The sequence below is a fragment of the Eptatretus burgeri genome, chromosome 8 (genome assembly GCF_056783735.1).
Source record: "Eptatretus burgeri isolate ZD-2024b chromosome 8, Ebu_testis_v1, whole genome shotgun sequence".
Classification (NCBI taxonomy): Eukaryota; Metazoa; Chordata; class Myxini; order Myxiniformes; family Myxinidae; genus Eptatretus; species Eptatretus burgeri.
This window is the reverse complement of record NC_140968.1, coordinates 88,928,604-89,072,782: the sequence shown is the minus strand read 5'-3', so window position 1 is coordinate 89,072,782 and position 144,179 is coordinate 88,928,604. Positions and strand designations below refer to the sequence as shown.

Below are 144,179 nucleotides of genomic sequence, written 5' to 3'. Positions count from 1 at the left end.
CATCCATCACAAAGTGTGCCTCTCAAGGACAGGAAGAGCTCAAAATGGGAGGTTAAATATATTTCTTAACAGCAAAGAGAAAAATAATAATTCAGGAGCGAGGCAGCAGGATGTTGCTGCCCAGCTTATAATTTTCCCACAGGTTTTGATTAATTTGAAGGATCTTTTACTTGGGTGTTTTTTTTTCTCTCTGAGGAGTGTTTCAGGGTGGGAGAGACAGACAGACAGACACCATTAGCCTCATATGCAGGGTGGGGCAGAGAAACGGGAGATTATAAAAACCGATCTCCGCTATGCCAACATGATCGCAACTTTTTTGACTAATCGACTTGCAACTAGGTTCCCTCAAGTTAATGAGGCCAGTTGGTTTCAACAAGATGGCATGACGTCTCATACCGCCACATTGTCAATGGCTGTCGTACGCCTACTTTTTCATAACCACATCATCACCAGGAATAGTGACATTACTTTAGGCCATGGGCCAATCACCCAAAATGGACTTCTCATTACCATTTGGGTGGCAAAGGTTGACTTACTTTTTGGAAAGATCTTTGTCTGGGCCAACTTTTTGGGTATGATTTCCACTCCAAATCGGTAGCTTTATTGTAGTTTTTGGGGAAAATAGGCATTTTTGGGTAAAATCGTGTTTTTTGAATTTTCAACTGGAGAAAAAATATCTGCAACAAAACAACATATTTGAGACTTGGAATAAATAGCTATGTAAAGTACAACCATTTTGGTGTGCTTTGTGTTGGGTTTCAATCGCCGGTTACCATGGCAACAGTCATTTTAAGTTAAAAAAAAAAAAAACATGGTTTTTGATCGTGAAACTTAAAAAAATTCATATCTCAGAAATGAAAAATGATTTTTTTAACCATTAAAACGATAAACACATACTGATGCATCTGGGCAGTTTTTAAATTCCATAGTATGAGGGGAGGTTTAAGATAAATATATCGTTTTAGGGTAAAAACATCACATTTTGAATTGCATTTCTCGGTAAATGGAGAGAAAACCCAGTTTTTTGAGCATTTTAAATATTTCTAAATTTTATAAAGTATCAAAAGTCCATTTATCTCTGTAGATGTATTTGCATACGAGGTTGGATGAGATACCTAGTTCAAATAGATTGACGTTGCCATGGAAATGACCAATTTTGGGATAAAACACATTTTTTGACAGTGAAAGTTTAAAAATCCATAACTTGGTAGAAATGTAATATTTTCGAGCAATTTGAACGCCAGCTACCACCCTGACACCATAAGGCTGTTTGTTTGTTCAATAGGTAGAATAACCTGCAGGCAGCTGTCATGTAAGTGTCTTGGATTTACATTCCTTGATCGCTATCATCATCATCATCACGTTCATCATCTGCATATACGGTTACGTCTGTGTCTGCTTCGTCATCCTCCTATTGGTTGTCACACAACTGGTTTTTACACATCTTAGTGCATTTCAGTCCTTTTCGGATGCACGTACAGTCCTTTGCATCACAGTGGCGTACACAGCTACAGCTCATGAGCTCCAAAACAGCTGATGGAGCTGGTGGACCAGTCATCCAGAGAATCTCAAGGTCACCGCTGTCATCTCTAGACCATCCACAATCTGTTGGTGGGATTACATCAGGAGTGCATTCAAGGGATCTACGCCATATGGCTGCTTGGTAATTTGCCCGCTTGGCATGCTGGAACAGGCAATCTCTGCATGGTGGCAATTGTGCTGAAATCACGTTGCCCTCTTTGATGTGAAGAGCTGATAACGACACTGGTTGACTTCAACTATAGCTCTGTTAGAAACATAGAGATGGCAGGTGAATGCTTCAAGCTTTGCAAACAGTTTATTGGATATTTGCCATGACCGTCCAAGCTCACTGAAGCACTGCTGATAGTCCACGGTCTTCTTGGTAAGTTTTAGTGCATTCAGTTTTCCCTTTCTGGAAAATGCACTGACCGTATCGCACCCCGTAAAGGCGTGCAAGCCAATTAAGGCCTTGCAGACATCTTCACCAAGGGCGTTGGCAATCTTGGTTATGTCAATGTACTTTTGCCGAGTTTTTGTTCCAACCTTTTGATACATGGGTGAACGGATGATTTTGCTGAAACCAATGCAAAGTACCAGAATGTCCGTGTCTTCAGCAGTTATCACAATAGTGTTGCACCCATTTTCTGCTGCTCTGCCGGCATGCAGAAAGATACGAGTGTCTGCCTCTTCCTGAATAGACTTCATTTCAATGACTTCTTCCCATTGGTCCTTGACAAGCTTGAAGCATCGTTCCTCGCATGTAACGTACAGAACTTTTATTCCCAGTTTGAGTCGGTTCTCTGGCCTTTTCCATTCATCGATGATGAATCGGATGAAACAGGATTTGTTTGACGATCTGCGCAAGAATTTCCGCCATTGCCTAATTTTGTGCCCTCAACTGATATTCTTGAACTCTAGACCCTCCGTTGCTCCACGATTCGATCTTTCTGCATTCTTTATAGATTGTTTGCGGTACACGTCAAAAACTACGTCGATTTGTTGGCTATTTTCACCTTCATGAAGTGCATGAGCCAGGCAACAACTGTCTGCAACTTCTGTGAAAGTCTGATTGTCCCCTTTCAAGCGCTGAACTAAACTCATTCCATCGATAATGGTTGCAGACGGTCGAGGGATATTCTCGGCTACCATGCCATCATTGGTCAGCGCTTTGGCGAGAGCAGCTTTGTTTGTTTTCCTCAAGGACCCCTCAGACATTGCTAAGGTTGGACAGACTAATAAGCTTTGAGGGTTGCGGCGGCCATTCAGCCATTAGTTCCTGCCTTTTTATGTCACCTCGCAATAGCAGGGCGGCCCTTGATAGCTCTGCCATCGAATTACTTTGTGTAGCCAGCAATGTTTCAACTTTCATTCTAAGTTCGATGATGCTGCAGGCAAGTTCGTCTCTTGTCAAGGTGTCAGGGTAAACCAAGACTCTGCGACCGTGGCTTCGGACGAAATGGAGTGACTCACCAAACTCACTCTCCAATTTTCGACGCATATGTGTCTTCGTTGAGTCGCTGATCTCGTTGAAACCGTACAAGTTCATCAGTGAAATTAAAGGGGATGTCAAATCAGTGAGGTGCAGAACCTTTGGATTTGGAAATATTTCTTTCCTGATGAAGTCAAATAACTCTTTGTAAGCGGTAGTTTCAGCTGATTCATGGAGAGTTTCTGCTGATGCCTTACTGGTTGCAGCAATTCCACTGTCCGAGGTAGTCGATGCCTTTGTATACTGCTGGTAGCAGGACCTATGGTAATGTGCTTCAGCTGCAACAATCTCTTGACTGACTATGCTAAGAATCTTATTGTCCATTTTTCGCACAGCAGCTTGTCTGATGGCTGTGTCCGCTCGCAGCTGTTTACACTGCACAAGGGTTTCCTTAGAACGCTGTCCTTTCAAATATTTTGCAACTTTATCACAAAATATGCACTTTGCCTTGTACATGCGGGATGAGACAGCCCCTTGCCTAGGTGTCCCATGTCGGCTGGGTTGCTCGTGTATGTCTGTTTTCTCACATTTAGTCCATTGAGATCCTTTTTGTTGGTAAACACAGAACGGCACCTGCGATGATATTTCACTGGCACAATCTCTCCTTCGGATAAACCTTTTGCAGCAGATAATGTTTTCCATGACCTCGAATTTCTGCAGCCTTTAACAGAGTTGTCCATGAACCGAAATCTATTGGTGACACAAGATCAGTGTCGTCATCAGTGCAGTGGATAACACAGTTGGTACGTGGCCACTTTGGGGGAGGCAATGACTCTTCCATGATCAGTCAGTCACCTGAAAAGAAAAAAAGATGTAAAAACACTGTAATATTTAAAAACACTTCACAATGGTTTCTCCACAAAATTACCGTTGCCATGGAAACGTCATTCTAGTTCAAGTTATTGGTTGCCATAAGAGAGAATTCATACAAATTGTTAGCCAAAATGGACTTTTGATATATGGTACGATTGAAAAATCTTTAAAACCAAAGACTTCTCAAAATCTCTGCTTTGACAATTCTATCGAGGAATGCTATTGAATAGTTGATGGTTTCACCCTAAAACGAGATAGTTTGTTGACAACCTGCCCTATACATTGAAATAAACAACTTTCTGTGTGCATCGGGGTGGTTTTAGCCTTCAGATCTCTGAAAAATATTATTTCACTTGCAAGCTACAGTATGAATATTTCAACTTTTACCGTCAAAAATCGTGTTTACCCACAAAATTGATCGTTTCCATGGCAACGCCAATCTATTTGAACGAGGTAACTCATACAACCTATACTTGTACATGTAAAGTGATACATAAATACATGTAGACTTTGGATACTCTGTGAAGTTGATAAAATAAATCTTATCTCAAAAAACGGGATTTTCTTTCAGATTAGCAAGAAATGCAATTCAAAATGTGATGTTTTTACCCTAAAACGATATATTTATCTTAAACCTACCCTCATACTATGGAATTTAAAAACTGCCTTGATGCATCGGGATGTGTTTATCGTTTAAATGGTTCAAAAATCATTTCTCATTTCAGAGATATGAATTTTTTAAGTTTCACTATCAAAAACCATGTTTTTTTTTACCCTAAAATGGTTGTTGCCATGGTAACCGGCGATTAAAACCCAACACAAAGCACACCAAAATGGTTGTATTTTACATAGCTATGGTAAACATATACATAGCATTCGGATAACTCTGCTCTTTGTGTGTTCACTCCCCCCCCCCCCATTGTAAACAAATCCCCTCTTGTTGAATGTCCCAGCTCGTCCTTGTCCTTTCTGTCATTGGTTTGCCGCGCTGCGAACGGGAATTAGGAGGCCTCATTGTTGCCGTAATTGTGAAATTGGCCCGACAGGATTCTGGTACTCTCCGCTCGGGGTACGACTTGGATCCGGCTCGGTAATGGCCCGGATCGCGCAGATCCTGCCGAGGGTGAATTTCCCCGGTAGGTTGGATGACGTGGGTATTTAGGTATATTGAAATTGTCAGTTGACCCTATCCGACATGGTCAACCTATTGGTGATCTTTGGTCCGATAAGGGACCCGTGATCTTTCGGATTTATCGGAAAGGTACAACCTAAATTCTGGGTGTTCGGTGGACCTGACTCTACTGCTCCCTCGAGCGATCGTGCTCGCCACCGAGACCCGGTCCCCAAACAATATCACGTCATGTGTCGGAGTTCAGTGAATCTGTGTTGTTGGAAGCATAAAAGTCTTGCCAGATGGATGTGAGACTTGGACTCTGACCAGGAATCTGAGGCGAAGACTTAATTCCTTTGGTAGCAGGACTCTTCGGGGAATGCTTGGATATCGCTGGTCGGACTTTGTGTCCAACAAGCGGTTGCTGAGAGACTCAAATGAGATTTGTTACCTGCATAGTCTGTGAGCGTCAGCTGTGGCTGTATGGACATGTGGCTCGTTTTCCTGATACTGATCCTGCTCACCAGATTCTGTCAGCAAGGGAGCCTTGTGAGCGGAGGAGGCCAATGGGCCGACCCCATGTCTCATGCTTTCAGCAGGTTGATCAGCATCTTCAGGAGATAGGGATGGGCCAGAGGCATCTACCTGGTGGATGGCCAGACGGAGGCAATTGGAGTTCCGGCGGAAAGTGGACGCAGCGACGCGCTACTCCAGCGCATGCTCCCATACCTGACTTGACCTGACCTGACCTGACCTGACCTGACCTGGCATCCGATGACAGTGCCACATTGAAAGTCACTGAGCTCTTCAGTACAGTCCATTCCACTGCCAATGTTTGTCTATGGAGATTGCATGGCTGTGTGCTTGATTTTATACATCTGTCAGCAATGGGTGTGGCTAAAATAGCCGAATCCACTCATTGGAAGGGGTGTCCGCACACTTTTAGCCATGTAGTGTATATATTGGATATGCATCTTTGAGCCCCTTTTTCAGTTTAAGCGTTCACTTCTTGGGAGAGAAGGACATGTTGAATTTCCAAGCATTCTTTCTGGATTTTGTGGCCTTTTTAGATCAACTTGGAGTTTTAAGTGTTCGTGATAGTCCTTGTTATTAATATTTTGTACAGTTGGTTATTTTCCATCTATAATGCAAAGATGATTCAAAATAAACAATTATTTGATATTTAAGGCTGGATGGAAGCTCAATTCCACACATAATGTGGTAAATCAAGGTCGTGTTTTGTGATGAATATGGATCATTTGATAAACCTCCAGAAAAGTTCAAAACAAGGTCCTTATCACACTTCCCTCCTTATTCAATCATCCCTCCTTGATGTCTGAAACATCGAGACTTGAGCTTCTTCAATAACTTGTCCAAGCTCTCAGAAAGTCCTTTCCACTTCACGGGAATCTTCTACTGGAATTGAGGGTGAGAAATTGAGACTGCGGTGAGAAAAATTCACACAAATTGTCTTTACGTCACTATTGCTGTTCCTATCAGGAAACAATGCACTCAAACACACCTGGCACAGTGTAATCCATTACGGAAATGCAAAATTAAAAACCTGAAACAAGCGTGACGTGTCAACAAAAAGAGAAGCAAATGTTCGGCTGTGACTGATAAAATCAGTTTTAAAACAGAGAACTTCAAGAAAGAATAATTTGAAACTCGCCTGCCTGTTACAGTGTTGCTTGGGAAGAAAAGAAAAAAAAGTTTAAAGATTTCTACAGTAAAAACAACAATTTCTTTTTTTGCCATAGAAATCCATTCATTCATTGAAGGAAGGAGTGAGGGGAGAGGGGAGTGGGGGAGAGGTAAGCGAGAGGGGTCAGAGGGAGGGAAGTGAGGGGTGAGAGGGAGGGGATGTGAGGGGGATAGGCAGGGGAAGAGGGAGAGGGCAAGAGAGAGGGGAGGAGGAGGGGGGAGGAGGAGGAGGTACTGCAAAGTTAGACCGCTTCTCGAAGGGGTTTATTTTTTAATAAATATATCAGGTAATTGTTCTATTTTTATATTTAAACGTATGAGTACTTGCATATAACTCATGAACCAAAACAAAGGGTAACATCATCAGTAAAAAGCAAAATACAACACGTGAAGGTTTACCAGAGCACCGACATGGTGGGTGTATGATTTTCCAAATTACGATTGCCGGTGGAGTCATACCAACTGTCCAGCCAATGGGGTTTCACAGGAACGCTACAGACCCATGCACACAGACAGCTTCATCAACATTTCTAATATATCGGATTTCTTGTGCAGCTTCTCGCCAACACAACAGGAGGTTTTGAAGCTGTTTTTACCATGTGAAGAAGATAGAAAATGAGGAGAGTCTCACAGCTGGTCCGCATGTCAAACAATTTCAAAAGCTGTCTAAAAACAGAAACTCGACTGGGTTTTGGAATTCAGGAAAGAAAACTTGTCAACAACAATTAATATTAAAAACACGGAACGAACCATTTCGATGTCATGTTAAAAGTGTCGGAAGAGTCGAGGCTGCTATTCATCTGGCTCGCCTGTGTGGAGACAATAATAAGTGTGATGACACATTGTGGAAAATCATGGTTTTATTTTGTGATTAACAAGAACCTTTGAATACTCCTCCAGAGAAACTCGAGTACAAATAAGGTACTCATCAAATTCCCCTGATTATTCAATCCTCCCACCTTGACATCTTAAACATCGAGGCTTGAGTCTCTTAAAGAACCTGCGCGGGCATTGCCAAGTTCCTCTGCGCGTCACCTGAATCTCCTGTGAGGGTTTGGGTGTCTCCTCGAGTGGAAACAAAAATCACATGAATTATCTTAAAAACGAACACTGTACTCAGCAAGAACGATACAATCACACAGCTCCGGCATTCACGTATTACCCTCACGAGAGGGTATTGTATTTGGGTCCATTTGTTACTTTGTCTGTCTGTCGACACAAAATGTGCTCTTTTAGGCCACAAACACCACCTGGTGCTCGCCATTGTTACATACATGTTATCATTTTTCTCTATAAAGTGTGGTGCCTCGAAAAAGTATGACAATTAGAATGTGAGCACGTCTTTAAAGTACGTTCGATGAGAATGAAAGTCTGTCTATAAAGGATGTACTATTAACATTGTGTGTAACGTCTACAAAATATACATGATCGGAACGTGAATCCATACAATGAATCAGGAAAGGTCTGTTTGGCCGCTGTATTAACATAATCATACGTCGGTCGTGAATACACCATCTCTGAACCACACAAACACAAACACACCAACACACAAAACAAGTCTTGGTGAGAGTCTGCAATTTCTGATTGCTCTTTCGAGTTCCATTTTAAAAATGCATAACAACAAAAAACATCAAAACTATCACGAAGAAGAGATGAAAATGTTCTGTTGTTTTTGATCAATTTACTTTGAAATCTTCAGCAGAAAAATCTAAAATGCTTCACAGCTTCACATCACAACACAACAATCATTAATTCACCACCATGAAGTACAAGGTGCTTACCTCTTCCTGGACAGGTAATGATACCGATTCTGATTCTGGATTGCCATGCACACCATCACTTCTGAAAATATGTATTGATTCAATGTTCTCATAATTCATTTCCATTCCAGCAACTCCTTCATGGACTCTTTTCTTTTCAGCAACAACCTTTGGAGGGCAGGATTCTGAGAAGAGGTCGAATGAGAACAAAAACAAAATTACAGGAGTGAGAATTCCTTTACATGTGATATTTTCTCAATCTAAAAATGGCAAAACTCTGTGAAAAATTGATGAAACGCTGTGAAACTCGAACTTCTTCTGCAACTTATCATAATAAAGCCATGCACAAAGTTTCAGGTGAATATGTTAAAGGGTATGAGGAGAAAAGGCTGAAAAATCACAGGTGGGACGGACAGACAGAGAGAAAACGTGTTGTCCCCTCCGGTGAACGAGCATGGAGTTTTTATTTATCATAAATTCTCATCAAGATGATTGCACACACTCAGGTGATGTGATCACATCATTATCATTGCTGAATTTCAAAATAAGATTTCACTTCAAACACTCAATGTCTCCATGAAGTGGACATTTACAGCGACACCTCCATGTCACAGAGGAAGAAACAGCATCATGACAAAATCTCTGATGTGAGGACAAGGTTCACCAAAGAACTTGAACCTCACGAATCTATCAACGAGCCACCCGGTCATCATCACTCCTGCATCTTATGACCTGATCAGATGTATTTTAAGATATCGATACCATCCCGGCTTTTAACACATATCTCTACAAGTTGATCAATTCTTATATTGAGAGCCCTGTTAAGTGTAGCCATTGCAGGTACACTCAACAAAAGCAAGTCAGTCATTGAAGTTCTTTCAATAAAAAAAGGGTTTTTCTTTAATTTTTGCTGAAGACGTGAAATATGGAAGACGAAAAAAACTCATCAGGGGAAAAATTGGGATCCTCAATGGCAAATTAAACAAATGATGAGTGATGATGCATGGCTTGCATTTTGATGGGGCCGATCGGCCTCGCCCCCGTGATTGACCCGGTGGTCGATTTTCAGGGGGTCTTTTTATCGGCCTCGTAAAATTAAGCTGTGAAAAAAAAGAAAAATAAAACCTAAGATTACCTGTATGGCAAAACAAAATACCTTTGTTCAACACCATTGGTCTCCTTTTGGACGCGAGAAGCGGACAATGACATGGTTGAAGCCATCTCCACAGATGATGAGAATATTGTTGTGTTGGACTTATCTTCAGGTAGCTCAGGGGATGAATCTCTTTCACAATTATCTGATGAGTCTGATGACAGTGACTTTTGGAGGTTTCTGCCTGAAGATTTACATCAATACTAAACATACTAAAGTTCATTAGTATTTGGTAGAATGTACTGAACACATGTATCTGTTATGTTTCTGGACTGGAGAGAGAGATACTTGTAGATAAATTAGTTTTGTTGAGACAAAAATGCATCAATAAACTCATTAAATTTGCGACTGTTCAGATTTTCTTTTTGGGTCATATAGTTTTGCAGCGAATAAAGTTTTAAATTTGTTATGAGAATAAATCTTTTGACATTGTTACTATGTTACTAGTGGATCCAAGTGTGGACATTCAAGTACAACCTACATGACAAGGTAATGGCAGTGAAAAGTCAAGATTTATCCCCATGTACATGTTGAACATAGTGGGCTAGTCCAGGGGGAGAAATGGGTTGGACTTGTGTACGTAATACTTGAATGGTCCCAGTTCAATGGCATACATGTAATGTATTGTACCGGCACATCATTCATGCAAATTATTCAGAACATTTGTCATTACAGGTAATAATCCACAACAACAAAGACAACTTAGTTCTTATACTTTTTAATGAAAAGGATTGTGGGAAAGTACTGTGCTTGAGCAGAAAGTTCTGTTTCTCAGAACTTTGTGTTTGGCCCCAAGAAGGGCCGTTTAAGGTACATTTTGAAATTACATAGCTAGGATTAGGCTCAGTTTATTCAGATTCTTTGGCAGTTCAGTTTGTACGGACATTGGTCAATTTGGACCACATGTTAAAACTATTTACAAAAATAGCACCGCAAAGCGGGCGTAACCGCTCAGCCCCTTGACGCAAACCAATTTCAAGATGGTGGCCATATTGAAAATCGCAGCACGGCGCACGCACGCACGCACACACAACACCAGATCAAGTGCGAGTAGAAAAAAAAGAAGAAAAAAAAGAAAAGCAGAGCACCCCATCTGTGATGTCATTTGACATTTATTTTTGCTTTGCAAAATAAAATAAAAAATAAAATCAATCTGTCAAGCCATTCTCAAGTTGTTGTCCGGAAACCAAATTCAAGATGGCTGCCCTAGCCGCCATATTGGATATCGGATTGTGCTGTATATCGAAAGGAACCTTCCTCAAACCACCCCCATTATACCCCCATGAAAATAAAATCAATCTGTCAAACGGTTCTCAAGTTATTGTCCGGAAACCAAATTCAAGATGGCTGCCCTAGCCGCCATATTGGATATCGGATTGTGCTGTATATCGAAAGGAGCCTTCCTCTAACCACCCCCATTATACCGCCATGAAAATAAAATCAATCTGTCAAACCGTTCTCAAGTTATTGTCCAGAAACCAAATTCAAGATGGCTGCCCTAGCCGCCATATTGGATATCGCTTCGCACTGAATATCGAAAGGAAACTTCCTCTACCCAGCCCCAACACAAACTGCAAAAATGGATTTAATCGGACAAGGCGTTCTCCTCGAAATTGATGGAAACCAAAAGTTGACAGACGCCCGGACGGACGCCCGGACAACGCCTATGACGACAATACCCCTAAGCCAATTCTGGCTGAGTGGTAAAAACGAATTCACAAGATTTCGAAGCAATTTTAAAATCAGCCCCGTGGGCAAAAATCAACCCACTCACCCCACATGACGAGGCCGATTTATCAGTCCTGTCCGATTTTGAAAATGCAAGAACTGATGTTCATTCCTTCATGAAGAGAAGGCAAGCTATCGCCGGCACCATGGCCAAGTTCCAACTTCCTTCCAAAACTACTGCAAGGAAGGCGACGGAAAACGACCAAGTATAACCCTTGCTCAGGAAGCTGTTTCGATGGCACCGACGCTCTGTGATGAGCGTGGACCATCAGTAAAAGAGGGAGATAGAGAGAGACGGAGAGATCAGACAATGAAGTCCACAATTGGCATCCCATAACATTCAAGGCAACAGAGAGGGTGTGTGGTGAGAAAAGAAATCAGGCAATTGCTGACAGAAAACAAAAATCAGGCAGGAAGTGTGAAGGAGGTAGCATGGGGAAGATGTCAAATGTCAACAATGTGTCAGTGATAGGGTTTAGCAGTGAAGTGTAAAGGATGAGTCATTGAGAGTGAACACTGAAAAAATAGGGGGTCTGGGGTTCCAGATCATGACCTCTCCTCTGCCGTTGGGTTGTGTTATTGGGCTGAATGCTCATTACAAACTGGTGGGAATGGCTCTTTCCTTGGTCTTTTTCCTTGTCGGCCTTACACCTGCAGCTTTCAAACGACTCTCATCTCCGAGCAACACTTTGATCCTGTTTTTTTTTTTTTAATCTCCTTGACTATCTAGCTTGAGCAGTTATGAAAGTCTGTGAGGGTCAGACCAATGAAAGATCTTGGTTGGTCAGAATCCCAGGTGCCTTTTAGGTCTTGCGACGACTGGGACATTGTCGTCCATCCTGTTTATCAACACCTTTGAGGACATGAAGGACATGAGGACAACACCTTTGGGTTCTATGAAGCAGTTTCTGATTGGGTAAAATAGGGGCAATGGATGTGGTATATCTCGATTTTCAGAAGGTATTTGATAAGGCACCACAAAGAAAGTGGTCAGACATAGTAAGGTGAGGGCTTGCGGAGTGGTTCGTCAGGTGACTGACTGAATTGAAAGCCGCCATGGTGATAGGAAGCATCAAGTAGTTATGACTGACAGGATATAAGTCGTGGGGTATCCCAGGGTTCGGTATTTGGACCATTATTATTCAAAATTTACTTCGATTTGTCCCGTGGTGTTCGGTGTTGGGTTATTAATTTGCAGATGGCATAAAGCTTTGACGTCAGGTAGAGAGCGGAGAGGGAGGTGATCAGATTTTAAAAAGTCAAGATGTTTTCAAACATTGAGCAACAGATTGGGAGATTCAGTTTAACCCTTTGAAGCCTGAGCTCCTTGGACTTTTGGCTTCCCCACCCTGGGCTCCCTGGAGAAAAATCTGGCCGTTCCGGTATGTGGAGGTTTGAATAGCGGCTGGAAAAACGGCCGCTCAGGTTCAAAGTTTTAACATAAACAAATGTGAGGTGCTGGGGATGGGTAAGAATCATAAAAGTGTGGATTACATGCTATAAGGAGCAATCTTGGAACGTGTTGCACACGAGAGGGATCTGGGGGTGGTAATAGATATGGGGGTGGGGGTAAGCAGACTGGGCAGTGCCAGGTGGGTCGAGCAAATAGGGTTTTTGTTTGTATTTACAGGGGGTTAAATTATTAATCAAAAAAGGTGGTTTTAACATTTTATCGGAGTTTAGTGAGGTCTCATCTGAAGAAGGACTTGACTGCCTCAGAGAGGGGTCAGTGTACAATGACAATATTGATTCTGTGACTCAATAGACTAAGCTATGAACAGCGAATGAAGGAGACAGGACTTGAGACATTAGAAAGGAGATTACAAAGGGATCTCACAGAGATTTTTCTTTTTTTCTGCACAGGAGTGGGCTCAGACAAGAGCAAGGTTTGTCTAATAGTGGGCCAAAAATCAAGGCAAAAAACAAATAGAATAAGAGGAAAGGGAGGATGGGAGGACACACTGAAATGAGCAAGAAAAGATGGTTGGTGATCAGATAGGTTATTCATGCAGGAACAAAACTGGGCCCAAAACACTGCCTTGGGGAACTCCAGCCTCCATTGGAAGAGGGAAGGAGAGGGTTCCATTGATGTCAACCCACTGACTGTGTGAAAGTCAAGAGTCCAGGAAAGAAGGCGGCCTCCTATCACAAAGCCAGAGAGCTGTGAAAACAATACAGGATGACAGACTGCATCAAATGCCCGAGATATATCCAGAGAGACGGTCCGAATTAGAGATTTGGTACCTCCAAGTACTACTCAGATTGGAGAAGAAGCATATCCGGAGTTGAGGGACCAGGACGGAATCCAAACTGATGGTTGGAGATCAAGTTGTTTGAAAGCAGGATGGACTGGAACACAGCAATAATGATGGATTCCATGACTTTGCTTGCAATTGTAAACAAGCTCACTGGCCTATCATTGGTAGGGTCTGTTTTTATCCCTTTCTTGGAGATGGTAGTGATGTTTGCTGACGTTGAAACAGAGGGGTGGGTGCCAAAGGAGAAGGACAGACTGAACAGTGCAGATGGAAGGGAAGCAACACCAGATTTTAGGATTTGAGAACATGGACACCGATGCCATGAGGGCCCAAAACCGAAGCAGGGTCAAGGCCGGAGTGCACTTTCTCTGCCTTCTCGGGTGAGTAGCGTACAAAGGAAAAGTGAGGGTTGGTATGTCGGTGTGCCACAGGGACAGGACAGGATGGGTTAGAAACCCAAGATTTGGAGGCAAAGACAGAGTTTGGACATTCTGCCCTTCCTTTTGCAGTTACACCAGTTGAGGTGATTGGGGGCAGTGGAGGGGGGGGTGATAAAAGGGGAGCAAACACCAGAGAAGACTTGACAAAGCACCACCATGACTTGGAGGAAGGAGATGAGCTTGAGAGTTCAGCCTTGAGATTTGTAACTTCATTATTTCGAGCTTTGCCCAGGATGAAAACATATTTGTTGCAAGCCTTAAGGAATAAGTGAAAGCTTCCCTTCATCAGATGAACTTTCCAAACTGAGAAAAGACGCTGTGAAGAGAGGGCATATTGAAGTCCCATCGTTTGGCTCGTGTGAACAACCATATCCTGCATTGGTTGAGGTTGTTCCCTTATAATAGCCAGATAATTAAGACCTTTCAAAGAAAGTGACGTGAAGTTTGCTTGAATTAAACTGTTTGCTTGAATCAATTGATCTGGAGATGTTGTGCAGGCTTAATGGACCATATTGCCTCCTTCTTCATCAAAGTTCCTTGTGTTTCTTTTGTGTGTGTATCCCAGTGAACAAGATTCATTGCAAAGAGATTCCTCTTCCAGCAAGTCAATTCTCCCAAATATTTAGAAAATGTGATAAAACTATATGTTTTTGACAATTGTAATGGAAAAGGAACAGCCATGACTTTGTCTGCAGAAAATCCACCTTTGTGATTTCATGCTTTAGGAGAGTCACAGAAAGGATCAAATGATGATCAAATCATGCGTGCACCAACTTCTGAAAATTACTTCTCGATTGTGACTGAGTTGACCGATTCCTGCTATCACGGAGAAAACATGGCTGTCACTGAAATTCACTCCAAAATGGACAGTGGGGAAAATAGCGCCACCTCTGGTGGAAGCCGGTGTTACACATCTTGTTCATTTATCTTATGATTCGTTTTCATCAATAAAAATTTCTTACAAAAATGACAAAGTGCTTTTTCCAAGACTGACGCAGTACATTACCCACCCAAGGTGGGCTGAGAAAGACACTCCGGCTCGGAGGGCAGGAGTGCTCGCTTGTATTTCCAATTATGCATCCATCGAAAAACCTGAGAGCACAACTTACCATTGACGCCGTTACATTTACCGTTGTTTCTTCAAGGTGTTCCTGGAAAATTCTAAAACCGTGGGTGGTCCACTATTTCCTGAAGACAAAACGTTGTACAATAAAGTTTTGGAATCACAGAAAAACACCGCATAACCTTTCAACCCCCCCCCCAAAATACCACAGCAAGAACACAACACAAGATCGGCGGCCCAGACCGGACTACAGAACTCGTTTGTGGATTCAAAATAAAATCTCCAAAATTTCCTCTCATTGTGGTCACCAACCTGCATGGAGATCCTCTGCTGCATTTTCACAAATCATGGACAACAAGAGGGAGGGACATGATTTTCTCAGCATTGCTGGAGGATGATATGGAGTAAACTCTTCGAAGGGTGACTCGATTTTCTGTAATGAGATGGTACAGGTACCAAATGATTCATCAACGTCTATAGGTAACGTTCACACTCACCTTGAGCAACAAAAAAAAACACGATGCAAGAAGCCACACTCCAATTATATCCAAGATGATTTTCAAAGGAAAAAATGAAATGTTCTCTTTCTTTAAAATCTTGGCTCAAGAAAAACTTTACTCAGGTGGGAACAAATTTGGGTAAATAAAAAAAAATTAAATTGAGGAAATTAATCAAAAGGAAGGTGTGGGATGTGAGGTTCATCCCACAGATCGGCAAGCAGCAGCCTCTTCACCCTCTGCAGATGTGGATAAAATCACAAGCTGGTCCAACACATGGAACAGGTCTTTCAATCCTGGCAAATCTCACACTCTCACTGTGTCTCTCTGAAAGGACCATCTGAAAGGACCATCTGGAACCCCCCCACCCCCACCCCCATCCACTTTCTCAACAATCCTCTTGAAAAAGTCCTTCCATTCAAGCTTCTGGGTCTCACGATCTGCCATGATCTTTCCTGGGAAAGCAACATTTCCAATCTGGCCTTCAAAGCCAGTCGACGACTGGGCATCCTCCATCGTGCAACATCCTTCCTTGGCACACCTGAGCTCCTGACCATATTCAAAGCTTTTTGTCCACATCCTAATGGAGGACTGCTCTCCCCTCTGGGCTGGTGCTCCTGCGTCTCACCTTTCTCGGATTCACGCTGTGGAAACCAAGGCATTTAGGAGCATTGGTATCTCCCACAATGAAGCTAAGTCAGTGGGTCACTAACTCTCTCACCACAAGCAGGTCAGTGGTCTTTCTGTCTTCTACCATCTCCTCTCCAGCCTCGCCCCCCCCCCCTGCTCTTTCAGAGACATGCCCCCCCCCCCTCTTATTTCCACAGGATGCTCAAGGTCAGCCCTCACCCCCCTTCTTGTAAAACTACCAAAATTAAGAATCACTACTCACATTCACTCTTTCATTCCTCTTTTTTCCTGCCTTTGGAACAAATTCCTCCAGTCTCTTCAATCCCACTCTTCCCTCCAGGTCTACAAAACAGCTGTTCAGCACCATCTCATATCATCTTCCCCCATCCAAAACCACGATCTTTTCAACCCCTGCTCATCCATCGCAAACCCACCTCCTTCAAATTCCTGCTTTCCTTCCTGAAAGTCCCAATCATGTGGGGACCTGTAAGTTCCTGTTGTGTCCATCTTGTTTGCTCTGTGTGCCCTGTTTTGTCATTACCTCTCTCCCACCCTTGTTGTCTCCTGCTCCCCTTGCTGTACGTTCTGTGTGTTCACTCTCACTGTAGCCTCGACAGGGTATATTGAAAAAAAAGGTAGGTTATGGAATTACGAATGGAATGAGAAGATCATTTCAGAAAAGTTTTGATGGGAAAAGGGAGGGGGATTGGATGGGGTGTGTTCAGAGCATTTTGGGAAGGAAAGGGAATGAGGTGAAAATTTTGCCTCATTTTTGGAAATAATTAATAGAGTGTACGAGGTGCGGTGGGACGCAAGAAGCACGTGGGCCACCATCTACTCCGCTTTATTGCGCGACCAGAAGCACAGTCTTCCCACCCCTAGCGGGCGAGGCATGATATACGAAAACCCAATCACGTGACACAGCACACTCCTCCCCTCGTAAAAAAAAGACCCGTCACACGATGAAAAGACAATCACAACATGACCATCTGAAACCCATCAACACTCATAATCCTCCAAGTACCGCGGCCGCACCCTGACCCGCCTCGGATGGGCAGCGCCACCAGACAGCCTAGGCTCAGACGCCTCCCGGCTCGGCCGAGGTGACACCCTCGCCGGACTCGCACTTTCCGCAACACCAGCCACCCCCGACCGCCCAGCCTGCTCGACGTCCCCGGGTAGGACGGCATCAGGCGAAGACCCCCTTGGCGTCGGCCCAACCAGCCCCGGCGACACGTCAGGTGCCGGCGATACTACCGGTGGGGGTGCCGCATCGTTCGGCCTGGGGAGGGTGACGGGTGGGGGGGGGGTGATGCTGAACAGCGATCATGCATTTGGTCCACGTGCCGCTTCCACACATCCCCACCATCAGTCCGCACCATGCAATTCGCCGGCCCCAGCACCACAGAGACCACCGCCGGCACCCATTTGGACCCGTGGAAATAATCGCGTACCATTAGCCGCTGCCCCACCTCGAAGCTGCGCAGCCGCGCCGGACGCGACATCGCCCCACTCCCCGACCCTCCAGGTCGCAGCAAATCCAGCCTGGACCGCAAAGCCCATCCATAAAGACGAATGGCAGGCGAATCACCCGTGACAGGATGAACTGCGTTCCTGTAATGGAGCAAAAAGACATCGACCACCGTCTGCACAGGTGCAACACCCCCCCTGCGCAAAGCCCGCTTCAACATCTTGACAAACGACTCAGCTTGGCCATTCGTCTCAGGATGATACGGTGCGGACCTTAGGTGTCGAATACCATTCTGGCGCATAAACTCATCAAATACACCCGCGATGAACTGCGGACCATTATCAGAGACTAAGATCTCCGGCAACCCTTTATTAGCAAAGATCGTCCGCAGTTTCTCTACTGTAATGTTTGCTGATGTATGCTGCATTACTACAACCTCCGGCCATTTAGAGAATGCATCGATCACAATCAAAAACATTTTGCCATTAACCGGCCCCGCAAAATCTACATGGACCCTCTGCCAAGCTCGGTCCGGCACAGGCCAGAGACCCGAAGCTCGACGCGGGTTATCAGCATCTGTCTGGCACGTGGCGCAACGCTTAACCAACTGCTCAATGTCTTTGTCCAACCCTTGCCACCACAACAGGCTACGAGCAAGACTCTTGGTCTTCACAATGCCAAGGTGACTGACATGCAGTTCATCCAAACACCGCTGCCTGAACTTCGGTGGAATCACGGTCCTCATTCCCCACATTACGCACCGCTGGACCAACGACAGCTCCGCTGCGCGTGACGTGAAAGGTTGAAATGCCGGTGTCGAAGGCAGATCGCTCCAATTCCCCGTAGAAATCGCCTGGACGACACGGGGAAGCACCGGATCACGAGCCGATTCCACCGCGACCTGCCTGGCCGTGACCGGCCCGCTTTGGACCTGGCCCAGCGCGAACACATCGACCCGGTCGCTCAACTCAGACGCAGCTGGACCCTCCGCACACGGCAAGCGCGAGAGCCCGTCACAGTTAGCATGCTTCTCGGTGCTTCGGAACTGAATATCATAATCGTAAGCACCCAGAAACAGACACCACCGCTGTATTCGCGCGGCTGCTACCACCGGCACCCCGCGTTCGGGTCTCAGGATGAATTGAAGTGGTTTGTGATCCGTCTGCAACGTGAAATGCCGCCCCAGCAGATATTGATGAAACCTCCGCACACCCCAGACGAGGCTGAGAGCCTCACGCTCAATCTGGGCATATCCGCGCTCTGCTGTGGACAGGGTCCGGGATGCAAAACAAACAGGCCGCTCGGAACCATCGTCCATCCTGTGGGAGAGTACTGCCCCGATGCCATATGCCGAGCTGTCGCATGCCAATAGGAGCGGACGCGCAGGCTCGTAGTGCACGAGGACCGTATCCTCTGTGAGCAGCCGCTTGACGCGGTCGAACGACGCCTGGTGTGCAGGCCCCCAAGTCCAGCGCTCGTCCTTCTTGAGCAACCGCGTTAACGGCGCAAGTTGTGAGCTGAGCCCGCGCATGAACCTTTGGTAATACTGGGCCATACCAATGAACGAGCGCAGCTGCGTCTTGTCGCGAGGCGGTGGCATGTGTTGAATCGCTTCCACCTTCCGAGGACCTTTCAACAGCCCCTCCGGCGTGATGATGTGCCCGAGGTATTCCAAGCGCTGCTTGAAGAACGCGCACTTGTCCCTGTTCAAGCGCAGGCCGCACGCTTCTAGCTTTGTCAGCACTTGGGCAATGTTCGCAAGATGCTCGTCCGCCGTTTTCCCCGCAATGAGCACATCGTCCAGGTAAGTCTGAGCGGGCAGGCCAATGCACACCTGATCCATAGCTTTCTGCCACAAGGCTGGGGCCGAAGCAATCCCAAAACAGAGTCGGGTATATCGATAGAGCCCTTGACACGTGTTGATTGTCAAAAGCTCGCTACTCCCGGGATCCATCGGCAGGTGAAAATATGCATCACGCAGGTCTAGCTTCGTGAAGTATTGACTCCCCGCCAATCGCGCATATATTTCATCGATTGACGGCAATGGATATTGCTCCACGCTGAGCCCCGGGTTAACCGTGGATTTGAAGTCCCCGCACAATCGGACGTCTCCATTTTGTTTCAGCACCGTGACAACCGGGGTGGCCCAATCCGAGCACGACACCCATTCGATCACTCCACAGGCCTCCAGCCTATCCAGTTCACCCTTGACCTTGTCCCGCAGGGCATACGGCACCGGACGCGGCTTACAAAACCAAGGAACCACCCCCTCCTTCAGGAAGAGCTTCGCCTCCATGCCCTTGAGTTTTCCAAGGTCGTCGCTAAACAACCCTTGATGTCTTTGAAGAATCTCCTCCAACCGATCCTCCCACCGGCTCGGCACGGGTTGCACAAGGTGAACTGCGGCCCAGTCTAGCCTGATGCGGGCCATCCAATCTCGGCCGAGGAGAGACGGCCCGCTCCCCCGCACGACGTACACCCGAAGCGTGGCGACCTGGCCTTGGTACCGCACAGACACGTCTGCCATCCCGACTGGCGTTATCTTCTCGCGGGTGTACGTGAACAGCGCGAAGTTTGACCTGATAAGCTTCAAGCCGTTGAGTCTACGCGCGGTCTGTTCACCGATGAGCGACACCGCTGCTCCCGTATCGACCTGGAACGTGATCGGCGTTTCGTTCACTTCGACTTCCACCGTCATCGGGCGAGCCGTCGCCGGGCCAATTGAAAACAGGCTCAACAACGGCCGCTGGTTCCGCCCCGAGTCGCCTCGCACATCGCCATCCATGACCTTAACGGTGGCCGGCGCCCCACGGCACACACGCGCCAAATGACCCACCTTGTGACAATTCAAACATACGTTGCCTTTACACGGGCATGCAAGGCGCAGGTGTCGACCTCCACATCCCAAGCATGTCCGCGGGGTCGCCCCGCCGCACGCGCGGCCGCGCGGCGACGTCCGACCCGAATCGAAGGTCATGCGCGCGTCCCGGGGTGCTCGCGACCCCGCGTGGCCGGTGATGGCTCGAACATCCCCGCGAGTCTGCTCGACCGCTGTAGCCGTGCTGATCGCCGAGTCGAATGTAATGGCTTCATCCTTCAGCCGTAACACCGCTGAAACCATCTTCGCATCTCGTAAACCAGCAATAAAACGATCTCGGAGCCGAGCTGGCCGCTCCCCCGCCGTGAACTTGCAGGCCACGGAAGAATGCTTAATCCGCGCCACGAACTCAGCGATGCGTTCCCCTGTACCTTTCGAGAGGCGATCGAACTGGAATCGAGCGAGCTGCAATGACTTCTCCGGCGCCATGTGTGCTTTCATTTTCTCCACAATGTCCCGAAAAGCCAGCCCGTCATCCCGGGGCCTGTTCGGTGCCACTAAATCACCCAGCAGCTGATAATGCTCCGGCGAAAGCGAAGCGAGCAAGATCGACTTCTGTTTGCTCTCGTCGACCACATCGTTCGCGTGGAAATAGCATTCCAATTGCTCCGAAAACAATTCGAAGTCGTCCCCGTCGAAAACGGGCATAAGTCCATATTCAACCATCCTCGTCAGCCAACTAGAGTGTACGAGGTGCGGTGGGACGCAAGAAGCACGCGGGCCACCATCTACTCCGCTTTATTGCGCGACCAGAAGCACAGTCTTCCCACCCCTAGCGGGCGAGGCATGATATACGAAAACCCAATCACGTGACAGCACAATTAATGCATTGGACAAGGATGTCTTGCAACATAATTAAATTCAGAATATTTATACTTAAAAAATCCAAAGCAGCAACAATACTGCTGTTTGCGAATGAAGATGTTTTTCATGATAACTATTGTTAAGGTTGTAAGCATGGGGGGAGGATAGTTGGGAACCCCCCCCCCCCCCCGGGGAAGGGCAAGCACATGCACGTTGGGTTGAAGCAAGTTATGCCGGAGTATCCTGTTTCACAATTAAGTTATATCGTATGTTTTTTGTGTTAATTTGGGGGATACAGGTTTATTTCTTTAAAAGTTTGATATGCCTTTCGGAAAACAAATCAAAGATTTGTATGCATTCCTTCAAAAAAAATTACTAAAAAAAACATCCAGAGAGTAAAGACATAACCAACGACAAAGAGACATAACCCAGAGATTCTCTATCACAAGGTGCTGCTGAAGCTGAACAAAACCACGTCAGAAAATTTGAATTTAGCCAACACTTTATGAAAGGTTGTGTGGCATCTTTCACATACAGTATAAGTAAATACAGTGGAAAATCGATATAACGCTCACTGGTGGGGTCCAAACCGACTCGGGAGTTATAAATGATACAGCGCTATACTGATGCAGTGAAAAATATTTTATATTACATACAAACCAGAGCCAAAACACGTGGACATGTACTTCCGCCATCTTGGATTGTTGGGGTTGATGACGAAGCGGTCAAGTGAGTTACAGGAGATACGGATGCTATGATGATTTGAATTGAATTGATTTTGTTCATCTCAGCTTCGCCATTTATCTGGGAAAGGTGCGAGAAGATAACAGCTCGTGAGTATTTTCACACCACACGTCAACTCAACACAGGGCGATGACAGTTTGAATTTTTTTCGCCACTTAGCGCTATTTTGGACTAACTTTGTCTCTATTTTCTCACTTTTTTGCCTTTAAACATGAAATAGTAGTATTTTTGGGGGTCCAAGGTCTATGAGCGTTATATCAGTACAAGCGCTATAACGCTTAGCGTTATATCGATTTTCCACTGTACTGTCAGAACACTACAATCGCGGTCCCGTTATTCACAGAGCCCATGTATTCACTGATCATACAGTGTGTCCTGCTTCCACATTCGTGCATTCACGTTTTATATTTTTGTTTTGAATTTTTTTGCACTTTCGGACTTGTCTCCTCCATCCATCACCACGAATATGATTTTAGCGTGGGAATTCTTCCATAGAAAACGTCTCTCTCTCCTTCTCTCTTCTCTCTCTCTCTCTCTCTCTCTCTCTCTCTCTCTCTCTCTCTCTCTCTCTCTCTCTCTCTCTCTCTCTCTCTCTCTCTCTCTCTCTCTCTCTCTCTCTCTCTCTCGCACAGATTAATCCCATCTTGTCTTAAATTATCTTGCCATACTCCCGCTCGTGCTTCTCTGAATCCTCAGGTGAGACTGTTGCTTTATATAAAACAACTTGCATTCTCCTTCTGGAAGGCAAATCCGACTGAATGCAACCTCAGATCAATCCACAAAGCCGACAACAAGTGTGTGTATACCCTCAGGAGAGAGAGAAAACAACTTGCGTCCAATCTCAAAAATGAACTTTCAAACTTGTTTCCCTCCTCTAAAAGCTGGGGGCACCTTGCCAAGTCTGTCTCTGGTGTATGTTCCCGTTCCATCCCTTTCCTCCCTTCAAATGGCACCACAACCGATTCCACTCGTGAGAAGGCTGAATACCTCAAATTTTTTTGTCCCAAACCTCTTCCTCTCTGAACCCAATGAAGTTATATCGTGTTAATGGGGATAGGTGTGCTTTGTGAATGCGAGTCAGACCAAGTCCATGCTCTTTCCTTCGTTGACACCCTCATCTCAAACCATTTCCCATAAAAGGCACACAAAGACACATCACAATGTCCCCACATCCTTCCTTTCGCAGAGAAATTGTGGAGAATCCCGCACAATCGGCTCGAGTAAGGAAGGGAATATTAAGGCTACGTGCCAGCTCCCCACAAAAGGAAGCTATCCATCCATTCTGACAGGTGAGCACTCATCTCCGAGGCCCTCCCATTTCTGGAAAAAAAATTATCTGGAAAGTTTGTTCCACCAATCAGGCACTATTGGTTGGTCGAAAGAGAGGAATCCATCAATGACCATCTCGGAGGGTCTTGACCACCCCCGCAAGTCTTGCACCAATGAAGAGTTGCGAAGCCGAGGAGTAAGGGAGGGGGTGGGAAAAGGAATAAAAAAGGAAGGAATGCACAAAGCACAGAGAGAGAATTTTGGATACAGCGTTGAACAGCTTTTCTCTCACCGACCCTCTTCCACACTCGAAAGAAAACTTTTCCCGACACTTCTTCATGTTTCGACTTAGCCAACTTTCATTTCCTCACATTCTTCCGACCTTTTTGACCTTCCATTCCCATCTTCCATACTTTCCATGGCTTTCACCCAGCCAGTGACACACACTTCAAACCCGGCGCAGAATCACATCGTCCTGTTGTCGCCACAAGACCACCACATGAGCTCGAAACACCGCACGAGATTCCTGCCAACCATGCCATCCATCGTGTTCGACCGAGGGAACATCTAACCACCCCCGCATGACCGGGACCCTGATAGATTGGAGGAAATAGTCCAGGAGGGAGTGTGCGGAAGGCGAGCCTGAACCCCTGAGCAGAGGTTGACCACAGCTTCAAACAGGATTGCAGGTGTGTAGAGGTGCGTAAAAGACCCCACACTACTTCTTTCTCACCACCATTTCTCACCCGTTTCCTCACATTATTTCCTTTCCTTGGGTGTATGGATCCATTTCACCTAAAGGTGCAAAGTAATTGTGTAAGGCATCTTACGGTGGGTATATCGCACAGTGGATAAGAGGTCGTGTACATGTTCCTGTAAATTTCTGAATTTTGCTTGCCTTGCGTTTCCTGAAGTGTCCCACCATTTCCCATTTGAATTCCCAAAACACCATTTCTCCCACCAATTTTCTGCTTCTGTAACAAATTAATGAAAGACGTGATATCGTGTCCTGACCTTTTGACTGCTGGGGTTTGATCTGAAATAGCGCTCCTGGGATTGGACCAAGTGAATAATTGGTGTGATACCCGAGAGCATGTGGAGCGTAACACCCATTCGCTCGGTCAATTAGTAGTCATTACACAGTTGCAGTTGCGGTTCCCCATCTGCTTCATTCATCTCACAAGTACGGTAAACCAACCCTGGGCATAAAGATTCAGCCGGAGGTGAGTGTTGGAGATGGTGTCCGTGGTCTTTTGATAGACACGCTGGGCTTTCAAAGTTTTCCTACCCATGTCCATAACAATATAAAGGAGGAAGAAAATGGGTCGGTGACATTTGTGAGGTGGGGAGGTGCGGTGTGCAGCCAGCATGAGTAGGGTGAGTATACTGATTCTGGCTCACTTTTCCCCATGTAAGTGAATGGGGGATTTTCAGCGATTCATATTTTTTCCCCTAAAAATAAACGCCCTTTTTAGTCCAAGGTATATTTATTTGTCTCCCCTTTTAACCTAGGGGCACTCTATTCAAATAACCAATGCAATAAAATAAAGATTTGTTCAAGTAGTAAAGTAGTAATGTGATTTGTTAAAGGTGATTCTAAAGAAATATCTGAAACATGTAAGCCTCGGGACACTCTATTCAAATAACCAATGCAATAAGATAAAGATTTGTTCAAGTAGTAAAGTAGTAATGTGATTTGTTAAAGGTGATTCTAAAGAAATATCTGAAACATGTAAGCCTAGGGACACTCTTTTTCAAATAACAAATGCATATTGTTAAGCTCACTCATTGAACCTATAATGATTTGTTCATTCTCAAATTCCTTCAATAGTTTAATTTTCCTTGCACAATAATCCCCATCTAAAATATTTAAAAATAAAACATTTGAATCTTTATATTTTTCAAGATACCCCTTTTGTGTCATTATGAAATGATATACTTCTCTCATTGATCTCATCTGACTACCTCCTGAGTTGAATATCATTTTTTTTGCATAAACCACGCCATAAACAAGTTTTGTTTTAAATGTTTTCAGTTCATGCCGTGAAAATGAGGAAGTGTTTTTCGACACGGTCGTGCTGTGAAAATGAGGAAGTGTTTTTGGACAGTCATGCTGTGATAAAAATAGGAACTATTCTGTGGGACAAGGCCTCGTGTTTATATTTTAAATCAGAACACTAACAGGCTTTTAAACATAAGTTTAATCAAACTCATTTAAGGGAATTTTAATTATGTTTTGAAAATGATTCATATAATTTGAGAATGTATCGTCCAATTATTTTCCAAGCTGTCTCACCCGAAGCGTCATTTCCTGTGGCCACACCCGATGATTAGGCAATCGCCTCATCGTTGCGTTATAAGTGATTCGCCAGACAAAGTTTCTGCCAGACGGGATTTTCATTTTTACAACTGAGACATGAACGATCTTTCTTCCGACGAACAAAACTGCTCACCCCAAAGTTGGTAAACTTGTTTATAGGTTCCTCTTTGAACGATGAAGCAATTGATTATAAATTAAATCGTGATAATCCTTACATATATTTTTTTTCCTGGCAGGTCCTTGGAAGAAGAGGAGTTTACATATCATGACGAGGTGCATGAAATTAATGCTCTTATTGAAGAGGTCAATGATCTTAGAAGAGAATTGAAAAACATTTTTAATGACTGGTACGAAGTCTCATCACGGCCTCTGATCTCGAAGGAATTAAACCAACGGTGAGACACGTGCGTGTGTGTGTGTGTGTGTGTGTGTGTGTGTGTGTGTGTGTGTGTGTGTGTGTGTGTGTGTGTGTGTGTGTGTGTGTGTGTGTGTGTATGTGTGCGTGCGTGCGTGCGTGCGTGCGTGCGTGCGTGTCTCTGTCCCTGTCTGTGTGTCTCTCTCTATCTCTCCCTGTCTGTCTCTTTGTATCTCTCTCTCTGTTTGTCTCTCTGTCTGTCTTTCTACCTACCTCTCTCTGTCTGTCTCTCCATCAATACCCTTGACTCATTATTTTATTTTTTTTCAGCTCGATCACACAACGTAAGCTGTTGAAGCAATCTGGTACAACACATGATTTTCTGGAGGTAAATGTTTCTGAATTATTATTTAGTTATTTGTTTATTTATTCTTTTATTAATATCACTCTCTCTTTGGAATGTCGCCTTATGTTGGTTGTATCATTAGTTTGGACGCGGTTATGCCTGTACACTGGAATTCATTTTATTGGCCTCGGAAGGATGACAGGCTGAGTCGGCCTCCTGGTGTGTTAATTCAGTGGTCAAAGAGGCTTGAACTTAGAACCAACACCAGGCTTATTAATATTACCATGTAATTATCTTTATAAAACCTAATTATTATCCACTTTTTGTTTCAAAACAGAATATGGTGTCTGAGTTTCGAAATCACAAGACATCTGAAGAAGATTGCTGGGAGAGATTATACATTCTCGCAAATGAATATTTAATATTTTCAATTTTGATTAATTATATATATGTATATATATATATATATATATATATATATATATATATATATATATATATATATATATATTTTTTTTGTATACATTGTTGAGGCTCGTATGAGAGCAAACACACAACTCACAGCAAGGGGGCATGAGACAAGAGGGGCGGGAGTGGAAGGGACAAAACAGTGGGGAACAGACACATTAGGTGAACTGTGGAAGAGAGAGGGATGGGGATGGGACGGGGAACATGGCGAAGAGAAGATGGACATTACAGGGACTTTCAGGAAGGAAAGCAGGGGAATTGAAGGAAGTGGGCTTGGGTGGATTATCGTGGGTAGAAAAGATTGAGGATTTGGATGGGGGAAGATAAGAGGTGGTGGTGAACAGCTGTTTTGAAAGCCTGGAGGGAAGAATGGGAAAGAATAGAGTGAGGAAGTTTATTCCAAAGGCTGGAAAAAAGAGGAATGAAAGAGTGAAGATGAGCACTGATTCGTGATTTTGGTAGTTTTACCAGAAGGGGGTTGTTGGCGGACCTTGAGCGCCCTGTGGAAATGTGGTGGAGACAAATCGCAGAGAGAGCAGGGGGGGGCAAGGCTGGAGAGGAGTCGGTAGAAGACAGAAAGACCACCGACCAACCTGCGGTGATTGAGTGAGAGGCCCAAAGACTCAGCTTCATTGCGGGAGATGCCGATGATCTTAAATGCCCTGGTTTCGACAGCGTGAAGCCGAGAAAGGTGGGAGGCAGGAGCACCAGCCCAGAGGGGAGAGCAGTACTCCATCAGGCTACGGACAAAAGCTTTGTAAGTGGTCAGGAGCTCAAGAGGGCCGAGGAAGGACTTTGCACGGCGGAGGATTCCCAGTCGGCGACTGGCTTTTGAGGCGAGGTTGGAAATGTGACTTTCCCAGGAAAGGTCATGGCAGATAGTGAGACCCAGAAGCTTGAAAGAAGACTTCTTCCAGAGGATTGTTGAGAAAGTGGATGGAGGTGTTTTCTAAATGGTCCTTTCGAAGAGACATAGTGAGAGTGTGAGATTTGTCTGGATTGTAAGACATGTTCCACGTGTTGGACCAGTTTGTGATTTTATCCAGATCTGCAGTGAGCGAAGAAGCTGCTGCTTGCCGGTCTGAGGGATGACAGATGGTACGGCAGAGGGTGGAGTCGTCGGCAAAGAGATAAAGAGGATTTTCCAGAGAGTCGGAGAGATCATTGATGAAAACCAGAAAAAGAACAGGGCCCAGAATTTTGTTGACAATTACTTGATTTTGAATTTCAAAAAAAGAGTCAAGACATGAAGGAGAGGGAGGGGGGAGGGGGTAGGTGCGCTCCCCCAACGACCCATCACCCCCTCATCCCACCCCTCCCCTCCCCGTGTGTGGGTGGGGCTTGTGTGGGCAGGGTTTATGTGGGAGGGGTTTATGTGGATGAGGCTTATGATGATGAGGTTTGTGTGGATAAATGGATGGGTGGAGAGATGGGTGGATGGGTGGATGGGTGGATGGGTGGAGCTTGTGTGGATGGGTGGATATTTTTTTAATTAAATAAACATGTTGTGTGTGGGGAACTAATTAACTAATTATGTGAATATGATGAATGTGGGTTGAGCTTGTGTGGGGTTTGTGTGTATGGAGCTTGTGTGGGGTTTGTGTGTGTGGAGCTTGTGTGGGGTGGAATTTGTGTGTGGAGCTTGCGTGGGGTTTGTGTGGGGTGGGGTTTGTGTGGAGCTTGTGTGGGGTTGGGTTGATGTGAGTGGGGTTTGTGTGGGCAGGGTTTATGTGGGTGGAGCTTGTGTGGGGTTTGTGTGGGGTGGGGTTTATGTGGAGCTTGTGTGGGTTGGGGTTTATGTGGAGCTTGTGTGGGATGGGGTTTATGTGGGTGGGGTTTGTGTGGGCAGGGTTTATGTGGATGGAGTTTGTGTGGGCAGGGTTTATGTGGGTGGAGTTTGTGTCTGGAGCTTGTGTGGGGTGGGGTTTGTGTGGAGCTTGTGTGGGGTAGTGTTTATGTGGGTGGGGTTTGTGTGGGCGGAGTCAAAAAGGGGCAGAGTCAAAAAAATTCCAATTTATCTTTGTCTTTTGTAATTCCTGTGAATAAAATGAACCTAAAATCTCTTCCATTTTTAAATCATATATCTTATAAGTCCAAGGAACCATATCTATTACATAAACAATTTTAAAAAGTTCGTTCGTCCATCATTTAACATAACCTTCTTCAAAATGAGATTTCCAACAAAAAATTCTTACGATATCACCAACTTTGAACTTAGGTTTTCTGACATTAATCTCTTTTTCATATTTTAATTTTGTAAATGTTTCTGATGGTTTCATATTTGTTGACGTGTGAATTGTGTCATTATACTTATCCACAATATCCTGAATGAAAGATGACCATTGTTGTGAACCGAGTTGTGTGATTTTTTTATATAGTCTCTCTTTTAAGGTACGATTAAAACGTTCAACAACAACGGCCTTCCCTTCATTAAAGGTACTGTATAATGTAATACTCTTATTTTTTAGAAAATTCATAAATGTCTTGTTATAAAACTCTCTACCCTCATCAGTCCACAATTTTTTAGGTTTTCTCTTACTTTTATTAAATATCTGTTGAAAGGCTAACATAAGAGTATTACCTGTTTTGTTTTTTAATGGGACAACCCATGCGTATCTACTCCTCAAATCAATAACGGTTAAAGTATACTTGTACCCATTATCATTAATGGGTTCAATCAAATCAGCGGACCAGATATAATCAACTTCCTTGGAATAAACTTTCCTTCTCTGAAACTTTGTGAATATTGGTTTATTTAATTCATCAGCTAATTGCTCTTCAGTCTAAATGACATCATTGGAGCCTATCAGTTTTTTGAATTTCCAAATCCAAGTTTCAATTTAGCACTGATCATCTTCTTCACGATGAACCTATCAACTTTTTCTCTCAAGGTTGGATTTTGTATCAGAGATAAATTATACAACATTTCTCTATCGGCTTCATGTTTTTCTTCCAAAGTTGTGGTATTCCCATAATCAATATCGTGTCTCATGCACACTTCATCAACTCTCTTGATGGGCTCACTCCAGGATTTAGGATTGTCTGCCTCATCTAATCTTTTATCCAAGTTTGTGCCTGGACCACAGAAAGAATACCCTGGTAGATGTAATTCCCCTGGTATTCCAGTAGTTGTAAATTTACTTCCTGATAAAAACTTTTGTATATCTCCTCCGAGTTTGTGTTTGGAGATAAATTGATTTTTTTTTGAACCACATACCGAACATATACCTTTTTGTATAACCCTGTTATTTTTACTTTTAAAATATGAGATTTTTTAGTATAAGTTTTCTTTTTACATTTGAGACAATAACTCATTTATTTAGGAGAAAAATTCCGACAGAGTGCAAAAACCTTTTTAGTTTCCAACATGCACATTTGAATCCTAATTTTTAAAACATAAAGAATCATTCGAAATGCCTTCACTCTCTCCTCCATTTATTGAAGAAAAAAATAAAAAAAAACTTTAATTAACATCAATATCCTCTCCATGAAAACGATGTCAACGGTCTTGTCGAAAATACTGCTAATAGACTTGTCAATTCTTTGTTTTCCTCCTCGGTGGGTTGAGTTATTTTCTGTAATACCACCAATCTTTTTTTAATCTCACTGGTTTCCATATTTTGATATTTATTCAGTCTCGCTCTTTCCTCCCTCTCCTCCCTCTCCTCCCTCTCTCTCTCTTGTCTCTCTTGTCTGTCTCTCTCTCTCTCTCTCTCTCTCTCTCTCTCTCTCTCTCTCTCTCTCTCTCTCTCTCTCTCTCTCTCTCTCTCTCTCTCTCTCTCTCTCTCTCTCTCTCCCTCCCTCTCTCTCCTCCTTCTCTTTCGTCTCCCTTTCCTCTTTCTCTCTTTCCTCCCTCTCCTTTTCCTCCTCTTCTCTCTCTTCACCTCCTTCCTCATCCCTTACTATCCTTGAATCACTTACACCCCATAGAATATCATACATATATTCATCGGGATTTCTTGTTATTCCTGTATCCAAAATAATTTTTTTTACAACAGGAAACCAATAAAATTTCTTTTGAATTTCTAAAAGAGCCTTTCGTTTTCTTAACTTTATAATTTTTTCATGATTTAACATTCTAATTAAATCCAAAGTTGTTGGTTTATTTACATCAGTAGAAAGCCAATCTTTCATTGAAAATTACTCATTCTTATGTTGTAGAACATATTTATTAAAATACCAAATACCCTTTTCTTGAAGGTATGCTTGGACACAGAAATGATAATTTTCTTGAAGCCTTCTTGCTGTCATTTATGTATTAGAAATATATGTTAGAATAATATTATGGCATGAAACACCTCCCAATCTTCCCATAGTTAAATCATTTTGTATTTCCCTATTTATTTTATATAATCCTGTTTTTTTCTGTTTTCATCATATAAACTAGGGCAAAACCATTATTATATTTACCCTTATTAAATTCTTTTATTTGTTGTTTACTAATCGTGGCTCCACAAAACTCATTCTCGATACCAAGTGGATAACATTCTTCCTTACGAGACTGATTTAATTGCTCCAGGTCTTTTAGGTCAATTTGAAACGACCAATTATACCCTAAATCATTCATATCATACCCCCATTGTTCTATTCTCATTCAAACGATACGCCCTCCTTTATAAAAATTTATTTTAATTCGAACTGTGAATTCTGTATGACCTGGAGATAAAATCAACACTTCTGTATCTTTGGAATACACGGCCATTTTATTTAAGGATATATATTGTGATAAATCGCTTAATCTCACCAAGTCATTCGCGTCAATCGGGCTTGGATAATTTTTTAATTTATAAGATTTTTGATATGAATATATTTGGTTATATTATATTTATGTCATTCAGCCTGTGCCTTTACATAATAATTTGATAAATCAATACCCAGTTCTTGGGATACACCAAAGATAGAACCATCTTTCCCAACATAAGTCATTAATATTAGATTAAAAATAATGTCATAAAAAATTTCTTTTTGTTGAGTTGAAATAACACATATAGACATAATTGACCACAACACTTGGAATTTAATTATTGGACTTGAAATGTTTGATAAACACCATTCTGTAAGAACTTTATGACTTCAACTGGTGGTGGAACACCAAAACTATCAAAATAATATTTGTCTTGATTATTAAAAATACAAACCCAATGAGAACCGTTCCCATTATTATCTTCTAAGTTCATAATAATATTCTTTGTATGTTTAGGCACGTTTGTTAATTCATCTCTCATACAAATAACCACATTATGAATTTTTAATTTCTTACAATATTTGACAAGCTGTAAATTTGATGTTGTATTCTTTCCAAATTCTTTAAACCACTCATCAATGCTCATTTATTTATTAGAAAGATACAATCCATTACCCCTTTTAGTTAATTTTACACCTGCTTGTGCGACAGAAGAAAGTACATCTCCAACTAACAATCTCACTTTATCAGGCAGACCTTCAAGTTTTTCAGCAAAATCGACAATTACACCACTTCCACTAATTTGTTTCTCCAACTCTTTGTTATGTCTTTCCAATTCTTTTTGAGCCCGGAGTTGAACCTTCCTTTCGTTGGCAGTTTTCACCGCTGTTGAAATACCACCCGTCAATGCTCCAACCGCACTTAAACCAGCAAATAAAGGAATTATAAATGGGAGAAATCCTCCACTCGTCTCTCTTATTGAATATTTTTTCAACATTGGTTTTGTCATTTTAATTTTAAGTGAGCCAGTATCGTTCAAGATTTTAACCTGTTCTCTTGTGAGCAAAACATCAATTCTTACTGCTCCTTTTCTCTGAATTGTATTAACGTTAATCGTACAAGGCTTTTGATTTTGAATGCAAGATGATAGTTTATGAAGATTGATTTGACTAACATATACCCCAGTTGGTACTTTGCCACTCATTTATTTAACAAAAAATTATGTGAGACTAATCATAACACCATTATGTGTATTAATCTGCAATTCTGTTTCTTCCAATAGCAAACAATATGTATCAACTTCTTCACTCTCTCCTCTTTCAATGTACGGGGAAGTATCCACTTGATTAGACTTTATAGTTTGTTTTTGAGCACTCAGGTCAAACGCATAGATTGTATACAAACTTTTAAATGCTATCATATCCAAAATAGGTTCTTTATTTCCATTACTTTCGCACACCTTTTGGTAAGACTTGTATGCTTCAGCAAAATCATTTTTTTCCCCAATTAATTTCCAATCTATCTCGTGGGTAAAATGTTCCATCTCGAGAAACACGAAGTTGTTTCACCTTAGCATTATCACTCAATGCATTATTCTTATCAGTCGCAGTATCACCATCTGGCTTTTTAAAAATGATCCACAGATATCGTGGCTTTCCTTCCAGAACACCCAAATTCCACGTGTAAGTGGTTTGGTTGAGTTTAACGTGTTGACATCTTCGTTTGAGGTATGATACACCGAGGGGTTTCTTTGAGTTAAGTCTTCTATTCAACATCTCTTCTGTTTTAAGATTAGGAGTATATTCACGAATATACCAACTCACTTCATCAATTACAAATTTATTCTGCTCACCAAAAGCACTACCAACACCAAAAAGTAATCTATTTTCATTATCATTCCTTTGTAGTTGAAATCTAATTTTAAGACCATACAGAACTTTATCATGATCACAAAATCCAAATATACCTTGAAGAGGAACTGCCACAGTAAAACTATTACCTGCTTTTGTATCATCATTATACATTCCTTTCCTTTGAGTATATCCAGGGTCTGTGTTTGTTCCCGTTGACATATCAGGAATAAAACCTTCGACAGCCCCCTTTCCCATTCTATCACCGAATGAATATAGTGTAAATTTTATCATTTCAGATACAGCAGAGACATAATCAACTGCTTCAACTTCTTGTGTTCCAATGTAAAAACGAACACTATCAAACATTTTCCAGAAGAAATCATTTACAAGTGTAGCGTTTGTGTTATTCCCAGCTTTATTGAATTTAAATTTACACAACAAGAAACTTTCGGAGAGATTCAAATAGGTTTGTTGATTATTTATTTCAAAAATTTTTGTACCATTTGCATTCCAGTCTGTTCCAGTTATTGCATTTACCTTGAAGTTATCTTCTTTTTTAGTGGAGTTTGAGATAATAATAGTATCATCCAAATAATAGATACTATCAATTGCTTCCATACTTGTATTTATTTAGGAAAAAAGATGTTAAAACTTTTGAAACCCTGATCCAAGTATTCAAATTATTTTCTCTCATTCTTGGGGAGACAACTGGGTTTTGCCTTTCTTAATTTCTTTTATTGCTTGTAATTTATGAGATTCCTTTTGGGCATCTTTTATACTCTTTATAGCACCTGCTACATTTCCCACAGCAGAAGCAGTTGAACCAATTAGGTCTTTATGTTCAAGAATAGTTGAACCGATACTCATTGGAGTATCAATTATCCCATCTCCTCTAAATTGATGTCCGACACCCCTTTGTCTCGTAGGTTTATAGTATCCTCTACCAAGATACATACCTTCACCCTTGTAGTATGGGGAAAGGAACATCCCATCCCCTGTAATTATTTTATATTTTCCCAACTCGTGTTTCCTCACAATAACCATCGTATTTATTTATTGGAAAACTTCACGTAGGTGAATTCTGATGGATATAACTTCCCCATTGAAAGAAATCATACGATTATCTTGGTCGGTTATCCTAAAATTTACTCTGTGTATGTTTTTTCCTGACACAGGGAGATAAACCAAATTTTTGGGTTCCATATTGAATTTATAACCAATTGGGGTTGAGTTTGCGCTGAATGAAAATATTGTATTTGTTTTTATTCCATCATTATAAACACCATCAATCAAATCACAGTGAATTAATACCGAATTTATTCCTGAGGATATTTGAATGACATTATCACTGTAAAACGTCCCATTAGTTTCAATCTTTTTTGAGGAGAAACCCAATAACTCTCTAAATGAATTATCAATTGTGAAATCAACCTTGTAGTTATTTTTAAGTTTAATCGTTGATTTTGAAGTATGTTTTTGAATATCTATAACAATATTTTTTGGTTGATCACCCTGTTCTTTCATAAGACGAGCAATTTTGGAAGATATTTGAGAAATCTCATATGCTCCGGGTGAAACTGTTATCGTTTTGTATCCACTTCCCGGATTACAACTAAACTTGTCATTTTTCTCGATTATATGAAATAAGGTATTATAAGTTTCCATGGACAATAAAGATGCCTCATATTCTTTTGTTGGGTCAAGTTGTATTGGGTATGGGAATGAAGATGTGTGTTCGCTTGTTGTGAAATTGAAACAAAGGATTGTGCTTCTCATCTTATTTAATATGAGATAAAATGTCTTTATATTGATATTTATTAATTATTTTCATGTTCATCAACTGGTCTAAAATGGCTGATGCTTCATTAAAACAATTGTTATTTCCAGCCTTCTTACTGCCTAACAACAATAACAGTCGATTAACTAATTGTGATGGGTCATTTGGAAGAAAACTAACACCTGAACCAAGGATACTTAAAGCCTGAATAATGTGTTTCTCCTTCTCATTCTTCCTACTTTTACCAGAAAGAATAACCCTATAATCAACAGAGTTCAGCAGATCAATATATACTTTATCATCATTATTTTTCATATCCAATGGTTTATCAATATACTTTGATTCATCCCTCACAGTTGAACCTTGTCTTCCATCTTTTGTGAGAAGAAACATAAATCTCGGAGTTAGTTTGACAGGGGGTTGAGCAGAACTCAAGAACCTTAATTCATCATTAAATATCAATACCTTTTCTTGAACAAGATGAAATATTGCTGATTGTTCTGTTGGAATGAGCCCTGCTTTGGTTTTTGAATCCGCTGAATATTCATTGTTTTGAAGAGCATTCACAATATAATCAGGGGGTTGATTGATCTCTTCCAGTTGTTGAAATAATCCTTCATCATCATATTCTAATTCTCCTATATGCTCTAATTCTTCCTTCGTCATTTGACTGAAATCTTTTAACATTTTGAGCTTTCTCGGAGTATATTTTATTGTGGGAACTGTGGAAACATCTAAAAAATTTTCTTGCGAAGTTTTTAAAAGTGGTTAAAAAAATTTCTCTTGTTTTCTTTCAAATGCTTCTTCACCCGTTAGTTTTTGTCTGCGTTTCTTCTTTATGTCTTCCTGTTGTTTTTCAACTTTTGAAACCAATTCTTGATGTTCCCTAAATCTTCTTGCTCTTTCTTTCACGTCCATTTATTGATTGAAAAATATCATTTAATATCTCATCTTGTTTCACAACAATATATTTATATTTTTCAATCGTGTGTTTCATGTAATCCCCAAATTCCTTTTTACTACATAATGTAGAACAATTGTCTCTCCAAAAATTGTTTATATCTATTGAATTTAACTTGAATAAAATAAAAGTATTAGCATTGTTTCTGATGGAACGACGAGGAAGTTGAAAGTACGATTGACTATGATAAATACAATTACAAGAAGAATGTCTCCCTCTTGTGTAGTAGCTGTCCATTATCATTTCGTTTCTCTCATTAACACAATCATCAAAGATAACAAGGTTCTTTTTTGATTTATCCAAATCTTGGGGAGACGGTATATCATCCGTATTATCACTGAGAATACAAGTTATCGGTTTTGATTTCTTTTTACATCTCTGTGTATCACAAAATAGTTGAATTATATCTTCAATGTTATAATCATTTCGGTTTTTTTGAAGTTTAAATAAACCGATTATATCTTCTTTTTGAAGACCAGCATTAAAACCTTGTGAGAGTAGTTGATACTCTGGTTGAAAACTGGACTTTGTAAAAATTATTAAATTATCATAATCTAAAAAGTTGGGAGTCAGAAGCATCGTCAAAAGTAAGCAGGTTTTTCCACATCCGCTTGAACCAACAATGAGACATCTTAATGAATTTGGAAGATTTTTATGATTGTTAAATTTTATCTTATTTTCCCAAATGGGTAAAAAATCATTCATTTATATCTTTGGAAAACAGGTTATTTTATTTATTATTGGCTTTTTTAGAAACTCTATATTTTATCCTAAGTTCAGGTTTAATTTCAAGATAATCCATTATTTTATTGTTGCAATATCTTGTGTTGATATTTCCCTGAAAATGACATCCATGAATAATATATAACAACAATCCTTTGAACATTTCTCGAATACTTTCATGTTCTTCCATTGTAAGGAAAGGTGTGTTATCACCCTCATACTTTACATTCATTTCTCTAATCAATCTTGCAAAGTAATTCATTTTTGGTGTAAATCTAAAATAATTATTTTCCTTTTTAAATTTTTTATTATCATTAATTAGAAGATAATCACAGAGTATACATTGTTTATAGGCTTTTGACTCTGTGTTTAACCCCCGTCTTTCACATGCAGGACAATTCTCAAATTTGTCATGTGGAGAATCAGGAAAGTCTAGCATATTTATAAAGTAAAACTTTACTTAAACTGAAATTCATCTATACTTTTCAGTTGCATATTGACTCATATTTAACAATATTACCATCGATATCTATATACTTTTTTTCATTACCAGATTCAACGACAACATTTTTTATATTAAAGGTAATTTTAAAATGATCCTTAACTACTATTGAACGAAATGTCATTTCACCTGATATATTAACATCCTTTATTTCATCAGGATTTACATCTTCAGGGTTGTTGAAAAAATACAAATTTCTCCTTGCATATTACAGATGGTCTTATCTTTTCTTTCTAAAGCTTCATCCATAAGGTTTTTGTTTTTTGATACTTTTTCTTGTTTCATTGCTTTTCTAGTTTTGAATATATTACCAGAAGGAGAGGAGAAACTTTTGTTAGAGATACTTTAATTGATGTTCTACCAGGTATATTAAAAGCCCTTCCACTGAAGGAAATTGAAGAACTCATCATATCCACCATAATTGTTTTTATCCAATAGTTGTTATATTTATCTTTGTTCAATTTTACATCCTTGACATATTTCTCAGTATCTTTTACAAATGAAGAGATTGATTGAAACTTGTCTTTTGTGTCTTGAAACATTGTATTTATGTGAAAAAAGTTGGAGGATAAAATGGTTTGAAGCACAGATTCACCTATAAATTAAACAAAATTTTCATCAAGAAAATTTTAGTTTAAGCAAAGTTTTATGATATAAATATGGTGAATACAATGTACTGCGATGTTTGTAATCACGAATATAAACATGATAAAAAACACCTTCGAACCAACAAACACACATATAAACTAATTCATCAAATATCTCCTCTTGAGTTGGAAAGAAAACATTGTGATATCTGCTCAAAGGATGTTTTGAAGAGTCGTTATAATGGACATCTTCAATCATAACAACACAAGAAAAATGAGTTTAAAGTAAAGGGAGACTATTATATTGAAACACTGATGGGGCATTTAAAGGGAATATAAAAATAAGGATTTTTCAATTTGGAGAACCCGGTCCATCATCAATAGCTGAATCAATTGAAATAGTGAAACCTGATGTTGAAAAAGTTATTAAAAAGACATTAAAAGAAATGAAAACTTTAAAGTTTTATATGGGAGTGAAAATGAATATGAAAATACAAGATGAAGAACAAACTCCTTAAATGAGAACAGATCTTCATTTTATATCATCATTTCAAGATTTTTTGAACAGTGGGGTTTATGAAGAACTATCAAGACAAGAGGAGGATGTTGATAATACAGTGGTAGGAAGTGGATTTTATATTTAAAAAATCATCTTTTTAGATATACACATTCTAAAATCAAACCCTTTTAAAGCTTCTTCTTATATTGAATTACCAAAAGAAATAAAACTAAATAAGGCAGTTGTTAATATTAAGAACAATGATAATAAATGTTTTCTCTGGTCTGTTCTTGCTCACTTACATCGACCAAATTGTAATTCAGAAAGAGTAAAACAATATATGAAATATGAGAATACCTTGGACATTAAAGATTTTAAATTCCCAATGCCACGAACAGATATTCCTAAATTTGAGAAAAATAATAATCTTTCTATTAATGTATATGGATTAACGGATACAAACAAAGTTCAAATATTAAAAATTTCAAACAACTATAAAAATGAAGAAACACACATTGATCTTTTATATTTTAGTGTTGGAAAGAATTCACATTATACATACATGAATAATTTAGTAAGATTAATCTCTTCTCAGGTATTCAGAAGAGCAAACAAAATATATCCTTGTAAGCGATGTCTTAATTCATTTCATACAAAAGAACGATTAGAACAACATTCAAAATATTGCAGTAATCATAAATCAACTGCAATTACAATGCCGAAACCTGGTGCAAAGATTTATTTTGAAGATTATAATAAATCTCATCATGCACCCATTTGTGATATATGCTGATTTTGAATGTATCCTAAAAAAAAAAATACTGCTTCTCCTAATCCAAAAGAATCACATACAAATAAATATCAAAAACATATTCCTTGTGGTTTCTGTTATTATCTCAAATCATCTGTTGGAGAAAAGTAGAATAAACTTGAACATTATAGTGGAAAAAAAACAACTTGTACCGGTGTGTACCCCGGTCAGAATAGGTACACCGTATCCCTGCGTGTCGTAAAAGGCGACTAAAAGGGTTGGCTAAAAGGGGGAGTGTTGTTGAAGCTGAAGGGAAAGGTGTATGCTTCATGTGTGAGGAGTACGATGATTTATGGGAGTGAGACATGGGTACTGAACATGGAGCAGCAACAAAGGCTGGAAAGGGTGGAAATGCGAATGGTTCGGTGGATGTGTGGAGTATCGTTGAGAGAGAGGAAGACAAATGACTTGCGGAAGATGATGGGAATAGAGTCTGTGATGGAGGTTGTGAAGAGAAACAGGTTGAGATGGTTGGGTCATGTGTTGAGGAAGGATGAAAGTGACTGGGTGAGAGGAGTGTTGGAAATGAGTGTAGTCGGAAGTAGAGGACGGGGAAGACCGAGAAAAACTTGGCTAAATGTGGTGGAAGAGGAAATGTGGGCAAGGGGATTAAGAAGGGGAGATGCAGAAAACAGGGTAAAGTGGAGAAGATTGTCATGGGGCCCGCAAGGCTAACCCCCACTTTAGCGGGGAAAATGGCCTTTAAATGCTTGTGTGTGTGTGTGTATTATAGTGGAAAAAAAGCTTCACAAGAGTTTGTAAAACGATTAGAAAAGGATTGTATAAGACTAACTAAATTAATGAAAGAAACAAATGAACCGATGAAATTAACCGAATAAGAAAAATTAGAATTTAGAAAGACCATATCTGTCATGTTTGTGAGGAGGAAATTGAGGAGTCAAAAGTTAGGGATCATTGTCATCTTACTGGTAAATATAGAGGTCCCACTCATTCCTGTTGTAATCTTAATTATAAATTTCCTTCTTTTATTCCAGTCTTTCTTCACAACAGCGCCAACTATGATACACATCAATTCATAAATGAACTTTCAAAAACACCAGGGAATATTTCTGCCATAACAAACACAAGTCCAAAGTATATTTCATTTACAAAAATGATATTCACAAAACCTTTAACTCGTATTCGGTTTCTAGATTCTTACAAGTTCATGGGAACACCACTAGCCTACCTAGTATAAAATCTAAGCTCCACGAGGTCTTTTCCAAATCTTAATTCATTCTTTCCAAAAGAGGAAATTCCAACGAAAGAGGAAATTCAGATTAAAGAGAGAATTCAAAGTAAAGAGGAAATTCTAATGAATGAGGAAATTAAGGAAGAAATTCTAACTGAAGATGAAATTCTAATTATAAAGAAAATTCAAACAATGAATGAAATTCTAACTAAAGAGGAAATTCTGATTAAAGATGAAATTCTGATTAAAGAGGGAATTCTAACTGGAGAGGAAATTCAAACAAGGAATGAAATTCAAATTAAAGAGAAAATTCTTACAAGTAAGGGAATTTATCCTTCTGATTATATGGATTCATTTATGAGATTTAAAGAAACATAACTTCCTTCAAAAGAAAGTTTCTATAATAACCTTTATGAAGAAGAGATAAGTGATAAGGAATATAAACACGCACAAGAAATTTGGAAAATATTTAAGATAAAGAACCTTGGAGAATATCATGATTTGTATCTAAAAACAGATGTTTTATTGTTCGCTGATGTGTTTGAAGCTTTTTGATGACTCTGTCATAATAAAAATTGTTATGGATTAGATCCTGCCCACTATTTCACAGCTCCTGGTTTTGCTTGGAGTGCAATGTTAAAAATGACAAAATAAGATATAGATTTAATCAATGATGTAGATATGCTTTTGATGATTGAGAAGTCGAATAGAGGTGGAATATCACAAGTATGTTCAAAAAGATATGCTAAAGCAAATCACAAATATCTTCCAAATTATGATAGTGAAAAAGACTATGCTAATAATTGAAAAAATAATTGAAAAAGAAAAAAATGCTAATAATTTGTATGGATGGGCAATGTCTCAATCTCTGCCTTATTGTAAATTAGAGTGGGTGGAAGAAAAGGATTATGAAAAGGCTTTGATGAATATTGTTATTTCTTCTCAAGATGAATTGAATGAGGAAGAAGAAGGTTATTATTTTGAAGTTGATTTGAGGTACCCGAGTGATCTTCATAATAAGCATAAAGACCTTCCTTTTGCATGTGAGAAAGAAACCCCAAAGAAAGAATGGTTAAGTGGTTATCATAAAAGTTTTAAAATTAAACGCAAATCAACAGAAAAGTTATTAACAACATTCTATGATAAAGAGGGATATGTTTTGCATCAGAGAAGCTTGAAACAGTTTTTGAGAGAAGGATTGAGAGTAGCTAAAATTCATAGAGTTTTAAAATTTAAACAAAGTCCTTGGATGAAAAAGTATTTTAAATCCAACACAGATATGAGAACAAATACAAAAGTAAAATTTGAAGGGGAATTCTATAAATTGATGAATAATGTTGTCTTTTGAAAGACAATCGAGAATGCTAGAAACAGGCAAAACATTATATTTGTAACATCTTGGAAAGAAGCTTCGAGATTGATAAATAAACCAACTTTTAAGAGAGAAGAGGTTTTTTCAGAGAACTTTTCTGCGATTCATATGGAAAAGGAAAGTATTGTAATGGATAAACCAATTTATATTGGAACAGCAGTTCTTGATTTCTCAAAGATATTGATGTATGATTATTTGTATAATGGCTTAAAGAAAGACTATGGTGAAAATGTTTATTGTTGTATATGGACACTGATAGTTTTATCCTCGATATAAAAACTGATGATGTTTATAAAGATATGAAGAAAAATATTGGAGAATATGTAATATGTAATATGTAATGAAGAAATCAATAACTTTAAGAAATTGTTATAATTGTTTGATGAAAAAGAAAGAAGAATATAGGAAAATGAATACAATAACAAGTTAGAAACATAACATATATAGTGAAGAAGTAAATAAAAAGGCATTAGGAACCTTTGATGAAAAGAGATTTATTTTAGACAATGGAATAGATTGTGTTCCATATAGATATTGTATGATAGAGTGAAAAGAATAGATTGTGTTTTAATGATGGGAAGATGGGAAAGGGTTTTTTTAAGGCTACCGCCACATTTTTTCACAATATATAAATGGTCAAACCAAGTATTAATCAAACTAAAGAGCGAGAAAATCTCAGTGTTGGAATATAAATGGAAAACATAATGAATGTGAAAAATATCAAATAAGTCTTGTTGAAAAAATAACTAAAACAAAGGTAAATAAAACAAATAAGCGAATCAATTTAAAAACTAGTAAGTTGGAGGATGTAAAGAAAAAAAAAAAATATCCTTGAATGGACTGAAAACTTTGATGGTTATTAATTGAACAATGAATAAACAATTTACTATAATCTCAAAATGATATGTGGCTCAGGAGGTGGTCAAACAACAGCATGAAGAGAAGTTTATCATTTCGTAATGGCACAAAAGGGGTATCTTAAAAAATATAAAGATTCAAATGTTTTGTTTTTAAATATTTTAGATGGGGATTATTGTACAAAGAAAATTCATTTGAAATTTGAGAATGAACAAATCTTTATAGGTTCAATGAGTGAGCAAAACATTATGCATTGGTTATTTGAAAAAGAGTGTCCCTAGGCTTACATGTTTCAGATATTTCTTAAGAATCACCTTTAACAAATCACATTACTACTTTACTACTTGAACAAATCTTTATCTTATTGCATTGGTTATTTGAAAAAAAGTGTCCCGAGGTTAAAAGGGGAGACAAATAAATATACCTTGGGATAAAAAGGGGGTTTACTTTTTGGGGGAAAAAATATGAATCGCTGAAAATCCCCCATTCATTTACATGGGGAAAAGTGAGCCAGAATCAGTACATTCACCCTACTCATGTAGTAGCTGGTTCCCTCCGAAGTTTCCCTCAAGATAGCTGGAGCTCTCGCTGGATGCACAGTTTTATCCGGCAAAGCGACAGACGAGAGGCATTGGGGCCGAAACGGCTTCAACCTATTCTCAAACTTTGAATGGGTAAGACGCCCGGCTTGCAGATTCGGAGCCGGGCGTGCGCGGTGCGTGGGTGAAGAATGCGAGCTGCCCAGTGGGCCACTTTTGGGAAGCAGAACTGGTGCTGCGGGATGAATTGAACGCCGGGTTAAGGCGCCGATGCGAACGCTCATCGGAGCCATGGCAAAAGGTGTTGGTTGGTCGAGACAGCAGGGTGGTGGCCATGGAAGTTGGAATCCGCTAAAGAGTGTGCAACGACTCACCTGCTGAATCAACTGGCCCTGAAAATGGATGGCGCTCGAGCGTCGGGCCTATACCCGGCCGTCGCAGGCGATGTACCGTTACTTTGCTCGTCGCCGTCATGCGGCGCACGGTTCGTGCGCAACGCCGCGACAAGTAGAAGGAGGGCCGCCGCGGTGGCGCTGAATACTTGGGCGTGGGCCCGGGTGGAGCCGCTGTGGGTGCACATCTTGCAAACGAGAGACTTTGAAGGCCCAGGTGGAGAAGGGTTCCATGTGAACAGCGCTTGGACATGGGTGAGTCGGTCCTAAGTGACGGGCGAAGGCCTTGCGGACGATGTTGGGCGATGGGCTCTCATCCGCCCTGGTGCGAGCGAAAGCGAAACGGGCTCAGATCCCCGAACCCAGAGTGCGGAGAAAGGTGGGGGGATGGTTCGCGTGCTTGCACTTTGTGCTCGTGGTGGCTGCCCAACGTTGCGGTAACGCAAAGCGCGCCTGGAGACGGCGGCGGGAGTGCGGGGAAGAGTTTTCTTTTCTTCGTGAAGGGACAGGCGCCCTGGAATGGGTTTTACCCGAGATTTTACCCGGCTCCTGCGGCGTCCGGCGGGCCCTCGCCGCCCCATGAAAATCCGGGTGCGATGACTGAATCTCGCTCTGGGCCGTACCCATATCCGCAGCAGGTCTCCAAGGTGAACAGCCTCTGGTGCGATGGAACAATGTGGGCAAGGTAAGTTGGCAAGCCGGATCCGTAACTTCGGGACAAGGATTGGCTCTGAGGGCTGGGTCGGTCGAGCCGGGGTGCGAAGTGGTCTACGGGAACGCGCTCGCGGTCGGGCGAGCCTCCGTTTCCCGGGGCTCCTGGCCCGTCGCCCGGTCCGCCGGCGCCACGCGGCGTGGCGTCGGGTTCTACCGCCGGCGTGGGCGGTGTGTTCGGCCGCGCCGTTCGCTCCTACCGTCCGGGGCGGTGTGTGCGGGGTGCCGTTCGGGGCCGTCCCGCCCCACCCCCCGCTCGGGCGTCTTTCCTCCACCGTTGTCGAGCGCTCCGTGTGGCGCGCGGCGACCCGCGTTCTGCGGTCGCGTTTCCGTCGCTATCTTCCCCTCCCCCCTCCTTAGTGGGGGTGAAGGGGGGTCGCGGCGGGAGCTTGGCCGCAACGCCCGTCGTCCACGCGTCCCGTCGGGGGTCGAACGTGCGGCAGGGGAGGGGGGAGCGTCTCGGCGGGGGGCGGGCGAGACGCTTCGGCCAGTCTCGTCGCTGCCCCGGGCGCGGTCGCGTGTCGACGCGCGCCATCGATCCCCGCCTTTGCGCCGGCGGGCCCGTGCCCTCTCGCAGGGCGTCGGCGTCGGGCGTCCTGGGCCGGATCAGCCCGGCGGCGGTCCCGGAGCGTGAGGGACTCTGTTGCGAACGTGAGCCGTTGCCTCCCCGTGGAGCGCTCCGGCTGCGGCGCGCGCGGTCTGCCCGGACCCGCCGCGTCCCACGCCCGCTTCCGAGCCTCGGTCGTCGGGCAAAGATTTGATGGTGCGAGGCTCGGGTAGGCGCGCGCGCCTCGGCCGGCGACCAATAGTCGCCTGAGAACTGGTGCGGACAAGGAGATTCCGACTGTTTTAAAATTAAAACAAAGCATCGCGATGGCCGGCGATGTGATTTCTGCCCAGTGCTCTGAATGTCGAAGTGATGAGATTCACCGACGCGCGGGTAAACGGCGGGCCCCGATAAGGTAGGTTTGCTGGGATTTGGTGTTAGATTTGTGCAAATATGAGTGTTTAAAGCGAAGGGCGCACGACGCGCATGGCCGACGGCGCCTTGCCTAGTTGTAGGCCGCGGCGCGTTTTCGATAAAGAGGGTGTTTAAAAGTCATTTTTCATCCCAATAAAGGTTATCATCACATGCCTGACTTGCTAAGCCGTCGGATTATGTCAAGATTGTTGGTGGATGGCTTTGAAATCGTATTTTCTGGCTTTCATAAAAAATAATTAAATAATTGCGTGAATTCCTGTGGAGAATTGAAATTTTTTGCTTCGTTCGACGTTGCGAGTCCGTTTTAACTTGAATCGCAATTCTGTTTTCACTTTTGGTAATGGCGAAGTATGCCGAACACTCGGTTGTCGAAATTCCGGAAAAATCGGATGTTTTATGAGACTTAGGTTGGGTGTCGTGTCTCGTCCTCGCGTCCGTTTCAATTCTGTCTTCACTTCAAATTCAATTATGTTTCCATCTTTCATGTTGCAAAATGTTGATCGACACTGAAATAAAGCGAATTCGACGTGAAAATCACGTTTAATGAGGAAAATGCATCGAGTGCGTGGGGTGGTTGTGGATGCCGGGGATGTCGCGGATTCTGGCAGACACGGGAGAAAGCCGATAATTGTCTCCTCGAGGGAATGCTTACTGTTGGCGTCTGGGAGATTAATGTTTACATTTCTGAAGGTTTTAGAACACGCTTTACAGGTTTCTGAAAGAATTCCGGGGCAAAATAGACGTTTTAAGATTGTATAAAAATATTTCGTCCGCTGCATCACGGCTCGTCACGTGAGTACACGTTGAGTTACGTAACGCTTTTGCGTGTGCGCGTTGACGTCATCGCGCGTCGTCCCGGCTTCCTTTCGAGTTTGAAAGGGCCGTCGTGTCCGTCCTTTACGTTATATTATGTTAATCCGCGGTTAGCTGTAAATCGTTTCGTAATACCCCCTCTCCCAACGTCTGCTTTTACCTGCCTAATTGATCGCCTCATATTTCTCCCTTCGGCATATACAAGTGGTCAGGGCCGGATTAACGACAACGCCCGTGAGGCCCGGGCCTTGGCCTACGAAAATATCCGACGCCGTTTTTTTTTTTTCTTTCTTTCTTGTCTTCCAGTCTTAATTATGTGACTTGACATGTGCAGGAAGGCTGACCACACCGTAAGCGAAGGCAGCTGGCACGCTGCCGGACAGTGATCGTCGACAGCAAGCGTGGGAACCATGTGATCACATCACAATCAGCCAATCACAGGCGTCGCCGCTATTGTCTGGCTGATGGGTGGAGTAACGTTCGTGCTGAGTATGAACATACTGGCACCCTCTTACTTTCTTGTGAGTTATCGAGCATCCTGACGCTTGCAGTTCTTCGTTTTGCTCTTATTTGTCGTTTTTTATTCTTGACTATGGCCGACGGATATATTCGGCACCACGAAAGTGGTACTTGCAAACGCGACAAAATGAAGAGGCGTGAAACAGAAACAAAAAGACTGTCTGGATCCATCTTGAAGTTTTTTTCACCTCACCAGAGTCGAGATGAGCAAACGGAATGTGCGCATGCAGAGTCTTCTGATGTCAATGTCGAAGGATAAAGTAATCTCGCACATTTAGTCCTCTTTTATTACCCCATGACAAATCTCGTAATCACGAGGTGAAAACGGAGAAATGTTTGTTCAGGGGAAAACGGTTCCGGTTTGATTCGATGGTTTTAAAATCACGTTACCATGGTTAACTGACATTGGAGCTCCCCTTCTCAGTTCAGCTCAGTCCATCGCCACATCTCGCAACAATGTCTATGGACATCCACATATTACGTACCAAAATTTCGGACAATTTTGTTAAATCCTCTACCCCCTCTTAACACGACACATAATTTTTTTTGGTGGGGGGGGGTGATCTGTGCGGGGAATAAAATGTGTTGCCACGACCCAAAACGACCGAAGATGAAGTGTGGCAGATCGTTTGGACCTCCCCTCACATATCGCACCCTGAGATTTGCAACAGGATTTATATGTAAAATTAGCAAAAATTACGTGTTCACATCGTCAAAAATTATTTTCTGAACAAAAATGATTCTAAGTAGTTTTAATGCACATTTGTGGCTGAGAACCCTTTTCTGAAACATTGGAATCTTCACTTTCAACGCAGCGATTTCTGTGTTCGTGGTTCCTGGAACTGTATTTCAGACTGGAAGGGTTATGGCTGTTCACGTTGCAAACACCTTTGTGTCGCCTTTGCTGATTCCCTTCTCTGTGTTCACGTTGCAAACACCTTTGTGTCGCCTTCGCTGATCGCCTTCTCTGTGTTCACGCCGCCATGTTGCTCTGTCCAGTGAATGATTCACTGCGGCCCACGTTGCGTTATTTTTATGTGAGAAAGTGTTCACATCGACTTTGATTTTCAACATAAAATTAACATACAATATCCACCGAGAATTTATAACACGAGTTAAAATATATCTACGACCCTGAGAGGGCGTACCAAGATGGCGCTTGGTGGCGACATAATTCATACTTCATCTCTCTGGTCTTTCTGCTGTTCAGTGATGTGGTTTACTGTATTATTTTCCACGCAACTAAAATCGACTTCCAACCGTCTACAATCAATACATTGTGTGTAAAATTAAGGGGTAAAATCGCCTGCCTCAAATTCCTGAAAAATTAACGTATTGTGACGTCCACGGGACTTGTACAGTCCCGCCAACGTAGAATGAGCCGAAACGATGGAGGCGGTTTATTTATTTATAACCCAAACATGGCGGTTCTAATCGCTCTACCGCAAACGGGACGAGGAAGGTGGCACGAGTCACTTTTTACTGAGTTGATGATGTTTATTTGTTTTTATTATTACCAGAAATAACAAGACACGGCAAGAAGAGGGATCCGGGGCGATTCGAGGGGATGGTGTGGGATCGGGCGTGGGGAAAAAACACAGACAATTCCAATGAATATACAGTTCTCAATCCCTCTAAGGCGCCAAGCACACACACACACACACACACACACACACACACACACACACACACACACACACACACACACACACACACACACACACACACACACACACAAAACGTAGCTATTTCTGGTGGTCAGGCTGGACCGTGGTGTGGACGCAACTGTCCCTGGATCGGCGTCGGACGAGCTGGCCTTGCTCTCGTCAGGGGGGCAGGAGAAACCGTGGTGCTGCCGACCTCCTGGTCTTGGCCCAAGTCCGTTCACAGCCGCCAGGGAACCAGTTCTGGCGCCAAGTTGCGAGCAGGAGAGGGAGGCAGGTCCGCCCGCCGTTCGACCCCGTACTCCGAGTCAGCAGAACCCCAGAGCCAACCAAGGTGAGGCACGAGGCTCAGCAAGGCTCCAAGACACGATCAAAAACACGATCGAATCAGCACAACAACAAGGATGCTCCCCGCGCAACAGCCTCCCCACCAAAAAAAACACGATCTTTTGGTTGTAATCTTCTTCCTCTTCCTTGTCGACCCCGAACAGAACCTTTTTATCCTCCTGTCCTCATCACTTCCAATCGAGCCGTTTATTGGCCCACCGCCGTCGCCTTCTGCCAATCGTGATCACGGGGCGGAGCCATCCGCTGCACTGTCCTGTGACGTCACGGCCAGTCTCCAGAGAATACCAAAAGGGGTTTACGCAGAAACACTTACCCTATCCTGTGTCCCTATCTAATTACGTGACAATTATCATTTCCCCCCTTGAAGAAATGAACATTTACGAGACAACTTATCACCACTGAATTGCTACTTATTACATCGAGATCCTGGTAAACTCGAACAGCATGGCATACCGAATTAAACATCCTAATTACCCTTTGAATGCATACCCCCCCCTCAAACGTAACAGTATTAATAATTTTGCATTTGATATAAAGTATAGTTTCGAGATTTACATTTCAAGCGGTGTATAAATGGGTGAATGCAACATCACACCCAACAATTTTTATTATATAACTCGCAAATATACCCTTCGCTTCGCTGACGGACACTAAAGTGTGAGGGGGGAGCGAGAGAGAGAAAGAGAGGTAGAGAGAGAGAGGTGGAGAGGGAGAGATAGAGAGGTTGAGAGTTGTAAATTGTGTCCGTGGTTTCTTAAAGACAAGCTGTGCTTTCGGAGTAATCCAGAGGTGACGTCCACCACAACATATATTGTGTATAAAACTTTTACCCCAATATTATCAAAAAATGTACTGAGTGGAAACCATAACATCATACCTTTAAGGAAGGAATGAGGTTGAGCAATCCTTTAAAGAGCCGCTCCGAAAAACTTTGAAGCTTCTGCATGACAAGTATAAAAAAATATCATGTATCAGTGAAATTGGATTTCCTGAATTGTCTGTGACCACCGAGGGTAGAGTACCACATGGAAATATATAATGACAAGTTGGTTCACCCGATGAACATCGGGTTATGTCGAGTATTATTGCGTGCATCCAACCAGACCATTGATCAAATGGATGTGCAAGTCTATCTTTACTTCTGTACGTCCGTCCATCCGTCCATTAGTCAACATTTTGGTTTCCAGGTTGTAACTCGACAACTCCTTGTCCAATTGACGTCAAATTTAACATGGTTTTAGACCATGACATGACCTTGATTCCTTTCAACATCGGTATCCGGGTTCGGCAATGGAATTATCACCCCCATCTTTATTCTATAATACAATTTGAAGAAAAAAAGTATTTTCATTTCATGCCGCCAAAAAGAAGGGAAACACACTTTCAGCACCTTTAAAGTAAAAAAGAAAAAATCCTCACTTTACTGTCATGCGAAGGAAAAGACATTTTAAACACCATCTGAAGTGAAGAAATCACTGTATTACATCACAAGAAGAGGCACTCAGTGCAGCGCAAACCTCCGCCACTGAATATCTCATCTTCGAGAACATATTGGGCCCAATGCCTTTTTGAAATATCTTGCTACATATCGTTTTTGGCACTATCTCTCAATGGTGAAGAAAAACTTAAAGAATTAAATAATTCTCGTATCCAGATCAGATTTGGATCTTCACCAAAATCGAATCAGTTTGTCCTTGTGTCTTCAAAATTACATCCGAATCCATCCACAACTTTTTGAGATGTCCTGCAGACAGACAGACAAACACACAGAAAGGGGTGAAAACATAACCTCCTTCACCCTCGGTGGTGCAGGAAAGAAGGTGCAAAAACTGATCAACTTTACTCCAGCCTGATCAGTTTACTTCCAATTATCAACAAAGTCCGGGAATCCGCCATCGCAGATTAGAGGAAATTCTTACATTTTTCAAAAAACTTCATGTCAAATCACTAATATGGTTTCAGACCACGTCACTCAACCTTGGATGTGGTACGACTACTCATCAAACAATGAATCGAGGCTCTTAATGTCAGACATGACATCAGGGTCAGCTCTTTGGACTTTTTACGTGCTTTTGATACAGTCTGGCATGCAGTCTTGCTCTTCAAACTCTCTACATCTGGCATCCAAGGTCAACTCCAGAAGTCGCTACATTGCAACACTTTCTCAACTCTCATAACCAACATGTGGCACTCAATGGAATCCTTTCATCTCCTCTCCATGTCAAGTCTGAAGTTCCCCAAGGCAGCTTTCTGGGCCTGTTCTTTTTTGGGTTTTCATCAACGATCTCGCCGACTCTAGAAAATCCTCTATCTCTTTGCTGATGACTCCATCCTCTGCTGTACCATTTGTCAACCCTCAGACCGGCAAGCAGCAGCTTCTTCGCTTACTGCAGATCTGGGTAAAATCAGCAACTGGTCCAACACGTGGAACATAACTTTCAATCCCGACAAATCTCACACTCTCACTATGTCTCTCCGAAAGGACCGTTTGGAACCCACTCCATCCACTTCCTCAGCAATCCTCTGGAAGAAGTCCTTTCTTTCAATCTTATGGGTCTCATTATCTGCCATGATCTTTCCTGGGAAAGCCACATTTACAACCTGGCCTCCAAAGCCAGTCATCGACTGGGAATCCTCCATCATGCAAGTCCTTCCTCGGCCCACCTGAGCTCCTGACCACAAGCAAAGCTTTCGTCCGCGGCCTGATGGAGTACTGCTCTCCCCTCTGGGTTGGTGCTCCTGCCTCCCTCCTTTCTCAGCTTCACGCTGTGGAAACGAAGGCATTTCAGATCATTGGCATCTCCTGTGATGAAACTGAGTCTTTGGGGCTCTCACTCTCTCAACGCCGGTAGGTCGGTGATCTCTCTGTCTTGGACCACCACCTCTCCGGTCTCGCCCCCCCCCCCCCGCTGTGTCTGCGATTTGTCTCCACCATAGTTATGCAGGGCGCTCAAGGTCCGACAACAACCCCTTTCTGGTATAATTTCCAAAATCACAAATGACTGCTCACCTTCACTCTTTCATTCCTCTTTCCCGCCTTTGTAATAAACTCCCTCACTCTGTTCAATCCCATTCTTCCCTCCAGGCCGTCAAAACGGCTGTTTACCACCACCTCTGATCGTCCCCCATCCAAATCCTCGATCTTTTATACCCCCATCAATCCACTCCAAACCCACCTCCTTCAAATTCCCTGCTTTCCTTCATGAAAGTCCCTGTGATGCCCATCTTGTATACGCCATGTTCCCCGCCCCATCGCTCTCCCTTCCACAGACCTCCTGTCTCGGTTCCTCACTGTTTTGTCCGTGTTGCCCACCCCATCCCTCTCCCTTCCACAGATCTCCTGTCTCTGTTCTCCACTGTTTTGTGCTTCCCACTCCCGCCCCTCTTGTCATATACGCGCCGTTCTGTGCGTTGTGTGTAAGCTCTCATACGAGCCTCAACAAGGTATACAAAAAAAAACAAGTGAAATCCTTCAATACAGCGCGTGTGGTGAAGCAAATGAGTACAATAATGTTAAAATATGCAATTTATTCTTTTTCAGTTGAAAAACAATTCAAAAGTGTACTCAATATTTGAAATGCAAAAATCTTATTGTTGTGATAAGCACCTTTATATATAACAGAAGGAATGAAATCGTTCGATTCAGTGTGGCAGGAGGCCGCAAAAGAATGACAGCATAAGAAGAACTTAGCTTTCAGCATTCGGCTCGAAATGCGATGGTGCGCGGAAAGGACGTCTTTCATTCGTTCGTACATGAGAGGGGCACGTTTCTTGGTTTTTTTCCGTCAAGCAATAAATTCAATGGTTTTCACATATATAACACGTTAGTTTCACAAATTTCCATTGAAATACTCGGGTATTTCCGTCAATTGTCACCATTTCCGTCAAGGTTACGTCTAGGACAGGCGTCAGCAACCTAAACCAGGCCGCGGGCCACTGGGCCACGTTCGGACCACCTCGCGGGCCGCACCCCCCTCCCAACCCAAAAAAATAACAAACACACCTAAAATCAATGATAATAAATGTAATTGTAAATTGAACCTGAAGACCTTCAGCCATCTGAAACAACAACGAAAAAATATTTTAGACCAAGTTAAGTGGACGAGATGCGAAAATAATTTATTGTGACGTACAGAGACTGTGATATATGTGGAAGAATCATATGTCCACATATGTTAAATTTGCCGTCGGCTGAGAAAAATGTTTCACGGGCCGCACCTAATGGAAATCCGGACAAGGTGCCGTGGGCCGCATTTGGCCCGCGGGCCGCAGGTTGTCGACCTCGGGTCTAGGAAATGGTTACGCCATTTCCATCTCCCGGACGGCTGTCATTGGCTGTCTTGAGCCACGTCGTGGGGGGGGGGGGGGGACACCGCAGACGTGGTCGACACCGTGGACATTTCACACTCGGTGCAATTGTATGCAGCACACGCTGTAAAAATGCATGTCTGAGAAATGGTTGAGGACGTGTTCAATTCTGGGTTATTTTCCAACTAAAATGGCCACCAGTCTACCAGTCGACCATTTTTCATCAGATCACAACACAAAGTGAGGTGCATGTGTACGTCATCCAGTACAGACTGTGCTTGTGCCAAGTTTGAACAAAATGGCATCCAAGGTCAACTCCAGAAGTGGCTACATTGTTACACTTCCTCAACTCTTATAACCAACATGTGGCACTCAATTGAATCCTTTCATCTCCTCTCCATGTGAAGTCTGAAGTTCCCCAAGGCAGCTTTCTGGGCCCTGTTCTTTTTCTGGTTTTCATCAACGACTCTGGAAAATCCTCTTTATCTCTTTGCTGATGACTCCACCCTCTGCTGTACCATCTGTCATCCCTCAGACCGGCAAGCAGCAGATTCTTCGCTTGAGGCACTGTCACACCTTGACGATTTAGCCAGCGTATGCTGACGTATGCAAAATTTGGCTAAAATGCTGGCACACGTCGAATACGTTATGGGTAAGTTTGTATATGTTAAGAGCACGCTGGCATACATCGTAGGACGCTGGCTTTTTTAGGTCATCTCTATCATCTCAATAGAGATGACCTAATAATAAGTCTCAAAGTCTGTCCGTCCGTTCGTCCGTACGTACGTCTGTCCGTCCACAATCAAACCGAGTGGAGACAAATAACCAATAGTGGAATGGATAGAGATCGATGAGACATGCACAACGATATAACTTTCAAGGTCGTCCAAGGTCGAGGTCAACGTCACGAGGCTGTCAAAGTTGCGAAAATCGTCGATTTCAAATCGTATCTCCTCCCTCATTTATCAAGAGAGATCAAATGTTATTCGTGAATCAGATAATACGGACTGTTATCTGGAAGAACACGAGCCATTTTTTTGAAATTTGCTCTCGTTCCAATTTTATAGCCCTTCAAACTTCACTGATTCCCCGTCTGGGCCGTTCATAAAGTACATACAAAAAGTATTAACTTAAGAACCGGAACTCTCCGAGACAAATATTACATTTTAAGCTTTTGTCAGATTTACCTAAAACAATGGAACACAAGTTTATATGCACACTTACTTTCATTTATGACATTAACATTGTCTTGAATGTCAATTTGTACTTTTATTTTCATAAATGACGTGCTGTGATATTAAAAGAAAAAGGTAAATTACACCGCTCGGGACTGCATCGTCATGACTTACAAACATTGGTTCATAAGGAACTGCTGGCTTTGCAAGCGATTAGCGATGTATGAGGGGGGTGGGTGGTTTAAAGCCCGCGTACGAGCTGCGTACAGGGGTGGGTGGGTGGTACGACAGCTGCATACAGAGGGGGGTAGGTGGTTTAAAGCCCGCGTACGGGCTGCGTACGAGCTGCGTACAGGGGTGATATGATGGCTGCATACATACTTTATGAAAGTGGTGTCGGACTACATGAAAGCGTTTCAGAAGATGAAGGTAAGCCTGTCGTCATCGCGAGGGGGAAAAATATCCCCTTTCACAGGAACATTTTCGACGTGATGTTGAATCCGTGGACGTCAATAATTGTTCCATATTACTGTATTACCGTAGTAAATAATTACTGATGCATTTGAGATAAATCTACAGTTCGTTGTAATCTTCAAGTATTGTGATGTGATATGAGACGCATATGGGGGTGGGTGGGTGGTCACTCGCCTGCATACAGAGGGGGGTGGGTGGTTTTGAAACCCGGAAGTGGAGCGTACGTACTTTATGAACTGCCCCTATTCCAGTCTGGCACAGAGTTACTTTCGACCTCTGGCAGAGATGACCGGCACTCCCGCTCGGGGGTATTTTTTTAACCTCCGCCCTCGAAGATCGGAGGTTGCTTTTTTCACCCCTTTCTGTTTGTTTGTTTGTTTGTGAACAATATTGCGGAAAGACTCCTCGACGGATTTCGACGAAACTTGGTGGGGGTTGAGGTATGGTCCAAGGACCATGCCATTAGATTTTGGACTCGGTCCAAAATCCATTATGGCCGTTATGACGCTAACAGCTTTGTTTCTACATGTTTTAAGTGATTTCCAACCCCCCCCCCCCAAAAAAAAAAATGTTGGAGAAAACAACTATAACTCTGTCAGCACTGTTGACGTCATATTTAATGAATAAGATATAAGGTTCACTTGAGTGACCCAGCAGTATTGGCGGCGGAGGTTTTGCACTCCACCGAGTGCTCCCCCTCTTGTTTGTGTATGTGTTTAATTGTAATGTATCTTTAATGACAGTTCTTGGGCATGCTTTATGGACACACAGTCTAGGCTATACAGTGCTGATGGAAAGTCTACACCCCCTTTCTAAACTTTCACCTCTTGCTGCCTTATAGTCTGGAATTAAATCAGACTTTTTCCACCTTTATTTACAGATCGTAACCCACAACTTCCAAGTGAAAAGCAAATTCTACAAATTTCAGATAATTCCGTATAAACCGTGGCCGTGTGTTAACTGCATCCGTTTTTCACCCTCAAAGGGTGTGTGTGTGTGTGTGTGTGTGTGTGTGTGTGTGTGTGTGTGTGTGTGTGTGTGTGTGTGTGTGTGTGTGTGTGTGTGTGTGTGTGTGTGTGTGTGTGTGTGTGTCCCTCTCCCGCACCCTCTTTCACACCCTCCCTCCCGCAATGAATAGCAACATCTGGTGTGGTGACGCCGCTCTCCCCACCTCCCCCCGAGCTCCACCTTCTTCGTCCTCCCTGTCTCCTCCTCTCTCTCTCTCCCTCCCTCTTTATCCCCCCCCCTTATTGTTCCCGTTAGTGAGGTGATGGGTTGTATTTGCGAGGAAATGAATATTTTGTTCATTTTATTTTCTTTTCGAGATAGAAATACGTTTGTACATTAACTTTGTACGGAACAAAGTGACGGAGATATCAACATGCTTACTCCCATGTCCGCTTAATTTCGTCTAACAGTCTTATTCTTATTTTCAAGATGATGGAGAGAGGAGAGGCTACCAAGAAGTTTTTATTTTTATTTCTTATTTTTTAATATCATTAAGAGGATTTTTTTGTGACGAGAAAAAGGAAGAAAAAGGATTCAAACTCTTAAACTGAACCTATTTTCAAAATTTTAATGCCGGAATTGAGCTTACCAGCAGTTCCAACTGCTACAAAAGTGTTCGTTTGGAATATAATTGAAATTCAGCATTGATCGTTTTTAAGACTGAATTTATTTTTTTTCTATACCTGTGTATTAACCACACCCCCAACTTTTACCTTTGTTACCAATAAAAACGTGCTGTTTATACACTGGAAAATACGGTAATTAAAAATACGAAACTATAATATTGTTGCGGCCGGGGATAGGGTGAGAAGACCATTGGGGGGGGGAGGGGTGGAAGCTATCTCGGGTTCCCACCGGACTCCCCGGAATTGCCAGCCATCGCACACGGATAACTAAGTGACACGGCGGATTGCTAACCGACTGTGAATGCCAATAACTCAACCACGTGCCTTAGGGTCCTCCGTCTAATACCGGTTACCTAAAAATAATCACGTGATCCATTTACCGGGGGACACGCCCTCGGTACGCCTTGTCCGAACCGGATCAACTTACCTGATCAGATACAGCCGAGCGACACTGCCTCGGAACGTACCGGCTAAAAGGAACGGATCGTTGGGAATAAAGGCTAGGCTCGGATACAGACCATGCTGGATCAATGAAAGAAAAGACAAAAACGAGCTGGGAACATTTCTCCATAAGGATTTATTACAGGCAGGTGACGAAAGATATGTGTCACAGTGAGTCGATTTATTGTTGTTTTTAAAGAAGGGATAGCAAGAAATGTGAGGTGGGACAATAAAAACAAGCAACTTGCAAAAGCAGGCACAGAGCAGACCTATCCCGATATAATTCTTCTGAAATGTTAACTTAAGCGAGGACAGGCGCGCGTGCACACACACACACACACACACACACACACACACACACACACACACACACACACACACACACACACACACACACACACACACACACACACACACACACACACACCCCGATGAAGAAGAGATAATGAGCAATAAGAAGAGGATATGAGGCTAACGGTTTCGTAATACCTTATACGATTGACTAACCACGACACTCAGTCAGTTTTTGGGGGGATGCTCCGCTGAACGATCCCTCCTTGATAGTTGGCGAGTCGTCTCCTGCTTGGCTACAGTGCAGCAAAGCGTCTGCGCCGATCCAGAGTTCGCGACCGTCAGGCATGAGGGAGGGACTTTGGTGATGGCTTCATTCTGGCTACCCTCCCGTAAGGCCAGACTTGTAGAGTGCTTGGAATGTTGTTGTCACGTGCACACAGTGACCAGTCTTTGCCATAAAGGCATGTAGTTCTTTCAAAGTTGCCATTGGCCTCTTGGTGGTCTCTCTGATTAGTCTACTCCTTGCTTGGTCATCCAGCTTGGCAGACTGCCTGATCTCGGCAGGGTCTTGGTGGTGCCATACACCTTCCACTTATTAATGATCGTCTTGACTATGATCCAAGGGATATTCAAAGTCTTTGAAATATTTTTATACCCATCCCCTGATTTGTGCCTTTCCACAACTTTATTCCAGAGGTATTTTGAAATCTCCTTGGTGCTCATGGTTGAGTCTTTGCTGTGACTGGCATTCTCCAACAGAGGAAACCTACAGGAACAGCTGTTTTCATTCTGAAATAATCAGAATCACTACAATTCAACACAGGTGGAGGCCAATTTACACGGTGTCTGATTTTGAAGGTGATTGGTTACACCTGAGCTCATTAACCTCTGCCATCGAAGATGGATATAGTTACTGTTTTCACCCCTGTCTGTTTGTTTGTGAACTATTACGGAAAAACTCCTGGACGGATTTCGACGAAACTTGGTGGGGGGATTAGGTATGGTCCAACGATCATGCCATAAGATTTTGGACTTGGTCCAAAGTGCAATATGGCCGCGATGGTGGCCATTTTGGAAAAATATTTGAATTTTTGTTTTTGCATTTCTACATGTTTTAAGTGATTTCCAACCCCCCCCAAAAAAAATTAAGAGAAAAAAAAATAATTTTGCAACTTTTTTTTCAAAAAAATTTAGAATTTATTTGAAAAATATTTGAATTTTTTTTTGCATTTCTACATGTTTTAAGTGACTTCCAACCCCCCCAAAAATTTTGTTAGAGAAAAAAACCCAGAAATTTTGCAACTTTTTTTTCAAAAAAATTTCGATTTTTTTTTTTTTTTTTTTTTTTTTTTTTTTTTGGCATTTCTACATGCGCTTCAATCTAGTTTAGTTTATTCCATCGTGGTTCAGTAGAGTCTGATCCATTTTGACCTACAATGAATAGGATATCAGGTTCACTTAAGTGACCCAGCAGTATTGGCGGCGGAGGTTTTTCACTCTCTCGAGTGCTCACCCCCGAGTTTACAATTGCTATTATAAGGGGGGTTTTGACACTTATCCAATCAAGATATTCTAGTTTTTACTTTATTTCATTAATTTTATGGAATTTGTGGAATTCATTTTTCATTTGGATGTTGTGGGTTCGATGTGGAAATAAAGCTGGAAAAAGTCTGTTTTAATGCAATTTAATTCCAGGCTACGAGGCAACAAAAGGTGAAAATTTTGAAAGTGGTGTCGACTTTGTATAGGTACTGAATCTAATTCCAAAGCTATTTAAGTTACCGGTAAATCATCTTACATAGAACCCACAAAGTCTTCATCTTCTGTGAAACAGCTGAAGCAATTGTGTGTCCATCACAATCCACATGGTCATCACACTCATCCCCTCCGAAAATTGGCCCACTTTTTCGTCAACTTTCATTTTGAGTTCGGCCGTGAAACTTTTAGGTTTTCTCTTACTCGTACTAACAGCAGGAGTGTGTTCAGTTACCAAACAGCCAGATAGCGCTTGCCGAGCCGCCATTCCTTATCAACGCTTTCAAATGGAGTGCTTGCTTGAGTGCTCTCCAAGAAACTTGGTAACTGAATACACCCCTGACATTGTGCAGCAGGAACTTGTAATGGTATGGACGATTTTGTGGAATGATATATAATTAAACAGCCTGCAGGGGACTTGTACATTTCTGATGGATGGGTAGCGTGGTTTGCGGTCACATTGGTACCAGAAACCACGCTGGTTTTTAACACATCATTGCAGTAAACTTTAATTATTACAACAACCCTTTCTCAAGATATTCATTTTAATGTCATTTGGTTATTTGCCACAGTTGTATCTGAAAAGAGCCGTTTGCCCTTGACAACAAACCCGTGTCGGCTGCTGGAAATATGGAGAGAGTGTATTTCCCAGTCGTATGGAGAGGAAATATGGCTTATGGGGGTATACCGGTGTGTGGATTATACGTATCTGAAATTTTCATCACATCTTCTTCCTTGGGTGTGGGGTATACGAGGTGGCAGATTATTTGCACGAAAATACGGTACTGCACTTTAATATATAGATGTTAAATGGTTGGCAAGCGATAGGAAAAGTTTCCTGCCCCCTCCACCCCACCCCCCCCCTTCCCTTTTCATTGCTAGAAAACCAGTATATAAAATTGTACTTTGTAATACTTGATGTTGCACATTCTGTCAGAGGTAATATTTGAAGATGTGAAGATGAGTCTCTGGAATCACATTGCATTAAGTAATATGCTTTTTTTCTGACCACAGCCTTGGAAACCTGGCTGTGTCTCCTAAGAGCCAGCGTGACCAAGATCGGCGTATACGCCGCGAGATCGCGAACAGCAACGAGCGACGAAGAATGCAAAGCAACACTGCTGGCTGGCTTCCAGTCCCTCAAAACACTCATCCCACACACAGACCAAGAGAAGCTCAGCAAGGTTAGCTGTAACACCAGCACACATTGCACCATTTCCTACTCCTATCAGTTCTGTACCCCAAGGCTGTTGGGTTGTGTTGCTCAGCCTTCGTACACCTGCATGCTTCCATCATTTCTCTCTGCACGCAGCACGATAATTACTTACTTTGCTTATATTTGCATGTATCAAAAATGTATTTCAAAATACAGATATTTGAAATTGGGCTTGATTATGATCCGGTATCTCGGGCCGAAAGCCAGGTTTGTATCTGAGCGATCAGTTGAGCACTCAAATCTCATTAAATCGCACAATTTCAATTGTGTACTACTATGTTGGCGAATCTTGAACAAGTAGTTGCACAACAAGTTGCCCCGTTGTAGAAGTGTGTGCATAGTCAAGAGTTATACAACCAGTCGTAGTGCACGTGATAAAATACGTCGCTACAAACCACCCAGCACATTAATTAAAAGTCCAGCCTTTACTCTGCCATACGCAACCAGTTCTGCAACTGCTTTCAAGCTATTTGCAGAAATGCCATCATATTAGCGATTCAGGTGCATGTCACCAGTTTGTGCAACTGATCTCCTGAGTGTGGATCTGGCTAAAGGCCATCAAAAGTTTACTGCATTCTGAACTCATTGCTTACGTCAAGTGAGCACTCTCTCAGACGTCCATCAATCAATGGATTTCCGCTTTATATTGATCCAAAATGGATGTCCTTCATTGCATTTATGAACACCCTTTCTTTCTGCTTGATGCTTTGACACCATTAATCAGGACTGTTTACAGTATGTGGGTTGTTTACTGTTTACAACTTAGTATGTGGGTAGAGGTCGATGAGTGTTGCACAAGGATATAACTTTTGTCCGGGTTCAAGGTCAGGTCAAGGTCACGAGGTCACGTAAGTTATAAAAATCTCCATTTTCAAAACCTATCTCGTCTGCCATTCTACAAGATATTCGGCAACTGTTTATTGATTATGATAGTAAAAAATATTATCTTGAATCTAACCGGACAGATTTTTGAATTTCCGTCCCATTTGGCTGCCACGTAACCTGGAAGATGGTCAAAAACACCACCCGGTACAAAGAAAACTTTTTACTTCCGGTCTTGATGAAATTTGGTATGTGGGTAGAGGTCGATGATTGATACCCAACGACATATTTTTTCCCCGGATTCGAGGTCAGGGTCAAGGTCACGAGGTCACGAAAGTTGTGAAAGTCGCCATTTTCAAAACCTATCTCGTCTGTCATTTGAGGAGATATCTGGCAACGGTTCATCGATTATGACAGTAAAAAAACATAATAGAGATGACCGTCACCCCCACACGGGGGTAATTTTTTCGTAGTACGCTGGCATACGTCGTAGTATGCTGAGGTGTTAGACAAATTTTCCTTGCTTGAAATTTTTCGACGTATGCCATGTGTTTTCGACCTCGACGTGTTTCGACTTATGAGTAACGTACAAGTAACGTGTGTCGAGGTGTGTCAACGATCGCGTAACGTGCCTACAACTTATGTCAACGTATGCTGAACGTGTGTCATACGCATAGTATGTCGAGAAATTTTCAACATGCTGAAAATTTCTCGACGTACTCGGCGTATGACGACATATGCCAGCGCACTACGACGTCTGCCAGCATACTACAACGTATGCCAGCATGCTCTTAACGTATACAAAACTTATCCATTACGTATTCGATGTGTGCCAGCTTGTTTCTGCAAATTTTTCATACGTCGGAATACGCTGGCTAAAACGTCAAGGTGTGACAGCGGCTTCACACTTCGATGTTTAGTGCGGTTATGATGTGAATCGTCGAGCCGCAGCCTATGAATAGCATATGCCACGTTATCGTCGGCGATACGCTGCCGCGCTATGCATAAGTTAGACGATTGTTGGGCATAATTTGTGAACGCCGACAACACCCTCAGCATTCGTTGGTATAAGTTATCTAGATGTGATTGAAACGTTCTGTGTACGTTACGGATACGTTATGCATACGTCCAACACGTTATTATACGCCTAAAACTTTAAAAAAACATCAATAGTTCAGTGTACGCCAGCGTTTTACATACTGTTGTAGATTTTCCGTCCGTCGGCGTGCGAACGGTCTAACCAAAAGCGGTCGCTTCGCCCACCGAACGGACAATCCAGTCGCGGCTTTCCGGATCAACGCCGGAAACCAGCCACGGGTGTTTTTAACCACACCACAACCTTGTCCGCACTCTACCTGCGCTACAGGGTCCGATCGCCAAATCTTCGATTTACCTAATTATTCGTGCGGGTGGGTTACCGAGAGATTGTACCTCAACAGGACCGCTTGGAAACGAGCCGCTTAAGCAGCTCGCTTCCTTTTGGGATAACCGAGCGGGGTATTATCGCGCAGTCCCATTGGACCTGATCACTTTACCGGCTATTTAAAAACCAACTATATTCCGAGTGCAAGATGGGGCAGTTCAATGAGGGAATGGACGCAACGAACAGGTTTTATTCACACAAGGACATTTATTATAATAAAGCACGTATGCAATTAAACAAGGCAAAACACGAATGCAATGATACAAGCAACAAAAGCATGACAAAAGAACTACAACCGTCTACTTATTATGTACAGTCACTTGCACTAAACAGCAGTTCCTACTTATGAGACGGGCCCACGGACACATGTACGCATACACACACACACACACACACACACACACACACGCATACACACACACACACACACACACACACACACACACACACACACACACACACACACACACCCAAGAAATGGAGGCAGAGGCCTTTAATAACGAGCTTCAGCTCGGAGGACAGCTGAGCTGAAACCCAGAGCCCATCTCTCCACCTCGTGTGGTCTTCAAGTTGTTCGGACCCGGGCTCCAGCGAGAGCGAGCTGGATCCAATCGCCGTGAGCTGCGATCCTTCCTGAGCTCCCGCGAATCCTCCCGCGCTTCTCAACACGTGCTGGTGAGTCGAGGGGCCGATCCTTCCCGTCGCTGCGTCGCTTCCCCGAGGTACCACCTCCAAGAAGAGGTCGATGAGTCACACCAAGCCAGGAACCAAAACGGAGAAGAAAGAGCTCCAGAAACCAAGAAGAAGAAGCCACCACTCGCATCTCGAGCCGATCGACCAGCTAAACTTTCTTCCGAACAGGGCAGCTTGAAGCAAAAAGCTCTCCCGAGCCAAGCAGAAGCCGAAGCTCACGGAACCATCAAAGCAAAAAGCCTCCTCCCGAGCCAGGCCTCAGCCGAAGCTCACTGAGCCAGCCGAAGCAAAAAGCTTCCAAAGGCCTCAACCCTAACCCAAGCCAAGCAGGACCCGACGGTCTGCTGAACGACTCCCCTCAACTCCCTTCTCCAACTCTGCCCCCGAACAAAAGAAAAGATCTCCTCTTATCCTTCTCCCGCCCTTCCCCCGCTCCCGGCGTGACTCATGACTCATGCCCTCGTGCTCCACCCCCCGCTCAGCCACGGGTGGGAGGGAGTTGTTGACATCATGAGTCACGGGACGGCAGGGTTCTTCTTGCTCTTCACAGAAGAGCGGGAGGGATGTTTCCATTGTTCGTTCCCCAACTATTAAATCGATCCGCAGCGCATCCAATCAATTTCTGAACATTTAAACAATGGAACGTGAGCTATCTTGGGAACAAGCACTGATCGACATAGCTTTTTCTGGTTTTCATCAATGATCTCTCCAACTCTCTGGAAAATCCTCTTTATCTCTTTGCTGATTACAACACCCTCTGCCGTACCATCCGTCATCCCTCAGACCAGCATGCAGCAGCTTGTTCACTCACTGCAGATCTGGGTAAAATCACAAACTGGTCCAACACGTGGAACATATCTTTCAATCCGGACAAATCTCACACTCTCACTATGTCTCTCCGAAAGGACCGTTTGGAACCCCCTCCATCCACTTCCTCAGCAATCCTCTGGAAGAAGTCCTTTCTTTCAATCTTATGGTCTCATTATCTGCCATGATCTTTCCTGGGAAAGCCACATTTCCAACCTGGCCTCCAAAGCCAGTCGTCGACTGGGAATCCTCCATCGTGCAAAGTCCTTCCTCGGCCCATCTGAGCTCCTGACCACATTCAATGCTTTCGTCCGCAGCCTGATGGAGTACTGCTCTCCCCTCTGGGCTGGTGCTCCTGCCTCCCTCCTATCTTGGCTTCATGCTGTGGAAACCAAGGCATTTCAGATCATGGGCATCTCCTGTGATGAAACTGAGTCTTTGGGCGTCTCACTGTCTCAACGCCGGCAGGTCGGTGGTCTCTCTGTCTTCGACCACCACCTCTCCGGTCTCGCACCCCCCCTGCTGTGTCTGCTATTTGTCCCCACCATATTTACGCAGGACGCTCAAGGTCCGCCAACAACCCACTTCTGGAAAAATTACCAAAATCACGAATGACTGCTCACCTTCACTCTTTCATTCCTCTTTTTCCCTGCCTTTGTGATAAACTCCCTCACTGTTCAATCCCATTCTTCCCTCCAGGCCTTCAAAACGGCTGTTTACCACCACCTCTGATCGTCCCCCATCCAAATCCTCGATCTTTTCTTCCCCCATCAATCCACTCCAAACCCACCTCCTTCAAATTCCATACTTTTCTTTATGAAAGTCCCTGTAATGTCCATCTCGTATCCGCCATATTCCCCACCCCATCGCTCTCCCTTCCACAGATCTCCTGTCTCTGTTCCCCACTGTTTTGTTCTTCCCACTCCCGCCCCTCTTGTCACATGCGCCCCTTGCTGTGCCTTGTGTGTTTGCTCTCATACGAGCCTCGAGAAGGTATTCAAAAAAAAAAATGCAAGTCTGAGAAATGGTTGAGGACGTGTTCAATTCTGGGTTATTTTCCAACTAAAATGGCCGCCAGTCTACCAGTCGGTCATCTTTCATCACATCACAACACAAAGTGAGGTGCACGTATACGTCATTCAGTACATACTGTGCTTGTGCCAAGTTTGAACAAAATCGGTCCATACATGACCGAGATATGGCTGCACACGGATGGATGCGTAGAAAGATGAGACCAAATCCATCAGCCCCCGTTTCGGACCAAGTACAACGGGGGTTATAAAAAAAATAAACAGAGAACATGGTGGTAAAATGTTTGTTGTTTTTTTCTGGAATGAAGCATGTGATAATACCTTCCGGTAAGACGTGGGAAGCATGTTGGCAACCCGTGCCCACGAAGACCATAAAAATACTTTTGGCTCCTCAAGGACGGGATTCTGTGTGAGAGAAACAACAACAGCAACAATCAAAAATTACTTCTTTCACTGAAATGATCAAGATTGCATAGGTCAGAGGGGGAAGTGAGTGGACCAGTGTAAATCTTTATCGATTTCTCCTTGAAAAATTGTGAGTGAACCCACAATGATTTCTCACGTGCACTCGTCTTCCCGTGATGAAAAATGTAAATAAGAATGGAAAGTACAAGTTGTTGAAGTGAGAGATCATGCAGCCTTGGTGAACACATGGTTTTCCTATTTTGTTCGCATAGGAACACGAACACACTTGCATTTTCCTGTAAACATGGGTTCTAATAGGGCGAGATATCTTGCTTGGTAAGTGAGGTCCCAGAGAGTGATGGAACACACGCTCACACAACGGATGAATACAGACTCGGAGTAAATGTACGTCAGTCAATCTGGATTTACTGGTTTGTCTGTGACCGCCCAATGTGGAGTACCACAAGGAAACATCCATGACAAAGTGGGTCACCTGATCAACATCGGGTTATGTGGAGTTTCTTCAACGATTTCCATCGATGACATCTTACACAGTCATCATCTCAGCTCAAACCGTGTGAGTGAAATTTGTTTTCGATCTCATGAGAGAGAATCTTGTTCTGTCAAGATAATGTGCTTGTGTGTTGTGTGATCAAAGTGAGTGAAGGAGGAGTTATCTATCTCATGAGATAAAACATTATTTCCACATCTTCATCTTGATTGGCCTGCTCGTCTCCATTCCCCACTTCTCCCTGATTGTGAGGGAGGTGTTTTGTGCTTTATCTTTACTTTTTGTTGAGTTTTACATCCTCTTATAAATGACCTTCTCTGGTTGTTTTTCTCAACTGTTGCTCGTACAGGAACTATGGTAAATGATATGGAGTGTTACGTTATACATGAAGAGGAAGAACTTTTCTGAGCCTCTCCAATATGTTCTCTGAATATGCTTGTAACTTGTGTTTGAGACGTGGACACAAAAAACATTGCATAAGACAAAATTATTTGGACGCACACGCACACGCACACTCACACGCACACACACACTGGTACTTCAAGACCTGAGAGGGCTCCGTTCCACCCTCTGAAACCCGTATTTGAGTTCATAACCAACAACACACCAAATACTTCTGGAGTATTATACTTGATCGTCCATCATGCCTGAAAGGGAAGAACATTCCTGAGTTTGTCCCACACAAAGATGTCCTCGGGATATTCCTGCAACTTCTGTTTGAGAGACACGGACACGGACAAATCGGAGTCGTTTCCACTGAATAATTAATTTAATTTACTTGTTCACTCTGGATGGAATCAAACCCTCACAGAGCATCAAACATCCGTGGACAAACTACATTTAAATACTTTAAAACGTGCACGTAAATTTTTCCACCCGATTCACTCTCACCTGTTGAAGTTCTGGCAGGTAACTCAGACAACACACTAAAAAGCACGACAGCACAAAGCCAAGAAAGAGCCGCGTTCTCTCCATCTTGTAAAAATGCTTCAAGTGCGAGAAACAACGTGTGGGTAACACGATCATAAAGTTCCCACCACTCTGTAACTTCACGCCTAAATGTGACGTCATCTTCAAGGGAGCCTTTCATTTTCAGTTCAATTTAAATCCCCAAATGATGTTTAATTTCAAGTTCGTTCATTAACTAATCGAGAATGAGGAACACTCGGCCCGTGCACACTCTTTATGGTTTATTTTTCATTATCTCTCCGTTTCCATGATCACATTTCCCATTTAATAATCCTGTTTGATATGACAACATATTCCGATGACGTTTAGTCCTCTTTTATTACCCCGGTGACGAAGAAATCTTGAAATTACGAGGTGAAAACGGAGAAATGTTTGTTCGGGGGGAAAACGGTTCCGGTTTGATTCGATGGCTTTAAAATCACATTACCATGGTTACCTGACATTGGAGCCCCCCTTCTTCTCAGTTCAGCTCAGTCCGTCACCACATCTCGCAACAATGTCTCTGGACATCCACATATTACGTACCAAAATTTCGGACAATTTTGGAAATCCTCCACCCTCCTAACACGACGCATAATTATTTCTTTTTTTGGGTGGGGGGGGGTGATCTGTGCGGGGAATAAAGCATGTTGCCACGACCCAAAACGACCGAAGATGAAGAGTGTGGCAGATCGTTTGGACCTCCCCTCACTTATCGCACCCTGAGATTTGCAACAGGATTTATTTCTAAAATTAGCAAAAAATACATGTACACCTCGTCAAAAATTATTTTCTGAACAAAAATGATTCAAAGTCGTTTTAATGCACATTTGTGGCTGAGAACCCTTTTCTGAAACATTGGAATCTTCACTTTCAACACAGCGATTCTGTGTTTGTGGTTCCTTGAACTGTATTTCAGACTGGAAGTGTTATTGCTGTTCACATTGCAAACACCTTTGTTTCGCCATCGCTGATCCCCTTGTCTGTGTTCACGCCGCCATGTTGCTCGGTCCAGTGAATGATTCACTGCGGCCCACGTTGCGTTATTTTTATGTGAGAAAGTGTTCATATCAACTTTGATTTTCAACATAAAATGAACATTCAATATCCACCGAGAATTTATTACACGAGTTAAAATATATCTGCGACCCCGAGAGAGCGTACCAAGATGGCGCTTGGTGGCGACATAATTCGCACCTCATAATCTCTCCAGTCTTTCTGCAGTTCAGTGACTGGTTTACTGTATTATTTTCCACACAACTAAAATCGACTTCCAACCGCCTGCAGTCAATACATTGTGTGGAAAATTAAGGGGTAAAATCGCCTGCCTCAAATTCCCGAAAAATTAACGTATTAATAATTTTCCGTTTGATATACCGTATAGTTTCGAGATTTGCATTTCAAGTGGTGTATAAATGAGTGAATGCAACATCACACCCAACAATTTTTATGATTTAACTCGCAAATAAATTCTTCGCTTCGCTGACAGGGACACGAAAGTGTGAGGGGGGGGAGGGAGAGAGAGAGAAAGAGAGAAAGAGAGAAAGAGAGAAAGAGAGAAAGAGAGAAAGAGAGAAAGAGAGAAAGAGAGATATATATATATATATATATATATATATATATATATATATATATATATATATATATATATATATATATATATATATATATATATATATATATATATATATATATACATATATATAGATATAGATATAGAGAGAGAGAGAGATATAGAGCTGGTCCAAACAAATGAAAGTTTCTCGCGGGCATGTTTGCGATGGAACAATGTGGGCAAGGTAAGTTGGCAAGCCGGATCCGTAACTTCGGGACAAAGATTGGCTCTGAGGGCTGGGTCGGTCGAGCCGGGGTGCGAAGCGGTCTACGGGAACGTGCTCGCGGTTGGGCGAGCCTCCGTTTCCCGGGGCTCCCGGCCCGTCGCCCGGTCCGCCGGCGCCACGTGGCGTGGCGTCGGGTTCTACCGCCGGCGTGGGCGGTGTGTTCAGCCGCGCCGTTCGCTCCTGCCGTCCGGGGCGGTGTGTGCGGGGTGCCGTTCGGGGCCGTCCCGCCCCAGCCCCCGCTCGGGCGTCTTTCCTCCTCCGTTGTCGAGCGCTCCGTGTGGCGTGCGGCGACCCGCGTTCTGCGGTCGCGTTTCCGTCGCTATCTTCCCCTCCCCCCTCCTGAGTGGGGGTGAAGGGGGGTCGCGGCGGGAGCTTGGCCGCAACGCCCGTCGTCCACGCGTCCCGTCGGGGGTCGAACGTGCGGCAGGGGAGGGGGGAGCGTCTCGGCGGGGGGCGGGCGAGACGCTTCGGCCAGTCTCGTCGAGGCCCCGGGCGCGGTCGCGTGTCGACGCGCGCCATCGATCCCCGCCTTTGCGCCGGCGGGCCCGTGCCCTCTCGCAGGGCGTCGGCGTCGGGCGTCCTGGGCCGGATCAGCCCGGCGGCGGTCCCGGAGCGTGAGGGACTCTGTTGCGAACGTGAGCCGTTGCCTCCCCGTGAAGCGCTCCGGCTGCGGCGCGCGGGGTCTGCCCGGACCCGCCGCGTCCCACGCCCGCTTCCGAGCCTCGGTCGTCGGGCAAAGGTTTGATGGTGCGAGGCTCGGGTAGGCGCGCGCGCCTCGGCCGGCGACCAATAGTCGCCTGAGAACCGGTGCGGACAAGGAGATTCCGACTGTTTTAAAATTAAAACAAAGCATCGCGATGGCCGGCGATGTGATTTCTGCCCAGTGCTCTGAATGTCGAAGTGATGAGATTCACCGACGCGCGGGTAAACGGCGGGCCCCGATAAGGTAGGTTTGCTGGGATTTGGTGTTAGATTTGTGCAAATATGAGTGTTTAAAGCGAAGGGCGCACGACGTGCATGGCCGACGGCGCCTTGCCTAGTTGTAGGCCGCGGCGCGTTTTCGATAAAGAGGATGTTTAAAAGTCATTTTTCATCCCAATAAAGGTTATCATCACATGCCTGACTTGCTAAGCCGTCGGATTATGCAAAGATTGTTGGTGGATGGCTTTGAAATCGTATTTTCTGTCTTTCATAAAAAATAATTAAATAATTGCGTGAATTCCTGTGGAGAATTGAAAATTTTGCTTCGTTCGACGTTACGAGTCCGTTTTAACTTGAATCGCAATTCTGTTTTCACTTTTGGTAATGGCGAAGTTTGCCGAACACTCGGTTGTCGAAATTCCGGAAAAATCGGATGTTTTATGAGACTTTGGTTGGGTGTCGTGTCTCGTCCTCGCGTCCGTTTCAATTCTGTCTTCACTTCAAATTCAATTATGTTTCCATCTTTCATGTTGCAGAATGTTGATCGACACTGAAATAAAGCGAATTCGACGTGAAATTCACGTTTAATGAGGAAAATGCATCGAGTGCGTGGGGTGGTTGTGGATGCCGGGGATGCCGCGGATTCTGGCAGACACGGGAGAAAGCCGAGAATTGTCTCCTCGAGGGAATGCTTACTGTTGGCGTTTGGGAGATTAATGTTTACATTTCTGAAGGTTTTAGAACACGCTTTACAGGTTTCTGAAAGAATTCCGGGGCAAAATAGACGTTTTAAGATTGTATAAAAATATTTCGTCCGCTGCATCACGGCTCGTCACGTGACTACACGTTGAGTTACGTAACGCTTTTGCGTGTGCGCGTTGACGTCATCGCGCGTCCTCCCGGCTTCCTTTCGAGTTTGAAAGGGCCGTCGTGTCCGTCCTTAACGTTATGTTAATCCGCGGTTCGCTGTAAATCGTTTCGTAATACCCCCTCTCCCAACATCTGCTTTTACCTGCCTAATTGATCGCCTCATCATTCTCCCTTCGGCATATACAAGTGGTCAGGGCCGGATTAACGACAACGCCCGTGAGGCCCGGGCCTTGGCCTACGAAAATATCCGACGCCGTTTTTTTTTTTTTTCTTTCTTTCTTGTCTCTTCCAGTCTTAATTATGTGACTTGACATGTGCAGGAAGGCTGACCACACCGTAAGCGAAGGCAGCTGGCACGCTGCCGGACAGTGATCGTCGACAGCGAGCGTGGGAACCATGTGATCACATCACAATCAGCCAATCACAGGCGTCGCCGCTATTGTCTGGCTGATGGGTGGAGTAACGTTCGCGCTGAGTATGAACATACTGGCACCCTCTTACTTTCTTGTGAGTTATCGAGCATCCTGACGCTTGCAGTTCTTCGTTTTGCTCTTATTTGTCGTTTTTTATTCTTGACTATGGCCGACGGATATATTCGGCACCACGAAAGTGGTACTTGCAAACGCGACAAAATGAAGAGGCGTGAAACAGAAACAAAAAGACTGTCTGGATCCATCTTGAAGTTTTTTTTTCACCTCACCAGAGTCGAGATGAGCAAACGGAATGTGCGCATGCAGAGTCTTCTGATGTCAATGTCGAAGGATAAAGTAATCTCGCACATTTAGTCCTCTTTTATTACCCCATGACAAATCTCGTAATCACGAGGTGAAAACGGAGAAATGTTTGTTCAGGGGAAAACGGTTCCGGTTTGATTCGATGGTTTTAAAATCACGTTACCATGGTTAACTGACATTGGAGCTCCCCTTCTCAGTTCAGCTCAGTCCATCGCCACATCTCGCAACAATGTCTATCGACATCCACATATTACGTACCAAAATTTCGGACAATTTTGTTAAATCCTCTACCCCCTCTTAACACGACACATAATTTTTTTTGGTGGGGGGGGGGTGATCTGTGCGGGGAATAAAACGTGTTGCCACGACCCAAAACGACCGAAGATGAAGAGTGTGGCAGATCGTTTGGACCTCCCCTCACATATCGCACCCTGAGATTTGCAACAGGATTTATATGTAAAATTAGCAAAAATTACGTGTTCACATCGTCAAAAATTATTTTCTGAACAAAAATGATTCTAAGTAGTTTTAATGCACATTTGTGGCTGAGAACCCTTTTCTGAAACATTGGAATCTTCACTTTCAACACAGCGATTTCTGTGATCATGGTTCCTGGAACTGTATTTCAGACTGGAAGGGTTATGGCTGTTCACGTTGCAAACACCTTTGTGTCGCCTTTGCTGATTCCCTACTCTGTGTTCACGTTGCAAACACCTTTGTGTCGCCTTCGCTGATCGCCTTCTCTGTGTTCACGCCGCCATGTTGCTCGGTCCAGTGAATGATTCACTGCGGCCCACGTTGCGTTATTTTTATGTGAGAAAGTGTTCACATCGACTTTGATTTTCAACATAAAATTAACATTCAATATCCACCGAGAATTTATAACACGAGTTAAAATATATCTGCGACCCTGAGAGGGCGTACCAAGATGGCGCTTGGTGGCGACATAATTCACACCTCATCTCTCTGGTCTTTCTGCAGTTCAGTGATGTGGTTTACTGTATTATTTTCCACGCAACTAAAATCGACTTCCAACCGTCTACAATCAATACATTGTGTGTAAAATTAAGGGGTAAAATCGCCTGCCTCAAATTCCTGAAAAATTAACGTATTGTGATGTCCACGGGACTTGAACAGTCCCGCCAACGTAGAATGAGCCGAAACGATGGAGGCGGTTTATTTATTTATAACCCAAACATGGCGGTTCTAATCGCTCTACCGCAAACGGGACGAGGAAGGTGGCACGAGTCACTTTTCACTGAGTTGATGATGTTTATTTGTTTTTATTATTACCAGAAATAACAAGACTCGGCAAGAAGAGGGATCCGGGGCGATTCGAGGGGATGGTGTGGGATCGGGCGTGGGGAAAAACACAGACAATTCCAATGAATATACAGTTCTCAATCCCTCTAAGGCGCCAAGCACACACACACACACACACACACACACACACACACACACACACACACACACACACACACACACACACACACACACACACACACACACACACACGCACACAAAACGTAGCTATTTCTGGTGGTCAGGCTGGACCGTGGTGTGGACGCAACTGTCCCTGGATCGGCGTCGGACGAGCTGGCCTTGCTCTCGTCAGGGGGGCAGGAGAAACCGTGGTGCTGTCGACCTCCTGGTCTTGGCCCAAGTCCGCTCACAGCCGCCAGGGAACCAGTTCTGGCGCCAAGTTGCGAGCAGGAGAGGGAGGCAGGTCCGCCCGCCGTTCGACCCCGTACTCCGAGTCAGCAGAACCCCAGAGCCAACCAAGGTGAGGCACGAGGCTCAGCAAGGCTCCAAGACACGATCAAGAACACGATCGAATCGGCACAACAACAAGGATGCTCTCCGCGCAACAGCCTCCCCACCAAAAAAACACGATCTTTTGGTTGTAATCTTCTTCCTCTTCCTTTTCGACCCCGAACAGAACCTTTTTATCCTCCTGTCCTCATCACTTCCAATCGAGCCGTTTATTGGCCCACCGCCGTCGCCTTCTGCCAATCGTGATCACGGGGCGGAGCCATCCGCTGCACTGTCCTGTGACGTCACGGCCAGTCTCCAGAGAATACCAAAAGGGGTTTACGCAGACACACTTACCCTATCCCGTGTCCCTTTCTAATTACGTGACAATTATCATTTCCCCCCTTGAAGAAATGAACATTTACTAGACAACTTATCACCACTGAATTGCTACTTATTACCTCGAGATCCTGGTAAACTCGAACAGCATGGCATACCTAATTAAACATCCTAATTACCCTTTGAATGCATACCCCCCCCTCAAACGTAACAGTATTAATAATTTTGCATTTGATATAAAGTATAGTTTCGAGATTTACATTTCAAGCGGTGTATAAATGGGTGAATGCAACATCACACCCAACAATTTTTATTATATAACTCGCAAATATACCCTTCGCTTCGCTGACGGACACTAAAGTGTGAGGGGGGAGCGAGAGAGAGAAAGAGAGGTGGAGAGGGAGAGATAGAGAGGTTGAGAGTTGTAAATTGTGTCCGTGGTTTCTTAAAGACAAGCTGTGCTTTCGGAGTAATCCAGAGGTGACGTCCACCACAACATATATTGTGTATAAAACTTTTACCCCAATATTATCAAAAAATGTACTGAGTGGAAACCATAACATCATACCTTTAAGGAAGGAATGAGGTTGAGCAATCCTTTAAAGAGCCGCTCCGAAAAACTTTGAAGCTTCTGCATGACAAGTATAAAAAAATATCATGTATCAGTGAAATTGGATTTCCTGAATTGTCTGTGACCACCGAGGGTAGAGTACCACATGGAAATATATAATGACAAGTTGGTTCACCCGATGAACATCGGGTTATGTCGAGTATTATTGCGTGCATCCAACCAGACCATTGATCAAATGGATGTGCAAGTCTATCTTTACTTCTGTACATCCGTCCATCCGTCCATCAGTCAACATTTTGGTTTCCAGGTTGTAACTAGACAACACCTTATCCGATTGACGTCAAATTTAACATGGTTGTAGACCATGACATGACCTTGATTCCTTTCAACATCGGTATCCGGGTTCGGCAATGGAATTATCACCCCCATCTTTATTCTATAATACAATTTGAAGAAAAAAAGTATTTTCATTTCATGCCGCCAAAAAGAAGGGAAACACACTTTCAGCACCTTTAAAGTAAAAAAGAAAAAATCCTCACTTTACTGTCATGCGAAGGAAAAGACATTTTAAACACCATCTGAAGTGAAGAAATCACTGTATTACATCACAAGAAGAGGCACTCAGTGCAGCGCAAACCTCCGCAACTGAATATCTCATCTTCGAGAACATATTGGGCCCAATGCCTTTTTGAAATATCTTGCTACATATCGTTTTTGGCACTATCTCTCAATGGTGAAGAAAAACTTAAATAATTAAATAATTCTCGTATCCAGATCAGATTTGGATCTTCACCAAAATCGAATCAGTTTGTCCTTGTGTCCTCAAAATTACATCCGAATCCATCCACAACTTTTTGAGATGTCCTGCAGACAGACAGACAAACACACAGAAAGGGGTGAAAACATAACCTCCTTCACCCTCGGTGGTGCAGGAAAGAAGGTGCAAAAACTGATCAACTTTACTCCAGCCTGATCAGTTTACTTCCAATTATCAACAAAGTCCGGGAATCCGTCATCGCAGATTAGAGGAAATTCTTACATTTTTCAAAAAACTTCATGTCAAATCACTAATATGGTTTCAGACCACGTCACTCAACCTTGGATGTGGTACGACTACTCATCAAACAATGAATCGAGGCTCTTAATGTCAGACATGACATCAGGGTCAGCTCTCTGGACTTTTTTACGTGCTTTTGATACAGTCTGGCATGCAGTCTTGCTCTTCAAACTCTCTACATCTGGCATCCAAGGTCAACTCCAGAAGTGGCTACATTGTAACACTTTCTCAACTCTCATAACCAACATGTGGCACTCAATGGAATCCTTTCATCTCCTCTCCATGTCAAGTCTGAAGTTCCCCAAGGCAGCTTTCTGGGCCTGTTCTTTTTCGGGTTTTCGTCAACGAACTCGCCGACTCTAGAAAATCCTCTATCTCTTTGCTGATGACTCCATCCTCTGCTGTACCATTTGTCAACCCTCAGACCGGCAAGCAGCAGCTTCTTCGCTTACTGCAGATCTGGGTAAAATCAGCAACTGGTCCAACACGTGGAACATAACTTTCAATCCCGACAAATCTCACACTCTCACTATGTCTCTCCGAAAGGACCGTTTGGAACCCCCTCCATCCACTTCCTCAGCAATCCTCTGGAAGAAGTCCTTTCTTTCAATCTTATGGGTCTCATTATCTGCCATGATCTTTCCTGGGAAAGCCACATTTACAACCTGGCCTCCAAAGCCAGTCATCGACTGGGAATCCTCCATCATGCAAGTCCTTCCTCGGCCCACCTGAGCTCCTGACCACAAGCAAACCTTTCGTCCGCGGCCTGATGGAGTACTGCTCTCCCCTCTGGGTTGGTGCTCCTGCCTCCCTCCTTTCTCAGCTTCACGCTGTGGAAACGAAGGCATTTCAGATCATTGGCATCTCCTGTGATGAAACTGAGTCTTTGGGGCTCTCACTCTCTCAACGCCGGTAGGTCGGTGATCTCTCTGTCTTGGACCACCACCTCTCCGGTCTCGCCCCCCCCCCCCCGCTGTGACTGCGATTTGTCTCCACCATAGTTACGCAGGGCGCTCAAGGTCCGCCAACAACCCCTTTCTGGTATAATTTCCAAAATCACAAATGACTGCTCACCTTCACTCTTTCATTCCTCTTCCCCGCCTTTGTAATAAACTCCGTCACTCTGTTCAATCCCATTCTTCCCTCCAGGCCATCAAAACGGCTGTTTACCACCACCTCTGATCGTCCCCCATCCAAATCCTCGATCTTTTATACCCCCATCAATCCACTCCAAACCCACCTCCTTCAAATTCCCTGCTTTCCTTCATGAAAGTCCCTGTGATTCCCATCTTGTATACGCCATGTTCCCCGCCCCATCGCTCTCCCTTCCACAGACCTCCTGTCTCGGTTCCTCACTGTTTTGTCCGTGTTGCCCACCCCATCCCTCTCCCTTCCACAGATCTCCTGTCTCTGTTCTCCACTGTTTTGTGCTTCCCACTCCCGCCCCTCTTGTCATATACGCGCCGTTCTGTGCGTTGTGTGTAAGCTCTCATACGAGCCTCGACAAGGTATACAAAAAAAACAAGTGAAATCCTTCAATACAGCGCGTGTGGTGAAGCAAATGAGTACAATAATGTTAAAATATGCAATTTATTCTTTTTCAGTTGAAAAACAATTCAAAAGTGTACTCAATATTTGAAATGCAAAAATCTTATTGTTGTGATAAGCACCTTTATATATAACAGAAGGAATGAAATAGTTCGGTTCAGTGTGGCAGGAGGCCGCAAAAGAATGACAGCATAAGAAGAACTTAGCTTTCAGCGTTCGGCTCGAAATGCGATGGTGCGCGGAAAGGACGTCTTTCATTCGTTCGTACATGAGAGGGGCGCGTTTCTTGGTTTTTTTTCCGTCAAACAATAAATTCAATGGTTTTCACATATATAACACGTTAGTTTCACAAATTTCCATTGAAATACTCGGGTATTTCCGTCAATTGTCACCATTTCCGTCAAGGTTACGTCTAGGACAGGCGTCAGCAACCTAAACCAGGCCGCGGGCCACTGGGCCACGTTCGGGCCACCTCGCGGGCCGCACCCCCCTCCCAACCCGAAAAAATAACAAACACACCTAAAATCAATGATAATAAATGTAATTGTAAATTGAACCTGAAGACCTTCAGCCATCTGAAACAACAACGAAAAAATATTTTAGACCAAGTTAAGTGGACGAGATGCGAAAATAATTTATTGTGACGTACAGAGACTGTGATATATGTGGAAGAATCATATGTCCACATATGTTAAATTTGCCGTCGGCTGAGAAAAATGTTTCACGGGCCGCACCTAATGGAAATCCGGACAAGGTGCCGTGGGCCGCATTTGGCCCGCGGGCCGCAGGTTGCCGACCTCGGGTCTAGGAAATGGTTACGCCATTTCCATCTCCCGGACGGCTGTCATTGGCTGTCTTGAGCCACGTCGTGGGGGGGGGGACACCGCAGACGTGGTCGACACCGGGGACATTTCACACTCGGTGCAATTGTATGCAGCACACGCTGTAAAAATGCATGTCTGAGAAATGGTTGAGGACGTGTTCAATTCTGGGTTATTTTCCAACTAAAATGGCCACCAGTCTACCAGTCGACCATTTTTCATCAGATCACAACACAAAGTGAGGTGCATGTGTACGTCATCCAGTACAGACTGTGCTTGTGCCAAGTTTGAACAAAATGGCATCCAAGGTCAACTCCAGAAGTGGCTACATTGTTACACTTCCTCAACTCTTATAACCAACATGTGGCACTCAATTGAATCCTTTCATCTCCTCTCCATGTGAAGTCTGAAGTTCCCCAAGGCAGCTTTCTGGGCCCTGTTCTTTTTCTGGTTTTCATCAACGACTCTGGAAAATCCTCTTTATCTCTTTGCTGATGACTCCACCCTCTGCTGTACCATCTGTCATCCCTCAGACCGGCAAGCAGCAGATTCTTCGCTTGAGGCACTGTCACACCTTGACGATTTAGCCAGCGTATGCTGACGTATGCAAAATTTGGCTAAAACGCTGGCACACGTCGAATACGTTATGGGTAAGTTTGTATATGTTAAGAGCACGCTGGCATACATCGTAGGACGCTGGCTTTTTTAGGTCATCTCTATCATCTCAATAGAGATGACCTAATAATAAGTCTCAAAGTCTGTCCGTCCGTTCGTCCGTACGTACGTCCGTCCGTCCACAATCAAACCGAGTGGAGACAAATAACCAATAGTGGAATGGATAGAGATCGATGAGACATGCACAACGATATAACTTTTAAGGTCGTCCAAGGTCGAGGTCAACGTCACGAGGCTGTCAAAGTTGCGAAAATCGTCGATTTCAAATCGTATCTCCTCCCTCATTTATCAAGAGAGATCAAATGTTATTCGTGAATCAGATAATACGGACTGTTATCTGGAAGAACACGAGCCATTTTTTTGAAATTTGCTCTCGTTCCAATTTTATAGCCCTTCAAACTTCACTGATTCCCCGTCTGGGCCGTTCATAAAGTACATACAAAAAGTATTAACTTAAGAACCGGAACTCTCCGAGACAAATATTACATTTTAAGCTTTTGTCAGATTTACCTAAAACAATGGAACACAAGTTTATATGCACACTTACTTTCATTTATGACATTAACATTGTCTTGAATGTCAATTTGTACTTTTATTTTCATAAATGACGTGCTGTGATATTAAAAGAAAAAGGTAAATTACACCGCTCGGGACTGCATCGTCATGACTTACAAACATTGGTTCATAAGGAACTGCTGGCTTTGCAAGCGATTAGCGATGGATGAGGGGGGTGGGTGGTTTAAAGCCCGCGTACGAGCTGCGTACAGGGGTGGGTGGGTGGTACGACAGCTGCATACAGAGGGGGGTAGGTGGTTTAAAGCCCGCGTACGGGCTGCGTACGAGCTGCGTACAGGGGTGATATGATGGCTGCATACATACTTTATGAAAGTGGTGTCGGACTACATGAAAGCGTTTCAGAAGATGAAGGTAAGCCTGTCGTCATCGCGAGGGGGAAAAATATCCCCTTTCACAGGAACATTTTCGACGTGATGTTGAATCCGTGGACGTCAATAATTGTTCCATATTACTGTATTACCGTAGTAAATAATTACTGATGCATTTGAGATAAATCTACAGTTCGTTGTAATCTTCAAGTATTGTGATGTGATATGAGACGCATATGGGGGTGGGTGGGTGGTCACTCGCCTGCATACAGAGGGGGGTGGGTGGTTTTGAAACCCGGAAGTGGAGCGTACGTACTTTATGAACTGCCCCTATTCCAGTCTGGCACTGAGTTACTTTCGACCTCTGGCAGAGATGACCGGCATTCCCGCTCGGGGGTATTTTTTTAACCTCCGCCCTCGAAGATCGGAGGTTGCTTTTTTCACCCCTTTCTGTTTGTTTGTTTGTTTGTGAACAATATTGCGGAAAAACTCCTCGACGGATTTCGACGAAACTTGGTGGGGGTTGAGGTATGGTCCAAGGACCATGCCATTAGATTTTGGACTCGGTCCAAAATCCATTATGGCCGCTATGACGCGAACAGCTTTGTTTCTACATGTTTTAAGTGATTTCCAACCCCCCCCCCCCAAAAAAAAAATGTTGGAGAAAACAACTATAACTCTGTCAGCACTGTTGACGTCATATTTAATGAATAAGATATAAGGTTCACTTGAGTGACCCAGCAGTATTGGCGGCGGAGGTTTTGCACTCCACCGAGTGCTCCCCCTCTTGTTTGTGTATGTGTTTAATTGTAATGTATCTTTAATGACAGTTCTTGGGCATGCTTTATGGACACACAGTCTAGGCTATACAGTGCTGATGGAAAGTCTACACCCCCTTTCTAAACTTTCACCTCTTGCTGCCTTATAGTCTGGAATTAAATCAGACTTTTTCCACCTTTATTTACAGATCGTAACCCACAACTTCCAAGTGAAAAGCAAATTCTACAAATTTCAGATAATTCCGTATAAACCGTGGCCGTGTGTTAACTGCATCCGTTTTTCACCCTCAAAGGGTGTGTGTGTGTGTGTGTGTGTGTGTGTGTGTGTGTGTGTGTGTGTGTCCCTCTCCCGCACCCTCTTTCACACCCTCCCTCCCGCAATGAATAGCAACATCTGGTGTGGTGACGCCGCTCTCCCCACCTCCCCCCGAGCTCCACCTTCTTCGTCCTCCCTGCCTCCTCCTCTCTCTCTCTCCCTCCCTCTTTATCCCCCCCCCCTTATTGTTCCCGTTAGTGAGGTGGTGGGTTGTATTTGCGAGGAAATGAATATTTTGTTCATTTTATTTTCTTTTCGAGATAGAAATACGTTTGTACATTAACTTTGTACGGAACAAAGTGACGGAGATATCAACATGCTTACTCCCATGTCCGCTTAATTTCGTCTAACAGTCTTATTCTTATTTTCAAGATGATGGAGAGAGGAGAGGCTACCAAGAAGTTTTTATTTTTATTTCTTATTTTTTAATATCATTAAGAGGATTTTTTTGTGACGAGAAAAAGGAAGAAAAAGGATTCAAACTCTTAAACTGAACCTATTTTCAAAATTTTAATGCCGGAATTGAGCTTACCAGCAGTTCCAACTGCTACAAAAGTGTTCGTTTGGAATATAATTGAAATTCAGCATTGATCGTTTTTAAGACTGAATTTATTTTTTTTCTATACCTGTGTATTAACCACACCCCCAACTTTTACCTTTGTTACCAATAAAAACGTGCTGTTTATACACTGGAAAATACGGTAATTAAAAATACGAAACTATAATATTGTTGCGGCCGGGGATAGGGTGAGAAGACCATTGGGGGGGGGGGGGTGGAAGTTATCTCGGGTTCCCACCGGACTACCCGGAATTGCCATCCATCGCACACGGATAACTAAGTGACACGGCTGATTGCTAACCGACTGTGAATGCCAATAACTCAACCACGTGCCTTAGGGTCCTCAGTCTAATACCGGTTACCTAAAAATAATCACGTGATCCATTTACCGGGGGACACGCCCTCGATACGCCTTGTCCGAACCGGATCAACTTACCTGATCAGATACAGCCGAGCGACACTGCCTCGGAACGTACCGGCTAAAAGGAACGGATCGTTGGGAATAAAGGCTAGGCTCGGATACAGACCATGCTGGATCAATGAAAGAAAAGACAAAAACGAGCTGGGAACATTTCTCCATAAGGATTTATTACAGGCAGGTGACGAAAGATATGTGTCACAGTGAGTCGATTTATTGTTGTTTTTAAAGAAGGGATAGCAAGAAATGTGAGGTGGGACAATAAAAACAAGCAACTTGCAAAAGCAGGCACAGAGCAGACCTATCCCGATATAATTCTTCTGAAATGTTAACTTAAGCGAGGACAGGCGCGCGTGCACACACACACACACACACACACACACACACACACACACACACACACACACACACACACACACACACACACACACACACACACACACACACACACACACACAAACACACCCCGATGAAGAAGAGATAATGAGCAATAGGAAGAGGAGATGAGGCTAACGGTTTCGTAATACCTTATACGATTGACTAACCACGACACTCAGTCAGTTTTTGGGGGGATGCTCCGCTGAACGATCCCTCCTTGATAGTTGGCGAGTCGTCTCCTGCTTGGCTACAGTGCAGCAAAGCGTCTGCGCCGATCCAGAGTTTGCGACCGTCAGGCATGAGGGAGGGACTTTGGTGATGGCTTCATTCTGGCTACCCTCCCGTAAGGCCAGACTTGTAGAGTGCTTGGAATGTTGTTGTCACATGCACACAGTGACCAGTCTTTGCCATAAAGGCATGTAGTTCTTTCAAAGTTGCCATTGGCCTCTTGGTGGCCTCTCTGATTAGTCTACTCCTTGCTTGGTCATCCAGCTTGGCAGACTGCCTGATCTCGGCAGGGTCTTGGTGGTACCATACACCTTCCACTTATTAATGATCGTCTTGACTATGATCCAAGGGATATTCAAAGTCTTTGAAATATTTTTATACCCATCCCCTGATTTGTGCCTTTCCACAACTTTATTCCAGAGGTATTTTGAAATCTCCTTGGTGCTCATGGTTGAGTCTTTGCTGTGACTGGCATTCTCCAACAGAGGAAACCTACAGGAACAGCTGTTTTCATTCTGAAATAATCAGAATCACTACAATTCAACACAGGTGGAGGCCAATTTACACGGTGTCTGATTTTGAAGGTGATTGGTTACACCTGAGCTCATTAACCTCTGCCATCGAAGATGGATATAGTTACTGTTTTCACCCCTGTCTGTTTGTTTGTGAACTATTACGGAAAAACTCCTGGACGGATTTCGACGAAACTTGGTGGGGGGATTAGGTATGGTCCAACGATCATGCCATAAGATTTTGGACTTGGTCCAAAGTGCAATATGGCCGCTATGGTGGCCATTTTGGAAAAATATTTGAATATTTGTTTTTGCATTTCTCCATGTTTTAAGTGATTTCCAACCCCCCCCCCAAAAAAAATAAATTAAGAGAAAAAAAAAATAATTTTGCAACTTTTTTTTCAAAAAATTTAGAATTTATTTGAAAAATATTTGAATTTTTGTTTTTGCATTTCTACATGTTTTAAGTGACTTCCAACCCCCCAAAAAATTTTGTTAGAGAAAAAAACCCAGAAATTTTGCAACCTTTTTTTCAAAAAAATTTCGATTTTTTTTTTTTTATTTTTTTTATTTTTTTTGGCATTTATACATGCGCTTCAATCTAGTTTAGTTTATTCCATCGTGGTTCAGTAGAGTCTGATCCATTTTGACCTACAATGAATAGGATATCAGGTTCACTTAAGTGACCCAGCAGTATTGGCGGCGGAGGTTTTTCACTCTCTCGAGTGCTCACCCCCGAGTTTACAATTGCTATTATAAGGGGGGTTTTGACACTTATCCAATCAAGATATTCTAGTTTTTACTTTATTTCATTAATTTTATGGAATTTGTGGAATTCATTTTTCATTTGGATGTTGTGGGTTCGATGTGGAAATAAAGCTGGAAAAAGTCTGTTTTAATGCAATTTAATTCCAGGCTACGAGGCAACAAAAGGTGAAAATTTTGAAAGTGGTGTCGAATTTGTATAGGTACTGAATCTAATTCCAAAGCTATTTAAGTTACCGGTAAATCATCTTACATAGAACCCACAAAGTCTTCATCTTCTGTGAAACAGCTGAAGCAATTATGTGTCCATCACAATCCACATGGTCATCACACTCATCCTCTCCGAAAATTGGCCCACTTTTTCGTCAACTTTCATTTTGAGTTCGGCCGTGAAACATTTAGGTTTTCTCTTACTCGTACTAACAGCAGGAGTGTGTTCAGTTACCAAACAGCCAGCTAACGCTTGCCGAGCCAGCCATTCCTTATCAACGCTTTCAAATGGAGTGCTTGCTTGAGTGCTCTCCAAGAAACTTGGTAACTGAATACACCCCTGACATTGTTCAGTAGGAACTTGTAATGGTATGGACGATTTTGTGGAATGATATATAATTAAACAGCCTGCAGGGGACTTGTACATTTCTGATGGATGGGTAGCGTGGTTTGCGGTCACATTGGTGCCAGAAACCACGCTGGTTTTTAACACATCATTGCAGTAAACTTTAATTATTACAACAACCCTTTCTCAAGATATTCATTTTAATGTCATTTGGTTATTTGCCACAGTTGTATCTGAAAAGAGCCGTTTGCCCTTGACAACAAACCCGTGTCGGCTGCTGGAAATATGGAGAGAGTGTATTTCCCAGTCGTATGGAGAGGAAATATGGCTTATGGGGGTATACCGGTGTGTGGATTATACGTATCTGAAATTTTCATCACATCTTCTTCCTTGGGTGTGGGGTATACGAGGTGGCAGATTATTTGCCTGCAAGTACGGAACTGCACTTTAATATATAGATGTTAAATGGTTGGCAAGCGATAGGAAAAGTTTCCTGCCCCCTCCACCCCACCCCCCCTTCCCTTTTCATTGCTAGAAAACCAGTATATAAAATTGTACTTTGTAATACTTGATGTTGCACATTCTGTCAGAGGTAATATTTGAAGATGTGAAGATGAGTCTCTGGAATCACATTGCATTAAGTAATATGCTTTTTTTCTGACCACAGCCTTGGAAACCTGGCTGTGTCTCCTCAGAGCCAGCGTGACCAAGATCGGCGTATACGCCGCGAGATCGCGAACAGCAACGAGCGACGAAGAATGCAAAGCATCACTGCTGGCTGGCTTCCAGTCCCTCAAAACACTCATCCCACACACAGACCAAGAGAAGCTCAGCAAGGTTAGCTGTAACACCAGCACACATTGCACCATTTCCTACTCCTATCAGTTCTGTACCCCAAGGCTGTTGGGTTGTGTTGCTCAGCCTTCGTACACCTGCATGCTTCCATCATTTCTCTCTGCACGCAGCACGATAATTACTTACTTTGCTTATATTTGCATGTATCAAAAATGTATTTCAAAATACAGATATTTGAAATTGGGCTTGATTATGATCCGGTATCTCGGGCCGAAAGCCAGGTTTGTATCTGAGCGATCAGTTGAGCACTCAAATCTCATTAAATCGCACAATTTCAATTGTGTACTACTATGTTGGCGAATCTTGAACAAGTAGTTGCACAACAAGTTGCCCCGTTGTAGAAGTGTGTGCATAGTCAAGAGTTATACAACCAGTCGTAGTGCACGTGATAAAATACGTCGCTACAAACCACCCAGCACATTAATTAAAAGTCCAGCCTTTACTCTGCCATACGCAACCAGTTCTGCAACTGCTTTCAAGCTATTTGCAGAAATGCCATCATATTAGCGATTCAGGTGCATGTCACCAGTTTGTGCAACTGATCTCCTGAGTGTGGATCTGGCTAAAGGCCATCAAAAGTTTACTGCACTCTGAACTCATTGCTTACGTCAAGTGAGCACTCTCTCAGACGTCCATCAATCAATGGATTTCCGCTTTATATTGATCCAAAATGGATGTCCTTCATTGCATTTATGAACACCCTTTCTTTCTGCTTGATGCTTTGACACCATTAATCAGGACTGTTTACAGTTTGTTTCATATGAATGAGCAGGAGAAAAGCTTTTCTTTGTTTGAATTTTTTCACTTTCTTTTGCAGTATTCTTATTTTTAGGTCATCTCTACCGAGATGACCTAATTAAGCCGGACCAAATGTCCGTCCGTCCGTCAACAATTTTTCTTTCTGATCTTGATGAAACTTAGTATGTGGGTAGAGGTCGATGAGTGTTGCACAAGGATATAACTTTTGTCCGGGTTCAAGGTCAGGTCAAGGTCACGAGGTCACGTAAGTTATAAAAATCGCCATTTTCAAAACCTATCTCGTCTGCCATTCTACAAGATATTCGGCAACTGTTTATTGATTATGAGAGTAAAAAATATTATCTTGTATCTATCCGGACAGATTTTTGAATTTCCGTCCCATTTGGCTGCCACGTAACCTGGAAGATGGTCAAAAACACCACCCGGTACAAAGAAAACTTTTTACTTCCGGTCTTGATGAAATTTGGTATGTGGGTAGAGGTCGATGATTGATACCCAACGACATATTTTTTCCCCGGATTCGAGGTCAGGGTCAAGGTCACGAGGTCACGAAAGTTGTGAAAGTTGCCATTTTCAAAACCTATCTCGTCTGTCATTTGAGGAGATATCTGGCAACGGTTCATCGATTATGATAGTAAAAAAACATAATAGAGATGACCGTCACCCCCACACGGGGGTAATTTTTTCGTAGTATGCTGGCATACGTCGTAGTATGCTGAGGTGTTAGACAAATTTTCCTTGCTTGAAATTTTTCGACGTATGCCATGTGTTTTCGACCTCGACGTGTTTCGACTTATGAGTAACGTACAAGTAACGTGTGTCGAGGTGTGTCAACGATCGCGTAACGTGCCTACAACTTATGTCAACGTATGCTGAACGTGTGTCATACGCATAGTATGTCGAGAAATTTTCAACATGCTGAAAATTTCTCGACGTACTCGGCGTATGACGACATATGCCAGCGCACTACGACGTCTGCCAGCATACTACAACGTATGCCAGCATGCTCTTAACGTATACAAAACTTATCCATTACGTATTCGATGTGTGCCAGCTTGTTTCTGCAAATTTTTCATACGTCGGAATACGCTGGCTAAAACGTCAAGGTGTGACAGCGGCTTCACACTTCGATGTTTAGTGCGGTTATGATGTGAATCGTCGAGCCGCAGCCTATGAATAGCATATGCCACGTTATCGTCGGCGATACGCTGCCGCGCTATGCATAAGTTAGACGATCGTTGGGCATAATTTGTGAACGCCGACAACACCCTCAGCATTCGTTGGTATAAGTTATCTAGATGTGATTGAAACGTTCTGTGTACGTTACGGATACGTTATGCATACGTCCAACACGTTATTATACGCCTAAAACTTTAAAAAACATCAATAGTTCAGTGTACGCCAGCGTTTTACATACTGTTGTAGATTTTCCGTCCGTCGGCGTGCGAACGGTCTAACCAAAAGCGGTCGCTTCGCCCACCGAACGGACAATCCAGTCGCGGCTTTCCGGATCAACGCCGGAAACCAGCCACGGGTGTTTTTAACCACACCACAACCTTGTCCGCACTCTACCTGCGCTACAGGGTCCGATCGCCAAATCTTCGATTTACCGAATTATTCGCGCGGGTGGGTTACCGAGAGATTGTACCTCAACAGGACCGCTTGGAAACGAGCCGCTTAAGCAGCTCGCTTCCTTTTGGGATAACCGAGCGGGGTATTATCGCGCAGTCCCATTGGACCTGATCACTTTACCGGCTATTTAAAAACCAACTATATTCCGAGTGCAAGATGGGGCAGTTCAATGAGGGAATGGACGCAACGAACAGGTTTTATTCACACAAGGACATTTATTATAATAAAGCACGTATGCAATTAAACAAGGCAAAACACGAATGCAATGATACAAGCAACAAAAGCATGACAAAAGAACTACAACCGTCTACTTATTATGTACAGTCACTTGCACTAAACAGCAGTTCCTACTTATGAGACGGGCCCACGGACACATGTACGCATACACACACACACACACACACACACACACACACACACACACACACGCATACACACACACACACACACACACACACACACACACACACACACACACACACACACACACACACACACACACACACCCAAGAAATGGAGGCAGAGGCCTTTAATAACGAGCTTCAGCTCGGAGGACAGGTGAGCTGAAACCCAGAGCCCATCTCTCCACCTCGTGTGGTCTTCAAGTTGTTCGGACCCGGGCTCCAGCGAGAGCGAGCTGGATCCAATCGCCGTGAGCTGCGATCCTTCCTGAGCTCCCGCGAATCCTCCCGCGCTTCTCAACACGTGCTGGTGAGTCGAGGGGCCGATCCTTCCCGTCGCTGCGTCGCTTCCCTCCAAGAAGAGGTCGATGAGTCACATCAAGCCAGGAACCAAAACGGAGAAGAAAGAGCTCCAGAAACCAAGAAGAAGAAGCCACCACTCGCATCTCGAGCCGATCGACCAGCTAAACTTTCTTCCAAACAGGGCAGCTTGAAGCAAAAAGCTCTCCCGAGCCAAGCAGAAGCCGAAGCTCACGGAACCATCAAAGCAAAAAGCCTCCAAAAAGCCTCCTCCCGAGCCAGGCCTCAGCCGAAGCTCACTGAGCCAGCCGAAGCAAAAAGCTTCCAAAGGCCTCAACCCTAACCCAAGCCAAGCAGGACCCGACGGTCTGCTGAACGACTCCCCTCAACTCCCTTCTCCAACTCTGCCCCCGAACAAAAGAAAAGATCTCCTCTTATCCTTCTCCCGCCCTTCCCCCGCTCCCGGCGTGACTCATGACTCATGCCCTCGTGCTCCACCCCCCCGCTCAGCCACGGGTGGGAGGGAGTTGTTGACATCATGAGTCACGGGACGGCAGGGTTCTTCTTGCTCTTCACAGAAGAGCGGGAGGGATGTTTCCATTGTTCGTTCCCCAACTATTAAATCGATCCGCAGCGCATCCAATCAATTTCTGAACATTTAAACAATGGAACGTGAGCTATCTTGGGAACAAGCACTGATCGACATAGCTTTTTCTGGTTTTCATCAATGATCTCTCCAACTCTCTGGAAAATCCTCTTTATCTCTTTGCTGATTACAACACCCTCTGCCATACCATCCGTCATCCCTCAGACCAGCATGCAGCAGCTTGTTCACTCACTGCAGATCTGGGTAAAATCACAAACTGGTCCAACACGTGGAACATATCTTTCAATCCGGACAAATCTCACACTCTCACTATGTCTCTCCGAAAGGACCGTTTGGAACCCCTCCATCCACTTCCTCAGCAATCCTCTGGAAGAAGTCCTTTCTTTCAATCTTATGGTCTCATTATCTGCCATGATCTTTCCTGGGAAAGCCACATTTCCAACCTGGCCTCCAAAGCCAGTCGTCGACTGGGAATCCTCCATCGTGCAAAGTCCTTCCTCGGCCCATCTGAGCTCCTGACCACATACAATGCTTTCGTCCGCAGCCTGATGGAGTACTGCTCTCCCCTCTGGGCTGGTGCTCCTGCCTCCCTCCTATCTTGGCTTCATGCTGTGGAAACCAAGGCATTTCAGATCATGGGCATCTCCTGTGATGAAACTGAGTCTTTGGGCGTCTCACTGTCTCAACGCCGGCAGGTCGGTGGTCTCTCTGTCTTCGACCACCACCTCTCCGGTCTCGCACCCCCCCTGCTGTGTCTGCTATTTGTCCCCACCATATTTACGCAGGACGCTCAAGGTCCGCCAACAACCCACTTCTGGAAAAATTACCAAAATCACGAATGACTGCTCACCTTCACTCTTTCATTCCTCTTTTTCCCTGCCTTTGTGATAAACTCCCTCACTGTTCAATCCCATTCTTCCCTCCAGGCCTTCAAAACGGCTGTTTACCACCACCTCTGATCGTCCCCCATCCAAATCCTCGATCTTTTCTTCCCCCATCAATCCACTCCAAACCCACCTCCTTCAAATTCCATACTTTTCTTTATGAAAGTCCCTGTAATGTCCATCTCGTATCCGCCATATTCCCCGCCCCATCGCTCTCCCTTCCACAGATCTCCTGTCTCTGTTCCCCACTGTTTTGTTCTTCCCACTCCCGCCCCTCTTGTCACATGCGCCCCTTGCTGTGCCTTGTGTGTTAGCTCTCATACGAGCCTCGAGAAGGTATTCAAAAAAAAAAATGCAAGTCTGAGAAATGGTTGAGGACGTGTTCAATTCTGGGTTATTTTCCAACTAAAATGGCCGCCAGTCTACCAGTCGGTCATCTTTCATCACATCACAACACAAAGTGAGGTGCACGTATACGTCATTCAGTACATACTGTGCTTGTGCCAAGTTTGAACAAAATCGGTCCATACATGACCGAGATATGGCTGCACACGGATGGATGCGTAGAAAGATGAGACCAAATCCATCAGCCCCCGTTTCGGACCAAGTACAACGGGGGTTATAAAAAAAATAAAAGGAGAACATGGTGGTAAAATGTTTGTTGTTTTTTTCTGGAATGAAGCATGTGATAATACCTTCCGGTAAGACGTGGGAAGCATGTTGGCAACCCGTGCCCACGAAGACCATAAAAATCCTTTTGGCTCCTCAAGGACGGGATTCTGTGTGAGAGAAACAACAACAGCAACAATCAAAAATTACTTCTTTCACTGAAATGATCAAGATTGCATAGGTCAGAGGGGGAAGTGAGTGGACCAGTGTAAATCTTTATCGATTTCTCCTTGAAAAATTGTGAGTGAACCCACAATGATTTCTCACGTGCACTCGTCTTCCCGTGATGAAAAATGTAAATAAGAATGGAAAGTACAAGTTGTTGAAGTGAGAGAACATGCAGCCTTGGTGAACACATGGTTTTCCTATTTTGTTCGCATAGGAACACGAACACACTTGCATTTTCCTGTAAACATGGGTTCTAATAGGGCGAGATATCTTGCTTGGTAAGTGAGGTCCCAGAGAGTGATGGAACACACGCTCACACAACGGATGAATACAGACTCGGAGTAAATGTACGTCAGTCAATCTGGATTTACTGGTTTGTCTGTGACCGCCCAATGTGGAGTACCACAAGGAAACATCCATGACAAAGTGGGTCACCTGATCAACATCGGGTTATGTGGAGTTTCTTCAACGATTTCCATCGATGACATCTTACACAGTCATCATCTCAGCTCAAACCGTGTGAGTGAAATTTGTTTTCGATCTCATGAGAGAGAATCTTGTTCTGTCAAGATAATGTGCTTGTGTGTTGTGTGATCAAAGTGAGTGAAGGAGGAGTTATCTATCTCATGAGATAAAACATTATTTCCACATCTTCATCTTGATTGGCCTGCTCGTCTCCATTCCCCACTTCTCCCTGATTGTGAGGGAGGTGTTTTGTGCTTTATCTTTACTTTTTGTTGAGTTTTACATCCTCTTATAAATGACCTTCTCTGGTTGTTTTTCTCAACTGTTGCTCGTACAGTAACTATGGTAAATGATATGGAGTGTTACGTTATACATGAAGAGGAAGAACTTTTCTGAGCCTCTCCAATATGTTCTCTGAATATGCTTGTAACTTGTGTTTGAGAAGTGGACACAAAAAACAGATTGCATAAGACAAAATTATTTGGACGCACACGCACACGCACACTCACACGCACACACACACTGGTACTTCAAGACCTGAGAGGGCTCCGTTCCACCTTCTGAAACCCGTATTTGAGTTCATAACCAACAACACACCAAATACTTCTGGAGTATTATACTTGATCGTCCATCATGCCTGAAAGGGAAGAACATTCCTGAGTTTGTCCCACACAAAGATGTCCTCGGGATATTCCTGCAACTTCTGTTTGAGAGACACGGACACGGACAAATCGGAGTCGTTTCCACTGAATAATTAATTTAATTTACTTGTTCACTCTGGATGGAATCAAACCCTCACAGAGCATCAAACATCCGTGGACAAACTACATTTAAATACTTTAAAACGTGCACGTAAATTTTTCCACCCGATTCACTCTCACCTGTTGAAGTTCTGGCAGGTAACTCAGACAACACACTAAAAAGCACGACAGCACAAAGCCAAGAAAGAGCCGCGTTCTCTCCATCTTGTAAAAATGCTTCAAGTGCGAGAAACAACGTGTGGGTAACACTATCATAAAGTTCCCACCACTCTGTAACTTCACGCCGAAATGTGACGTCATCTTCAAGGGAGCCTTTCATTTTCAGTTCAATTTAAATCCCCAAATGATGTTTAATTTCAAGTTCGTTCATTAACTAATCGAGAATGAGGAACACTCGGCCCGTCCACACTCTTTATGGTTTATTTTTCATTATCTCTCCGTTTCCATGATCACATTTCCCATTTAATAATCCTGTTTGATATGACAACATATTCCGATGACGTTTAGTCCTCTTTTATTACCCCGGTGACGAAGAAATCTTGAAATTACGAGGTGAAAACGGAGAAATGTTTGTTCGGGGGGAAAACGGTTCCGGTTTGATTCGATGGCTTTAAAATCACATTACCATGGTTACCTGACATTGGAGCCCCCCTTCTTCTCAGTTCAGCTCAGTCCGTCACCACATCTCGCAACAATGTCTCTGGACATCCACATATTACGTACCAAAATTTCGGACAATTTTGGAAATCCTCCACCCTCCAAACACGACGCATAATTATTTCTTTTTTTGGGTGGGGGGGGTGATCTGTGCGGGGAATAAAGCATGTTGCCACGACCCAAAACGACCGAAGATGAAGAGTGTGGCAGATCGTTTGGACCTCCCCTCACTTATCGCACCCTGAGATTTGCAACAGGATTTATTTCTAAAATTAGCAAAAAATACATGTACACCTCGTCAAAAATTATTTTCTGAACAAAAATGATTCAAAGTCGTTTTAATGCACATTAGTGGCTGAGAACCCTTTTCTGAAACATTGGAATCTTCACTTTCAACACAGCGATTCTGTGTTTGTGGTTCCTTGAACTGTATTTCAGACTGGAAGTGTTATTGCTGTTCACATTGCAAACACCTTTGTTTCGCCATCGCTGATCCCCTTGTCTGTGTTCACGCCGCCATGTTGCTCGGTCCAGTGAATGATTCACTGCGGCCCACGTTGCGTTATTTTTATGTGAGAAAGTGTTCATATCAACTTTGATTTTCAACATAAAATGAACATTCAATATCCACCGAGAATTTATTACACGAGTTAAAATATATCTGCGACCCCGAGAGAGCGTACCAAGATGGCGCTTGGTGGCGACATAATTCGCACCTCATAATCTCTCCAGTCTTTCTGCAGTTCAGTGACTGGTTTACTGTATTATTTTCCACACAACTAAAATCGACTTCCAACCGCCTGCAGTCAATACATTGTGTGGAAAATTAAGGGGTAAAATCGCCTGCCTCAAATTCCCGAAAAATTAACGTATTAAGAATTTTCCATTTGATATACCGTATAGTTTCGAGATTTGCATTTCAAGTGGTGTATAAATGAGTGAATGCAACATCACACCCAACAATTTTTATGATTTAACACGCAAATAAATTCTTCGCTTCGCTGACAGGGACGAGAGAGAGAGAGAGAGAGAGAGAGAGAGAGAGAGAGAGAGAGAGAGAGAGAGAGAGAGAGAGAGAGAGAGAGAGAGAGAGAGAGAGAGAGAGAGAGAGATAGAGATAGAGATAGAGATAGAGATAGAGATAGAGATAGAGATAGAGATAGAGATAGAGATAGAGATAGAGATAGAGATAGAGATAGAGATAGAGATAGAGATAGAGATATATATATATATTGTTGTGGTTACCAAATTCGCAAACCACCATTCAGGTCCCTTCGGTGAGGTATCTCGGTAAGTGCATGTGTAGTTAGGCCCAAACCCGTTGTCTAGTGGGAATACATGTCATTTATGCGAGCTGCGACTCTTCAGGATAGCCGTTTTTCTTTTACTATCTTTATTTTGGACCAACCGCCATGATTACCACCACAACCACAACATCAACCACCAACCACAACGCCGCTTCACCACAACCGCCACGACCTTCCCGTCACACCTCGCAACCGTAGCATCGCCACCGTTCTTGCCCCGCTGTGGGTACCGGTGTTGGACTCGTGCAGGGCGCGCGTCGAACAGCGTGTACAAAATCACGGATTTTGTGCTTCAAAAACGGATCAAAAACGACACACGCCCACTTTTTGCCGTCCAATCGGTGAGCGAGGGGCGATTTGGCCCCGCCTCCAGGACGATCGATATATGCAAATTTGTGGATCAAAAAGCCTTCACACCCACTTTTTCTCGGGCCAATGGGGAGCGAGGTGAAAGGTCAAAGGGAGGGGGTCAAAGGCGAAGCTACGGGAGGGATAAAAGGACCGTGTTCGTCAGTCAGGAGAGTCGAGAAGGGGAGAGTCCAAAGAAGAGTCCAAAGAAGAGTCCCGAGGCGGAGAGGCGGAGAGTAGGAGAGTCGGAAGCAGAGGGTCAAGACTTCGCGGGCGGTGGAGCTGCTCGTCGTGTGCGGAACGGAGGGGACGGAGCTGTGGAAAGGCGGCGACACCAGACGAGGGGGTGCTCGCGTCGTGCAGGAAGCTGCACCCGAGGGAGGCCGACAGCGCGACCTGGCCGAGGTGGAGACGCTCGTCGCACATAATAAAGATCCTCTATACCCCGAGCATCAGCAACCCCCTCCTGTTTCCCCCCGCGCTGAGATAGTGCGACCAAGGGGGCCCCTTTCCCACCCCCTGCCAGACACTGTCCGCGAGGTCCGCGGAGTTGGGGCGCCATCGCCGCTCCGCGTCTCATCACCAGACGGGTAGGCGCGACCCGGTCTCGGCCTCAGGCCCGCCTCGTTCTTGGGGGTATTCTTTTCCTTGGTTTTGGGTATGTGTTTTCGGCGCCGTCTGTGAGGTAGAATTGTATAAGTGTTGCCGTGTGCTCGGTAGTCGGTATTAGCTCTGCATTGTGTTTTCGCTTTTATATTTGCTTTTTGTGTAAATGGAATTGTGTTTTTTTCTGTGTGCTTTTGGTGGAATTGTATATGTGTGCTTCCCGTGTGCCGCGAATAAATGTGCTTTGTGTTGAACTGTTTCCCGCTTCGCTTCGTCATTTCTCCCATTGAACCCTCATCTTGCTTCACGTAAAGGGTTGGTAGTGGGCTGAATACGCCCGATAATTAATCGAACCGTCGAGGTCGACGATAACACCGCTCGGTTATTCTGATAGTACGGAACGGGTCGCTTAAGTGGCCCGTGTCCGAAGTCGACCTGCGGCGAGGTGCGATCGCCCGGTCTACCCTCCGCGTGGGTACTTAGGTAGGTCGAATTTGGCGAGCAACCCTATCCCACGCGGGGGCTGATTGGCTCGATCGCGGTGAGACCGAAAGGTCCACCCGTGACTGGTTCCTGGCGTTAGTCCGAGAGGGTCACGACTGGATTGTCCGTCCGGTGGGCGACGTGCCGCGATTCGAGTTACGTGGCCGTCAGCACGCCGGCGGGCGCGAATCCGCAACAATATATATATATATATATATATATATATATATATATATATATATATATATATATATATATATATATATATATATATATATATATATATATACATATATATATATATATATATATACATATATATATATATATATATATATATATATATATATATATATGGCTGATCCAAACAAATGAAAGTTTCTCGCGGGCATGTTTGCGATGGAACAATGTGGGCAAGGTAAGTTGGCAAGCCGGATCCGTAACTTCGGGACAAGGATTGGCTCTGAGGGCTGGGTCGGTCGAGCCGGGGTGCGAAGCGGTCTACGGGAACGCGCTCGCGGTTGGGCGAGCCTCCGTTTCCCGGGGCTCCCGGCCCGTCGCCCGGTCCGCCGGCGCCACGTGGCGTGGCGTCGGGTTCTACCGCCGGCGTGGGCGGTGTGTTCGGCCGCGCCGTTCGCTCCTGCCGTCCGGGGCGGTGTGTGCGGGGTGCCGTTCGGGGCCGTCCCGCCCCACCCCCCGCTCGGGCGTCTTTCCTCCACCGTTGTCGAGCGCTCCGTGTGGCGTGCGGCGACCCGCGTTCTGCGGTCGCGTTTCCGTCGCTATCTTCCCCTCCCCCCTCCTTAGTGGGGGTGAAGGGGGGTCGCGGCGGGAGCTTGGCCGCAACGCCCGTCGTCCACGCGTCCCGTCGGGGGTCGAACGTGCGGCAGGGGAGGGGGGAGCGTCTCGGCGGGGGGCGGGCGAGACGCTTCGGCCAGTCTCGTCGAGGCCCCGGGCGCGGTCGCGTGTCGACGCGCGCCATCGATCCCCGCCTTTGCGCCGGCGGGCCCGTGCCCTCTCGCAGGGCGTCGGCGTCGGGCGTCCTGGGCCGGATCAGCCCGGCAGCGGTCCCGGAGCGTGAGGGACTCTGTTGCGAACGTGAGCCGTTGCCTCCCCGTGAAGCGCTCCGGCTGCGGCGCGCGGGGTCTGCCCGGACCCGCCGCGTCCCACGCCCGCTTCCGAGCCTCGGTCGTCGGGCAAAGGTTTGATGGTGCGAGGCTCGGGTAGGCGCGCGCGCCTCGGCCGGCGACCAATAGTCGCCTGAGAACCGGTGCGGACAAGGAGATTCCGACTGTTTTAAAATTAAAACAAAGCATCGCGATGGCCGGCGATGTGATTTCTGCCCAGTGCTCTGAATGTCGAAGTGATGAGATTCACCGACGCGCGGGTAAACGGCGGGCCCCGATAAGGTAGGTTTGCTGGGATTTGGTGTTAGATTTGTGCAAATATGAGTGTTTAAAGCGAAGGGCGCACGACGCGCATGGCCGACGGCGCCTTGCCTAGTTGTAGGCCGCGGCGCGTTTTCGATAAAGAGGGTGTTTAAAAGTCATTTTTCATCCCAATAAAGGTTATCATCACATGCCTGACTTGCTAAGCCGTCGGATTATGTCAAGATTGTTGGTGGATGGCTTTGAAATCGTATTTTCTGACTTTCATAAAAAATAATTAAATAATTGCGTGAATTCCTGTGGAGAATTGAATATTTTGCTTCGTTCGACGTTACGAGTCCGTTTTAACTTGAATCGCAATTCTGTTTTCACTTTTGGTAATGGCGAAGTTTGCCGAACACTCGGTTGTCGAAATTCCGGAAAAATCGGATGTTTTATGAGACTTTGGTTGGGTGTCGTGTCTCGTCCTCGCGTCCGTTTCAATTCTGTCTTCACTTCAAATTCAATTATGTTTCCATCTTTCATGTTGCAGAATGTTGATCGACACTGAAATAAAGCGAATTCGACGTGAAATTCACGTTTAATGAGGAAAATGCATCGAGTGCGTGGGGTGGTTGTGGATGCCGGGGATGCCGCGGATTCTGGCAGACACGGGAGAAAGCCGATAATTGTCTCCTCGAGGGAATGCTTACTGTTGGCGTTTGGGAGATTAATGTTTACATTTCTGAAGGTTTTAGAACACGCTTTACAGGTTTCTGAAAGAATTCCGGGGCAAAATAGACGTTTTAAGATTGTATAAAAAATATTTCGTCCGCTGCATCACGGCTCGTCACGTGACTACACGTTGAGTTACGTAACGCTTTTGCGTGTGCGCGTTGACGTCATCGCGCGTCCTCCCGGCTTCCTTTCGAGTTTGAAAGGGCCGTCGTGTCCGTCCTTAACGTTATGTTAATCCGCGGTTCGCTGTAAATCTTTTCGTAATACCCCCTCTCCCAACGTCTGCTTTTACCTGCCTAATTGATCGCCTCATCGTTCTCCCTTCGGCATATACAAGTGGTCAGGGCCGGATTAACGACAACGCCCGTGAGGCCCGGGCCTTGGCCTACGAAAATATCCGACGCCGTTTTTTTTTTTCTTTCTTTCTTGTCTCTTCCAGTCTTAATTATGTGACTTGACATGTGCAGGAAGGCTGACCACACCGTAAGCGAAGGCAGCTGGCACGCTGCCGGACAGTGATCGTCGACAGCGAGCGTGGGAACCATGTGATCACATCACAATCAGCCAATCACAGGCGTCGCCGCTATTGTCTGGCTGATGGGTGGAGTAACGTTCGCACTGAGTATGAACATACTGGCACCCTCTTACTTTCTTGTGAGTTATCGAGCATCCTGACGCTTGCAGTTCTTCGTTTTGCTCTTATTTGTCGTTTTTTATTCTTGACTATGGCCGACGGATATATTCGGCACCACGAAAGTGGTACTTGCAAACGCGACAAAATGAAGAGGCATGAAACAGAAACAAAAAGACTGTCTGGATCCATCTTGAAGTTTTTTTCACCTCACCAGAGTCGAGATGAGCAAACGGAATGTGCGCATGCAGAGTCTTCTGATGTCAATGTCGAAGGATAAAGTAATCTCGCACATTTAGTCCTCTTTTATTACCCCATGACAAATCTCGTAATCACGAGGTGAAAACGGAGAAATGTTTGTTCAGGGGAAAACGGTTCCGGTTTGATTCGATGGTTTTAAAATCACGTTACCATGGTTAACTGACATTGGAGCTCCCCTTCTCAGTTCAGCTCAGTCCATCGCCACATCTCGCAACAATGTCTATCGACATCCACATATTACGTACCAAAATTTCGGACAATTTTGTTAAATCCTCTACCCCCTCTTAACACGACACATAATTTTTTTTGGTGGGGGGGGGGGTGATCTGTGCGGGGAATAAAACGTGTTGCCACGACCCAAAACGACCGAAGATGAAGAGTGTGGCAGATCGTTTGGACCTCCCCTCACATATCGCACCCTGAGATTTGCAACAGGATTTATATGTAAAATTAGCAAAAATTACGTGTTCACATCGTCAAAAATTATTTTCTGAACAAAAATGATTCTAAGTAGTTTTAATGCACATTTGTGGCTGAGAACCCTTTTCTGAAACATTGGAATCTTCACTTTCAACACAGCGATTTCTGTGATCATGGTTCCTGGAACTGTATTTCAGACTGGAAGGGTTATGGCTGTTCACGTTGCAAACACCTTTGTGTCGCCTTTGCTGATTCCCTACTCTGTGTTCACGTTGCAAACACCTTTGTGTCGCCTTCGCTGATCGCCTTCGCTGATCGCCTTCTCTGTGTTCACGCCGCCATGTTGCTCGGTCCAGTGAATGATTCACTGCGGCCCACGTTGCGTTATTTTTATGTGAGAAAGTGTTCACATCGACTTTGATTTTCAACATAAAATTAACATTCAATATCCACCGAGAATTTATAACACGAGTTAAAATATATCTGCGACCCTGAGAGGGCGTACCAAGATGGCGCTTGGTGGCGACATAATTCACACCTCATCTCTCTGGTCTTTCTGCAGTTCAGTGATGTGGTTTACTGTATTATTTTCCACGCAACTAAAATCGACTTCCAACCGTCTACAATCAATACATTGTGTGTAAAATTAAGGGGTAAAATCGCCTGCCTCAAATTCCTGAAAAATTAACGTATTGTGATGTCCACGGGACTTGAACAGTCCCGCCAACGTAGAATGAGCCGAAACGATGGAGGCTGTTTATTTATTTATAACCCAAACATGGCGGTTCTAATCGCTCAACCGCAAACGGGACGAGGAAGGTGGCACGAGTCACTTTTCACTGAGTTGATGATGTTTATTTGTTTTTATTATTACCAGAAATAACAAGACTCGGCAAGAAGAGGGATCCGGGGCGATTCGAGGGGATGGTGTGGGATCGGGCGTGGGGAAAAACACAGACAATTCCAATGAATATACAGTTCTCAATCCCTCTAAGGCGCCAAGCACACACACACACACACACACACACACACACACACACACACGCACACAAAACGTAGCTATTTCTGGTGGTCAGGCTGGACCGTGGTGTGGACGCAACTGTCCCTGGATCGGCGTCGGACGAGCTGGCCTTGCTCTCGTCAGGGGGGCAGGAGAAACCGTGGTGCTGTCGACCTCCTGGTCTTGGCCCAAGTCCGCTCACAGCCGCCAGGGAACCAGTTCTGGCGCCAAGTTGCGAGCAGGAGAGGGAGGCAGGTCCGCCCGCCGTTCGACCCCGTACTCCGAGTCAGCAGAACCCCAGAGCCAACCAAGGTGAGGCACGAGGCTCAGCAAGGCTCCAAGACACGATCAAGAACACGATCGAATCGGCACAACAACAAGGATGCTCTCCGCGCAACAGCCTCCCCACCAAAAAAACACGATCTTTTGGTTGTAATCTTCTTCCTCTTCCTTTTCGACCCCGAACAGAACCTTTTTATCCTCCTGTCCTCATCACTTCCAATCGAGCCGTTTATTGGCCCACCACCGTCGCCTTCTGCCAATCGTGATCACGGGGCGGAGCCATCCGCTGCACTGTCCTGTGACGTCACGGCCACTCCAGAGAATACCAAAAGGGGTTTACGCAGACACACTTACCCTATCCCGTGTCCCTATCTAATTACGTGACAATTATCATTTCCCCCCTTGAAGAAATGAACATTTACTAGACAACTTATCACCACTGAATTGCTACTTATTACCTCGAGATCCTGGTAAACTCGAACAGCATGGCATACCTAATTAAACATCCTAATTACCCTTTGAATGCATACCCCCCCCCCTCAAACGTAACAGTATTAATAATTTTGCATTTGATATAGAGTATAGTTTCGAGATTTACATTTCAAGCGGTGTATAAATGGGTGAATGCAACATCACACCCAACAATTTTTATTATATAACTCGCAAATATACCCTTCGCTTCGCTGACGGACACTAAAGTGTGAGGGGGGAGCGAGAGAGAGAAAGAGAGGTGGAGAGGGAGAGATAGAGAGGTTGAGAGTTGTAAATTGTGTCCGTGGTTTCTTAAAGACAAGCTGTGCTTTCGGAGTAATCCAGAGGTGACGTCCACCACAACATATATTGTGTATAAAACTTTTACCCCAATATTATCAAAAAATGTACTGAGTGGAAACCATAACATCATACCTTTAAGGAAGGAATGAGGTTGAGCAATCCTTTAAAGAGCCGCTCCGAAAAACTTTGAAGCTTCTGCATGACAAGTATAAAAAAATATCATGTATCAGTGAAATTGGATTTCCTGAATTGTCTGTGACCACCGAGGGTGGAGTACCACATGGAAATATATAATGACAAGTTGGTTCACCCGATGAACATCGGGTTATGTCGAGTATTATTGCGTGCATCCAACCAGACCATTGATCAAATGGATGTGCAAGTCTATCTTTACTTCTGTACGTCCGTCCATCGGTCCATCAGTCAACATTTTGGTTTCCAGGTTGTAACTAGACAACACCTTATCCGATTGACGTCAAATCTAACATGGTTGTAGACCATGACATGACCTTGATTCCTTTCAACATCGGTATCCGGGTTCGGCAATGGAATTATCACCCCCATCTTTATTCTATAATACAATTTGAAGAAAAAAAAGTATTTTCATTTCATGCCGCCAAAAAGAAGGGAAACACACTTTCAGCACCTTTAAAGTAAAAAAGAAAAAATCCTCACTTTACTGTCATGCGAAGGAAAAGACATTTTAAACACCATCTGAAGTGAAGAAATCACTGTATTACATCACAAGAAGAGGCACTCAGTGCAGCGCAAACCTCCGCCACTGAATATCTCATCTTCGAGAACATATTGGGCCCAATGCCTTTTTGAAATATCTTGCTACATATCGTTTTTGGCACTATCTCTCAATGGTGAAGAAAAACTTAAATAATTAAATAATTCTCGTATCCAGATCAGATTTGGATCTTCACCAAAATCGAATCAGTTTGTCCTTGTGTCCTCAAAATTACATCCGAATCCATCCACAACTTTTTGAGATGTCCTGCAGACAGACAGACAAACACACAGAAAGGGGTGAAAACATAACCTCCTTCACCCTCGGTGGTGCAGGAAAGAAGGTGCAAAAACTGATCAACTTTACTCCAGCCTGATCAGTTTACTTCCAATTATCAACAAAGTCCGGGAATCCGTCATCGCAGATTAGAGGAAATTCTTACATTTTTCAAAAAACTTCATGTCAAATCACTAATATGGTTTCAGACCACGTCACTCAACCTTGGATGTGGTACGACTACTCATCAAACAATGAATCGAGGCTCTTAATGTCAGACATGACATCAGGGTCAGCTCTCTGGACTTTTTTACGTGCTTTTGATACAGTCTGGCATGCAGTCTTGCTCTTCAAACTCTCTACATCTGGCATCCAAGGTCAACTCCAGAAGTGGCTACATTGTAACACTTTCTCAACTCTCATAACCAACATGTGGCACTCAATGGAATCCTTTCATCTCCTCTCCATGTCAAGTCTGAAGTTCCCCAAGGCAGCTTTCTGGGCCTGTTCTTTTTCGGGTTTTCGTCAACGATCTCGCCGACTCTAGAAAATCCTCTATCTCTTTGCTGATGACTCCATCCTCTGCTGTACCATTCGTCAACCCTCAGACCGGCAAGCAGCAGCTTCTTCGCTTGAGGCACTGTCACACCTTGACGATTTAGCCAGCGTATGCTGACGTATGCAAAATTTGGCTAAAACGCTGGCACACGTCGAATACGTTATGGGTAAGTTTGTATATGTTAAGTGCACGCTGGCATACGTCGTAGGACCCTGGCTTTCTTTAGGTCATCTCTATCATCTCAATAGAGATGACCTAATAATAAGTCTCAAAGTCTGTCCGTCCGTTCGTCCGTACGTACGTCCGTCCATCCACAATCAAACCGAGTGGAGACAAATAACCAATAGTGGAATGGATAGAGATCGATGAGACATGCACAACGATATAACTTTCAAGGTCGTCCAAGGTCGAGGTCAACGTCACGAGGCTGTCAAAGTTGCGAAAATCGTCGATTTCAAATCGTATCTCCTCCCTCATTTATCAAGAGAGATCAAATGTTATTCGTGAATCAGATAATACGGACTGTTATCTGGAAGAACACGACCCAGCTTTTTTACAATTTGCTCTCGTTCCAATTTTATAGCCCTTCAAACTTCACTGATTCCCCGTCTGGGCCGTTCATAAAGTACATACAAAAAGTATTAACTTAAGAACCGGAACTCTCCGAGACAAATATTACATTTTAAGCTTTTGTGAGATTTAACTAAAACAATGGAACACAAGTTTATATGCACACTTACTTTCATTTATGACATTAACATTGTCTTGAATGTCAATTTGTACTTTTATTTTCATAAATGACGTGCTGTGATAGTAAAAGAAAAAGGTAAATTACACCGCTCGGGACTGCATCGTCATGACTTACAAACATTGGTTCATAAGGAACTGCTGGCTTTGCAAGCGATTAGCGATGTATGAGGGGGGTGGGTGGTTTAAAGCCCGCGTACGAGCTGCGTACAGGGGCGGGTGGGTGGTACGACAGCTGCATACAGAGGGGGGTAGGTGGTTTAAAGCCCGCGTACGGGCTGCGTACGAGCTGCGTACAGGGGTGATATGATGGCTGCATACATACTTTATGAAAGTGGTGTCGGACTACATGAAAGCGTTTCAGAAGATGAAGGTAAGCCTGTCGTCATCGCGAGTGGGAAAAATATCCCCTTTCACAGGAACATTTTCGACGTGATGTTGAATCCGTGGACGTCAATAATTGTTCCATATTACTGTATTACCGTAGTAAATAATTACTGATGCATTTGAGATAAATCTACAGTTCGTTGTAATCTTCAAGTATTGTGATGTGATATGAGACGCATATGGGGGTGGGTGGGTGGTCACTCGCCTGCATACAGAGGGGGGTGGGTGGTTTTGAAACCCGGAAGTGGAGCGTACGTACTTTATGAACTGCCCCTATTCCAGTCTGGCACAGAGTTACTTTCGACCTCTGGCAGAGATGACCGGCACTCCCGCTCGGGGGTATTTTTTTAACCTCCGCCATCGAAGATCGGAGTTTGCTTTTTTCACCCCTTTCTGTTTGTTTGTTTGTTTGTGAACAATATTGCGGAAAAACTCCTCGAGGGATTTCGACGAAACTTGGTGGGGGTTGAGGTATGGTCCAAGGACCATGCCATTAGATTTTGGACTCGGTCACAAAATCCAATATGGCCGCTATGACGCTAACAGCTTTGTTTCTACATGTTTTAAGTGATTTCCAACCCCCCCCCCCCCAAAAAAAAAAATGTTGGAGAAAAGAACTATAACTCTGTCAGCACTCTTGACGTCATATTTAATGAATAAGATATAAGGTTCACTTGAGTGACCCAGCAGTATTGGCGGCGGAGGTTTTGCACTCCACCGAGTGCTCCCCCTCTTGTTTGTGTGTGTGTTTAATTGTAATGTATCTTTAATGACAGTTCTTGGGCATGCTTTATGGACACACAGTCTTGGCTATACAGTGCTGATGGAAAGTCTTCACCCCCTTTCTAAACTTTCACCTCTTGCTGCCCTATAGTCTGGAATTAAATCAGACTTTTTCCACCTTTATTTACAGATCGTAACCCACAACTTCCAAGTGAAAAGCAAATTCTACAAATTTCAGATAATTCCGTATAAACCGTGGCCGTGTGTTCACTGCATCCGTTTTTCACCCTCAAAGTGTGTGTGTGTGTGTGTGTGTGTGTGTGTTTGTGTGTGTGTGTGTGTGTGTGTGTGTGTGTGTGTGTGTGTGTGTGTGTGTGTGTGTGTGTGTGTGTGTGTGTGTGTGTGTGTGTGTCCCTCTCCCGCACCCTCTTTCACACCCTCCCTCCCGCAATGAATAGCAACATCTGGTGTGGTGACGCCGCTCTCCCCACCTCCCCCCGAGCTCCACCTTCTTCGTCCTCCCTGCCTCCTCCTCTCTCTCTCTCCCTCCCTCTTTATCCCCCCCCCTTATTGTCCCCGTTAGTGAGGTGATGGGTTGTATTTGCGAGGAAATGAATATTTTGTTCATTTTATTTTCTTTTCGAGATAGAAATACGTTTGTACATTAACTTTGTACGGAACAAAGTGACGGAGATATCAACATGCTTACTCCCATTCCCATGTCCGCTTAATTTCGTCTAACAGTCTTATTCTTATTTTCAAGATGATGGAGAGGAGAGGCTACCAAGAAGTTTTTATTTTTCTTTCTTATTTTTTAATATCATTAAGAGGATTTTTTTGTGACGAGAAAAAGGAAGAAAAAGGATTCAAACTCTTAAACTGAACCTATTTTCAAAATTTTAATGCCGGAATTGAGCTTAACAGCAGTTCCAACTGCTACAAAAGTGTTCGTTTGGAATATAATTGAAATTCAGCATTGATCGTTTTTAAGACTGAATTTATTTTTTTTCTATACCTGTGTATTAACCACACCCCCAACTTTTACCTTTGTTACCAATAAAAACGTGCTGTTTATACACTGGAAAATACGGTAATTAAAAATACGAAACTATAACATTGTTGCGGCCGGGGATAGGGTGAGAAGACCATTGGGGGGGGGGGTGGAAGTTATCTCGGGTTCCCACCGGACTACCCGGAATTGCCAGCCATCGCACACGGATAACTAAGTGACACGGCGGATTGCTAACCGACTGTGAATGCCAATAACTCAACCACGTGCCTTAGGGTCCTCAGTCTAATACCGGTTACCTAAAAATAATCACGTGATCCATTTACCGGGGGACACGCCCTCGATACGCCTTGTCCGAACCGGATCAACTTACCTGATCAGATACAGCCGAGCGACACTGCCTCGGAACGTACCGGCTAAAAGGAACGGATCGTTGGGAATAAAGGCTAGGCTCGGATACAGACCATGCTGGATCAATGAAAGAAAAGACAAAAACGAGCTGGGAACATTTCTCCATAAGGATTTATTACAGGCAGGTGACGAAAGATATGTGTCACAGTGAGTCGATTTATTGTTGTTTTTAAAGAAGGGATAGCAAGAAATGTGAGGTGGGACAATAAAAACAAGCAACTTGCAAAAGCAGGCATAGAGCAGACCTATCCCGATATAATTCTTCTGAAATGTTAACTTAAGCGAGGACAGGCGCGCGTGCGCACACACACACACACACACACACACACACACACACACACACACACACACACACACACACACACACACACACACACCCCGATGAAGAAGAGATAATGAGCAATAGGAAGAGGAGATGAGGCTAACGGTTTCGTAATACCTTATACGATTGACTAACCACGACACTCAGTCAGTTTTTGGGGGGATGCTCCGCTGAACGATCCCTCCTTGATAGTTGGCGAGTCGTCTCCTGCTTGGCTACAGTGCAGCAAAGCGTCTGCGCCGATCCAGAGTTTGCGACCGTCAGGCATGAGGGAGGGACTTTGGTGATGGCTTCATTCTGGCTACCCTCCCGTAAGGCCAGACTTGTAGAGTGCTTGGAATGTTGTTGTCACATGCACACAGTGACCAGTCTTTGCCATAAAGGCATGTAGTTCTTTCAAAGTTGCCATTGGCCTCTTGGTGGCCTCTCTGATTAGTCTACTCCTTGCTTGGTCATCCAGCTTGGCAGACTGCCTGATCTCGGCAGGGTCTTGGTGGTACCATACACCTTCCACTTATTAATGATCGTCTTGACTATGATCCAAGGGATATTCAAGGTCTTTGAAATATTTTTATACCCATCCCCTGATTTGTGCCTTTCCACAACTTTATTCCAGAGGTATTTTGAAATCTCCTTGGTGCTCATGGTTGAGTCTTTGCTGTGACTGGCATTCTCCAACAGAGGAAACCTACAGGAACAGCTGTTTTCATTCTGAAATAATCAGAATCACTACAATTCAACACAGGTGGAGGCCAATTTACACGGTGTCTGATTTTGAAGGTGATTGGTTACACCTGAGCTCATTAACCTCTGCCATCGAAGATGGAAAAAGTTACTGTTTTCACCCCTGTCTGTTTGTTTGTGAACTATTACGGAAAAACTCCTGGACGGATTTCGACGAAACTTGGTGGGGGGATTAGGTATGGTCCAACGATCATGCCATAAGATTTTGGACTTGGTCCAAAGTGCAATATGGCCGCTATGGTGGCCATTTTGGAAAAATATTTGAATTTTTGTTTTTGCATTTCTACATGTTTTAAGTGATTTCCAACCCCCCCCCCCCCCAAAAAAAAAAAATTAAGAGAAAAAAAAAAAATTTTGCAACTTTTTTTTCAAAAAATTTAGAATTTATTTGAAAAATATTTGAATTTTTGTTTTTGCATTTCTACATGTTTTAAGTGACTTCCAACCCCCCAAAAAATATTGTTAGAGAAAAAAACCCAGAAATTTTGCAACCTTTTTTTCAAAAAAATTTCGATTTTTTTTTTTTTTTTTTTTTTTTTTTTGGCATTTCTACATGCGCTTCGATCTAGTTCAGTTTATTCCATCGTGGTTCAGTAGAGTCTGATCCATTTTGACCTACAATGAATAGGATATCAGGTTCACTTAAGTGACCCAGCAGTATTGGCGGCGGAGGTTTTTCACTCTCCCGAGTGCTCACCCCCGAGTTTACAATTGCTATTATAAGGGGGGTTTTGACACTTATCCAATCAAGATATTCTAGTTTTTACTTTATTTCATTAATTTTATGGAATTTGTGGAATTCATTTTTCATTTGGATGTTGTGGGTTCGATGTGGAAATAAAGCTGGAAAAAGTCTGTTTTAATGCAATTTAATTCCAGGCAACGAGGCAACAAAAGGTGAAAATTTTGAAAGTGGTGTCGACTTTGTATAGGTACTGAATCTAATTCCAAAGCTATTTAAGTTACCGGTAAATCATCTTACATAGAACCCACAAAGTCTTCATCTTCTGTGAAACAGCTGAAGCAATTGTGTGTCCATCACAATCCACATGGTCATCACACTCATCCTCTCCGAAAATTGGCCCACTTTTTCGTCAACTTTCATTTTGAGTTCGGCCGTGAAACTTTTAGGTTTTCTCTTACTCGTACTAACAGCAGGAGTGTGTTCAGTTACCAAACAGCCAGCTAACGCTTGCCGAGCCAGCCATTCCTTATCAACGCTTTCAAATGGAGTGCTTGCTTGAGTGCTCTCCAAGAAACTTGGTAACTGAATACACCCCTGACATTGTTCAGTAGGAACTTGTAATGGTATGGACGATTTTGTGGAATGATATATAATTAAACAGCCTGCAGGGGACTTGTACATTTCTGATGGATGGGTAGCGTGGTTTGCGGTCACATTGGTACCAGAAACCACGCTGGTTTTTAACACATCATTGCAGTAAACTTTAATTATTACAACAACCCTTTCTCAAGATATTCATTTTAATGTCATTTGGTTATTTGCCACAGTTGTATCTGAAAAGAGCCGTTTGCCCTTGACAACAAACCCGTGTCGGCTGCTGGAAATATGGAGAGAGTGTATTTCCCGGTCGTATGGAGAGGAAATATGGCTTATGGGGGTATACCGGGGTGTGGATTATACGTATCTGAAATTTTCATCACATCTTCTTCCTTGGGTGTGGGGTATACGAGGTGGCAGATTATTTGCACGAAAATACGGTACTGCACTTTAATATATAGATGTTAAATGGTTGGCAAGCGATAGGAAAAGTTTCCTGCCCCCTCCACCCCACCCCCTCCTTCCCTTTTCATTGCTAGAAAACCAGTATATAAAATTGTACTTTGTAATACTTGATGTTGCACATTCTGTCAGAGGTAATATTTGAAGATGTGAAGATGAGTCTCTGGAATCACATTGCATTAAGTAATATGCTTTTTTTCTGACCACAGCCTTGGAAACCTGGCTGTGTCTCCTAAGAGCCAGCGTGACCAAGATCGGCGTATACGCCGCGAGATCGCGAACAGCAACGAGCGACGAAGAATGCAAAGCATCACTGCTGGCTGGCTTCCAGTCCCTCAAAACACTCATCCCACACACAGACCAAGAGAAGCTCAGCAAGGTTAGCTGTAACACCAGCACACATTGCACCATTTCCTACTCCTATCAGTTCTGTACCCCAAGGCTGTTGGGTTGTGTTGCTCAGCCTTCGTACACCTGCATGCTTCCATCATTTCTCTCTGCACGCAGCACGATAATTACTTACTTTGCTTATATTTGCATGTATCAAAAATGTATTTCAAAATACAGATATTTAAAATTGGGCTTGATTATGATCCGGTATCTCGGGCCGAAAGCCAGGTTTGTATCTGAGCGATCAGTTGAGCACTCAAATCTCATTAAATCGCACAATTTCAATTGTGTACTACTATGTTGGCGAATCTTGAACAAGTAGTTGCACAACAAGTTGCCCCGTTGTAGAAGTGTGTGCATAGTCAAGAGTTATACAACCAGTCGTAGTGCACGTGATAAAATACGTCGCTACAAACCACCCAGCACATTAATTAAAAGTCCAGCCTTTACTCTGCCATACGCAACCAGTTCTGCAACTGCTTTCAAGCTATTTGCAGAAATGCCATCATATTAGCGATTCAGGTGCATGTCACCAGTTTGTGCAACTGATCTCCTGAGTGTGAATCTGGCTAAAGGCCATCAAAAGTTTACTGCACTCTGAACTCATTGCTTACGTCAAGTGAGCACTCTCTCAGACGTCCATCAATCAATGGATTTCCGCTTTATATTGATCCAAAATGGATGTCCTTCATTGCATTTATGAACACCCTTTCTTTCTGCTTGATGCTTTGACACCATTAATCAGGACTGTTTACAGTTTGTTTCATATGAATGAGCAGGAGAAAAGCTTTTCTTTGTTTGAATTTTTTTCACTTTCTTTTGCAGTATTCTTATTTTTAGGTCATCTCTACCGAGATGACCTAATTAAGCCGGACCAAATGTCCGTCCGTCCGTCAATTTTTCTTTCTGATCTTGATGAAACTTAGTATGTGGGTAGAGGTCGATGAGTGTTGCACAAGGATATAACTTTTGTCCGGGTTCAAGGTCAGGTCAAGGTCACGAGGTCACGTAAGTTATAAAAATCGCCATTTTCAAAACCTATCTCGTCTGCCATTCTACAAGATATTCGGCAACTGTTTATTGATTATGATAGTAAAAAATATTATCTTGTATCTAACCGGACAGATTTTTGAATTTCCGTCCCATTTGGCTGCCACGTAACCTGGAAGATGGTCAAAAACACCACCCGGTACAAAGAAAACTTTTTACTTCCGGTCTTGATGAAATTTGGTATGTGGGTAGAGGTCGATGATTGATACCCAACGACATATTTTTTCCCCGGATTCGAGGTCAGGGTCAAGGTCACGAGGTCACGAAAGTTGTGAAAGTCGCCATTTTCAAAACCTATCTAGTCTGTCATTTGAGGAGATATCTGGCAACGGTTCATCGATTATGATAGTAAAAAAACATTATAGAGATGACCGTCACCCCCACACGGGGGTAATTTTTTCGTAGTACGCTGGCATACGTCGTAGTACGCTGAGGTGTTAGACAAATTTTCCTTGCTTGAAATTTTTCGACGTATGCCATGTGTTTTCGACCTCGACGTGTTTCGACTTATGAGTAACGTACAAGTAACGTGTGTCGAGGTGTGTCAACGATCGCGTAACGTGCCTGCAACTTATGTCAACGTATGCTGAATGTGTGTCATACGCAGAGTATGTCGAGAAATTTTCAACATGCTGAAAATTTCTCGACGTACTCGGCGTATGACGATATATGCCAGCGTACTACGACGTCTGCCAGCATACTACAACGTATGCCAGCGTGCTCTTAACGTATACAAAACTTATCCATAACGTATTCGACGTGTGCCAGCTTGTTTCTGCAAATTTTTCATACGTCGGAATACGCTGGCTAAAACGTCAAGGTGTGACAGCGGCTTCACACTTCGATGTTTAGTGCGGTTATGATGTGAATCGTCGAGCCGCAGCCTATGAATAGCATATGCCACGTTATCGTCGGCGATACGCTGCCGCGCTATGCATAAGTTAGACGATCGTTGGGCATAATTTGTGAACGCCGACAACACCCTCAGCATTCGTTGGTATAAGTTATCTAGATGTGATTGAAACGTTCTGTGTACGTTACGGATACGTTATGCATACGTCCAACACGTTATTATACGCCTAAGACTTAAAAAAAAACATCAATAGTTCAGTGTACGCCAGCGTTTTACATACTGTTGTAGATTTTCCGTCCGTCGGCGTGCGAACGGTCTAACCAAAAGCGGTCGCTTCGCCCACCGAACGGACAATCCAGTCGCGGCTTTCCGGAGCAACGCCGGAAACCAGCCACGGGTGTTTTTAACCACACCACAACCTTATCCGCACTCTCCCTGCGCTGCAGGGTCCGATCGCCAAATCTTCGATTTACCCAATTATTCGCGCGGGTAGGTTACCGAGAGATTGTACCTCAACGGGACCGCTTGGAAACGAGCCGCTTAAGCAGCTCGCTTCCTTTTGTGATAACCGAGCGGGGTATTATCGCGCAGTCCCATTGGACCTGATCACTTTACCGGCTATTTAAAAACCAACTATATTCCGAGTGCAAGATGGGCAGTTCAATGAGGGAATGGACGCAACGAACAGGTTTTATTCACACAAGGACATTTATTATATTAAAGCACGTATGCAATTAAACAAGGCAAAACAGGAATGCAATGATACAAGCAACAAAAGCACGACAAAAGAACTACAACCGTCTACTTATTATGTACAGTCACTTGCACTAAACAGCAGTTCCTACTTATGAGACGGGCCCACGGACACATGTACGCATACACACACACACACACACACACACACACACACACACACACACACACACACACACACACACACACACACACACACCCAAGAAATGGCGGCAGAGGCCTTTAATAACGAGCTCCAGCTCGGAGGACAGGTGAGCTGAAACCCAGAGCCCATCTCTCCACCTCGTGTGGTCTTCAAGTTGTTCGGACCCGGGCTCCAGCGAGAGCGAGCTGGATCCAATCGCCGTGAGCTGCGATCCTTCCTGAGCTCCCGCGAATCCTCCCGCGCTTCTCAACACGTGCTGGTGAGTCGAGGGGCCGATCCTTCCCGTCGCTGCGTCGCTTCCCCGAGGAACCACCTCCAAGAAGAGGTCGATGAGTCACACCAAGCCAGGAACCAAAACGGAGAAGAAAGAGCTCCAGAAACCAAGAAGAAGAAGCCACCACTCGCATCTCGAGCCGAGCGACCAGCTAAACATTCTTCCAAACAGGGCAGCTTGAAGCAAAAAGCTCTCCCGAGCCAAGCAGAAGCCTAAGCTCACGAACCATCAAAGCAAAAAGCCTCCAAAAAGCCTCCTCCCGAGCCAGGCCTCAGCCGAAGCTCACTGAGCCAGCCGAAGCAAAAAGCTTCCAAAGGCCTCAACCCTAACCCAAGCCAAGCAGGACCCGACGGTCTGCTGAACGACTCCCCTCAACTCCCTTCTCCAACTCTGCCCCCGAACAAAAGAAAAGATCTCCTCTTATCCTTCTCCCGCCCTTCCCCCGCTCCCGGCGTGACTCATGACTCATGCCCTCGTGCTCCACCCCCCGCTCAGCCACGGGTGGGAGGGAGTTGTTGACATCATGAGTCACGGGACGGTAGGGTTCTTCTTGCTCTTCACAGAAGAGCGGGAGGGATGTTTCCATTGTTCGTTCCCCAATTATTAAATCGATCCGCAGCGCATCCAATCAATTTCTGAACATTTAAACAATGGAACGTGAGCTATCTTGGGAACAAGCACTGATCGACATAGCTTTTCTGGTTTTCATCAATGATCTCTCCAACTCTCTGGAAAATCCTCTTTATCTCTTTGCTGATTACAACACCCTCTGCCGTACCATCCGTCATCCCTCAGACCAGCATGCAGCAGCTTGTTCACTCACTGCAGATCTGGGTAAAATCACAACTGGTCCAACACGTGGAACATATCTTTCAATCCGGACAAATCTCACACTCTCACTATGTCTCTCCGAAAGGACCGTTTGGAACCCCCTCCATCCACTTCCTCAGCAATCTTCTGGAAGAAGTCCTTTCTTTCAATCTTATGGTCTCATTATCTGCCATGATCTTTCCTGGGAAAGCCACATTTCCAACCTGGCCTCCAAAGCCAGTCGTCGACTGGGAATCCTCCATCGTGAAAAGTCCTTCCTCGGCCCATCTGAGCTCCTGACCACATACAATGCTTCCGTCCGCAGCCTGATGGAGTACTGCTCTCCCCTCTGGGCTGGTGCTCCTGCCTCCCTCCTATCTTGGCTTCATGCTGTGGAAACCAAGGCATTTCAGATCATGGGCATCTCCTGTGATGAAACTGAGTCTTTGGGCCTCTCACTGTCTCAACGCCGGCAGGTCGGTGGTCTCTCTGTCTTCGACCACCACCTCTCCGGTCTCGCCCCCCCCCCTGCTGTGTCTGCTATTTGTCCCCACCATATTTACGCAGGACGCTCAAGGTCCGCCAACAACCCACTTCTGGAAAAATTACCAAAATCACGAATGACTGCTCACCTTCACTCTTTCATTCCTCTTTTTCCCTGCCTTTGTGATAAACTCCCTCACTGTTCAATCCCATTCTTCCCTCCAGGCCTTCAAAACGGCTGTTTACCACCACCTCTGATCGTCCCCCATCCAAATCCTCGATCTTTTCTTCCCCCATCAATCCACTCCAAACCCACCTCCTTCAAATTCCATACTTTTCTTTATGAAAGTCCCTGTAATGTCCATCTCGTATCCGCCATATTCCCCGCCCCATCGCTCTCCCTTCCACAGATCTCCTGTCTCTGTTCCCCACTGTTTTGTTCTTCCCACTCCCGCCCCTCTTGTCACATGCACCCCTTGCTGTGCCTTGTGTGTTAGCTCTCATACGAGCCTCGAGAAGCTATTCAAAAAAAATGCAAGTCTGAGAAATGGTTGAGGACGTGTTCAATTCTGGGTTATTTTCCAACTAAAATGGCCGCCAGTCTACCAGTCGGTCATCTTTCATCACATCACAACACAAAGTGAGGTGCACGTATACGTCATTCAGTACATACTGTGCTTGTGCCAAGTTTGAACAAAATCGGTCCATACATGACCGAGATATGGCTGCACACGGATGGATGCGTAGAAAGATGAGACCCAATCCATCAGCCCCCGTTTCGGACCAAGTCCAACGGGGATTATAAAAAAAATAAACAGAGAACATGGTGGTAAAATGTTTGTTGTTTTTTTCTGGAATGAAGCATGTGATAATACCTTCCGGTAAGACGTGGGAAGCATGTTGGCAACCCGTGCCCACGAAGACCATAAAAATCCTTTTGGCTCCTCAAGGACGGGATTCTGTGTGAGAGAAACAACAACAGCACCAATCAAAAATTACTTCTTTCACTGAAATGATCAAGATTGCATAGGTCAGAGGGGGAAGTGAGTGGACCAGTGTAAATCTTTATCGATTTCTCCTTGAAAAATTGTGAGTGAACCCACAATGATTTCTCACGTGCACTCGTCTTCCCGTGATGAAAAATGTAAATAAGAATGGAAAGTACAAGTTGTTGAAGTGAGAGAACATGCAGCCTTGGTGAACACATGGTTTTCCTATTTTTTCGCATAGGAACACGAACACACTTGCATTTTCCTGTAAACATGGGTTCTAATAGGGCGAGATATCTTGCTTGGTAAGTGAGGTCCCAGAGAGTGATGGAACACACGCTCACACAACGGATGAATACAGACTCGGAGTAAATGTACGTCAGTCAATCTGGATTTACTGGTTTGTCTGTGACCGCCCAATGTGGAGTACCACAAGGAAACATCCATGACAAAGTGGGTCACCTGATCAACATCGGGTTATGTGGAGTTTCTTCAACGATTTCCATCGATGACATCTTACACAGTCATCATCTCAGCTCAAACCGTGTGAGTGAAATTTGTTTTCGATCTCATGAGAGAGAATCTTGTTCTGTCAAGATAATGTGCTTGTGTGTTGTGTGATCAAAGTGAGTGAAGGAAGAGTTATCTCTCTCATGAGATAAAACATTATTTCCACATCTTCATCTTGATTGGCTTGCTCGTCTCCATTCCCCACTTCTCCCTGATTGTGAGGGAGGTGTTTTGTGCTTTATCCTTACTTTTTGTTGAGTTTTACATCCTCTTATAAATGACCTTCTCTGGTTGTTTTTCTCAACTGTTGCTCGTACAGTAACTATGGTAAATGATATGGAGTGTTACGTTATACATGAAGAGGAAGAACTTTTCTGAGCCTCTCCAATATGTTCTCTGAATATGCTTGTAACTTGTGTTTGAGACGTGGACACAAAAATAGATTGCATCAGACAAAATTATTTGGACGCACGCGCACACTCACACGCACACACACACTGGTACTTCAAGACCTGAGAGGGCTCCGTTCCACCTTCTGAAACCCGTATTTGAGTTCATAACCAACAACACACCAAATACTTCTGGAGTATTATACTTGATCGTCCATCATGCCTGAAAGGGAAGAACATTCCTGAGTTTGTCCCACACAAAGATGTCCTCGGGATATTCCTGCAACTTCTGTTTGAGAGACACGGACACGGACAAATCGGAGTCGTTTACACTGAATATTTAATTTAATTTACTTGTTCACTCTGGATGGAATCAAACCCTCACAGAGGGGACTCAATTTAAATCCCCAAATGATGTTTAATTTCAAGTTCGTTCATTAACTAATCGAGAATGAGGAACACTCGGCCCATGCACACTCTTTCTGGTTTATATTTCATTATCTCTCAGTTTCCATGATCACATTTCCCATTTAATAATCCTGTTTGATATGATAACATATTCCGATGACGTTTAGTCCTCTTTTATTACCCCGGTGACGAAGAAATCTTGAAATTACGAGGTGAAAACGGAGAAATGTTTGTTCGGGGGAAAACGGTTCCGGTTTGATTCGATGGCTTTAAAATCACATTACCATGGTTACCTGACATTGGAGCCCCCCTTCTTCTCAGTTCAGCTCAGTCCGTCGCCACATCTCGCAACAATGTCTCTGGACATCCACATATTACGTACCAAAATTTCGGACAATTTTGGAAATCCTCCACCCTCCTAACACGACGCATAATTATTTCTTTTTTTTTTGGTGGGTGGGGGGTGATCTGTGCGCGAATAAAGCATGTTGCCACGACCCAAAACGACCGAAGATGAAGAGTGTGGCAGATCGTTTGGACCTCCCCTCACTTATCGTACCCTGAGATTTGCAACAGGATTTATTTCTAAAATTAGCAAAAAATACATGTACACCTCGTCAAAAATTATTTTCTGAACAAAAATGATTCAAAGTCGTTTTAATGCACATTTGTGGCTGAGAACCCTTTTCTGAAACATTGGAATCTTCACTTTCAACACAGCGATTCTGTGTTTGTGGTTCCTTGAACTGTATTTCAGACTGGAAGTGTTATTCCTGTTCACATTGCAAACACCTTTGTTTCGCCATCGCTGATCCCCTTGTCTGTGTTCACGCCGCCATGTTGCTCGGTCAATTCAATGCGGCCCACGTTGCGTTATTTTTATGTGAGAAAGTGTTCATATCAACTTTGATTTTCAACATAAAATGAACATTCAACATCCACCGAGAATTTATTACACGAGTTAAAATATATCTGCGACCCCGAGAGAGCGTACCAAGATGGCGCTTGGTGGCGACATAATTCGCACCTCATAATCTCTCCAGTCTTTCTGCAGTTCAGTGATGTGTTTACTGTATTATTTTCCACACAACTAAAATCGACTTCCCACCGCCTGCAGTCAATACATTGTGTGGAAAATTAAGGGGTAAAATCGCCTGCCTCAAATTCCTGAAAAATTAACGTATTAATAATTTTCCATTTGATATACAGTCTAGTTTCGAGATTTGCATTTCAAGCGGTGTATAAATGAGTGAATGCAACATCACACCCAACAATTTTTATGATTTAACTCGCAAATAAATCCTTCGCTTCGCTGACAGGGACACGAAAGTGTGAGAGAGAGAGGGAGAGAGAGGGAGAGGGTGAGGGAGAGGGAGAGGGAGAGGGAGAGGGAGAGAGAGAGAGAGAGAGAGAGAGAGAGAGAGAGAGAGAGAGATAGAGAGAGAGATAGAGATAGAGATAGAGATAGAGATAGAGATAGAGATAGAGATAGAGATAGAGATAGAGATAGAGATAGAGATAGAGATAGAGATAGAGATAGAGATAGAGATAGAGATAGAGATAGAGATAGAGATAGAGATAGAGATAGAGATAGAGATAGAGATAGAGATAGAGATAGAGATAGAGATAGAGATAGAGATAGAGATAGAGATAGAGATAGAGATAGAGATAGAGATAGAGATAGAGATAGAGATAGAGATAGAGATAGAGATAGAGATAGAGATAGAGATAGAGATAGAGATAGAGATAGAGATAGAGATAGAGATAGAGATAGAGATAGAGATAGAGATAGAGATAGAGATAGAGATACAGATACAGATAGAGATAGAGATAGAGATAGAGATAGAGATAGAGATAGAGATAGAGATAGAGATAGAGATATATATATATATATATATATATATATATATATATATATATATATATATATATGAGGGTGGTCCAAACAAATGAAAGTTTCTCGCGGGCATGTTTGCCAAAACGTTCCTGACGTTGAAAAACGCAAAGAAACAAAAAAATTAGCAGATTTGGAGGTGGTTTAGGGGTCCATCAAAGTCTCTCAACAGATTCATTATAATGTCACAATTCTAATAGGAAAAATGAAAGGAAAGAGCATAAAATGTTCTCTCTGAAATAGTTTTCAACTCAATGGGGGTGAGGGTCGTTGCGCCGGTGAGCTTCCACCACCTGGAGCAGGTCCTGCTTGGTTTTCTCATCCTTGGTTCGGGAGTCGTTGTACGATGAAATCATTGCCACCCTACGCTCGGCCCCGTCGTTTGTGACGCTGAGGTTCTTCACTGTGGACACCCCATTCTGGTACGCAGGGTTTGCTTCCCACTCGTCCACAGGGAGGGAAAGGAAAGAGATGTTGATGTTGAGGAGGGTGAGCGCGTGAACAGAGGCGTTGGAGGTGAGTGAGGGGAGCGAGGAGTTGAGCTGATCCACAGCCTTGTTGAACCGGATTCGGTCAAGGTCCTTTTCCTTCCTCGTCTCTTCAGCAATCTTCTTCTTCTCCTCCATGCTGATCCTCTCCGAGAAAAGAGACAGCCCCACGAGATCGGCGCCGAGGTACCAGAGATGGCGGGAGAATGTGGTGAGGGTCGTCTTCCCAATCGCTCCGTTGATCTCCTGGAAGTGGTGCAGGTCCTTCACGAGGTTGAGGTCGTTGTACGCAGCTTCGGTCGCCAGCCCCGCCTCCATCCACGCGCGCGAGTGGATGAGAACGACGAAGAGAGCGATCTCTTCAAGCCCCTTGCCTTCCCGCGTTGTCATTTGCACGTGGGACCGGAACATGCGGATCTTGAGAACGTAGATTGCCTTTGCCATCCAACGGGCGTGGTGGAAGGCTCCCGGCTTCTTGATCGGCTGACGGAGGTTTCCGGTGAGGTCGAAGAGGGACAGGTTGCACAACTCGCGGTAGTCCTCTCGGACTTTCTTCGACTGGATCCCTCTCTCCATCGCACCGATCGATGCCTCCTTCCACGACGGAACGAGATCGATCCTCGGGTCGACGACGTTGTCGATGGCTTCGGGATCTTCATGAGGGATGGAGGGCCACTGTTCCCGGAATCGCTTGAACAACTGAATCGTTGTTCCAGAGGATGGCCCCATCACCTCCTTGAACGTAGCGGCCAGGATTATTTCGATGACGTGGTGGCGACAGGCAAGGTTGAGAAGGGGTTTCCCCAAAGCTTCTTCTAGAAGCCGACAGCAACCGGTATGAATTCCTGTATTGCTGGCTGTCGTGTCGAAAGACATACCGACGACCTTCTCCTTGATACCCCACTCGCCGAGAACTTCCTCCACCTTTGTAGCCATCGCTGCTCCCGTTCCCGCTGGGAGCTTTGGCATTCCAAGCAGCTTCTCTTTTTCCAGGGCAGGACAGGAAACTATGATTGGAAGATTATCTGCAAGATTCCCTTCTCCTTCTCCAGTTAAGTCGGGAAGCAATTTACCATCCCAGTGAACGATCAGAGGAGGCTCCTTCTGCATTGATGAACTCTTGGAAGGAGGTCTTGATGTCCTCCGCAAGCGCCGTCCTGGTCATCATTCTGGATCGACGAAGTGTGCTTCGGGAAGCAGGCGTTAATCCTCAGCCGGAAGCCACAGCCTGGAGGAGGTAGGTCGCCTTCCGGTCTGAGAGGTTCGTCCTGTCCAGCGCAGACACCACTTTCGGTGTAACCTTCAGCCGCTTCTTGGGGGAGCTGCTGACCTGCGATGATGTTTCCCCTCAAAACGGGGAATTCTCCTGGGACGATGGTCCAGATGACGGTGACGAAGAGTCGGTAAGGTCCACGGTCGCAAACTTCTCAGCCTTTGCCATCTTCTCCTTCTCCGCCATCTCACTTTTCTGCGCCAACTTCCTCATCCGCATCGTTTCCTTCCTCACCAGCTCTTGGTCTACTCCGCCCAGTGCCATTTTCTGCTCCGTTCGCTGATCCCTCAGGAAGGCTTGGTCCTCTTTGTTCTTCATGGACAACAAAGCATCCTTATGCGATATGTCGAAGAGGCCACTGAGTTCGTTCTTGAAATTGACTTCCTTTGCTTGTTGAGTGTGCGTACTCCTCTTCCTATGAATTTTCAGCTTCTCGTATTTCTTCACTACGGATTCCAACTTGACTTTGATGGAACGGATCTCCATTGTTGGGATTCTGGCTTTCCCTCACACTTCCACGAGTTCAGTGACAACAGCCTCCCGGTTGCTCTTTGAGTTACATCCGAATGAGTACAACTGACGCAGCACTTCTTCTCCAGTGGGCAACTGGCAGTTGGTGAATTTCTCCAATGGTTGATCCAAGAGGAACAGTTCCGTGCTTTTCCGTGTAGAACATGCCATACTTACTCACTCTGGGAATCAAAAAGAAGAAGAAAAAAATTAGAGATTAAAAAAAAGAAAAATAAAAGCGTACTTTTATTTGAACACCGACCGACAGCGAACTGAAAGCTCAACTTACGTCTCCCTCTCTCCCACTGACGTCGTCTTCTCTCCCACCGGATGTAACAACTTCCTTCCTCTTGATGGACCCCTAAATATTTTTTGAACTGTGGCAAATTTGGCCAGGAGTATTTTCCAGTCAGGTAGAACAAAATAATCAACATGCCCCAAGAATATTCAAATTTTGAATTTTTCCCTTATGATTTTGGACGACCCTAATGTGTGTGTGTATATATATATATATATGTATATATATATATATATATGTATATATATATATATATATATATATATATATATATATATATATATATATATATATTGTTGAGTGTTGTAAATGGCGTCCGTGGTCTCTTAAAGACAAGCTGTGCTTTTGGAGTTATCCAGAGGTGACGTCCACCACAACATATATTGTGTATAGAACTTTTACCCCAATATTATCAAAAAATGTACTGAGGTGAAACCATAACTTCATACCTTTGAGGAGGGAATGAGGTTGAGCAATCCTTTAAAGAGCCGCTCCAAAAAACTTTGAAGCTTCTGCATGACAAGTATAAGAAAAATTTCATGTATCAGTGAAATTGGATTTCCTGAATTGTGTGTGACCGCCGATGGGAGAGTACCACATGGAAATGTATCATGACAAGTTGGGTCACCCGATGAACATCGGGTTATGTCGAGTATTATTGCGTGCATCCAACCAGACCATTGATCAAATGGATGTGCAAGTCTATCTTTACGTCCGACCATCCGTCGGACCATCCGACTATGCGTCCGACCATCCGTCCATCAGTCAACATTTTGGTTTCCGGGTTGTAACTCGACAACTCCTTATCCGATTGACGTCAAATTTAACATGGTGGGAGACCATGACATGACCTTGATTCCTTTCAACATCGGTATCCGGGTTGGGCAATGGAATTATCACCCCCATGTTTTTTCTATCATACAATTTGAAGAAAAAAAAGTATTTTCATTTCATGCCGCCAAATTGAAGGGATACACACTTTAAACACCTTTAAAGTAAAAAAAAATCCTCACTTTACTCTCATGCGAAGGAAAGGACATTTTAAACACCATCTGAAGTGAAGAAATCACTGCATTACATCACAAGAAGGGACACTCAGTGCAGTGCAAACCTCCGCCACTCAATGCCTGATCTACGAGAACATATTGGGCCCAATGCCTTTTTGAAATATCTTGCAACATATCGTTTTTGGCACTATCTCTCAATGGTGAAGAAAAACTAAAAAAAAAAAAAAAAATTCTCTCGTATCCAGATCAGATTTGGATCTTCACCAAAATCGAATCAGTTTGTCCTTGTGTCCACAAAATTACTCAACGTATCCACGAAATTACATCCGAATCCATCCACAACTTTTTGAGATGTCCTGCAGACAAACAGACAAACACACAGAAAGGGGGTGAAAACATAACCTCCTTCACCCTCGGTGGTGCAGGGAAGAAAGTTGCAAAACTGATCAACTTTACTTCAGCATTTTCAGTTTACTTCCAATTCTCAACAAAGTCCGGGAATCCGTCATCGAAGATGAGAGGAAATTCTTACATTTCTCAAAAAACTTCATCTCAAATCACTAATATGGTTTCAGACCACGTCACTCAACCTTGGATGTGGCACGGCGACTCATCAAACAATGAATCGAGGCTCTCAATGTCAGACATGACATCAGGGTCAGCTCTCTGGACATATAACGTGCTTTTGATACAGTCTGGCATGTAGTCTTACTCTTCAAACTCTCTACCTCTGGCATCCAAGGTCAACTCCAGAAGTGGCTACATTGTAACACTTTCTCAACTCTTATAACCAATATGTGGCACTCAATAGAATCCTTTCATCTCCTCTCCATGTCAAGTCTGAAGTTCTCCAAGGCAGCTTTCTGGGCCCTGTTCTTTTTCTGGTTTTAATCAACGATCTATCCGACTCTGGAAAATCCTCTTTATCTCATTGCTGATGACTCCACCCTCTGCTGTACCATCTGTCATCCCTCAGACTGGCAAGCAGCAGCTTCTTCGCTTACTGCAGATCTGGGTAAAATCACAAACTGGTCCAACACATGGAACATATCTTTCAATCCGGACAAATCTCACACACTCACTCTGTCTCTCCGAAAGGATCGTTTGGACCCCCCCCCCCCCCATTCACTTCCTCAACAATCCTCTGGAAGAAGTCCTTTCTTTCAATCTTATGGGTCTCGCTGTCTGGCATGATCTTTCCTGGGAAAGCCACATTTTCAACTTGGCCTCCAAAGCCAGTTGTCGACTGGGAATCCTCCATCGTGCAAAGTCCTTCCTCGGCCCACCTGAGCTCCTGACCACATGCACAGCTTTCGTCCGCAGCCTCATGGAGTACTGCTCTCCCCTCTGGGCTGGTGCTCCTGCCTCCCTCCTTTCTCGGCTTCACGCTGTAGAAACCAAGGCATTTCGGATCATTGGCATCTCCTGTGATGAAACTGAGTCTTTGGGCCTCTCACTGTCTCAACGCCGGCAGGTCGGTGGTCTCTCTGTCTTCGACCACCACCTCTCCGGTCTCGCCCCCCCTGCTGTGTCTGCGATTTGTCCCCACCATATTTACGCAGGACGCTCAAGGTCCGCCAACAACCCACTTCTGGAAAAATTACCAAAATCACGAATGACTGCTCACCTTCACTCTTTCATTCCTCTTTTTCCCTGCCTTTGTGATAAACTCCCTCACTGTTCAATCCCATTCTTCCCTCCAGGTCTTCAAAACGGCTGTTTACCACAACCTCTGATCGTCCCCCATCCAAATCCTCCATCTTTTCTTCCCCCATCAATCCACTCCAAACCCACCTCCTTCAAATTCCATACTTTTCTTTATGAAAGTCCCTGGAATGTCCATCTTGTATACGCCATATTCCCCGCCCCATCGCTCTACCTTCCACAGATCTCCTGTCTCTGTTCCCCACTGTTTTGTTCTTCCCACTCCCGCCCCTCTTGTCACATGCGCCCCTTGCTGTGCCTTGTGTGTTTGCTCTCATACGAGCCTCGACAAGGTATTCAAAATAATGCAAGTCTCAGAAATGGTTGAGGACGTGTTCAATTCTGGGTTATTTTCCAACTAAAATGGCCACCAGTCTTCCAGTCGGCCATCTTTCATCACATCACAACACAAAGTGAGGTGCACGTATACGTCATCCAGTACATACTGTGCTTGTGCCAAGTTTGAACAAAATCGGTCCATACATGACCGAGATATGGCTGCACACGGATGGATGCGTAGAAAGATGAGACCCAATCCATTAGCCCCCGTTTCGGACCAAGTCCAACGGGGTTATAAAAAAAATAAACAGAGAACATGGTGGTAAAATGTTTGTTGTTTTTTTTCAGGAATAAAGCATGTGATAATACCTTCCGGTAAGACGTGGGAAGCATGTTGGCAATCCGTGCCCACGAAGACCATAAAAATCCTTTTGGCTCCTCAAGGACGGGATTCTGTGTGAAAGAAACAACAACAACAACAATAAAAATTACTTCTTTCACTGAAATGATGAAGATTACAGAGGTCAGAGGCGAAGTGAGTGGACCAGTTTAAATCTTTATCGATTTCTCCTTGAAAAATTGTGAGTGAACCCACAATGATTTCTCACGTGCACTTGTCTTCCCGTGAAGAAAAATGTAAATAAGAATGGAAAGTACAAGTTGTTGAAGTGAGAGAACATGCAGCCTTGGTGAACACATGGTTTTCCTATTTCCTTAGCAGAGGAACACGAACACACTTGCATTTTCCTGTCAACAAGGGTTATAATAGGGCGAGCTATCTTGTTTGTTAAGTGGGGTCACATGGAGCGATGGAACACACGCTCACACAACAGATGAATGCAGACTCGGAGAGACTGGGGAGAGAAGTGGGAGTCGTCTTGGCACCAAAGCATGACTTTGGGTATGAAGATCTGGCCATAGCTGCGTGTTGCAAATGGTGTCAGTGGTCTCGTAAAGACAAGCTGAACTCTCGGAGTTATCCAGATGTGACATCCACCACAACATATATTGTGTATAAAACTTTTACCCCAAATTATCAAAAAATGTACTGAGTGGTAACCATAACTTCATACCTTTGAGGAGGGAAGGAGGTCGAGCAATCTTTCAAAGAGCCGCTCCGAAAAACTTTGAGGCTTCTGCATGACAAGAATAAAAAAAACATCATGTATCAGTGAAATTGCATTTCCTGAATCGTCTCTGACGGCTGATGGGAGAGTACCACATGGAAATATATCATGACAAGTTGGGTCACCCGATGAACATCGGGTTATGTCGAGTATTATTTCGTGCATCCAACCAGACCATTGATCAAATGGATGTGCAAGTCTATCTATACTTCTGTGCGTCCGTCCATCCGTCCATCAGTCAACATTTTGGTTTCCGGGATGTAACTCGACAACTCCTTATCCGATTGACATCAAATTTAACATGGTGGTAGACCATGACATGACCTTGATTCCTTTCAACATCGGTATCCGGGTTGGGCAATGGAATTATCACCCCCATGTTTATTCTATCATACAATTTGAAGAAAAAAAAGTATTTTCATTTCATGCCGCCAAATAGAAGGGATACACCCTTTAAAGTAAAAAAAAAATCCTCACTTTACTGTCATGCGAAGGAAAGGACATTTTAAACACCATCTGAAGTGAAGAAATCACTGCATTACATCACTCGTCGGGGCACTCAGTGCAGCACAAACCTCCGCCATGCAATGCCTGATCTACGAGAACATATCGGGCCCAATGCCTTTTTGAAATATCGTGAAACATATCGTTTTTGGCACTATCTCTCAATGCTGAAGAATCACTTTAAAATTAAATAATTCTGCAATCCAGATCAGATACGGATCTTCACCAAAATCGAAGCAATTTGTCCATGTGTCCACAAAATTGCTCAACGTGTCCCCAAAATTACATCCGAATCCATCCACAACTTTTTGAGATGTCCTGCAGACAAACAGACAAACACACAGAAAGGGGTGAAAACATAACCTCCTTCACCCTCGGTGCTGCAGGAAAGAAGGTGCAAAAACTGATCAACTTTACTTCAGACTTATCATCATACTTCCAAATATTATCAACAAAGTCCAGGAATCCATCATGGCAGGTTAGAGGAAATTCTTACATTTCCCAAAAACTTCACCTCAAATCACCAATATGGTTTCAGACCACGTCACTCAACCTTGGATGTGGTATGACTACTCATCAAACAATGAATCGAGGCTCTCAATGTAAGACATGACATCAGGGTCAGCTCTCTGGACATATAACGTGCTTTTGATACAGTCTGGCATGCAGTCTTACTCTTCAAACTCTCTACCTCTGGCATCCAAGGTCAACTCCAGAAGTTGCTTCATTATTACACTTCTTCAACTCTCATAACCAAAATGTGGCACTCAATAGAATCCTTTCATCTCCTCTCCATTCAAGTCTGAAGTTCCCCAAGGCAGTCATCTGGGCCCAGTGTTATTCCTGAACTTCATAAATGATCTCTGACGCTTTGGAAAATCCACTTTATCTAATTGCAAATGATTCCACTCTCGACCCTGACATCACTCCTCCTTCAGACTGGCAGGCTGCAGCTTCTTCCCTCTCTTCAGACTTTGACAAAATCACAAGCTGCTCAAACACTTGGAATCCGTCTTTCAATCCTGACAAATCTCATAATCTCAGTATCTCTCTCTGAAAGGACCATATGGCAAACCCTCCTGTATACTTTCTTCACAATCCTATACAGGAAGATCAGTCCTTCAAACTCCAACATCTTACAATCAGCCATGATCTTTCTTGGACGAACCACAGATTAAAGTTGGCCTCCAAAGTCAGACACTGACGAGTACTCTTCATCATACACAGTTCATCCTCGGTGCAGATGAAATACTATCAACCGAGAAGACTCTCAGAAGCAGCTTTGTTGAACACTGCTCTCCGCTCTGGACTGGCTCCCTTGCCTCATATCTTGCTCAGCTGAAAGCCATGGAAACAAAGGCCTTCAAGATTCATCGAATCTCTCTCGATGAAGCTGAATATACGTGGTATGTTCAAAAAGTATCCAACCTTAATTTTTTGTGCGTAAACAAATGAAGTGAGGGAGGCGTGGTTTGGTCGGCGATCCTAATCCGTATGCATGAATATTTTCCCGCCTGCAGAAGCTGTCAGTCGCCGACAGACCGCCGATGAGTGAGGAAGTGTAAGTGAGCGCCGTCGGATTTTCGTTTTTGACAAAATGATGGAATAACTTGAACAACGCTTCTGCATCAAATTTTGTGTAAAGCTTGGCGATTCCCAAGTGGAAACGATCCGCAAGATTCAACAGGCCTCCGGGAACGAAGCAATGGGCACCACAAAGATAAAAGAGTGGTACAACCGCTTCAAAGATGGTCGCATGTCAGTGGAAAGTGAAGGACGTTCTGGTAGGCCCTCAACATCCCGAAATGAGATCGTCATTGACCAAGTGAGGACCCTGCTGATGCAGGATCGTCGAATCACGATCAGAGAACTTGCAGACGAGGCAGGCGTCAGCATTGGATCTGTTCATTCCATTGTGACTGAGGATTTGGGCTTAAGGAGAATCTCAGCGAAGTTCTTGCCAAAGCTGCGAACGATCGAGCAGAAGCAACTCCGTTTGGAGATCGCACAGTACATGCTGGAGACTGTGAACAGCGATCCCAACTTCTTCAACACAGTGCTCACTGGCGATGAGACCACAGTGATCCGTCATTTTGTCAAAAACGAAAATCCGACGGCGCTCACTTACACTTCCTCACTCATCGGCAGTCTGTCGAAGATTGACAGCTTCTGCAGGTGGGAAAATATTCACGCATACGGATTAGTATCGCCTACATACATGCACCAAACCATGCCTCCAGAGCTTCATTTGTTTACGCACAAAAAATTAAGGTTGGATACTTTTGAACACACCTCGTATGGGCCTATCTCCTCACAATCGCAGACAGGTGTCAGGCTGCTATGAAGTGTGGACATGCTGGGGTATCTGCTTTAGTGGGTGATATGTTCGTATATACATCCTGGTGTACAGTTTCAGGAGTGAAGCAATGCACTGAAATCAATGAGAAAAACACATAAAATGTGACAGCAGACACGAGGATGATTCTTCCTGCGTGCAGTCTCTCCCAGGGTAATGGTCGCTCAATTAACTGCTGTGATGATCCTGATGTCCTGGTCCTTCTCGTGTTCTACCAAAGCAGAGGACAGCGAACTCACCAAGTATTCATGTATGCTGGACATTATGGCAAGGAGCGGTACATCCCAGTTCATGAAATTGTGGACCGACTTAGTCCGACAGTTTGTGGTAGCCTCCTTGCTGCTCACGCCTTGACAGGATGTGATACGATGTGTTCAATGAACAGGATCGGCAAGAAGACTGCCAACTCCAAACTTGTCAAAAACATTGACAGTCTCGCAGATTTGACAACCTTTCATGGGAATGATGGGAACGTTGCACAGGTGTTTGAATTGTTGCTGTACGGAAATAAGGGAAAAGATGTCCAAACTCGAAATGAGAGGCACTTCCTCATGGCAACAACGATGGACAAAGAAGCTTCAATGCTTCCGCCCACGGAAGACGCGTTCAAACAGCACGTCCTGTGTGCTAAGTACCATACTACGACCTGGTGGAACAGTCATTTTGTGAACCAGGAGGAAACAACCAATTGGTCATGGTTGGAGTGCTTGTGATGATGGAGGCATCACACTGACCATGTTCTCAAAGCCACCGGCTCCAGTCGAGGTGCGAGACCTCACTCACTTGTACTGCAAAGATAAGGACTGCTCCAATGGAAGGAAATGTCCTTGTCAGCTTGCTGGACATAATTGTATTGATGCTTGTTCATGCAGAGAGTATCAAAATCAAAATAACACACCAGCAGGACAGGAAAAAATGAGATTGACACGAAGACACATTTGTAAAGGTGGTTGGGGTGAAATTGAATCGAGTCATCTCATCAGAATTTATATTTTTCATTTTCATGAAAGATGCTTCACGGTTCTGTTATGGCAAAAAAGTAGAACAATGTCGGTGAATGTCCGTCTGAGAAACGGTTGAGGACGTGTTCAACACTGGGGGTTTTCCAACTAAAATGGCCACGAGTTTACTGGTCGGCCATCTTTCATGAGACCACAACATAAAGTGAGGAGCACGTGAAAACCATCCTGAACAGATTGTGTTTGTGCCATGTTTGAACAAAATCAGGCCAAACATGTCCGAGATATGGTGGCGGATGTAAAGACGGACGCACGGAAAGATGAGACCCAACCCGTAAGCCCCCGTTTTGGACCAAGTCCAACAGGGGTCGAAAAAAACAGCAAGAGAACATGGTGGTAAAATGTTTGTTGTTGTTTCTGGAATGAATCATGTGATCATACCTTCAGGAAAGATGTGGGAAGCGTGTTGGCAATCCTTTCCCAGAAATAGTATGAAAATCCTTGTTGCTTCTCAAGGACGGGACTCTGTGTGAGAGACACAACAACAACAACAACAACAACAACAACAACAATCAAAAATTACTTATTTCACTGAAATTATAAAGATAACAGAGATCAAAGGGGGAAGTGAGGGGACCAGTGTAAATCTGCAACGATTTCTCCTGGATCACCGATCCATTCAAAGTCCGAGTAAATCACAATGATTTCTCGCGTACACTCGTCTTCCCGTGTTGAAAAACGTAAATACGAATGGAAAGTACAAGTTGATTAAGTGAGAGAATGTGCAGCCTTGGTGAACACATGGTTTTCCTATTTTCTTACCAGAGGAACACGAACACACTTTCATTTCCCTGGAAACATGGGTTCTAATAGGGGGAGACATCTTGTTTGGAAAGTGGGGTCACATGGAGCGATGGAACACACACACACACACACTCACACGCACACGCACACGCACACGCACACGCACACGCACACACGCACACACACACCTTCTTCAAGACCTGAGAGGGCTTCGTTCCCCCTTCTGAAACCCGTATTTGAGTTAATAAGCAACAACACACCAAATACTCCTGGAGTATTATACTTGATCGTCCATCTTACCTGAAAGGGAAGAACATTCCTGAGTTTGTCCCACACAGAGATGTCCTCGGGATATTCCTGCAACTTCTGTTTGAGAGACACGGACACGGACACGGACAAATCGGAGTCGTTTACACTGAATAATTAATTTAATTTACTTGTTCACTCTGGACGGAATCGAACCCTCACAGAGCATCAAACATCCGTGGACAAACTACATTTAAATACTTTAAAACGTCCACGTAAATGTTCCCACCCGATTCACTCACCTGTTGAAGTTCCGGCAGGTAAAGGACACAGCACAGGAAAAAGCACGACAACACCAAGAGAAGAAAGAGCCGCGTTCTCTGCATCTTGTAAAAATACTTCAAGTGCGAGAAACAACGTGTGGGAAACACGATCATAAAGTTCCAACCACTCTGTGACGTCACGCCTATTGTGACGTCATGGTCAAGGGAGCCGTTCATTTTCAGTTCAATTTAAATCCCAAAATGATGTTTAATTTCAAGTTCGTTCATTAACTAATCGATAATGAGGAACACTCGACCCGTACACACTCTTTTTGGTTTGTATTTCATTATCTCTCAGTTTCCATGATCACATTTCCCATTTAATAATCCTGTTTTATATGATAATATTGTTGCGGATTCGCGCCCGCCGGCGTGCGAACGGCCACGTAACTCGAATCGCGGCACGTCGCCCACCGGACGGGCAATCCCGTCGTGACCCTCTCGGACTAACGCCAGGAACTAGTCACGGGTGGACCTTTCGGCCTCACCACGATTGTGCCAATCGGCCCCCCGCGTGGGATAGGGTTGCTCGCCAAATTCGACCGACCTAAGTACACACACGGAGGGTAGACCGGGCGATCGCACCTCGCCGCAGGTCGACTTCGGACACGGGCCACTTTAAGCGACCCGTTCCGTACTATCGGGATAACCGAGCGGTGTTATCGTCGGCCTCGACGGTTCGATTAATTATCGGGCGTTTTAGCCCACGACCAAACCTTTACGTGAAGTAAGATGGAGATTCAATAGAGGAAAAGACGAAGCGAAGCGGGAAAACAGTTCAACATAAAGCACATTTATTTCACGATGAACGGAAAGCACACATATACAATTACACCAAAATCAAATGTAAAAGAAGAAGAAGAAACACAATATTACACAAAAGCAAATATAAAAGAGAAACACAATGCAGATCTATTACCGACTACGCGAGCACACGGCAACACTTATGCAGTTTTACTTCACAGATGGCGCCGACAACACATATACCCAAAGCAAAAGAAAAGGACCACCCTCAAGGATGAGGCGGGCCTGGGGCCGAGACCGCGTCGGGCCTACCCGTCTGGTGATGAGCCGCGAAATGGCGCTGGCGCCCCGACTCCGCGGGCCTCGCTGGGACTGCCTGGTATGGGGTGGGGACGGGGCCCCCTTCTCGCACTATCTCAGCGCTGGGGGAAACAGGAGGGGGTTGTTGATGCTCGGGGGAAGGAGGATATCTCCCTGTCTCGGGTCCCGCGACGAGCGTCTCCACCACGACCTCGGTCGCGCCGCCGGCCTCTCCCTCCGCAGCTCCCCGACTCCGACACGAGCACCCCTCGACCGCCTTCGCCGCCGCCACCTCTCCACAGCTCCGTCCTCTTCACTCTGACTACTACCACTTCTTCCCAGCTCCACCGACAACTCTCGAACTCTTCACTCTCAACTCACAACTCTTAACTCTGGCTACTACCACTTCTTCCCAGCTCCACCGACCACTCTTAACTGCGAACTGCCTTGACTGACGAACGCAGCCGTTTATATCCCCCGTGGCCTCGCTCCTTCACCTTTGACCCTTTACCTCCGACCCTTCACCTCTAACTGGCTCCCCATTGGACCGAGGAAAAGTGGGCGTGAATGCTTTTGATCCATGAATTTGCATATAGCGACCACACTCCAACGTACCTGGAGGCGGGGCCAAATCGCCCCACGCTCACCGATAGGACGGAACAGAAGTGGGCGTGAGTCGTTTTTGATCCGTTTTCTTCGGAAAGGCCGGCGCTTTTGCACCTCTGCTCGGTGCGCGCCCTGCACGAGTCCAGTATCGGTGCCCACAAGCGGCGTGGGAATGACGGTGATGCGATGGTTGCGAGGGCGAGTTGTGACGGTAAAGGTCGTGGCTGTTGTTGTGAAGCGGCGTTGCGGTTGGTGGTTGTTGTGTGATGGCTGTTGAGACGTGGTTGGTGGTGGTAGTAATGGCGGCTGGTCCAAAATAAAGATAGTAAAAGAAAAACGGCTATCCTGAAGGGTCGCAGCCCGAGTGAATGACATTTATTCCCTCTAAACAACGGGTTTGGGCCTAACTACACATATACTTACAGAGATATCTCACCTAAGGGACCTGAATGGTGGTTTGCGAATTTCGTCAACCACAACAATATATTCCGATGACGTTTCGTCCTCTTTTTTTTACTCTGATGACGAAGAAATCTCGTAATTTCGAGGTGAAAACAGATCGTGTGTGGAAAAGGGAGAAATGTTTCTTCAGGGAAAACGGTTCCGGTTTGATTCGATGGTTTTCAAATCACGTTACCATGGTTACCCGACATTGGAGACAATTTTAGAAACCCTCAAACTCAAACCGCTCTCCCCTCCGAACACGACACACGGTCTGACACTGATACAATATCTGTTAGGGGGAGGACTTGGGTCGATTTGTCCGACGCGACCAAAAGTCACTAACTTTTCAGTTTTGATGGGGTTTTTTTAACCCTCCAACCCTTGGATTAGCTCAAAACCCCGTTGAATGTGTTGGCTCGTATCTATTACACCAAATAAATTAAAATAAAGAACTTTGGTTGAATTTAACTTGGCTCATTTCAATGTATGTGGTGATAATTGAAAATGGCAATTTTTCATGGATGTCCACAAGGACGGGGTTAATTTGGCATGTTGAACACAGTTGCTGCAACTACAACATCATTTTCTTAAAACTAGACATCCAGAGGAATAAAATTATACCAGTTTTAGCTGGTTCTACCTCCAGTTGGGGTTGACCTAATTTTCCTGGCCTGGACCGCCACTCTAATAAAGCAGTCACTTGATAGTAATATTGGTTATTTTAACTTCCTAAAGTCCGTGTTGATAGATCTGAGTTGCGATTGTGCAGATAGAAATTCCAAACATCATTTTTCTCATTCGACATTCTTTATGAGAAACCATCTGCGCATATTTTCCGAAAATCTGAACAATTTGTCCTCACAGCCACCACAACCATAAAACAACCACTTCATGAATGCACGTAACAAAATATTGCATCAAACCCGGAGGTTAACGTGCCAATTTTCTTAAAGGGATGCTTCAAAAACTACTTCAAACATGGATAATTTGGCAATGTATACGTGTTGTGTTAATTGTGTCCATCTATGTTGTTTCATTGTTCTCTCTTACTGTTAATACTTTTCATTGCTGCCACGAAAAGCAATTTCCTTCAGAAACTGTCCTGAATTATTCTGTCCATTCTGATGGTGGTGAAAGGGAAATGTGTATATATATATAGTGTATGAAATAGGAATAGGTGTATGAAATAGGAATAGTGTATGAAATAGGTATAGGAAATGTGTATGAAAGGGAAATGTGTATATATGTGTATGTGTATATATATATGTATGTGTATATATATATATATATATATATATATATATATGTATGTGTATGTGTATATATATGTATGTATGTGTATATATATATATATATACATACATATATATATATATATATATATATATATATATATATATACACATACATACATATATATACACATACACATACATATATATATATATATATATATATATATATATATATATATATATATATACACATACATATATATATACACATACACATACATATATATATATATATATATATATATATATATATATATATATACACATACATATATATATATATATATATATATATATATATATATATATATATATATATATATATATACACATACATATATATATATATATATATATATATATATATATATATATATATATATATATATATACACATACATATATATATATATATATATATATATATATATATATATATATATATATATATACACATACATATATATATATATATATATATATATATATATATATATATATATATATATATATATATATATATATATATATATATACACATACACATATATATATATATATATATATATATATATATATATATATATATATATATATATATATATATATATATATATATACACATACATATATATATATACATATATATATATATATAAACATATATATACACATACATACATATATATATATATATATATATATATATATATATATATATATATATATATATATATATATATATATATATATATATATATATATATATATATATATATATATATACATATATATATATACATATATATTCATGATTAATGTGGTTGAAATGAACAAAAACATTTTAAAAATTTGAGCATTGAAATTAGCCAAGAATAGTTTTCTGGGCATCAAAATGCATTGGCTTCTGGGGGCCTTAAGCTGCCCCCAGGCCCTCGCGGTAATGGCTTCGCGCCGTTGGCACTCGCAACGCTGCACTACGCGCTCCGTTACATCAACCAAATTCACCTCTTTTTTCCTCATCACTTTTGGACCTCTGGCTACACCCTTGTGCATTCAAACAGACCATTGATGAGATTGATGTGTAAGTCCACCGTGACTTATGTGCGTCTGTCCATCCGTCCATCAGTGAACATTTTGGTTTCTGCTTGGTAACTCCACAACTCCTTTTCTGATTGACCTCAAATATAACATGGTGGTAGACCAGGACATGACTTTGAATCCTTAAAAATCGGTATCCGGGTGAGGCAACGGATTTGTCTCCCCGTGTTCATTCGACAATACAATTTGAAGAGAAAAAGGATTGCATTTTAATGCTGCTAAATGGAAGGGAAACAGACTTAAAACATATTGAAAGTGAAAAAATCCTCACTTTACTGATATGAGAAGTAAAGCACATTTTAAACACCATCTGAAGTGGACAAATCACAGCATGATAAAAAAGGTGCAAAAACTGATCACCTTTTCCACAGCCTTATCAGCGAACTTCCAATTATCAACAAATCTTGGAATCAATCATGGCAGTTGATCAGAAATTCTGACATTTCTCAAACAACTTCATCTCAGTTCACCAACTTGGATTCAGACCAGGTCACTCCACCTTGGACATGGTACTTCTACTCACCCAACAATGAATGGAGGCTCTCAATGTCAGACATGAGATCATGGTCAGCTCTCTGGACAGATAACGTGATTTTGATACAGTCTGGAATGCAGTCTTACTCTTCAAACTCTCTCCTTCAGGCATTCAAGGTCAACTCCACACGTGGCTTCATTATGGTACTTCCGCCACTCTTATAACCAATGTGTAGCACTCAGCAGAATCCTTTCATCTCCTCTTCCTGTCAAGGCTGGAGTTCTACAACGCAGTCATCTGGGCCCAGTGTTCTTCCTGAACTTCATAAATGATCTCTCTGACACTTTGGAAAATCCACTTTATCGAATTGCTGATGACTCCACTCTCTACCGTGACATCACTCCTCCTTCAGACTGGCAGGCAGCAGCCTCTTCCCTCTCTCAAGACTGACAAAATCACAAGGTGTTCAAACACTTGCAATTCATCTTTCAAGCCTGAAAAATCTCATAATCTCAGTTTCTCTCTCTGAAAGAACCAGATGGAAAACCCTCCTGTCTACTTTCTTCACAATCCTCCACACGAAGATCAGCCCATGAAACTCGTGCATCTCATTATCAGCCGTGATCTTTCTTGGACAAACCACATATCAAAGTTGGCCTGGAAAGTCAGTCACCGAGGAGTACTCTTCATCAAACATAGTCCTTCCTCGAGCAGCTAATCTCCATTCTTCCTTCAACACTTTCAAAAGCAGCTTTATGGAACACTGCTCTCACTTACAGACTGGCTCCCTTGCCTCACATTTTGCTCAGTTAATGCCATGAAAACAAAGGCCTTCAAGATTAATGGAATCTCTCACATTGAAGCTGAGGATGTGGGCCTATCTCATCGCCATCATGAAGTGTGAACATGTTTGGGTATCTGCTTTCGTGAGTGGTATGTTCGTATATACGTCTGGTGTGCGTTTTCAGGAGTGAAGCAATGCACTGAAAACAAGGAGTTAAAACACATAAAATGTGACAGCTCCCGTGGTTTTCATAATTTTGCTGTCTGGAGTTGAAGGGCGAGTCCATATCCACAAGATTTATGAGTTTGTACAGCTGACTTGTGTCGTCATGCGACAAAGAAGTCTGCATACGATTGGGTTATTCGGTCATGAATATTAATGATGTGGGTCACGTGGTTATATTGTCCAAGATAGTTGGTCATGTGACAGGTATTATGTTTTTGATTGGGAATGCAAATTTCACACAAGGTATTCCACGTTCATATATTTTGCAGGAGACATCCTGAATTACACAAACAGTCGAACATTTAATAATACTTATTGATGTATAAAATAAAATATATAACTGCAGACAATTGAAAATTATCATTCAGTTGAAAATGCTGTCTGATCAGTTTTTGTAAATTATTTGTAAAGGTGGTTGGGGTGAAATTGAATCGAGTCATCTCATCAGAATTTATATTTTTCATTTTCATGAAAGATGCTTCACGGTTCTGGTATGCCAAAAAAGTAGAACAATGTCGGTGAATGTCCGTCTGAGAAACGGTTGAGGACGTGTTCAACACTGGGGGTTTTCCAACTAAAATGGCCACGAGTTTACTGGTCGGCCATCTTTCATGAGACCACAACATAAAGTGAGGAGCACGTGAAAACCATCCTGAACAGATTGTGTTTGTGCCATGTTTGAACAAAATCAGGCCAAACATGTCCGAGATATGGTGGCGGATGGAAAGACGGACGCACGGAAAGATGAGACCCAACCCGTAAGCCCCCGTTTTGGACCAAGTCCAACAGGGGTCGAAAAAACAGCAAGAGAACATGGTGGTAAAATGTTTGTTGTTGTTTCTGGAATGAATCATGTGATCATACCTTCAGGAAAGATGTGGGAAGCGTGTTGGCAATCCTTTCCCAGAAATAGTATGAAAATCCTTGTTGCTTCTCAAGGACGGGACTCTGTGTGAGAGACACAACAACAACAACAACAACAACAACAACAACAACAATCAAAAATTTCTTATTTCACTGAAATTATAAAGATAACAGAGATCAAAGGGGGAAGTGAGGGGACCAGTGTAAATCTGCAATGATTTCTCCTGGATCACCGATCCATTCAAAGTCCGAGTAAATCACAATGATTTCTCACGTACACTCGTCTTCCCGTGTTGAAAAACGTAAATACGAATGGAAAGTACAAGTTGATTAAGTGAGAGAATGTGCAGCCTTGGTGAACACATGGTTTTCCTATTTTCTTACCAGAGGAACACGAACACACTTTCATTTCCCTGGAAACATGGGTTCTAATAGGGGGAGACATCTTGTATGGAAAGTGGGGTCACATGGAGCGATGGAACACACGCACGCACGCACGCACGCACGCACACACACACCTTCTTCAAGACCTGAGAGGGCTTCGTTCCCCCTTCTGAAACCCGTATTTGAGTTAATCAGCAACAACACACCAAATACTCCTGGAGTATTATACTTGATCGTCTATCTTACCTGAAAGGGAAGAACATTCCTGAGTTTGTCCCACACAGAGATGTCCTCGGGATATTCCTGCAACTTCTGTTTGAGAGACACGGACACGGACACGGACAAATCGGAGTCGTTTACACTGAATAATTAATTTAATTTACTTGTTCACTCTGGACGGAATCGAACCCTCACAGAGCATCAAACATCCGTGGACAAACTACATTTAAATACTTTAAAACGTCCACGTAAATGTTCCCACCCGATTCACTCACCTGTTGAAGTTCCGGCAGGTAAAGGACACAGCACAGGAAAAAGCACGACAACACCAAGAGAAGAAAGAGCCGCGTTCTCTGCATCTTGTAAAAATACTTCAAGTGCGAGAAACAACGTGTTGGAAACACGATCATAAAGTTCCAACCACTCTGTGACGTCACGCCTATTGTGACGTCATGGTCAAGGGAGCCGTTCATTTTCAGTTCAATTTAAATCCCAAAATGATGTTTAATTTCAAGTTCGTTCATTAACTAATCGATAATGAGGAACACTCGACCCGTACACACTCTTTTTGGTTTGTATTTCATTATCTCTCCGTTTCCATGATCACATTTCCCATTTAATAATCCTGTTTTACATGATAATATATTCCGATGACGTTTCGTCCTCTTTTTTTACTCTGTTGACGAAGAAATCTCGTAATTTCGAGGTGAAAACAGATCGTGTGTGGAAAAGGGAGAAATGTTTCTTCAGGGAAAACGGTTCCGGTTTGATTCGATGGTTTTCAAATCACGTTACCATGGTTACCCGACATTGGAGACAATTTTAGAAACCCTCAAACTCAAACCGCTCTCCCCTCCGAACACGACACACGGTCTGACACTGATACAATATCTGTTAGGGGGAGGACTTGGGTCGATTTGTCCGACGCGACCAAAAGTCACTAACTTTTCAGTTTTGATGGGGTTTTTTTTTAACCCTCCAACCCTTGGATGAGCTCTGAACCCCGTTGAATGTGTTGGCTCGTATCTATTACACCAAATAAATTAAAATAAAGAACTTTGGTTGAATTTAACTTGGCTCATTTCAATGTATGTGGTGATAATTGAAAATGGCAATTTTTCATGGATGTCCACAAGGACGGGGTTAATTTGGCATGTTGAACACAGTTGCTGCAACTACAACATCATTTTCTTAAAACTAGACATCCAGAGGAATAAAATTATACCAGTTTTAGCTGGTTCTACCTCCAGTTGGGGTTGACCTAATTTTCCTGGGCTGGACCGCCACTCTAATAAAGCAGTCACTTGATAGTAATATTGGTTATTTTAACTTCCTAAAGTCCGTGTTGATAGATCTGAGTTGCGATTGTGCAGATAGAAATTCCAAACATCATTTTTCTCATTCGACATTCTTTATGAGAAACCATCTGCGCATATTTTCCAAAAATCTGAACAATTTGTCCTCACAGCCACCACAACCATAAAACAACCACTTCATGAATGCACGTAACAAAATATTGCATCAAACCCGGAGGTTAACGTGCCAATTTTCTTCAAGGGATGCTTCAAAAACTACTTCAAACATGGATAATTTGGCAATGTATACGTGTTGTGTTAATTGTGTCCATCTATGTTATTTCATTGTTCTCTCTTACTGTTAATACTTTTCATTGCTGCCACGAAAAGCAATTTCCTTCAGAAACTGTCCTGAATTATTCTGTCCATTCTGATGGTGGTGAAAGACTGCTGAGGCTTTTGGTGAGCTTGGATTTGTTGTCAAAGTTCAACCGCAGATGCGGTTATGTGACATTAGTTTTGCTCGGCGGACTGACTCAGGTCTGTTGGGTAACCTCCAGCATTGTTCCATTTTTGCCGCGCTTAACCTCACCGACAAGGTAAACCGACTTTGAGGACAAAGATCCGGCCAGAGTTGAGAGATGCAAATGGTGTCTGTGGTCGTTTAAAGACAAGCCGTCCTCGAGGAGTTATCCAGAGGCGATGTCCACCACAATATATATTATGCACACAACTTTTACCTCCATATTTTGAAAAAATGTACCGAGTTTAAGCCACAACATCATACCTTTGAGAAGGGGAGGAGGTTGAGAAATCTTTGGAACAGCTTTTCAGAAAAACTTTGACGCTTCTGCATGACAAAAACATAAAAAAGAAAATAAAGTATTCATCAAATTGGATTTCATGAATTGTCTGTGACGGCCGAGAATAGAGTACCACACGAAAATATATCTTCACAAGTTGGGTAACCCGATAAACATCGGGTTATGTTGAGTTTTATTGCATGCATCTCGGGCGTAGCCAGGCTGAGGCCTCGTCGCTCATTTCCTGAAATATGATCTGACCTGAGCCCTCTGGCCATCTGAGCACCCTGGGGAGTAAACTATCAAAGCTACCCAGCAGTCCTCTGAATGCTCTTATCTCCACTCCTATCATAATACATAAATTTAACAATACCCCCCCCCCACCTTGACAGTAATTGAACAACCCTCCTCCCAGTCCACTGATCTCATGAGGCACCAGCTCATGCACTTGGCTCTGTGATTGTGATTGAATGATGAGAGAACATGTGGGGTCGGGCGTGGTGAGGGTGTGGGGTGGGTTTACCATGGGGGCTAAAATGTTTTGACACAAACAAAATTTAGTTTGACTGTTTGGATATATACATATACATGTATATACATATATATATATATATATATATATATATATATATATATATATATATATATATATATATATATATTGTTGCGGATTTCGCGCCCGCCGGCGTGCGACGGCCACGTAACTCGAATCGCGGCACGTCGCCCACCGGACGGACAATCCAGTCGTGACCCTCTCGGACTAACGCCGGGAACCAGTCACGGGTGGACCTTTCGGTCTCACCGCGATCGAGCCAATCAGCCCCCGCGTGGGATAGGGTTGCTCGCCAAATTCGAACTACCTAAGTACCCACGCGGAGGGTAGACCGGGCGATCGCACCTCGCCGCAGGTCGACTTCGGACACGGGCCACTTAAGCGACCCGTTCCGTACTATCAGAATAACCGAGCGGTGTTATCGTCGACCTCGACGGTTCGATTAATTATCGGGCGTATTCAGCCCACTACCAACCCTTTACGTGAAGCAAGATGGGGATTCAAAGAAAGAAATGACGAAGCGAAGCGGGAGAACAGTTCAACAATAAAGCACATTTATTCTCGGCACACGGGAAGCACACAAATACAATTCCACCAAATGCACACAAAAAAGAAAACACAATTCCATTTACACAAAAAGCAAACATAAAAGTGAAAACACAGTGCAGAGCTAATACCGACTACCGAGCACACGGCAACACTTATACAATTCTACTTCACAGACGGCGCCGTCAACACATACCCAAAACCAAGGAAAAGAAATACCCCAAGAATGAGGTAGGCCTGGGGCCGAGACCGGGTCGGGCCTACCCGTCTGGTGATGAGACGCGGAGCGGCGATGGCCCCGCAACCCGCGGGCCTCGTGGACAGTGCCTGGCAGGGGGTGGGAACGGGGCCCCCTTGGTCGCACTATCTCAGCGCGGGGGGAAACAGGAGGGGGTTGCTGATGCTCGGGGTATAGAGGATCTTTATTATCCCTGGTGTGCGTCTCCACCTCGGCCAGGTCGCGCTGCCGGCCTCCCTCGGGTTCAGCTTCCTGCACGACGCGAGCACCCCCTCGTCTGGTGTCGCCGCCTTTCCACAGCTCCGTCCCCTCCGTTCCGACTCCAACGCACACGACGAGCAGCTCCACCGCCCGCGAAGTCTTGACCCTCTGCTTCCGACTCTCCTCTTCTTGACTCTCCGTTCTCGTTCTGCTGACTCTCCCTCGTTCTCTCTTGCGACTCTCCGACCCCTCGTTCTCGTTCTGCTGACTCTTTCGCTCCGACTTTTACGACTCCTTTGACTGACGAACACCGTCCTTTTATCCCCCCGTAACTTCGCCTTTGACCCCCTCCCTTTGACCTTTCAACTCGCTCCCCATTGGCCCGAGAAAAAGTGGGCGTGAAGGCTATTTGATCCACAAATTTGTATATATTGATCGCCCTGGGGGCGGGTCCAATTCGCCCCTCGCTCACCGATTGGACGGCAAAAAGTGGGCGTGTGTCGTTTTGGATCCGTTTTTGAAGCAGAAAATCCGTGATTTTGTACACGCTGTTCAACGTGCGCCCTACACGAGTCCAGCATCGGTGCCCATGAGTGGCGCGAGATGACGGTGATGCGATGGTGGCGAGTTGCGACGGTAAAGGTCATGGCGGTTGTGGTGAAGCGGCGTTGTGGTTGGTGGTTGTTGTTGTGGTTGTGATGGTGGCGATTGGTCCAAAATAAAGATAGTAAAAGAAAAACGGCTATCCTGAAGAGTCGCAGCACGTATAAATGACATGTATTCCCACTAGACAACGGGTTTGGGCCTAACTACACATGTACTTACCGAGATACCTCACCTAAGGGACCTGAATGGTGGTTTGCGAATCTGGTAACCACAACACTACCCCTTCCCTTTTTACAGACTCGTCCCGAGTCGTCAAATTTTCGTGTGCCATCATGTGTAGTTTTCCCCTAGTACATTTTACCTACGGATCCCTGAGTGCGACATTCATGGTATTCGTGTCCCCAAAATAAATAACCTGAGGGCTGCGTAACTATCTAAACAAACTCACTCACACGGACGACTTAAATAAAATTGCCGGCGCTAGACAGACATGCCGGGGGGCGCACTCATATTTACAGTACATCTTAACCTTAACTTACAAATTTTACACTAAACCATGGCCCAGGATCACTGAACTCTGCAAAAGAAAAGCAGTTAGCAGGGAGCCAGGCTGCCCGCATGCAGTCTCTGGCTCAAACAATGCAGGTGACAGGGAACGTGGCTGGCTGCTCACACGCAGTCCAAGGCCTTCCCTTTTGAACTGAACTCAGTGAACCACAACGGTGCTTGGGCTGCACAACGCAGTCTCCGTGCCAGCTCAAGTGGCACACGCAATGAGCACAACGAATGGATGCATGAACGCAAACACGGTGCACGGGCCGCCACTGCAGGCCCGTGTTGTAGCTGCCAACAGGGCAGTTCTCGCAGCTTGCAAACTGTTGCCTTGATCCTGGCGCACATGGAAATGAACAGGGGGGGGGGCAAAGCAAAAATTGAACGGGGCTGGTGAACGTGGGCAGTGGGCATGGCATGGCAAAGGTGAGCAGGCAAACACAGCCCGCAGAAGAAGGCCGCTGCAGGCAAACTCAGCCCGCAGAACCAGGCCGGCACAGGCCTCGAAGAAAAAAACAGCCAGCCGGCAGATGAAGTGGGCCGGCACAGGCCTTGCAGCACAGCAGCTGCAGACGATCCAGCCGGCACAGACCTTGCAGCAAAATAACAGCTGCCGATGAAGTTGGCCGGCCTCCGCCTTGAAGCAAAACACGGCCAGCCGATGAAGTTGGCCAGCCTTTGCCGTTCAATGGAGGTTGGTGGAGGGAGTGCGGTGGTGCTGGCCACTTGGAAGGCGGGCTCGGACCTACCTACCTGTCTCCCTCCCAACCTATCGCCTTTGCCTGTCACTGTACATACCCACTCCCTTAATTTGTCAAACCCCAATTTAGCCCCAACTTAATTTTTTTGTTGTTTTTATTTTTACTTCCCCACTATAAATCGTCCCCTAACCCCCTTTATCGTCCTTGTTCGGCTAACCTATCCTGTCACCTAGCCTACTCCCAACCCCTACGTTCCCTTCCCGGAGGGGAATAAGGGAGAGCTAACGTCCTGTGTCGAGGCCCAACGAAGCCTCAGAATGGCCTCCTCAGAGTTCGGCGATCTTTAACCAAAGTGGGTCCAGCGGCCCACAACGACAGCGAGGGGATGGATGGTGCGGAGGGGTACATCTCCTAATCTACCCTAACCATTTAACTGTTAAACTACCCCGGGGCTTTCAACAAGCGCCTCTCGCTTAAACTATTGGTTCTAACAACCCAGATTCCCGTCGCCTGTGTTGGTGTCCTTACAATTTCGGGCCTCGCCCCCCAATTTTCTCTCCGTGCCCTCACACGGTCTCCTGGCTGGGACACGTGGCTCCCTTTGGCAGGCACGACCCTCTGCCGAATCTCCCGCTATGGCACCCCGGGCACTACACTGCCTCCGAGCCTACCAGCTCCCTAACACCGGGGAGTGCCCCCCATGGCACCTCCCCTGAAACGCACACGTGGCAGGCCGGCCTCCCGGGCCCCTTTCCGAGGGTCACCCGTGCCCACAACACTGCCCACGCGGCTAATGGCGCCCCGGGCCCCCGCACCAAGCAGGCGCACCCGTGCCCACTACTCTATCCCGGCCCCCCATGGGCCCATGGCCTACCACGGCCGACTAGCCTGGTGCCCGGGGTACCCACTCAGCGATACTCACCTTTCGTAGCCACGCTCCCAAGCCCGTCAACAGGGCTCCTGCACCCCTCCAAATGGGTCTCGAGCCTACTTTCCCACCAACAGCAAAACGACCTCCATTTTTCAATTTGACTAACCCAGCTAACTCACTTTACTCTGACCCCGGGGTCCCTTGGGCGGGAGTCACTCCTCCCCCCAATCACTCATCGCACCATGCATTCCCCATTCACTCCACTCACACAGACCCGCTGGCCTCACTCACTCAACAAGTACTCACCTCACAACTCACCAACTCTTCAACACACACACCGCTGAACTCTGCCATCCTTCTAACTACCTCCCCTAACTAACTCGTGCTCCCACGTCGTCCCTTAAACTAGTAGCACGTTCCTTTTAACACTACGTAGCTAAGCTACGTCCCCTCTACACATTCACAAGTCTGTCACGGTCTCCAAATAATCCCATTAATCAATTTCCCAACCTAAATCTGGCTACAATCCCTCTAACTAATCCATTCCACGGACTCCATGTGACTTACCCCTGCCCCATGAAGTCGGTCTAACTAAGCTAACCCTTCCCCCTAACTAGTTTCCATCCTGTGCCCAGGGTAAGGGGGTCTTTCACCCCTTTCCCAGGAATCCTGTACACCCGAAAGTGAGGCTTGCTTTTTTTTTTTTTCCCATGCGCAGCACCTGCGCGGCAACTCAGAGCTCGCGCACTTTGCACCTGCCCGTGACGTCATGCAGCTGCACGTGTTCCTCGTCCCTCCTTGGACGCTACCATCCGGCAGAGATACCCCTCCTGCCGGATTCCAACCACACGTGCAGCCATGACGTCACCGTGCGCATAAAAAAAACAAGCCCCACGTTTCGAGGGGTTCCCCACGCGAACACATGTGCTTTGCCCGTTGGAGCTTAACACACACGATCGCGTGGAGAACCCGTCCGGTCCAAATCCGTAATCCTGCCTAAACTTTGTCCGTCCGCGGGATCGGCAAATCCACCGCGTGCGTTTCCGGACCGGGGCTTCACTCTCGCAAGCGAGCACGTGGTGGTCTCGTGTGTTGCACAGCACGAACCTCGTGCTCACTGCTGGGTGAACCCGGCACGGTCCGCGAAACAACTGCAGCCGCTACTCGGCTTTCTCTCCTCTGTCGCCGTCGTCGTCTCCATTCCACACACGCATACCTGCGTGTTACGACGCACACAGTCCACTCAATCACATTCACACGGGGAGACGCGGCTGCGTGCTCCCGCATGCCAACCGACATCTCCCTCTCATACCGCTCTCTCACACACACGGTCTCCCTTGCACACAGCGACCTTGCACACGGCCGTTCACTCACGCGTGCCTCACTACTCACACAAACCATACTACTCACACATGGTGCTCCATTCACTCGCGCGGGGGAACTCACCCGCGGTGCCTCACCCACACACGCGAGGGCACTCAACCGCTGTGCCTCATCCACACACCGTGCCTCATCCACACACGGTTCCTCACCCACACACGCGGGGGCACTAACCCGCGGTGCCTCATCCACACTGGCCGTTTCACTCACACACACGGCCTCTTCCACACACGGTGCCTCATCCACACACGGCGTGCTGGGAAGCACGTACTCTGGCACCATCGCCACCACACCACTCACACACGGGGTCGCTTCCACACACGGGGACGCACTCACACCTTGCACCACACACACAGGGACAACCATACTGGGGATTCGTGTCCCCACAAGGGTCTCCGGGGCCTCTATACCCCCCAAGCTCTCCGTGCACCCGTCCACAGCACTCCTCCTCTCAACCTCGCAAAGCACGACCGAACTCACCTGGTCGTGACTCGCCTCAAGGGGGCATACTCCCTCCCCTCGTTCCTGGAGGAGGCCATCCCGCTGCTCGCACCGGGTCCCTACACGCTCCGCGAGCTCACCCCCATTATCCTCCACTACCTCCGTGTGTGTGTGTGCGTCACTTACCCCGTCTTCATCGTGCAGTCTTCCCTCTATTTTTCCTGTCTCCCGTGTCTCTGCCGACTCTTCACCCTTTACCTCCCTTGTCTCAACTATTATTTCTGTTGTCGTCACCTCGTGTCTCGTCTCACACGTTTTGGTCTCCCCATTTAATTTTTCCCTTTCGGTCATCGTCACGACCCTCGCCCAACACGTTCCACGAATTATTTTTTTACCCGCCTCCACCGCGGGCCTGTCAGCCGTTGCACCCCCACCCAGCTCGTTTGCTCCCACACGTGGAGTCGCCATTTTAAGCTCCCTGCTCACTGCCTTCATGCCCGCCTGCAGGCATTGGCCCATGTTCTGCGTCTCACCCCGTAGCTCTTTCATTTCTTCCCTCATTTGCTGTGTATTCGCATCCATCGTCGTTTTCACTTCATTCATTTGCTTGTTCATTTCGTTTTTCATT

At 44.3% G+C, this 144,179-nt stretch overlaps 1 protein-coding gene, 1 long non-coding RNA gene and 1 pseudogene across 6 annotated transcripts; 2 read left to right on the top strand and 1 right to left on the bottom strand.

Annotated features, from left to right (window-relative positions):
- Positions 1 to 7,035: 7,035 nt before the first annotated feature.
- Positions 7,036 to 15,147, bottom strand: LOC147022233 (uncharacterized). 2 transcript variants are annotated; one of them, XR_015060644.1, is made up of 6 exons: positions 15,087 to 15,147; positions 11,326 to 11,528; positions 8,420 to 8,583; positions 7,598 to 7,703; positions 7,389 to 7,447; positions 7,036 to 7,130 (listed from the first exon to the last, which is right to left on the bottom strand). It is a non-coding gene; the product is annotated as an uncharacterized LOC147022233 (long non-coding RNA). The 2 variants fall into 2 exon arrangements; XR_015060643.1 differs by having other exon boundaries at positions 7,106 to 7,224.
- Positions 15,148 to 42,513: 27,366 nt separating this feature from the next.
- On the top strand, positions 42,514 to 44,236 carry LOC147022232 (28S ribosomal RNA; annotated as a pseudogene).
- A 579-nt stretch (positions 44,237 to 44,815) lies between these two features.
- LOC147022231 (uncharacterized) lies at positions 44,816 to 109,077 on the top strand. Of its 4 annotated transcripts, XR_015061121.1 has the most exons (5): positions 44,816 to 45,245; positions 46,413 to 46,599; positions 59,705 to 59,874; positions 83,738 to 83,907; positions 107,307 to 109,077. XR_015061121.1 is itself a non-coding variant. In XM_085892925.1 (4 exons), the coding sequence occupies exons 1-4, from the start codon at positions 45,157 to 45,159 to the stop codon at positions 107,331 to 107,333; spliced, it is 456 nt and encodes a 151-aa protein (XP_085749051.1). In that variant the 5' UTR covers positions 44,816 to 45,156; the 3' UTR covers positions 107,334 to 109,077. The 4 variants fall into 4 exon arrangements, 2 of the variants coding, with proteins under 2 accessions (XP_085749051.1, XP_085749050.1); XM_085892925.1 differs by lacking the exon at positions 46,413 to 46,599; XR_015061122.1 differs by lacking the exons at positions 44,816 to 45,245; positions 46,413 to 46,599; positions 59,705 to 59,874 and adding exons at positions 68,872 to 69,333; positions 70,499 to 70,685.
- Positions 109,078 to 144,179: the final 35,102 nt, after the last annotated feature.

Excerpts from the sequence above, each read along its gene's own strand:
- LOC147022231 (XM_085892924.1), top strand. The coding sequence starts at position 45,157 with ATGGCCGGCGATGTGATTTCTGCCCAGTGCTCTGAATGTCGAAGTGAT. Across the intron at positions 45,246-59,704 it reads AAACGGCGGGCCCCGATAAG|CCTTGGAAACCTGGCTGTGT; the intron begins GTAGGTTTGCTG and ends TTCTGACCACAG. Across the intron at positions 59,875-83,737 it reads ACCAAGAGAAGCTCAGCAAG|CCTTGGAAACCTGGCTGTGT; the intron begins GTTAGCTGTAAC and ends TTCTGACCACAG.